Source organism: Aphelocoma coerulescens, chromosome 8 (assembly GCF_041296385.1).
Source record: "Aphelocoma coerulescens isolate FSJ_1873_10779 chromosome 8, UR_Acoe_1.0, whole genome shotgun sequence".
NCBI lineage: Eukaryota > Metazoa > Chordata > Aves > Passeriformes > Corvidae > Aphelocoma > Aphelocoma coerulescens.
The window spans coordinates 29,957,301-30,100,632 of record NC_091022.1 but is presented as its reverse complement, the minus strand read 5'-3'; the positions used below and the strand labels follow the sequence as shown (position 1 = coordinate 30,100,632).

Sequence of the window (143,332 nt, the reverse complement as noted above, 5' to 3'; positions counted from 1 at the left end):
GTATGGGGTCACATAACAGATGCATGTCACCCCAGCACCTCTGATAATGTCAGCAGGGGCTGCCAGCCCTCCAGAAACCCTTCCTGGGCCACAGCATACGTATGGTGCATGGTTTTATAGCCCACACACCACTGATCCAAGGCTTCCTGGAGTGAGCCAGCACTGCACAGTTGCTCTCCACATGTGTCGCAGGTTTGGCACGTCTCCGAAGAGTTGGACCCTGCTCGTACGTGCTGCTCCGAACGCACCCGCTGCAGACAGCTGGGAAGCCCCCGCCAGCCAGATGGTCGAAAAGCTCCCTGCACCTGAATCCTTAAAAGCATTTGTTCTCCAAAAAATTGTTTGTTCTGCAAAAAGGGCTTAGCTGAGACGTGGGCAGCTCTGTCTCTGTGCGGGGGGCTGGTGCGTGAAACCACACCGCGTCCCTTTGCCCATCCGCTGCAAGCGTTACCGTGTCACCTGGGGTGTGAAGCTGCTGCTTGTGGTGTCTAGACTTGTGATTACTGAAAATTAATTAAACTGAAGGAAATTAGGCTGGAAGGGGAGTAGGCTCCTGGGAGGGGAAAATGGAAGAGAAAATAGGATACTGGTGTTAACCCTTTCCAGCTACTGATATTAAATAGGAAAGGCTCGTAAATACTCTCCAGGCCACTCAAATACATGCAGACAGAGGGTTGGTGTGATTTCAGGAGCTCTGCTCCTTACACAGTCAGATCCTGTGCAGGCAGTGTCCATAACCCAGGTGGGATGAGCACAACAGAAATGGACAGCCCATTCTCCCTGTGCCCATATCTTTTAAATAAGTCACTTCATTGTTAGCCCGACCTGAAATAACTTGCAGATCAGCAGTAGGTTTGAAATGAGCTGGTGCGACAGTGGATAAGGTCAAGGGAACAGGGATGCTCGGATAGAATCCAATAATAAATCAGAGCTTTATGGGGACAGGACAGGAGGCTGGATGCACAGCAGAGGGAGGTGTTTGCTGGTGGACTGGTCTCCTCTTGCTTTTGCATAGCCTCTTACCTGCTCTTCTGTCTCTTAAAGTCTCTCTTATATAGCTTTTCAGCACGGTATCCGAGTGCTTTGTGCCTTCCCCTTGGCACACAGCCACCGTCTGGCTAGCGAGCAAGTACAAACTGTAACACCTGGGTGTCAGCTATGAACATTAGGGTGTGCTACAATGGACCCATCTGTAGTACTTGGCACATGCCGGAGATTTTTATGTGTGGTTGGCTGAAAAGCAGGATCAGAGAGAGAGAGGAGGGAGAGCAGGGGAAGAGGGCTCCGCTGGGCACGCGGAGAACATCATTTTGGCAAAGGTGCCAGTAGGTTTCCATGGGCTTGTCTGCTTCTTTGCTCAGCTCATGCATTCAATAAAAATATCCAGGTTGTTTCAAAGAAAAGGAGGAGTAGATTTCCCGAAAGAGCAAGCATAGAAGCCTCATTCTTTGTCTCTGGAGAACAAGTCTTATGCTATAACTAGATTTAATAAGAATACATTTAGTAGTAATAGATATAATAAAACCCTGATTTAATAATAGTTAGTTTTATTGTTCTTCCATGTGCATCAGGTGCTGTTGACTGACCCCCTGAGCACCACAGGGTTTCTAGCTGGGTTTGGAGGGAGAAGCGCTCTGGTTTTCAGGCTGTGGCAGCTTTGACAATGTTGTGTCCTGGAGTAAATTTCATTTGGGAGAGTATGGACAAGGGCTGCCTTTTGTATTTCCACACTGATATCTTGAGCCCAAAGAGTCATGATAGTTTCCAGTTTTATTCATTGAATGGAAAAAATATGTCCCCATCTGAAAATGTCTATGTATCCCTGAGAAATCCCAGGAAAGGTAGGAAATGAATTTACAGCAGTAAAAGGAGCCGTAGCTTATTGCATCAGGTTCAACTAAGTGAAAACTGCAGTGCACTGAAAGGAGAGGAAACATTCCTTTTTCCCCTTTATGTGGCACTGATGTGTTTTAAAATGCATGGGCAAAGTTTGTAGTTTATTTCCTCCAAAGGGGCCAAGTCCTCCTGGCATTCTTATGAACAAGCTCATTAGAATAAAATCCATTATGCGCATAACTAATGACACAAATTTACAAATCTGTTGACAATTATGACCACATCCCTCATTGCATTTGCTTGTAGCTCACTGAAGTGACCAGGTGAAGGAGTTCAATCCAGAAGTTTTACAGCTCATGAGCTCCGAGTGCAGCCATGTGAGATTATTTCCCAACTGGATTACAAAGCTGTCATTAGGCAGGGCAACTCGGGAGGACCAGGGCACGAGACCGTAAACTGTCCTCGGGAGACTCGAAGTCATTTTGAAGGCAGGGTGAGCTATTCCTGGCTGCAGAGACCATTATATTTTATGTTTTCTTTTTAGCTGGGGAGGGGGAAACACATGCGCATGCACACAAACCAGGGCTATTCCAACTAGTGCCTGGCGTCCTCTGGAAATGAATAGAAATCAAATTGAGACACTGGTATCCTCCAAGTGTTAAATATTTCCAAGTTCTTGCCAGGCAAGTATAATTTATTGAATGTAGGTTTTGTGAAATAGTGCTCCTGTCAGGGGGAGATTGGCACCAGAGAAATGAAGGCGGCTAATTCTCAGGGGGTCCTCCCTGGCAAAAACCCTCTATTGAGTCCTCATGCTACTCGTGCTCATAACTGCCGAAAAACCAGGAGTGCCATCTGCAAACTGTGATTCATAAACACTCTGTCAGTCTGCCATCTACCCTGACATCATAAAATAACAAGAAGCAGCATTGTAATAAAGAGAGGAGGTTTGCAGTCGACCAATTAAATGCATCTAATTTATTTCTGTTACAGCTGAGGCTTTATTTATTAGTAAACAGCTGCATTTGTTACACTTCCCCCCCCCCCTTTTTTTTTCCTCTTTAGCAGGAGTGTGCCAACTGGCACTTTTGATAATCCATTAATCCTAAATAATCATCTGGGTACTTCATGGTTGGTAGGGGAAAAAAAATAGAAAAAAAAAAGGTTATTAAAAGTTAAAATGTAACCTTGCAAGGAGGCTGGAGAGCGCTTCTCTGCTGTGGGTTTGCATGAGTTATGGTGAGCTTAAGTTTGCAGGCCAAGTCCTACACTCAATTTACACCTGCGAGTAACTGGCGTGACAGCCAGTTGAAAGGGCTATAAATCCAGGAGCAGGATCTGGCCCTGGGCATATTTTTTTCTTTAGGACAGCCTGTTTGTGGTACAAGAGGAGCATTTTGCATGTTTGGTTTACTTGCCTTCTCATTTCTCAGTGCTAACTTGATTCTCAGCAAAGCTAAAAATCTGCTAATTGGTTGTCAAAGTCTAATTAGCTGATATTACCAAAAAAAAAAAAAAAAAAAGATAAGTTTGCGTTTTATAATTGGAGCTGACCCCCACCCCCCCTTCCCCTCCCCTTGAACCCCCTGGTGTGTGTTAATTGAGCTGCAGGACTTTTCAGTGTATTTTAATGCTCTCTCCTTTTCAGTGCCCTGGAAAGGTTTGCAGTTAATGAGACAATAATATGTATAATCAAGTAAAAATGCAGTAAAAAAATAGGTGAAACTGTATGAAATTGGGATGGTGTGTGCATGTGGGGAGAGAGAAGAGGTTCACCAGCCTCCCTAAAGCCTCATACGGTCAATAATGTCCCATAATTTTTAATTTTCCTTCCTGGGCATTTCCTTCCTCTTACAAGGGGGAATGCTTTTTTGCTTGAGGATGTGTTCAGTTAAGGGAAGAAGGCTGTACTCTATGTAGTGGTCAAATGAACATGATGAGGATACTCAAGAGGCCAAGCTAGGTGAAACATTGAGAGGAGACCTCATAGCTGTCTACAACTTCCTCATGAGGGGAAGCACAGGGGCAGGCACTGATCTTTTCTCTCTGGTGCCCAGTGACAGGACCCGAGGGCATGAAGCTGTGTCAGAGGAGGTTTAGGCTGGATATTAGGAAAAGGTTTTTCACTCACAGGGTGGTTGGGACTGGAACAGGCTCCCCAGGACAGTGGTCACAGCATCAAGCCTGCCGTCACTCAAGAAACATTTAGACAATGCTCTCAGGCACATGGTGTGATCTTAGGGCTGTCCTGCATGAGGCCAGGAGTTGGATAATGATGATCCTGGTGAGTCCCTTCCAGCTCAGAATATTCTGTGATTCTATGATTGGTCTCCACTATATTTTATTCTTTTTGCATGTGTGTCTACAGGTATAAATACAAGATCTGCCCTGTAACCAGAAACCAAGCCCACCTTTAAGTCTATATGGACTCTCACACCTCCATCCTCTCCTGTACCATTCTTCCTGTAAGATCACAGAACATTCCAGTGGGGAGTTAAACCCCATGGAGAACACCTGCCCTGCACTCCTGCCACGGCCATCTCTGCGGGAGCAGCGCATGCCATGCTGTGCTTTGTTTTGGTTGCTCGCTTTTAAAGCCTATCTCTTGTTTTATGTTAAAAAAACAATGTTCAAAAGAAGTGAGCACAGGTGGGTGCTCTATATATGGGTGCTCTTTTTCAATATGTATAACATTGAATTTACTTACTCAGTCATGTTTTCCTCTTTCTCCTCCTCCCATCTTCCTCCTCCACACCTGCTTTCAATCAGTCCCCTCTGCCCCGCCTGTCATCCTATCCTCTCTGCTGCTTTTACCACAAACCCACTAATGTTATATTTCAAGTCAAACTTTCAAGCCTACGACATTTAAGCAACTGAATCAAAAAAATTCGAGCGGCTTCACCAGCCTTGCAAGGCAGGGAGCCGGCGTGGCCCTGAGGAGCGTGCGGAGGATGCTGCTGACCGCTGGAGCTGCTGAGGTCGCGGGGTTTCACCCTTCCTAGCAGTTGGAGTCTGGTTTTTTTCCTTTATATCTGAAAGTGCTTCTTGTTTTTTTTTTCCTAGAGTCTATAAAAAAATGAACATATTAAGGCCAAACGTTGCTGCTAGATGAACAACTTCAGATGTACGTGTCTTCTTGTCATGCGTCACATAGGCTTAGAGGTGTTTGATCTGACCACGATGGGTATCGGGGCTGAAAAAAGAAAGAAAGAAGAAAATCAGGCTACCCAGAAGATCAAATGAGCATTTGTTTATTCTTTGGATTATTGGTATAACCGGGAGTCTTTTTTGTTAAGTCATTTATAGCAGCCTTCCGGTACCTATAGGGGCTACAGGAGAGCTTGAGACTAATTTTGACAAAGGCATGGAGTGACAGCATAAGGGGAAAGGAAGGGCTTCACACTGACAGAGGGCAGGGTTAGATATTAGGAAGAAATTCTTCCCTGTGAGAGTGGTGAGGCCCTGGCACAGGTTGCCCAGAGAAGCTGTGGCTTGTCCCATCCCTGGAAGTGTCCAAGGCCAGGTGGGACAGGGCTTGGAGCAACATGGTCTTCTGGAAGGTGTCCCTACCCATGGCAGGGGGTTGGAAAAAGATTGTCTTTGAAGTCACTTCCAACCCAAAGCATTCTAGGACTATGATTATTTTAAATAATGCCTACTTCATGTTAACCAAATTGTACTGATTGATGGCTTCAAGTTCAGGTTTGTACTTGGATCACTGTGACTTAAGAAAGGGCTGGAATGCTTCATCCTTGGGCTCATAATTTGGGACATGAGGAGCCTCATTCTTCCCCCAATGTTAAGCAAGGGGAGTGTGTAACCTGCTGGTCAAAGGACTTACCAGGAGGGTCTTCTCCATGTCACGGGGCTTGGGGCAAAAAGACTTTCAAGCTGCTATGGGAAACCTGGCCCTTTTTTCCACATGGACAAAGATAAGTTGAATCACCTGCACTTGCCTGTTTCACTGTTGCCTCTTTATTTTATTTGTTTGGATTTCTTATAAAGAAAATGAGTCAGCATGAGCACTGCATCTGCTTAATCAGCCTGGGCTTGACTGTGAACTTCTGCAGCCCTTGAGCAGATTGTACAGCAGGTCAATGTCCTGCTCCCTGACCTTTGCCTTTCCAGGTCCTCTCTCTGCACTCCTTCTTGATCTCAGATTACTGTTGGAAACAGTCTGAAAAGGAGTCCCCATTCAGTGAGATTTCATACAAATTTAGGGTAGTTCAAAGGTACAACCAAAAAGTAAAAAACACCCAACTTCTCCAACACAGCACAATTTGTCTAAATGCTCAAAGACTGATGAATTATGATAATGTTGCTTTTGCTGGGGAAGGGGTTGGTTATTTTCCTTTTTGTTGCTTTCTCTCAAACACAATTACAATTTTTGCTATATGAAGGTAAGCTAGCTAATTATATTTATATTTTGAATGACTATTGTGTCTTAGACTAATTTCCTCAGGTAACAGTCACTTCTTGAATGTGTAGAGTCTCAGCCACACTTTTAATTTGCCCTCTGCTAGTTGCATGGGAGAAGTGGTGTTAAATGAGCTAATAGCAAAGATGAGCCATCAAATGGGGGAAAAGCATGGAAATTGGTGTACATTTTGTTGTGGAAATAGAATTTTAAACCCCCTAAGCCCTGACAACCACTATACTCAAATGTTGCTGGCGGCCTTCTCCACTTAATAAGGAACCTGTTGTTTTTAAAACTCAGTTGGCAACATAATAGACAAGAAACAGAAAAAAAACTCCCGAGGAGTCCAAGCTAGAAATGCCACTATTGTATATTGTCATCAGCAGGTTGACTGACAGCAATGGAAACTGATTGACGTTATTCTCTTGCTCTTGCAACATCCTCTGATAAAAACTTGTCTCTGCTTCTGCCTTTGGCAGATCAACCCTTGTGCTGCCACACTGATTTAGATATGTTTTTAAAAACAAGTAGGGCTATGATAGAAAAGGATGAAGTGGATATGATGGGGTAAATCATTGCTACTCCTCTTCTGAGAAGACCAGTTCATCTTTCCAGCAGCCTCAATTTTCTGGGGCTACTCCTTTGTGCAAGTGAAAATTGCCCTGGCCCTTGGCCGATGCAGTGGAGCTCCTCACAAATAAATCTAATGGAGCCAGAACCTCTGTTGCTGAGGTTACAGCACCACTATCGGCTTAAAACACAGCGTTTGCGCTTAACGCTTAGTTCATTAACGTGTCCTGTCCATTGGCTCGTTTGGATCTATTAACATAATTGTTCTTTCTAAACAACTGGGTCATTCTCTCTGCCCAAACAGAAAATCAAAGCTGGCTTTGATATTTTGGTCAAATCACACAGACAGATAAAAACACGGACTCCTCTATAAATTCACCCAGGCTGTGGTTAGATTAAAATCTTATGATTCCATTTAGCATCAGCCTTAAAGTGAGACTCACTGTGGGGCATATTTGAAAACAAACAAGATGGGTCTGCAGCTTTTTCTGTTGTAAATGTCCTGTCTGCCTCTAAAACCTAAAGCAAAAATATTTTTCCAGCCTATTTTGATAACGTTCTTCTCCTCACCCTAAATGGAAGGGCTCACTTTTACCCTATTCTCTCCTGGTCTGGGATGTAAAAAGGAATATTCCCCTTTGTAATTTCTCTCCCGTTGGTTTCCCCTTTTACTCATTTCATTTTTTTAGGTGACATTGTTCTACTCGCCAAACCTGTAACTTTAACAGAGGGTGACAGGGTGACCTTGACGACAGATGTTCCTGTGGCAACAGATGGCACTAGCAAACCCGAGAAGCTGCTGTATGCCGTCTCCCTGCCACCTGTGCATGGTCAGATTGAGCACATCAATTATCCCGGCGTGCCCATTTCCAGTTACAGTCAGTTGGATGTGGTGGCCCAGAAGGTCTCCGACGTCCACGACAATAGCCATGGGGCCGGTAAGGAGGCACTCAGGTGAGAACACCTCCCCTTTGCACACCAGTGTGCTGAAATCCCTCATCCAGGGAAGGGTTAAGTCTGCCTCTCCTTCTCCCCATATCAGTTGGTGCAATATTTAATGACTAATGTGGTTGTGGGGAAGAGGCTGCTGCAAACAGTAACACGATGTAATTTTATCATTACAGCAATTACATACTTTATTAACTGTAATACTGAAGTTGTATGGCCAAAGGCAATAGGAGTCTCACAGGCTTAGGATTGGGGTGTAACCAGGTAGGCTTTCGTACCAATTAGCAAGTGAAATCAAATGATTTAAGTACATATAAAGAATTTACCACATTTCTCAAAGATGCCAGCTGTAGAAAAGGAAAAGCAAAAATTCCCCATCTGCGACTGTTGTTGCTTTCTGGGCAGTTCATTCTCCTGAAGGGGAAAAAAAAAATAATCGTAACATTGTCTGAAATGATCAGGAGAACTTAATCCAGATGGTGGTGTCATTTCTAAGAAAAAGCATATGTTGGCCATTATGATACTTAAATATAATGGTTTTACATTCCTCTAGTGGGCACAAAAGGCACACAACAGAGTTGGCGGGGTTTTTTAATCTTCTGAATGGTGGCAGTGGTGGTGGAGTGGTGGGAGATTTTATCTTCCAAATGGTGTGTTTCCCAGAAGACATGGAGAATTCAATTGAGGAGAGCCTGCTGTAAAAACCGTGCTCCTGTGGAATGTAAATTTGTGCCTTCCTTCAACCAGTAACAGTGGAGAGGTTTAATTTACTGCCCCCTTCGGATGATCATCATTTTATATATATTCTTTTGGCTTCTTTTTCTTCTTCTTCTTTTTCTTTAGCATGTTTTTCTTTCTGATTTGCTTTAAAAGTTATTTACGCTCCCTTTGCAGCAAAGTGGTCACTATAACTAATTTTATTCTTACCATGATTAACTATGAATAATTTCCTAAGAAATGAGTCAAATTAACAAGGGGAAGAAGGAATCAATAAATCATGAAAGCAGCCTATTTCTAAGTGGGGTTAAAACCACCATTATATAAATCACAGACTCTAAATGATGACCCGCTTGGATATGAGGGGGGAAAAAATGTCCATTTAAATTGCAGTGAAGGGAAAAAGGAAAGTGAGGGCCAACATCTGTGGCCCCCACCCACTGCACAAGGAGGGGGGCACAGGAGACGGAAGGAGCTCCAGGGAAGGGCCCTGGGACAAGGCAGGGATGTGGTTTCCCTGTGATGGTTGCCACAGAGCAGCTGTGGGGAGACTGCCAAGCAGGGTTGAGAAAAGCTCTGGTTTTTGGATGTTTAGGCAGAAATGTTTAATGGCACCTTCTGCCTCCATCCCTGCTCTGTGCAGGAGCTCAGGAATGCAGGGGCTGACCCAGCCTCACGCAAAATATCTCAAATATTTTCACTTCACTTTGATATTTTTTTTTTTTTCATTTGTCTTCATAGGGTTAGTGACAATTTAAACTACTTGGAGACCATTCCAGAACCAAGCCCATCGTGCTTCTTAGCTGGTTTATGTTACATCCTTTTAATCTTGCATTAAGGATCATACTTTGTCTGGTGTCATGTTGAGTGCAGTAATGTTAGGGCTAGATTTCCATCTTTCTTGTTCATTGAGACTTAAAAATTTGAATTTTATACAAGGACTGCCATCACTTTTGCAGAAGAGTGGCTTATCCATCTTCACACCAACATGTTAGGACATCTTTAAACTGTAGAATTTGGGCAGACTTTCCTCCTTGAGTTTTCTATGGGAAAGAAGGGGTCAAAATGCTTATTCCTTAGTAAAATGGCAAAAATAAAAAAGGAAAGGAAAAGCAAATCTGGTTGTAACCTCCCATTTGCAATTCTTTTTATGATGATCTCTCCTCCCTGAACACATTATGAAATGGCCCCAGCTCACTGGGAAGGGGTACCTATTGCCTTGTGTTATGGGCTGGTTTGTCAGCTGGTTTAAATCAGGATATCTCCATTTGCTGAAATGATGTCGTAGCCATTTAAACTGTGCCTTATAAAGTTAGTTCATAAAGTTGCTGAGAGAGTCTCTTTCCTAATGTACTTTGTGGTCATGGGAGCTCATCTTTTTTTTGTGGCACTGGGGATTATTCCATTGATTCAAGCTGATGTGGTGTCTCAGAACCTGTTTGCCCTCTCTCTCTTTTGCCCACCTGGCTGCTGTGGGCAGGAGTTGGTTCAGGCCTTTTGGCAAAGCTGTGCATGGGATCAGAGGGCCCCAAGGCACAGTGGTCGCTCCTGGCTCACAACATCCCCAATCACAGGGCTTCCACCAAAATTCAGCATGAACCAGTGAAGCCTCGTGCCCTCATCCCTCCCTCTGAGCTGGCGCTGAACCAGGGGAAGCACGCAAGCGTCTTCATCCCAGTGTCCTCTGTGGTGGTCTCAGTGGGTGAATCGTGCTTATCCAGTGCTTCTGGACTGGTTTTAATCTTGGTCTTGTTCTTTAATAATAAATGCTGCTGAACAGAGTAGTGCTTACAGAGCAAGCAAGAATGAAGTCTGTTTTTTCTCTATAAACACAGCCCAATGTGTGTCCCCAGGGCAGAGGGATGCGTGTGGGGAGGACTGGACCCATGTGATGGTGACAGAGTGTGTCTCCATTTCCTGCTGCATGTGGGGGCAGAGAGCTGGGGGACATGGAGACTGGGCAGAGAGCAGAGGAGCAGAAGTGGGGGCAAGGAAAAGATTGTGAAGGGTAGAACTTGAGTGGATGGGCCAGTTGTCTCTGCAGGGTGCCATCTCTGCCTCTCTCCTTTTCACAATTCCTTCCAAAAAATGGAATTTATGGGCAGGCTGGGGACTGCCTAGCACAAAGGTGTCAGTGGCCAAGTTGTGTCCGAGGAATGTACAACCTTGGCCTCTCTCAGATATGAGGGAGATGCCTGTGAAAGGGAGGATGTAGGGTGAAGCCAAAAGAGAGCACACCCGCTGGCTGCCTCCACCACAGGAGTGTACGGTGGGTCCAACAGCTCTGCAGGAAGACTGGGATTCAGGAAAAGAGATAGGGGACTTGTCTTTCAGACAAGAAGGAGTTAAAACACAAGGATTAAAAAAAAATCCTTTAAAAAAAAACCCCACACTCACACACACTCACACGCACTCACACACTCTCACAAAACCCTGCACCCTAAATTAATTTCTGCTGGTAATCTATATCGGGTTAAATAACGCCTCATTATTCTGCAACACAGCTGAGGCTTCTCAAAATGTTTATCTTGTTTTGTAACTGGTACCTTCTGGCATATTCCAGTGCCAACTCTCCTAGCTCTTGCTATATTTCATTCTCACTATTTTTGGAATGGAGCTGCTGGTTCCAGGTGATTTAATAAATTGCTTTTTTTTGTGTTCCTTTTAACTTACCCATCTGCTCAACACATGCGTAACTTGCAATCTGTCGGCAGTTTGCAGAAAGACAAACTGTCAGAGCTGCATGCATTTGACAACTTTGTTCCCAATTAGATTAGTGGTAATTTTAACAGATTTCAGGGCAATCGAAAAAAGGGATGACATGTTATTAAAGCATCAATTTTGACAGACCCAAGCACATACAATTTCAGTGTAAATTATTTTAAATGCTTTAATTAAAGCTATGAAAGATTTACCCTTTTAAGTGGTAAGTGATTGCAAGACAAATATAAAGGGAAAGTGGATAACAGAGTTTCCTAAATGGTTTATGCTGCGCATGGCAGTCCACAAGTCACCACCACCATAATCTATGACTGTAATGTTGGAGGCATAGTTAATTATTCATAGCCTCATCTCTAGAGCAGACGTGATTAAGAACATGAGGAGCATTCAGAGATCCAAGCAGTACCTATGAAACCAGAGTTCAAGCCCCTCTTAGATCAGATGCTGTTAGGAGAGGGTTTAGAGGTATCTAAATGGTGGATATTGGTGAAGATGGTTGATATTTTAGTAAATACACTTTCATTATTGCCCCAGTTCTGCTCTGGTTTAGCTGGCCAAAGCCCAGTGGTCAGGGTGATTTGAGACTTAGAGCAGTTGGGAATTTTCTATACTTGAAGACACTTTACAGGCTGTACAAGTCCTTGTAAAAAAAAGAAAAGAAAAAAGAAAAAAATACATCATTTATTATTTAAACAGCATACAGCACTCTAAATTTGTCACTCCAGGAGCACTCTGCCACATGTGTAGCCCATTTAACCATTTAAATGATTTTGTGAATTATGGCCCCCTTCCAGCATCCTTTGTTCAGTCAAGGCTGACCTCAGCTTCGTGGCAAGAGAGATGGACTTGGCCCATGTTTCCCAGCCCTTGGGTCCCAGCTGGAGGATCTTTGGCCTCCCTGCAGTCACACCTTCATTGTACACTGAAATGTTGGTCTGACTTGGAGCCGAAACCTTCCAGGATGTTCGTTCCAAGGGTTTTGTTTATTTTCTGTGTGGTGTAAACCTGCCTCATTTTCAGATTGTTAAACATGAATATTGCCTTCCTGTGTAAACTGTTGGTCCCACAACCTGCGCTGGAAGTTTATTTCCTTTTAAATTCAGGGTTTGTAGGGCTTCCTGTTGCTATTTAGAGTAAAAAGCAACAAGCACACTGTCCCCACTCTCCCCTATTTCTTAAGATCAAGCTTGCATGCATCTGTTTTGGGTTTTCTTGTTTTCTTTGGAGTTGGGTATGGCTTGGTATGACTTTCATAAAAGTTTAAAATTTTTTCTTTGGAAGTTGCTGGCCCTAAGTGTAGTACCAAAATGTAATGGAAATGAGAGAAGTTTCTCTAGTGAGCACTGCAAGAATCTGGTCAGAGCATGAGATTTCTTGCTCTTTTCAGCAGTTTGGATGCTGGAATATGGAGTGGTTTGTAACTGGCACAAGAAGTCCAGCAAATAGGACAAAATCCTGGTGGAAGTGTCTCACTACCTTTGGGGCTGTTTTTAATCTTGATGCACATAGTGCCAGTCTGTTCTCTGCTTTGCAGGTCTGTGAACCAAACTTTGAAGCATTTCACAGTTGGGACAACTCCTAAATCCTCTCAAATCCCTTCCTCTAGTCCTCTTCTCAGCTGGTGTGAATCAGCGAGGCTCTGTTTAATCCAATTAACCTACTCAAATGTGCACTGGTTTAAGATCCACCTCATGTGTCAGTCGATGAGTGCTGGCCTCTTGAGATGTCTGAGTGTCATGGAAAATCACCTTCCTTCTTAAAAAGGGAAGGAGACAACACATCAGAGGTCAGAGTGAAAGAACAAGATTCTCCTTGTCATCTCCCAAATCCGTGATGTTTGAAGGCCACCGAGAAGATGGGGCCAAGTGATGGGTAATGGGCAACTGGAGCAGATTGTGTCAGTGCTAATAGCAGATCACTCATGCTCGCACTGAACAATGGCATGGGAATCCTGCCCAGAGGTGCTTCACCTGGCACAGCCTCTCAAAAACCCTTTTGTTTATATTTTCTCCTTGCCCTGGTATAGCCATTTGTATATGAAAGAGACTGTTGTACACTGGGGCCAATTTAATAGGATGAAACACTCCACTGGCACGAGGGATGTGGTAGGAAAATTGGAAACTTTTATTCCATTGCTACAAAGTCAGTTGAGGTTTTCTTTTCAGCAGACCAAAAAAAAGGAGCCAGCAGGACCTGTAATGCAGTGGGACCTGTGTACAGTGGTCTTCTGATGTAACACTAAATAGTATTGAATGACAAGAATATGATGTTAAGACTAAGACTTAGCATGCAGAAGATTGGATCCTGTGGTCTTCTCCTTGGTCATTAGCACTTTCCCTTCTGAAGGAGCTCTAATAATTTTGGTTCAAAGCAACATATGATGGAGATTGGAGAGATCTCATCTTCCACGTGGATTAGAGTTGGGATAGGGGCAAAAAGAGGTAGAAGTCTGAAAAATCTTCTAATTTTTAGTAAACTTACCTGAAGGTTGTGGGCCAGTTAGAGTTTCTGAGATCAAGTCACTGGTGAAGGTGTTTCCTGTAAACTAAGCAGAGTCATAAAATTGCTTATTCAATCAAGTCACATAGAAAGCAGAACAAAATCCCCTGCTTGCATACATATTGAGCTTTTCTGCCTAATCTATTTTATAATGTTTTGCAATTAACAGGCCAGTGCTCATCAGCTGATAAATAATTAACAGCTGTTGTTTCTTCTAGGTCATGACGTAAAAGGCTTACACAGGGCAAAAAGTAGCTGGAGTTGTTCGCCAAAACTCTGACCAAACAAACATTTACCACTGAACAAAAGCAACTTTCTCTGAAAAATGGCACTTCCTCTTTAAGAGTGTGCCAAACTTACTAAGAAAAAAGTATTCACCTCCTCTTTGTGTCAGCCAGGTTTTGGAAGTCTGAAGTGAAGGCTTCTCTTTTTTACTGGCATTATTCAGACAAATCAAGAGCTCAAATGTAAACACAAGTGTGTTTTTTATGAGTCACCTACATCTTGCTAATATCTATAGTTTTCCTGACATTACACACAGGATTGTTTGATCTTTGCTCAAGCTCTTTAGATCTGGGAGGAGAGAGATCTGAATGTGATGAGATGTAACCACCCCTAATGGGTTTAAACAACTGTAGCAGTCTAGTTGTTATTCATCTCAAATAACTAAACTTACTGACTAACTGACTTACTGTAGATTCTGGTTACAAATGAGAGATGCAGAAAACAGATCATTTGGGAACTCCCTTGAAAGGCATCTTGCTGACTGTCTCCAGCCTGCAACTCATTTATTTCTTTACTTGTATCTGTTTTGAGTGAGGGGAAGGTCTGCGTGAGCCAGGAACACCAACAAGAGGAATACCTGCAACTGAATCTGTGCTGGAGGAGAGCTCAGTGCCTTCCTCCAGAGCTTTTCTGATTTGTTTAGTTTTATACTACATATTTATCAAGTGATTATAAGTGTTCTTGGCTGAGAGAGGGGGATGACTCCTGTTTACAGCACACGCAATCATCTATGATTAAGCAAGTTCATACCATGCTCATGCAAAAGTTCAGTCTCCCACTTAGACAAGCTTTACACCTGCTGTAAAGGCTTCCACTGCAACAAAGAAGCATGTTTCTTGTCCATGGTTTTTTATCCAATAGTTTCACATAGTTTTTCATATATCCTAACTTCAGGCCAAGGAACATCGGAAAGAAAAGGTTTAAAAACTTGAACATGTCTCCAAATTAAAATTGTGAAGCTATTGTAGACAGTTGAGGATAGCTGTGATGTATTTGTGGCAGAGTGTCACGGAAGAGGTTTTCTGTAACATTTTGTACTGTTTGGAGTTTCCTAAGTGTTGCAGGCTTCATGCCCAGGTATATCGGTTTGCTGTAACACAGCCAAGTGACCAAGGTGTGAAAAACTAAGGCCAGGTCAGTATCTGCCAGGATGGGATGCAGTCTCCCAGCCACCTGGGGATGGTTGGAAGTGATAATTGCTGCTATGAGAGAGCTGAATGTACTTGTGGATTCTTCTCCTTTTTTATTTTTATATAGGAGCTCAAACGTGGATGCGTGCTTTGGCCACCTACTCCAAATTCTCTCCTCTGCATACTGACATCTCCTGTCTACTTCAACTTCGCCTACCTGTGGTGAACCTCTCAGGATATCTTGACTCAGCATTGGAACCTCATCCTGGTATTGGCATGCTTGTGTATGGTGAAAAATAGAGATGCTTGCTTTCTGTGCCTTGCCAGCACTGAGACCACTTACCCCCAGCTGGATATAAATACTGAAAGAGCTGGAGATATATATTGGCCAATTTTATGCCCCAGGGTAAAGATACAGGCTCAGACCTTTGCTCTGGACCCATGGTGCTTCTGGCAGGTGAGATGGCAATGCCAATCTAAGTGACTGTGTATAAATAGAGAGAGGATGGATGGATGGATGGATGGATGGATGGATGGATGGATGGATGGATGGATGGGTGGGTGGGTGGATGGGAGTGGATCATCTTCTTCTCCATGGATGGGATGAGACCTCAGGTTGGTGGCAGCAGAACCATTTCAGCTGTGTATCTGCTGAGAGTCCAGTTTGTGCTACACTGGACCACAGATCACAGCAAAACAAATGTTCCTCTTCCCAGCTAGAGTGGTCCAGCTATCCTGATCTGATATCAGAGGTTCATGTAGACATTTGTTTACTAATGTATGTAGAGGGAACTTCTTTAAAAGTGGTTGTTCAAAGGAGCAAAGAAAAACTCCTTTGCTGTATTCCACTGGGACTGTTTGGTTCAAGAGGAGCACAAGTTGTCTGTGATTCTTCCTCCAAGCCATGGTGCTAAAATCAGGATCATTGGCGGTTTCTGTTGACTGCTTGTGTCTTACAAATTCTGGACTAACCACTGCAGTAATATGATCACAACCTGTGTTACCAATGGTTGCAGTGCCCTCAAAATTATCAGGAAGGCTGAACATGTCGTCAGGAATGGCTTAGACCAGAGATTACTTGAGATCCTTAGCTAGGAGTGGCCTGTGTGTGAACAAAAAATCTGTAAGGTTTTACCTCTCATTTCTTTTTGGTAGCATCTTGGTTTTTATTCTTTCCCACCCTTTACCTTTTGGGCTTCCCTGAAATCAGATTGTGCATCATCCTGCAAGAGCAGAGCTCTGTCTTTTCTAAAAGATGGATTTTAAAATTGATGTACTTCTCTCCACCCCACTGGGATGGAGAAAGCCTGATGTCAGTGTGATTCCACCACTCTCCCCAGATGTTCATAAGCCTCCAGGTACATAAGCAAGGCCTCCACCTCACCCAGCAAAGGAAGCCCTGTGCCTTTAAATGCCCTCCCCATGGCGGGTGCACACTTTTCTGCTTATTCTGAACTGACAGGTTTAACATGTCGTTTGCCTGGTCACCGGAGAGAGGCACCTCTGGCAAAAGTTCAGAAGTCAGTGTTTTGGAAAGATTGGTTTGACCAGCTCTCAAGCGAGAGCAAATCCCAGACCAAAGGCAGTCAAATCTTCAACGACATTTAACCACTGTGGTGCTGTCGCTTGCTGACATCCTTTTAACCTGGAGAGGAGCGTTCAGCGCACTTAAACCTTCAATTTTATTTATTGTTTCTTTTCTGCTTTGTTGGCAGGGGGAACTTGGGGTGAAGACAGGATGTTTTGACTTAATTCTAGTTAATTAATTAGCTTGCATCTTGTTCTGGCCCAAGACAGCAATTTTTGATCTTGCCTTGGTATCTAGTCTTCTATAATATATAGCGTTGCAGTAAGGATATGTATTCTCTTATTGCCTCTTCAGGGCTTGTTATTGAAATGATCTTAAGATTTGCTGCATCTTGTTTTGTAAAATTGCCAGTTAACAAACTTCTTCTCCTCCCTTGCTATTTAAATTGAAAGGTAACAATTTCTTAAAAACACCCAAACAAACAAAAGCATGCAAACAGTTAATAGCAAGTGGTGCCCAAATTACATATTTCTTAAACTCGTGGCCTACTTTACTAATCAGTTGTCATAAGATGTCAGATGGGGACCCATCACTGAAGAATTGTAGAATGCAGCCAGTGAAGCAACTAATTAGTTGGGCAGTGGCATGGAGGTGTGTGTCCCCAAGGAGCTAAAATGATCAGAGCAGGTGAAGAAAGTTTGGACAGATCAGTATCTCTGTGGTATAAAACCCAACACTTGGCTGCATTCACAGGGATGCTGAGGGTGAGGGCACCACGGGTCCTCCTCGGGGACTGTGCTTGGTGGGGGACTGCAGCACCACTGCTTCCAGAAAGAAAGGCGAGTCAGCTGAACGCTTGGAGGAGCATGACCTGAGATGTGCAGGGATTAGAATAGTTGAGCAGTTTCTGGCTTCATCTGGGAGAGCTGTAGCTCTCTGGCTTATTTGCCAATGGCTTATAACTCATTCCTGAAGCTTTTGCTTCCTGGTCACTGCGAGAGTCAGCATTGGTTATTCCCTGTGGGCACCAGACAGGCCTCCCTTCACAGGCAGGGGAGGGTCACTGAGTCAGCAGAGCAGAGGAACCATTGCCTCCTGCTGCAGCTGGGGGCAAAAGGCCTCAGGAACAAACATAAGAACCTCTCTTGTGAGCTAAAAGATGTAAAAGACTTAATACTTATAAGTGTCCCACATACTCCTTTAACACTAATTGTTTTAAAAGTGCTGTGTGACTTTCTTCCCTTTTCCCTTCATCCCACCCCAACATAGGTGCACCCTTGCTGCTCTCATGCAATTCTGTCTCCCTATTCAAACTCCACAGGTGCAAGAGTGAAGCAAATCTCCAAAACCCTTCCGAAGGATGAGCCTCCAACACCCTGCAGGACCTGAGTGTGGGTCAGTGTAGGACACCAAGAACCCCTCACATCAGCAAGTCACTCACTTTCTCAGCAAAAATGAGGATCTCAGCTCCAGCCTCTTCTCTTAGGGTAAGATCAAACCCAGGTATTTGACTTGGGATCTTCAGTGCAACAAGTCCTCAGGAGAAAATCTTCTTTTTGGTGCTTTGCTTTTCAAAATGTTATTGCACGCTGCAAGAACAGTCACACAAGACTGATGTATTAAGTATTAGTAATGTTTAGCTGTCTTGCTGTACAGATTAAGGATGGCCATGTCACAGGAATTACCAGGCAATTCCCAGACCTGGAGGTCACTTTTGAGCCTTACTCTTACAAGGGATTGGTTCAGCACAGTAGACTACTACCAAATGTGACAATCCAATGTTCAGCCTGGATCCAGAGTTTCAGGACTGACCAAACCCGGGGAAAAGGATGCTGTTGGAGGACAATATGATCATGTCACCAAGGCTGGCAGACAGGCCTGGAGGACACCTTGCACAGGTAGTGTGGACCACATGCCCTGGCAGAACCACACCCAGCAAGCCCACACAAATGCTGTCTGGAGCTGTAAAAGTGAATAGACACCAGTTCTTGCCATCCTGTTGAATTCAGGCAAGGTACTTACTTGAGGGACAGATTCTTGGTTCCAAAAAAGCTGCTTTGACCTTTGAGCTGCCAAATTCCTTCCCCCATTACTTCCCATCTTTCTTTCTAGTGTTGCACAGCTACTCTGAGTCATTGTTTATCTAATTTAATTAACATTTGCTAGTGCCTGCAACCTAAAACACTGTCTTAAAACATTTGCTTGAAAAGCTTCCTTGTCCCAGAGCTGTCATTTTTAACATGATGGATAATGGATAGAAATAATTATCCTGAACAAGGTTAGACAGCTTAAATTATTTGAGTTTCAAGGAATTAGTAAGCTTAGCTAAACATCTTATTTTTCAAGACACAGTAATAATAAAAACACAGCGATGTCCATAATGGATTGTAAAAAATATACTCTGCTAAAATTTTTTGTGTTCTCTCACAGGTTCAACACCTTCATCCAGGAAGGTTTAAATCAGCACATCATCTCATACATGGAATTACAGAATATCCTGATTTGGAAGGGACCCCCAAGGATCATCGAGTCCAAGTCCTGGTCCTACACAGGATATCCCCAAGAATCACACCATCTGTCACCATGTGCATCATCAGCCCTGCATTGAAAGGACTTTTGAATCCCAGATAGGGTGCTTCCAGGGCTGTGAGTGCTGGTGTCCAGCTCAGCTGGTCCAAGTGGGAGGGCAATGCATGCGTGGGTTATGGGAGGACCTGGGTCCATATAAAGTCAGTGCTGCATTTGCAGCCCCCAGAACAGCTCTGGAACAGGCCAGAAGAAATCAAAAGGCAGAGACTAGGTGCAAACAGAGTGAGATTATTTTAGCTTTACAAAGGTATAAAGGAGAGCGGAATTGGGCTCACTGCCTCTGTATTATTTCCCTAGTCCATAATTTTGGGGAAAATACAAGTTTTGAATTAATCATTGACCTTTAGCTTTGAAGAAAAACAGAACTTTGGCATTGAAATTGCCAAAAAATGAGACTAACAATTTGCAATTGCTTAATTTCCCTCCTAGAAAGCCAGGTGCAGCCAGGCCTCTGCGGCGCTTTGCGCTGCGCAGAAGTGAGATCTCCTCCAGAGACGCTCAATCCAAGGCAGACAAAGAAAACATGAAGAAAAACAAGCACCTGGCAGAGTAGTGCCAAGCCACAGACAACAGGACTTGGGAATGTCCCCTTCCTGCCCTGCTCATTGCACTGTGACACCTTTCAAATAATGAACCTCCTGCACCTATAGGGATGCAGAGATCTGACGTTGTTCCCCTCGGTTTGGAGCAGGGGGTCACATCCTGCTGCACAGCAGCAACATTAATGCTCTCAAGAACTGCCCACACATCCCACATGGACTCAACCCCCAGGAGCAGAGGCTGGGTTATAGGCTCCTGCAGTCTAAATTGCTAAATGCATCAATATGATGGAGATTTTCACATAAGGTAGACTTTTTTTTTTCCTTTAATTCTCATTTTACAAGTTTTGTATTGCTGGGGCCTTTTAAAATAAAAATCCTAATCAAAAAAAAAAAAAATAGTCCCTTTTCACTTCTGAAAGCAAAGGAAAATTTTCTTGGAAAATTTACCCACTTGGTAAAATCCAGAAGTTTTGCTTCGACCCTCACTTTTTACATTTTTAGATTCCTTTTTTAAAGATCTCTGTGCTGGTGTAGAACGATTTAAAATTCCTCCAGCAAAGTGCAGTTTTATTGCTCCAGAGGCAGCATAAAGCTGAATGGGTGGCTGTATTTCAAGCGAGGAGCTGTGGGAGAGTGCAGCTTGCAAGTGGCAATAGAGCCCAGAAACTGAACTCTAGCCTTTCTATTCAGTGCTCTTTTTATTATTAAGTCATGGAATAAGTAAAATGTTACGGGGACACTTTAAATCTACACTTGTTTGTACAGCATCCAATGAATATGTGATGGGGAAAGAAAATGAAAAATGTGGGGATGTTAAAAATAAGGAAAAGATTGGATGCTGAAGAATCAAGTGTGGTAAATTACGATGGACCATTAAATCTGTAATTGTAACCTGAAATGGAGCAGCGTGGCTTTGGTGCATTCTCATGCTTGTGGGGTGGCTTTGGGGTAGGTGATCTCTGCTTGCTGGCTCAGAGGATGGGACATCTCTATGAGTTGGCAGGAGGCAGCAATGTCCAGAAGCTGCCTCAGCTGTACCAAAAAAAATGGTATTTCAATATTGAGGATCCCTTTTGTTTTGATTTTTTTTTTTCAGACTTGAAACGAAACAGTCCAGACCTGATTTGCACAGAACTTCTGATCGTGTTTGTGAAAGTGTTGACACAGGTCGCAAAGACAGGTGAGAGTGTGGAGCCATCATTCACACCCTCATCAAGGCAGGATATGAAAGAGGTTTGGGTGGAGGATGCCTGCAGGCTGCCATTAGCACCTCTTAATGATCTGAAGCCTAAATGTCTGGTTGATGGCTCTAATTTAGACTAATGAGCCTTGCTTTGTTTTTAAAGGCTAAAAAGGTTCAGCCGGAGCTGGCTAGGGTTCACCTGCAGGGCTATAGGTTGTTGTGCCTTCCAGGGTAAGACAATGCAGATAACCCACCACCGGCATTTACCTGTTGTTCCCCATTAGGATCCAGCCTTGCTGAGTTTTTTGGTTAAATATCCCTATCCCGACAAGAGTTAGCACCTCCCAGCATAAGGAAAGCAGGAAGAGGCAGGGGAGTGAGGCCACTTTTCCAGGCAAGGACAATGAACAACCGTTCCTAACGCTGGCACCATGCAGGCTGTGATTTTAAGAAGCAGCCGGCAATTTTGAAGTCCTTAGTTGTGCTTTTGTAACCCAGGACAGGCAATAAAATGCAAATATTGCTCCTATTCCTATGTCCCTGAGCAAGATGGAAGAAAAACTTGAAAAAAACATTTCCTTGTGTTCTGGGCTGGCAGGAACCACAGATTTATTTCTGTTTCTCACCAGTCTAAACCAGTTCCCTGCTGATCACCACTGGCACTGGAACTCCTATACTCACCTGCCTCTTTATGGTGGCCTCGTGACTGGAAAGTCATGGTGATTTCCCCAGTGGGAGGAGGTGGGAATCCCTCGGCCAGGCGTGCTGGGAAAGAATGGAAATGGCAGATTCTCTTGCTGTAATTTCTTACCTTGTTTTAGATGTGGTTTCAATGTTCCAAATTCCCCGTAATTGGTTTTCTCTTTCTCCTACTCTGAGAAAACAACACAGTGTTAATTATGGTTTCCTGGCAGTGTTTTTAACATGCAGTAGTGGGACAGATGTGAACGCTAAGGAGCTTTTGCTGTGTTTTCTGTGCCTCAGATGAGGAGCAAGTGGCCTGTGAGCTGCCCCTTCATTCCTAGTGCTGTAAATAATCATAGTTTGTGTTTTCTGTGTATCAGAGATGGGTGGGTCAAATGGCAGAGAGCACTGAGGCACACAGTCCCGTGGCAAAGAGATCCCCCTGTGTACCATGGATTAAATTCTGCTGCCTAAAAAGTGATTCCAAAGTTGTCAGTGGACTCTTGGTCCAGACTTTATGATACCCAAGACTGTTGCAGTGCTGCAGTCAGGCGTTGAGCAGCCATAAGAAAACCAAATCCAAGGGATGGGGAAAGCAAGGTGTACATAAGACCTATGGATGGCAAAGGTACTCATCCACAAACCTTTTCCATGTAGCAAGAGGAGAGCCAGTTCTGCCTTTTTATCAAAACCAGAAATCAGATGAAAGGAACCACAACCCACGCTGGCTATCTGCTCCTTGGGTTTTCCTTCCTGTAGCACAGTTGGGTTTCTGATGCCATTTGTTTCCTGTACTTGTGGATATGTAATATGAGGCAGAGCATGCATTATTGGGGAGCCACAACTGAGAGATGAATAATATGGTTGGGTGCCAATGTTAGCCTTGGCCCTGTGTAACCCTCTTGTTGGTAACCTGAGCTAAATTGCTCGCTGCAAAACCAGGAGATTGGTTTTCCTTAGCAACTACTTTGTAACTGCAGAGCGAATCCAACAAAAGCAGTAGTAAAGTATCATTATGTAGGTACTTTTTTACAGTTAGCAGGTCATTCTTGGAGATCTAGATACATATATATAATTAATGTGTTGCCTCTGTGTTCTGGGTGACTGCGGGAAGCTGGGCTTTGGAGCATGAAGTAGCTGCAGCCTCCTCCATAGCTGGAGTTCAGGGGGTGTGACAGCCTCTGCTCACACTTCTTGGTTGGGAGGAAGAGCTGCTTTGCACCCTGCCTTTTGGTCATGTTGCCTGGCCAGTTCTTGGCAGACCTCTGTCATCTCCTCCCATCTGATGGCACCTTTGCTTCTCACCTGCCCCGTGACTGTGTGAGTGGAGCAGTTGTGGTTGTCCTGCTGGGATTTTGGCCAAACACTGTGGCAGAAAGTGCTCTTAAACACATTAGGCAGCACTAGGGAAAAAAGGTATGAGCACAGGAAACTGCTGCTAGTACAGATGTATTTTTTATAGACAAAATGCAGAATGGTAGTGGTGGGTGTTCTTTGGTCATGCACTGACTCATCTGCCTAGTGCATTATGTGTAGAGCAGATTTTGGGGTGTTTGGGGTTTTTTAATTGAAGAAAAAGGAAGTTTGCACATTAAAATCTCGAGTTTACTATGGAAAAAATCTCATGGGGGTAATCAAAATGCAGCACTGTGTTCTGGGATCACACCAATGTGCCAAAGTCCAGCAGCTTCAGCTGGATGTCCTGATCTGAGAACATCACGGTGTCTCATTGCATGTCCCATCCAACATAAACAGTTGTGACTTGATTTTTCTTCTGTAAGAAAACCTTAGTGCTTCAACATTTGGCTGAAAACAAACACCAGTTAATGTTCTTTATGTTTATTAAATAGGAAATCAGTGAATAAGAAAGAGAGTGTGAAAAACGTTCTATAATAATTTCGGATTTTGTTGATAATGACATAGATCCTTGCCCCAAAATTTGAAATTCAAGCAACTAGCCAACTTATGCAGTATTTAGAAAATGTGTGATCTTCTGCTTATTCCAGTGGAAAATGTTTAGGAATTTGCAGAGCAGTCTCTGTGGTGATTTAGATGTAGGGATTCATTCAAGCATCTGCTTAGGTCCTGTTGATGCTGTAAGACCTAAATCCCATTCCTAAACAGCAGTGCTTTCCCAGGTGAGGATTCAGGTGGGAAAAGTGCTTCCCTGTTGGGTCTCTTTCAAGCTTTTCTCGCCACTACTCCTGCACTGGGGTGGATGTCCAGGGGGAGGGAGTAATTTCCCCAAACATCTCCTGTTCCCTGCAGCTGGATCCAGTCTTGGCTGTGAGTTGGACACAGTCCTCATGGTTTAGGAAGTGGTTCCTGTAAACCCAGAACAAGGCTGACTTCAGGTTATTAGAGTTTTGGCTCTGAAAGCTTTAGTTCCTCCCTCTGCTCTCTGCTCAAACCCTGGCAGGTGGGTTTGTGAGGTTATTCCTTGTGCAAACATGGAATCATTGAATCCTGGAAAACTGCCCTACTGTTTGACCAAGGGAAGTTGGGTAGGACACTTGCCACTGTCTCTCTGCGGAGTTTTCAGTGATTTTCAAAGGACAGTTGACTTTTTCTAAATTTAAAATGTATTTCTATGGAAACTACAAGGCTAGAAGAATGATTTGAGAAAGTTTCATGTCTAATGGCAGCCCAGATAATGGCAATAGACAGCCACACAACGGTGTGTGAGATATACAATCATAGAATCCTCATATGATTTGGGTTGGAAGGGACCTTAAAGATATTCTAGAGGGGGAAACCTTCCATGAGACCAGGCTACTCCAAGCCCCATCCACCTGGCCTTGGACACTTCCAGGAATGTGTCATCCACAGCTCCTCTGGGCAACCTGTGCCAGGGCCTGAACACCCTCACAGGGGACAATTTCCTCCTAGCATCTCAGCTAAACCTTCCCTCTTTCAGTTTGAAGCCATTCCTCCCTGGTAATGTCACTATAGCTCCTGATGAAAGGAACGTCACCAAGAGCATGATATCCCCATCACCCTAAACACTTGAGTTGCAGGTGTGGGCAGGTGGAACGGAGGACAAATCCAGCATTCCCCACTCAGCCTGCATGTCCTGTGCATGGGGTCATGGGCAGCCACAGCCCCTGGTGCTGGGAAATAACTTGAGCAAACTGCAGCCAGGGAATGGAAATGGGATGTGATCAAAGCACCCGGAGGAGCAAAGCCTGCGCAGCACTTGGTGCAAACTGCAGCGTGCCCTTGTCTGGGCACGGAGGTCGGCGGTGGTGCAGTGCTTCCACAGCAGCGCCTGCATGGAGGCTATTTCCGACTCCCATAAAAATCTTTATGTCTCTGTGATCAGGATTTGGTGATGCAAATTTGCTGTGTCAAAGGAAGATGCCGCTGTAAATGAATTAGTACAAGAAGAACTTCTTATTTAAGAAGTGCTGACTCTGCGCTCTCCCCTATGCCCTCGCTTTTAAAATTGAAGCCTGGGTTTGCTGCTTGCTATGATCTATATTTAGATACTTATAAATGAAGTTTTGCAGTCACATGGCTGCATTCTTGTATGGCTTCATGAAGCCATTTTTTCACATTACAGAGATTTATATGTTTGCGTTTACATATTGCAGGTGTTTCCATAAAAGCTCGGGGTAGCCACATTCCGGATGGCCTGAAAAAAAATGGAGAAGTGCTTAAAATGTTACTGAGCACACTTAAAAATATTGTCCTGGGGCAGAAGAGTGAAGTCACTGCACAAACGAGGGAGTCACAGACAGGCAGGATTAATGGACGTGGGCTTTTCAGGAGCGCTCCTCTCTACAGAGGGTCGAGCTATGCAAGAGGACAGCATCCCTTTTGGGATGTACCTTGTGCAAGGCTCCCAGTAAACTGCTGGGCCCCCAGCAGAATATTTCAAAATGTCAGAGAGTGCTGCAGTGCTGAGCTCATGCTATGTAAGTGATAGTCTGATGATTTATGTGCTGTACACACTACACACAAATCCTGTCCCAACCAGCCCTGGAAGAGGAGATAGTACTCTTGCTGGTGTGTCCTCTGCTCCAGGAACCTTGCCAGGAGGACACACCATAATTCATGCTCTGCTGATGCTTTATAAAAGTTGCAGCCTGTACTTTGGCTGCTGTGCTGCTGACCCCAGCATCTGTGTCAGCCTCCGGCCCCTCCACGCCTGGTGGATGACCGCAGTTCCCTGTGCCTGTCCTGGGAAGGCTGATGCATCAACTGGCCCTCTGGCTGGCACAGGCAGTGCCAGCAGGCACTCCTGCCTTGCCTGGCCTCAGCACCACATCCACCAAAGGTCAGGGCTCTCCCTGCTTTCAGGCAACCCCCAGCTTTGCCCTCATGGCTGCAGAAGCCTACAGCTTGACACAGAAAAGAAGGTGGGAAATCATAGGGCTTCTCCTTAAGCTAAAAACCCCTTCAATCTCTGCTGACTTACAGCTACCAAAAGCAAAGGATTATCAGCACTTCATTTATCCTGGTTTGGGGCTCACCATAAAGCTGTAGTGCAGCATCTTCCATGAGGAAGTGCCTGAGAAACAGGAGGTTTCCTGCAGGGAAGGAGCAGACTAACAGTATGGGATGATAGGGGAATTTCATGCACAGCTAAAACACTCCTCAAACATTGAAGGGGAATGGCTGGAGTTTGTGCCAGAACGGTGAGAAAGAGTTTGGCTGAGGGGTAAGAGTGGTTTCTTGCACTCTTCATCCCCTTTTCCATGGTGGGCTGTGGGCATGGCCCAAGGAAAACACAGTTCAAACTCTGTTCTGGGGACAGGGCAAGGCCAGGTGCAGCACGGGCAAGGAGGGGAGCCAGGTGGGGAAGCAGGGTCAGGAGCAGCGGGGCCGGTGGCTGCCCAGGCCAGCACACCCAGAGGTGCCGCCTGCCCTTTTTGGAGACTTTTGCCTTTTTGGAGACTTGTTGGAGAGCTAAAAATCCCCAGTTTCCTGGGGCCACAGACCACGCCGGGCGCTGGCCCAAATGTGGGTCAAGAGTGACACCCTGTGGACAAGTTATTCTTTTTCGTAACCTCACAGGATTTCTCTCCTGATGCTTTTCGTCCGCCTCTTTATTCCCCCTCCCCAGAGTTTTCCTTTCCCAACCCTCCCCCTTTCCCAGCACAGGGGTTGCCTCTGCGAGCCCCGCGATGCGCAGAGAACGGCGCATCTCATCCCCTTAAAAGTGCGGGCTAAGGAGATGAGACCGAAATCCCCCTTCCCTTTTGTTCCTCTCTGCTTTCCCCCCTTTTTATAGTCGGTTTTCCCTTATTTATACTGGGTTTCGGCCCTGCAGCTCAGCGAGGGGCTGCGGCTCCTGCCCTGCCGAGGTCCCCCGGCTCCGCGGCCGCGCAGCTCCGCAGCCGGAGCCGGGTGCGCTCCCAGGGCTCGTAAATCTACCGGCTGCTCGCAAAATTTGGCAACTATGAACCCGGGTTGTCTGTTAAACCGGGAGAAAAACTGCGTGGGCTTCCCCTCAGCAACTCTCCGTGTCCTTCACAGCTCCACAAGCCACCACCCAAAAAAAAAGTATCTCAAGAACTGCTTCTCTTCTGGTCACTCTAAGGATCCCTTCCCAATCCTGGACTCGCTGGGGTTGTGCAGTGCTGTCCTGATGCTCGTGGTGTTATCCCAAGAAGTGTCCCAGAACAGGCTGATTGACACCAGCTGACAGCCTGGGGAGGGTACAGCTCTATTTTAAGCAACAAATAATTTAGTTTTATATTGGTGAGAAACTCCTCATCGCTCATTTAATTATATGGATCTAAAAGAAACCATAAGGTCTTGGCACACCTGAGTGCTGGGAGAGGGAAAAGGGGGTGGGGGGTATCAAATCCTTCCAAGAGCTTATGTCCTTTCTTACCCCCAGCAGTTTAACCCTGCCAAGTCTGCACAGACCAGAATATCCATCTATCCAAAGCAGAGCCTGCATAGAGATTCCTGAATGTCCGCAAAAGCAGCAAATAAAACAGCAGTAATTCTTTCCAATGACATTTATATGCTGCCATTAACTCTGCTTTAGCTGGTGTAGTTTAGGGCTTTTAGAAAACATGACTTCAGCTGAAACAAGTGTTGTAGGTTTTTGCTGAGGGGACATGCAAGTTTTGCCTGGACTCCTACACAGATTCTCTGCCTTTTCCATTGTATTCAAAATCTTGGAGAAGAGGTGTCCTAGAACAAAAAGTGATATTTTTATGCCCTTATGCCATTCCCAGCACTTTCTAGGCCTGACCATTTGCATCTTTGTCAGGTGAAAAGAGAGAGATCAGATCTCTTAGTCCAGCTTGGGGATGCTATAAGAAATAAAAGTAGAAAAGCTTTTAAAAAAATCTGCATTGTTCTGTGAACTTCCTAGAGAACATCAGAAGTGGGAAGATCTACCAGGTAAAGAATTTGGACCAAGAAGCTGAAGAGTAGGTTGGTTGGTTGGGTTGACTTCACCAAGCAAACAATGAAGGCTGGGAAAAACAGAGATTAGAGACCCCAAAGTGAGCACAGGAAGCCATAGGCCATCTCCAAGATGTGGTAAAGCTGAAAAATTCCCTTTTCTTTTTTTATGAACCAGGGCCACATCTTGGTGGGAAACAATTCATCCCAAATTCTGCCTCCTTGGTTCAGGTTAGGCCACTCTGCCTACAGGAAGATGTCTTCTTGTGTCCCTTTCAGTGTCATGGGGGGACAGTAAAGCCATTGACATGGAGGAGGTGATACAGTTCACCCCAGAGGTGACTGCAATTCACAGGAAATTCATGGCTTGGAATCTTCATCATTGTATTGGATGGTCTTGCTAAAGATGTGCAGCCCCAAGTCTGCCTTGCACCTGGAACTTGGGGGGAACAGCCCAGCTGCAACAGCTCTTGGCAGAGTTAGAAATAGGGTCAGGCCATAAGGGCCCAGCTTGGAATTTAAATTCGGTCTACTTGAAGTAAATAAAATAACTGCACTGCCTAGTTTGCAAAGGATCATTTACTTTTCTGGAAAGGAGAGTATGTTTTTGGAAAGTGTACAGGCATCTTTCAGGATGAAGGGCTCTGTGTGCCACAATCAAGTTTTTACCTTTTGATTAGCAAAGCTTTATAAAGAATTTCAATTCTGAATTACTAAACAAAGAAACTATACAAGCCCCAGATGAGATTTAAAACTTTTCCAAAAGATTTTTTAAAAAAGAGAAAAATAATGGGCCACATGTTTTTTCTTATGTCTCTTGAGTCCGTTTATTCTAGACATCTGACATGCAATTCAAATTTCCAATAGTTTTAGGTAACCATGTCCAATTTAGAAACCACAGCCCTCAGCTAAGCCTACCTACCTCCCAAATCAATCTGGAAAAGCAGAGCACTTGCTGATAGTCTGCACTTTCAGCCTTGCAGAGCTGCGTTATATGTGTGCCATACATACTTGGGTTGAGTTTTCTGGCTCCGTGCAATCCATTTAGATGCATTTCATAGACCTGCAGTCAGTGGTCACAGACAGATAAATTATAGCTCCTAATGGAGAGCCTGTTCATGCTTTCAAAGAGTAAAACCACTATAAAATTGATCTCCTCTTCTGAGATGGCTTTGACAGTGGTGCTTGTACGGCAGTTTGGATGAGACGGAAGCAAAGGGCTCCCTGTGGATGAAGAAGTGATGAGTTTTATTTCTGGCTCTGAGACTTGGGCTCATTTCTTAACCTTTCTGTGCCTGAGAGTTTGTATCTCAAAAGTGGGGATAAGGCAAAGTCTTCTTGATAGGCAAAGCCGAACTACAACGGAAATTCCGAGGTTGGATATGGGTAGATAATGTCCTGCTATGTGTCCTCTCCTAACTGCCTGCAGAAACCTCCCTCCTGAGGATTTAATCATGTTTGGGAGGAGGTAAGTTAGGCAAGGGATGCATTAGGTGATGGTTTCCACACCACCCTTCTCACTGCAGTCCCTAAAACCTGGGTCATCCAACCCCACAGACCCTAGCACACTGGTTGAACTCATCAATCAGGACATGCCCCTCCTGCAGAGGTTGGCATCAAAAATTCTCCCTTCTAGGGCCCCAAGGAAATAGTAGATGGTCAGATGGTACTTCCAAGAGAGCTTGGTTGAGCAAAAATTATGGAGCAGATTCTCTACTGCTCTCAACATCAGAAGAGACTTATCAGCCTCCAGCAGCAAGTCCTGTTTGGCTGTAAGTGCCTATCTCTTTATCCTGTAATCCCTCATCCATCTCATCTATTTTTAGCTTTCCAGTTCTCTTTCCAGTGGGAACACTTGCATGCAGTCACAAACTCTGCTATTCGGGAAAAAATAGGATTTGAATCAAATTTATTGCTGTTAATTCCTTCCATAGGCATCATGAATCAGAAGGGGCAGCTGGAGGTGGTGGAATGCCTGTTCATCCACAGCCTTTGACACCACTGATCAGAGAAGGGGCCAGCAGTGGAGCTGGTCCCTGGTAGGATTTAGGGACTGGGAACATGGGAAAGCAAAGGGGAGAGTTGGAAAAATCTCTGGACAATTTTGTTGTTCCTTACAGTTTTCCTGAGCATGTCCTCCATTCTCCTTCCTGCAAAGGTGATCTGAGCAGAATATCCCTCCTTAAAAATGAAAGGGATAAATGAAAGAATAGAATGAATTAAGACATTCTCAGCTGACACCTGCTTTGGGGCGATATTTATGTCCTTCCAAACCTGTGGTGCCAATTGCCACAGCCCCACTGACTTGGGAGAATAACCCTGATTTTAAGGACATTCTCTGCAGGATGCAATGTATTTTAAGCAGAAAACAAGTGGCCAGATTATGGTCCCTCAGTGCAAACACAACAACAGACTTTCTTCAGCCTCTTTTTCTATATATACCAGGGCTGTGAAGTAAAGAGGAAAACGCTGAGTCTGCTAAAAACTGTTCAGATTCTTGTGGGTGCTTTGGAGGAGCTGGTATACAATTTTTAAGGCTGCTGGCAAATTAACAGCTTAGAAAAATTACAGCGGGGGGAGGGAAAAAGAAAAAAAAAAAAAGAAATTCTATTAATGAAACAGAACAATGAAAATCAAAGCTAAAGATGGAAGGAACTGAGTGGGCCCCATCCAGTTCATTGCCTGCTAGGCTGGATTTCTGCCTATAGTAATTTATGCCATAGCCTTGGAAGTGAAAACAGATTTCATTTACTACTGAACAGTACTACTCTGTGTAGAGAGAGTTCGTGGCCTCGCAGTGTTTCTGAGAAGGTATTGTGGGATTATTGCTCCCACTTTGCAGATGGGCCTGGTAATGCTGCTTGAATTCTTAAATTTAGGCTCTGGCAAGGGGGAATCTGAATTAGGACTTGAGTATCTGAGGACTGTCCCTTGTGTCCTGCTCTCACATGGCCTGGCCACTGTAGGAAGTGTTGAGATCATAGAGGTCCCAGTTAGCACCACAGTTCATGTGTGCAAGGCTCTGCATCAGGATCATCCCTTGCTCCAGGGATTTATCCCTCAAGGGTTTGACGGAAGAGTTGGACGTAAGATGTTCCTCCAACTTTAAATACACCTTAAGGGAGAAAAGTACTCTGAAACTCTTGGCTTGCTTTCCTTTTTCACTAGTCTGGTACCAGGCAGAGCCCAGAAACACCTCCTGCCCTTCCAACAAACATCAAGACAGAGGATGGTGAGTCCCTGCCTGCCCACATCGCCGACACTGCCACAGGCACAACCTCCCTCAGAGGAGTTTGGCAGTGAAAAATGCACATGTTCCGTTAAGAAAGAAAAAAAAGAAGAGGCAGAAAAACAGGTAAAATTAGCATTTGGAGAAAAGTTCCTACGGAAAAAAGCTATATGTTTCCCTAGAGCCAAATGAAAAAAAAAAAAAAAAATCCCAACCTTCAAACCCAAGCTTGCAGAGTCTGCTGTAATTTATGATTTACCATATGAATCTAACTATAGAACCTTATTTAAAAATTTTATAAAGATTGTAAATCTACAGTGAAATGTTCTAGGGACAATCTGCTGGCAGAAACCCACTCTCCAGACTGACCTATGGGAGAACCAGCTTGTCAGGGGCTTGATCTGGAGCCCGCTGAAGACAATGGAAATGCTCTCATTGACGTCAGTGGCCTTTAGATCAAAAAGCCCCCAAAGCTCAGCATGGAAAAATGAGTCCTAAGGAGAAGCAAACTGCTCTAATCAATAGATGTTGCTGGATGAAGGTCTTTAACAATAGTTTAATGGGCCATGATGAGCTCCTCTGGACACTTTTATTTGGTATTGTATGTATTTTATAATCTTTTTCCTGAAACTTTTAATGGAATTTATCTCACTGGAGAATTTGGGAGAACATCTGCTGCAAATGATGGGTAAAGACATAAGCTGTTGTGGGTGGGGTGAGCCTCAGGAGGTTCACAGTTTGGGTTTGGCTTCTGCTTCAGATTCTTATCTGAACTATACAGATCTCCTGTGGCTGCAAAAATTGGACTGGAAATCACAAGAGTACAAGCCTTCTTGTGAGATTTCCAGCACTTTTCTTATGGTTTTGACTGAACACCAGATGTGGAAAAAATATTTAACAAAACTGGATGCAGTTTTTTTCATGTCTGGTTCTAAAAAGAGATGAAGGTTCAGGAATCTAATTTTATCCTTTCCAGTTTCACTCCTTGGTAAGATTCTGTTCTAGTTTTAAAAAAAATAAATGCAATTTAAACCCAGAATGTAGCTGTTGCAACCAGTCCCCAAAGGATCGTTCAAGTAGATGGAACTCCAAACATTACACTGACTATGAATTAAAACCTTATGCCTTTGGCAAGTGGAGTGCAAAGAACGACCAGGGTGAATGGTGACCATTAGGAAACATCCACTAATGTTCTTTCCCTTCAAAGATTATTTTTATTTGCTTTGCATGCAAGCCTATTTGCATTTTTGACCCGTTCCTGCCTGCTTCCACCATAAAACCAAGCTTTTAGGCTCTGCCTAGCACAGACATTTTTAAGAGTACTTGAGCAATTGTGCTTGCCATGTGGAAATTTTAAATTTTAAAGCAGAATTCAAAATTTCCTGCAAATCTAATAGACTTTGCAGGCTGCTTACACAAGCCTGCATTACCTTTTGGGTGTCACACCAGTACTGGGATACTGAGTCACTAATCAATGGCATGTTCTAATCCAGATGTTCTATATGTTCTTTGTGGACAATTCACAGCTGGAAAGGAGAGTCACTTTATTAGCTGGTTTGCTCCAGCTGTAATGCCTACTCACACTTGCTTTTAAACTGATAGCCTTTCATCAGAGAGGGGAAGAGAAGGTTTGTTTGAAAGCAAATAGTGATGGTAGGTTAGGGGAGCTGTTAAGTCACAGGAAGATTTCACAGCATGTGTAGGCAACTTTGGGAGGTGGAAAATGGCCTGAAGTGAAGTGAACGGCCTGTCTTGAAGGGTTTTAATCACTAACAAAGCTGAGCAACAGAAAGTCAAAGAAATCAAGCAAGGAAAACAAGTTTAAAAGTGACTGGGCTGGCACTGACCTTACTCAGATATTTTATCACTTATGATTGACTCTGAAATTTTTGGTCTCAGTTCAGAACAGGGAATTTGTCCCTGTGGGATATACAAAGGCCAGGCCAAATGGAACTGAGCTGGCACTTCTTTCAAACTCCTCATTTGGTGTGTAATCTCACATCCAAATCAAACAGAGACAGATGAAAAAGTGGAGTATTATGTCATCCAGAATCTGTGGAACAGTGAGCTGTAGCTCCAGCGCCTGAGGAGACTGCCTAGAACTCACCAGGTCTTGTCATTTCACTGCATTTTTGGCAATATTGGGACATTTCCTGTGAAACTCCACTGTCATCTAACAAGCAGCAAATAACCAATTAATAATGGGAAGAAGCAGCTCCAAAGTGTGGACATCAAGGCTGGAAAAAGATGGGGAAGAAAAACCCCAGGGTTTCTTCTTAATCCTATTAATTTTGGGGGAAGAAGGAGCTCTGGTGATGTCTCAGAGATTTTCTAGATGTCTCTTTGGGCCTGGGGAAGGTGTTTTGGGGAGCGAGATGTGCCAAGACCTGTCAGTGCCTCTGCTCCTGCTGGAGATGGGGCTCCCAATGCTGATGAGCACAGGGAAGGTTTTGTGCTCAAAGGGAAGAGAAGCAGCTTTCTCAGGAGCTGCTTTCTGTGTGTGCATGGGCAGGTGAAATCATTCAGCTTCTTCTTAGTGGTCTAGGAAATGTCCACTGGGATGGGCCCTTCAAAAAAATTCCAGAGTTTTGAAATGCAACTTGGGAGAGTGCTAAAAACGGCTGCAGGAAAGGGTAAAGAGCTCCTCTACTGCTCTCTCCAGGCTTTGCTCCCAGGGCTGTACCTCCAGCCCATGTGGAAATAGTTACCTCCAAATAACACATCCTGTGGGACTATTTCTGGTCATTTCACAGAAGCCTTATTAAAAAATAGAGAGTTTATTAACCTGAGATTCAGGGACTCGGATTCGTGATGGAGGCTATAAACTCTCAGCCTATGGTTCAGTTTTACAGGGATGATTTGAGGGTTGGAGAAGGAATTCTTGTGGAGAGAGGCTTAAGGAGCTCCATTTGGTGAACTTAGCAAAAAAGCAGATCAGGCAGTGTCCTGACTCTGTGCAGTAAATGCTTTTGGAGGAAAGAATACCGTGTACAAAAGGGCTTTATAGTCTAATGGGGGAAAAACATAATGAGATCCAATGGCTGGAAATTTAAGACAGGCAAAATTGAGAGATTGGGAAAGGAGAGGGGGCAGACTGTTGAAGGGGGCAGGGGATTTGTCATCCTTTTGCATCTTGAAATCAGAACTGGAGGCCAGCCCAGATGACTGGTGAAACATATAGTAGTAGGCTCAATTAGCGAGTGAATGTGTGAAATTATTTTCTTGGGGATTTATATTGAGCATTAAACTAGATGATCTGAATTGTCCCTTTCAGCCTTAAAAATGGAGGAAAGATGCCAGAAAAGGAGCTAAATATCCAAATTCTACCAAATTGCAATAGCTGGAGCCTCTGGGCCCCTTTGGGAATGGTGCAAGTGAAAGGAGAAGGGTTATTCTAGGCTCTGGGTGTGTGGAGGGACAGACAGAATGAGGGATACCATCACATGCCTCCAGCACAAACCCAGTTGTCGCTGCTTTTCCTTCTTGGCCCCCCCCAGCACACTTTTCTTTTTTATGTATTTTATTTTTGAAACTAAAAATACATCCTCAGAGGCATTAGTCACTCTGCCCACATATTAATAAATTGCATAATGATGCCACCAAGCATCCAAAAACCTTTCAAACTGTTATATATTATTTCTTTCAATAGTATTCTAAAAGGCCAGTGAGGCTTAATGGAGCCACATGGTATTGTATTTAATCCAGAAATCTGGAACTGTCTAAAATCTCATGTATAAATTAAGATAATATACAATATGTTTTTTCATTTAATTTGATTCTCCCCATTTGGGTAAGCTATAACTCCATAGGGCTGTGTCTTTTGCAAGGGATTTTTGCCTACCAAATTGTAGATTTGTAATGTTGCTCTTGCTTTTAATTGCCATGGGCTGTTCCCCATAATAACTGAGCCGGTCCTTCGCCAGCCAAAGGAAAGTTTAATGGAACCACAGTTTAATTGGGCAAAGTTTAGAAGTTAGGCAAGTTACAAAGTTTCCTGGGACTTTTCCTTACGGCCTCTCCCATACAGCTCCGTTGGCATTGCTGCAGGGAATGTCACTGCCATGCCATGGAGATGGTGACCTCGGCAGAGCATTGGGCACTGCTGTGCAGGTGACTCCTTCTTGACCCTCCTTGGACTCAGCTGGGTGTCTGGCATTTACACACAGGAATTTTTAGGACATCAGGAGCCACTGAGTAAAGAAACCCAAATCCAAATATTTCCTATGCTGGAAAAACATAGGGGCTTTCTTTAGATCCGGGGTTTGGGTATGAGGCTTGCTTTCCTTAGAGTCACCTCTGGACAGGTCCACCTTTCCTGTACAGTGTCTGCAGGGGGTTTTCACAAATTCTGTCAAGCCACGGCAGATACCACAGACTATGAGATAAGGGGTCAATTAACGTTGCCTTTTCCTCCTCCTTTCTTTTGATGCCAAGCTCCCTTCATGCTTCTGGAAGCTCTGGCTATCACTGCACCAGGGTGGAACAAGACTGTGGAACAGGAACTATGTAAGTCAGGACCACAGTTCAGGTATTTTTTTTTTCTTATTATAACCTGTGAACCCAGTAACCTCAAAAATTGCTGGGTTTTGAGCTAAAGTGCTTCAAGAGATGGAGGGAGAAAAGTGTTCTTGGGTGTGTTCTGCTCTGCAGTCTGACATCCTGGAGGAGAAGAAAGCCAGGTGTGGAAACAAAGTGAGTGAGATGATTTCTTGTGGGGTCAGTGGAGTAGATGAAACAGAGGTGCTGAAATGTGGGGCATACCTTTCGTTTGAGGGAATGCGTAGGAGAATTAAACACGTTCTGGAAAGCGAGAGGCCTGTGCATTATGAGGGAACAGCTCTGAATCATATGGACCCAGGTTTTGGTTGATCATGTGAATAAAACTTCTTTCAGGATTTAATACCTCTGCTCATCATTTCCGGTGGCTTGGGTTTTTTCAGTTGGCTTTTAATTTTCCTTGGCTTTGTCAGGACTAGACCTGACTTTGAGCAGGGATATTCTCAAGGCTATAATCTGGTTTCAACAAATTTTTGGTATGAGCAGTGTGTATGGAGGCCCCCTGCTCTCCCCATGTCTACAGGATTTGTCCAGTTTTGGGAAGCTGTGTGATAGATGCCTTTAAACTCTCAACCCTCCCTGTTTTCTTTCCCTCCCTTCCCAATGCCCTGCTCACTAGAAGTGCAATCCACAGCTTTCTTGTCACTTAACTGATTATGGACAAAACCTCTTGGCTCCTGTGTCCCAATTCCTTCCAAAGTGGGCTCTGCATTGCTGCTGCTGCACAAATCAAACTGCAATTGTAATAAGCATCTCGAGGTGCTTTATTGAACACCAGATTTGTTAAACTAAGAGTTTCCCTGTTAGAAACATCTGGTTGATATAACCAGACGTGTGTTGGTCTTACAAACTCCATCATGGGGGGCAGGTTGGGTCACAGCAGGAAGCATTGCATGGGAGGGGGAAGATTATCCATGAAACTTTGTAAGCAGAAGCTATGAAGAGAAAAACAGGAGCGAGCCTGAGCTCTTGAGGCCACCACAGCCCCATCACCTCTGCCCAGGAGGCACTGAGCTATATTACACCTTCCCCACCACCTCTGTCCCCTCCTGGGTCCTTCGGGACCCACAGGGAAAAGCCAGGTTTGCTCCCGGGGCACTGGTCCAGCCCTTGTAAAATATTAATGTAGGGGTCAAGTGAAAACTGACTCATTTTTGAGCAGGAGAACAAGGTCATTTTCTTGTAGCCCAGTAATTCCCTCATTTTTTATTGGTGGTGTTATAAACCAACTTCTCCGAGGTGCTGGGACTTCGCCTCTATTGCATCCCTGTTCCTATCCGGTTCCAACAATAAAACCCTTGCCTTTTTTGATCTCTGGCTTTCATGCTTGCTGACACACTCTGGAAAATTTAAGAAGGGCGCAAGGAATGGGTTAGTCACACTTGTTAATATTTATCCCATTGCAGAAAGAGCAGGGCTGACCTCAGAGCTTGGGCTTTGGAGAATAGTTATGAGAGTGATTCCACCCAGCTGAAATGAAATCTGCATGCAAAGCTTGTTTGGTGCCTGGAAAGAGCTAGAAGGAAGTAAAGGTCTTAAATGATATATTTCCGCAGTTAACGTTTTGTCCTGTTTACAGAATCTCACCAGAATACTGGGGGTTTTGTTTTGTTCATATGTTTTTCATAAGGATAAATATCCATGCAGTTTAAACATTTTCATTAGATTCAGACAAGATGGAGGATGTGGGATTGTTTTTTTCTGTAATTGATAATCTCTCCGGTTTTTTTAATGGTTATTTCTTAAAACACTCTTCAGAAAAAAAATCTCAGGTAAATCAAAGAGACGAGGAAAGTGATTCTCTTTAATTATTCTTACAGCAATTTTGAGTAATGTAGGTTAAATTAAAAAAATATACAAGCAAGATATTTTGGCTGGGAAGTATGTGTAATGTATGAACAGCAGGAAAAAAAAAAGCCTTCCTTTCTAAATAGAAAATCTTTGAAAGTAACAGGGGGAAACTGATGGGAAGGGCTGAAGTCCATATATTCCCACCTCCTCCGCCTTGTGCTCTCTTAAAGGTGAGCTGCAAAATGCAAAAGAGAAATGTGTTAAATTCAGATGACTCGCTCGGGTGTCAGGAAGTGGCTCGAACAACCACACGAAGTTAACTAACACATTCCCTTTTTTTTGTTCATCCCCTCCCTCCCCTGCTCTTCTCATGAAATCTGTTTTTTTGCTGCTGTGGTTTCTGCCTCCAGGCAGGAGCGCAGCCACTTGTCCACCCGAGCAGCACCCCGAGACCCCCCCATGGCTTGCAGGGAGCCAAGAATTTCTGGGAGGATTTTCCAGAAAGAAAGGAGGAGAATTTTAGAAAATGTATTCCTGATCTAAACAGCCTGGCTGCAGGAGAAATGAGACAAGCTCTGAGGGGTGGTGTGCTGAGCTTGTGTTGTTTTGCTGCTCATCTTGTGTCTGGTCAATCCATCTTATTATCATCCAACTGCTCTGTTCTAGGTCTTCTTCAGCAGCATGGTTCATGCCATCCATGGGGTTGAGTATCCTGGTCTCAGGAACCCGAAATGGGAGTAGTGCTGTGTCTGTCACTGACTGCCCTCAGCTGAGGCATGGAGAGAAACAATTGGATGTGGGCAAAGGCTTTTGGAACTGCAAGTGGCAGGATTTGGTTTGCAGCTGGATGTGTGTGATGGGAATAAGTCTCATGTTAGAAGACTTTTAAAGTAGTTTAAGTGTCCAAAAGGAAGTTGGAAAGGCAAGACCCCCCTGATCCATCAAAAACAGTGCCACTGCCCTTTGCAATGACTCCTATCCCATGGACCAAGAGCCCTGCAGAGCCTCATGAAAAGGCACAGACACGTGGCTGTTTCTCATTAGCTTCCACATTTCCCTCTGGAAATGCTCCCCGTGCCTTTCCCCCACAGCTTGGCAGTAGGTGTGCTAAAGAGAAGGTTTAAATCTAAATGGAAGGGGGCTATCTGATTTACAGTAAGTAGATTTTTCATTTCAAATGGCAACACGCAGAGCCCTGCACATTACCTTGCATCAATATAATACACACGCACACATGCCATGCATTTATGCCTAGGATATAAAAATAATAAATTATTCCAATGCTGTGTATCTGCATAGAGCTAATTCATGTACTACAGCGTGTTTATCAAAGGACACTCCTTAACTGCATACTAGTATTTTTTAATTAGTCATTAAGCTGCAAGACTCTGTCTCTCTACTGATTTATGTTCTTGTTATTTACAGTGTGAGTGACTTCTGCAGCAATTCCTGATTTTAGTTTTCTATTCTTTAACAATACACAAGATTTCCAAATTGGGTTGTTTTTTGGGGATTTTGTTTTAAGAATAAACCCAATTACACATCTGAGACTCTTTAACCAAGGAAAGCCAAAATAGTGTATGAAAACAATGGTTGTTCTCCCTCTCTTAGGGACACTTTCGTTCTGTTTTTCCCTCTAACAAATTTATCAGAACTGTTAATTCTCTGTAACAGCCAGAGAAAAAAACTGTGGATTTGGAAATACCTCTATAGTTTAGTCTCTGGAAGAGAAAGTAGTTAAATTGAAATAAAAAGAGAAAACTAATATTAATTTGCATTTCTCCTTTGGGAGAAAGATTAAATGAATTTGAGAAGGAGGTTCTGCTCCTACTTAGTGTGGAACTTGATGAAGTCACCCAACTGATCACGGCTCAGTGGAGGAGGCACAGCATTTGATAAAACCACAGCAAGAGGAATTCAAGCATCAATCCCCTTGCAAGGGGAGGGGTTATTAATGCTGAGGATCACTGCTCCTTCTGGGGTTTAGCTTTTTTTTTCTTTCTGGTGCAAGCAGTTGTCAGCAATGGAGAGAAGTTAATACAAGTGTGGGAGCTCCAGGCCAAATGCACGGAACATCTATCTTAAGGCACTTGTGGAAGTGTTTAGGATGTGCCTCCTGTGTCCTCCTCCATCAGGAGCAGCAGTGGTCCATGGCTGACCAGTGGCTGCTCCCAGCTTCACCCTCAGAGCCACTGCTTGGTGACACCAGAATGCCCTGGCCACAGGACATGGTGACAAGCCCTAGGCTGACGTGCCCAAGTTCTACCCACTACGATGTCCATGGTACCTTCAGCTTCATAAACCTGCTACCATTCATCATAAAGTCATAAAACCCCCAAGAACCTGCATTTCCCCCTGCTCTTTTCTTTTTCAAGGTGAAATAAAAATTTCCCCTTCAGCCCAGTGGAAAGACGATGATCTTGTCCTGCACCATCTTACCCAAACCTGTGAGGTGATAGCTGGTTGTTGCAGGAGATGAGAAAGGAAACTGATTTAGCCAAGGGTTTTTACATCAAGTGTCGATGCCAAAATATGTCTCTGCACACAGCAGCAGTAGCAGGTCTGGTGCAGTAAGGGTCAAGGCAGCTGTTTGAATTGCTGCATTATCCTGCATCCCTCCCAAAATCCTGCCTTCCTCTTAAAATTCTCCTTGTCTGACATGGCCATGCCAATAGCAAGGTGTTATGACCACTATGCTGCCAGCAGCCCTATTTTTCATTCCCACTTCCCTTTTCTATCCTGCAGGGCTGATTTCTCCAGGTTTATTTATTCCTCTATTAATGCAGCACAGCCATGCCGTGGCTTCCCTTTGGCAGGAGGCACTGCATGGTAGGACTCACGTTTGCAACTCATCACGGTGCAAACAGGCACCTCCAAAACGTCCATCCCTGTGAGAGCCAGTCACCTGCTCTTTGCAGCCTTCCCCTCCCATCACAATTAACCTCCCCAAGATTACCAGTTATGGGAAGTTTTAAAACTTTTCAAGAGGCAGTGGCTTCATTTAGGCAGCAAAGCTGTGTATTGAAATATGAATTAGGAGAGTGTGTATCGGCAGGATAGACCATCTGCTGTGCTCAGCACCCGGGTTTGAAGCTGGTTGGCTGGCAGGACAGCATGTGTTTACAGAAAACCCTAACAGTTGTAAAGGAGCCATTTAGGTTTATCGTGTCAATTCCTGTACAACTCCACGCAGAGAGATTCCTTTCACAAACTCACATAAAAAAGACAGATAGACTAGTTTTGACCTCTCTCGAAACATTTGACGGTTGAGCTTGTTGCAAGTATAAAATATCTAGAAGAGGAAAAAAAAAAATCTTGTAATTTCCCCCTCTTAAGCATTAGACTTCTTGAATGCAACATCCATTCATAGCTTAGTTCTTGCATTGTAATTTAACTGCCTTTTATTTTCCTTCTGAGATACAAACGCAGGAGCTGTACATGATTTTCATACCACATTATGCAAGACATTGTGGAAAAGCTGCCCAGAGTAATGGCTCCATTTCAACATGATGCATATGCCAAGATACAGGGATCATTTATTTTTCTTAAAAAATTAAATGAGGATGGGATTAAAAATGTTATGTTTTGCCTATATGAGCAATATTCCTCTATCAGCCATTCCAAACATATTGCCTCTTTGTAGCTCCTCTGTAATACAAATTGTCCAAGGGAAGGCACGTGGTAGCACACCAAAGGGGTTTATGCTGCTGCACGAGCATCCCTCTTTCCAGGGACTTGTGAAGCACAAATATTCCAAGGACAGGGCAGAACAAAACCATGTTGGCCCTGGGGATCCTTCTGGACTGAGCCCTCGGTTGTTTTCCCATACTTGGAAGAATTATTAAGAAAACAATGTCTTTAGTGAATGTGCTGAATCCATTGCTTAGCAGGCACCCACGTTGTACATATGATTTTTGTGTATATGGATGCAGAGAGAAAAGGGAATATTCTCCTATGTCCTTAACCAAGCCCTTGGTCACAGTGTCCCATGTGTGACTCTGCCTGGCTGTTGGACTGAGAAGATAAAATAAGAAACAGCCACATTTGACGCATCTCTGAGATAGCTCCTTCCAATGTGCAAAAGAAAAAAAAAAAATCTTAATACATAGGTCTTAAGACTTCAATCATTTTTTTTTTAAAATGCTCGATTCTTTTAATGGAAAAATCCAAGAAGCAAGATGAAAGATGGCAAGATGAGAGATGGCAAGACTAGGGAGAAAGCTTGCTCTTGCAAACATACCCACCTGTTTTTAAGGCCCCTCATATGGATGCTTTAGGATTGGGGATCAAAAGCTGCATAAAAAGTGAGTGTAGCCAATATCCTAAATAGGAACACAGTATGCTGGTAGTTTGTGAAGGGCCCTATGGCTTATATGAAGTAGGAAGGCTTGGGTAAGGACAGGAGAATGGTGGGATGAGAGGAAATTACCTGTTTATAGGCCAGGTGCTGTGCTCATAAGAATCCTTTCTCTAAATTATGCCTTGGCTCCCTAGATATGAAATATCAATGTATTGCTATTAGTGTGTATTACTATGATTAGAATCACAGAGGTTTAGGTAACTTTTGCTTACGCTCTTGTGGATCTGTATTACATGTGTGTACATATATATATTTGTTATTATTTATATAATATATTATATATATATGTAAATTCAAAGTTCCTTTAGCCTGTCCAACACCTCATGAGAGTCAGGATTTGGTGCTCAGTAGTGGAGGAACAGAACAGGGTGGGTCAGGACTGTCAGATTCCTTCTCCAAGAAAGCAGTGGATTAATACAAAAACATGAGCACAGGGGGTCTCCTGGGGATTGCATTCCGTGTTTTGGGACATGAGGGAGGGGAGGGTGTCTCCAGGTGAGTTACACAAGGTCACTGCACAGGAGTTAAGTGCCCAGGGCCAGATCTGGGGATTGGTGCAGCGTCTGCCGCACCCCTCAGTGACCAGGAGGATGCTGTGGGAAAGTCCTGTCCACTCTAAAAGCAGAACCTAATGCAAGAGAGAGAGCAGAGCCCTGGAAAGTCATCAGGAAAGAGGTTGGTGACCCAGCTGTTGAAGCCACCTCTCGGCTCCCAGGTGCCCACCTTGGCCATTTGCATCAAGACACTTTCAGGCCAGACCACAACCACTTGCCTAGCCCTGGAAATCTGCTAGAAAAGAGCTGTTTCGGGGAGGTAAGGCTCTGATTCACTTTGCCAAGTTGTCATGGTCGAGTCATCTGTAATGGAGCCTAAGGCTGAATCCTATTTTTACATTTGCAAATGTTACAATCCAAAATTTCATTTTCGTATTTAAACTGTGTGCCTCCAGTTTCTTGTTCTGATTTTGTGACTCAGTTTGCAGTCCATGGACCTCTGGACTAGAAATGCAGTGACTTTGGGTGTTGTGTTTCTATGTGTCATTATTTTATTATCATCATTGTCATCATCACTATTCATATAATTATCCCTTATTTTGGGGGGATTCTTCTTATCTGCTCATTTCTCTTGGCTGGTGGAATGCAGTTCAAAGAAAAGCATGAGAATGCCTATGCTAGCAGCATTTTTCAGACTTTTCCTGAGCATCCCTCCTGTTTTCCTGCGGAAGGGATGGGGCGCTCCCCGCACGGAGCAGAGCGGCGCAGCCACACCACATCATCCCACTGCCTATTTTCAGGCTGTGTGCTGTGCCCTCCTGGGTCAAAGCGAAAATGGGAGAGGATGGCAAGCCAAAGCGTGGGGAAGATGACTCACTGGATTATTTTCTGCATTTCAAATATAACCTTTGAATTCTTGCCAATGTATCGATACAGTCAGGCAGCAAGCCTCATGTATTTATATTTATTTATGCTACGTAATGCCTCAGTCAATACACTTATCTTTTTTTGTGTTTGTTTGTTTATTTGTTTTTTTCATGTATTTTCTTCAAAACAGGCACTGAAGGAGCAAAACTGCAACCCACCCAATGCAATTCCTGTAAACACAATGTGCCAAGGTTTCCAACTAGCACCATCTCTGGTAACCACAATCATTCCCATTCCAGGCCTTACTGAAACTGGTCAGAATGGCTTTGGAAAACTGGACAGCCCATGGTCTTTCTGAGGAAGGAAAAAACAGCTCAGCTGAGGTATGTTCTTACACAGAGTGGGGGTATCTTTGCTCCTCTGTCTTGTATACAGATGCTGGTCTGCAAAACACAGCCCTGCTCTGGTCTCCATGTCCCACTCTCTATTTTGGGAGGGGAGAAGGGAATGAGCTCAGGTGTGAGAGAGCTGAGTTGAGGCCATGATTATTGGGGCAAATGTCAACATGGAGTTTGTAGAGAGAAACAAGCTTGATACCCCAACAGGAAACTTCACCATCAAGCACTTGGTCTCAGAGATCATTTTATTCTCAGAAAGTGGGACATAAATAGAGTTGATTATAACCAGAACCCACAGCAATAACCTGTTTATGGGAAAACTCTAGTCCTAGTCTAGAAGAGCTGTAATCTTACCCTGCCATCTGAAATTTGGTGCTTTATTAAGATTACATTCTCGACTGGAAAAAAAAAGTGAGTTAGTTTGATAAGTTTATTGCCCTTTGTCAGGCTGGTAGTATTTTTTTCTGCTTTGAAAATAGATGTTCCTGTTTCTATGGCTGTATACTTATCCTTTCTTTTAGCTTTTTCATTACAGTTCCCTTTAATCATTTAATGAGGAGTGTTCAGGTTCCTGATGATTTAAAATTATGACTCACAGAGACACTGGCAATATCTTTGCTGGAGAAACGTTGATCCTCTAACTTTAGGACTTTAAATTCAAACCACATGTTTTTGCCACTAATTCCAAAAACAACCCCTGGAGTTGTGTGACTGTCACTAGAATATAAACCAAAGCCATTCTGCAAACAAAAGCTGCAGTATTTAAATTGTGCTTACGGTCAGAAAAGTGACTATTTTAATCATTGCTCTGGTTTACCCGGGAGATCTGCTCCCTCTGCACATTCCAAATATCTCTGCAGATTTTTATAGACTGAAAGGAGATTTTACTGCCTTCCACCCCTCTTGGCCCTACGGAGGCCGGCCAAGGCAGGCGAGTGAGCCAGATTTGTTCCAGACTCGCACTTCGGCGGGAGTGTGAGCTGAATTCCCGCAGCAGGACCTGTCGAGCCGATGATGTGCCCGCCAGGACGCGCAGCCACGCTTTTGTGCTCCCCGGGAGCTCACAAGGGTGCAGGGCAGTTAGAGGGGGAAGAACAAAACAGAAAACCAAAACCACAGGGATTCTCCTATAAACTGGTTGGGTTTGAAAAGGGAAAAAAAGCCCTGAAGGGTCTCTTCGGCTGAAATGGCTTTTTTGAGCGCAGCTACCTGGATGGACTCCACTCCAAGGGTAGGGGCTCTAAGCAAAGGAAAAAATAAATTTTAGTAAGTATTTGATGTAGAACTGGGAAATTGAAAATAAGAGGATGCAAATGTCTCAAGGGGATTTTCTTTTCTTGCTGGCTTTGAGGAGCTAATTCAGTCCCTTTAATATTTTCCTTATGTGGACACATTCTTAGAGCGTTCTGGGTGCTGAGCTTCATCCTCTTTGGGCTCCTATAAACCAATCACTGCCTCCCCCAACCCTCAAGCCCCATTTTGCATGTTTGCTACATCAAGAATCAAATCCCATTTAGAGGGTGGCTGCTTTAACTTCCTATCTTCATTTATGAAATGCAATATATGTATTTTATATCTGTGAAAATCCCCTATTACAGTATAGGGAATGTTCCTCTGATACATGTGAATTCAAAATAAATGTTGTTAGGAGAACATCTATTTCATTTCAGATGGTTTTATTAGGCGTCTCTTAACAAATCCCAGAGTATGTAAATGAAATATAACTATACGTACATATTCATCAGTCTGTTCTTGGAATTAAATATGAGCACTGTGACATTTGGTTTTAAGGAATGACTAATTAACATGTGTGCAGGATGTTCTCATCTTCCTGCTTTGGAGTCCCGGAGTCAGGGAAAAGCAGACAAAACGTATTTCCACTCTTTCTATCATAGTTTGCAAAGCAGAAAGCTGCTCACGACAGCCAAGAACTTCTCAGGCATTTCTGTACCTGTTGGGTGCTGACACGGGGCCCCTTCCTGAGCGTTTGGTGTTGCTAAATGTCATCTCGTCTGCTCTGGGGCAGGAGTGCATAAAAAAAATCAGCTTTGCAGCTGACCTGGCTTTTAATAATCACACCAACAAGTCACCGAGCACAATAAAGAGCAGGACAACTCCTGGAGTACAGCCAATGTGCTGTTGATTTACCTCCACAACGGGATGCTGAAAAACTGGGCTGAGCCCTAGGATGCTGCCCATCCCCACCGTCCCAGAGATGATCTCTAGGAAACCTGGGCTGGATCTTGTGGGGATATTTGGGGGTGGATGCCTCAATGCCGTGCTTGGGAACACCAGGCTTTACTGCACTTCTGGTAAAAACCCAGAGAAACACCCACATTAGTTTTCGACGGGGTTTGTTCGAGTCGCTTTTGTGCAAGAGCAAAGTGTGTGCAGGGCATACACTTTTTGCAGCAGAAAAAAAAAAGGAAAAAAAAAGGAAACCCACTGTAATTTCTTTCTGAGGTTGCTGGGGGAGGGCAGGCACACCACACCACCCCGTCTGAGTGCCTTGGAGAAGTTGACCAGAACAAATCTCAGCAGGAACACACAAACCTCTATTATACCTTTTAAAAAGCTCCCCATTGAATGCAGCCGGGCAGATGGGAAGGGCCCTTTTATTTCCTTTTTTCTTTCTCCGCCTGAGTTCATTCTCTCCCTTTGGGGGAGCCAGGTTCAAAGACATGCCAAATGCATCAAAACCTTCCCAATAAAGTCCCTTTCACCTCCCGGCAGAGCGGGGATGGGACTGGAGCGTGCTGGGAGCGCTGGGTCCGACGGTGACTTTCAGTACTGTGTGTGGTAAATCGTGTGCACAGTTCCCAAAACAATGCCCTGAATTGGACATCTAATTCCCTGGAAATTAAATCCCTCAGCTGGTCAGGGAAAACAGGAGCCAAAGAGATTAAACAGTGCAGTAGGGAGAACCTTTGAGGGTTGTAGGAGGTGTTCTTGCGGGTTAGTTGGGGTATTTTTTTTATAGCAGAGGGGTAGCAAAGTAGTGGTTTAGTATTGCTTCCACTATTTTAATTTGAACCATGAACTCCCCTCCTCCTCTCCCAATAATCCCCATGAAAAACTACCTCTTTACGCTCATTACCCAACAGGTGAGCTCTGTCCCAGCAAGCACAACCCTGTGTCCAGGATGCAGAATTAATTTCTGAGTCCTTGGGGTGAGTGGAGGGGGATGCTGCAGATGCAGACCCCATTCCCATGGCCCCAGGCATCCCACATCCTGCTCAGGTCCCTGCTAGTGCCTGCAGCTCCCAGCATCTCCCTGGTGCTGCACTGCCTTTGCTCAGTCCTGGTTTATTTATCCCAGTACAAACTTGGCTGGGACTAGGATGATTTGGGTGTCAGAGAGGCCAGAAATGGGGCTGAGATGTTCCCGTTGATTTTTTGTTGCTGTTGTGTTAAATATGAGCAGGTCCAGGCATGGATGCTCCAGTGCAGCGCAGAGAGTGGCTGGATGCTGGATAAAAGCACAGTCCCTGCTCCTCAGGAAACGATCTTTCCCCTCAGGGCTGCTTTTTAACTGCTACAAGTCAAAACTTAGTGGGCCTCACAGTGGCAATTTTTTTTTCCTTAAAAAAAAAAAGCAGTTTCCTATGTATTTTTACTGACAAAAGCCTGACGCTTCCTTTATATGCTTTATTTTCTTTCTCCTCTGAAACGATCGTTAGACAAAAGCAGTTTTGCTGCTGGTTAATCAAGAGAGTGATGTGGCCCTGCATTTTAATCCTAAACCAATTAGCAGGATTTGACATCATGCCATTAGACTGCTTGAAACAAAAATCAAGGACAGCGTAATGCAGCTAGAAAAGAACAATAACCATCAGCGCTGCCCTGTCAAAGGGGAAGGAAGAAATTTGGCTGCGTCTGTAATTTCCAAGCAATCCCCCTTCCCTCAAACCTGAGCATTCAAATGAGGGAGCTAAATAATAATGAGAGGGGGAAATGTTGAATCTCTAATCACATTACCCTAAACTGTACTGGTTTTAAAAGCAGAAATTGCTGCTCTTGCTCCTGAGCCGGCACAGACTGGTTGCATTTTCAAACCCTGAGTTGTGGTTTATGATTTCTGTCGCGGGCGCTCTGTGCTTTGCAGGTTGCGCAGCGCCTCGGATGCAGATGCACAGCGAGGGACCCCGCGGGGTGCAAACGCACCAGCATCCCTAAGAAACAACTTCCTGGACGTGGAAATGTTTGCTTTGTCCAAACCACCCTAAGATAATTAATGAACAAAGCACCCTTTAGCAACTGTATTTTAGCTGGCAGGAATGCACCTTGCGGCTGGTCCCGCAGTGGCGGCGGCACAGCCCGAGCCGGTGGCCAGCACCGGAGCCGGCCTGGCAGGTGTTGGCCAGGCCACGGCTGCTGCCCACAGGCACAAACAAGCCTGGCAAAGATACAGGGTGAGAACAAAACTGCAGGCAGGCCCCGGGGTGCAGTATTGGAGGGATGAATGCTTAAAGCACATCGGGGACTCCGTGCCTTGCTGCGCGCTCGGGGCTGGCAGCGGAGAGCAGAGCAGGAGCAAAACCCAGCGTCTCGTAAAGCAGCATATGGATAGAGCACAAATGGATGGGGTTTTATGTCCTGTGCAATATTTTCATTGATATTTATTTTGATTTAATTTGGCTAATGTGCAGGGAGAAATGAAAGCCTGCCATACTCCTCAACATCTGATGAGGAGCTGAATACTTTTTAAAATTAGTATTCCCTCACAGGCATCGATCTTTAAGGTCTGCCCGGCAACTGTGCTGGAAAATCATGAATTACTCCATGTAAATCACAGGATGACCCTTGGAGCAGCAGATTGTTGTTTTAATGTTGAATTTTTTCTGTTAGTATTACAGTTTCTAGTCTTTCTGCTTCAGCCTTTTTGTCCATAACTTTAATTTTCCTTTTAATGAAAGTGGAGTTTTCCACACTTTCACACCACTTCAAAGAGAGGCTTTTAAAAAAAATATTAATAAATTATCATGAGATTTTTTATAAAAAGGTGAAAGATGGAAATTGTCCTTATCCCTGCTTTGACAGAAGAGAGGCTGAAGGGGAGCCAGGAGCGATGGTCACAAACTGTAGTGTGAGATTGGAGACCAGGGTACAAATCTCTGCCAAAGACTTCCCGGGTGAAGTTGGGCGAGTGACATGGATCTTCCTCTCTCGTAGCTGCCATCTGCAATACGGGACAAAAAGAGCCCATTTCCTCCACAGGGATCTGTGTATAAATGCCTTAAAACTGGTGAGGGGTGGCAGCGATGGCAGGGCCATGTGCAGGCTGGAGAGGGACAAAAAATAACTCCCCAAAGAGGTTAGCGGCGAATAAATCCTCTGCCTTCCTGCCGAACCAGCTCTCCCAGAGCTTTGTGGCTCTGAATTTTGAGGGAATAAATTTGTGAGAGGAGATTAGGGTGGGTAAACTGAGCAGGGGCCAGAGGGTACCCAAAGCACCACCCCAAACCCCCCTTTGCCCCGCCAAGGCGTCCCCAGGGCTGCCTCCTGCTGCACCACCGGGATTTTAATGTCCCGCTTCCCTCGCCTGTTAATAAAGGAACAAAAAGCGCTTTTGCCTCCTCAAGGGTGTTGTGAGACAAAGTTGGTAAGTGCTGAAAAGAAACCCAAACCCAAGGAGAAAGCTGGCTTTGTTGCCTTCGGACACAGACCACTGCAGACCTTGCTTGAATTTGCTGTAACATCTCTTGAATGAAAACCTGTTCTTCCAAAAAACCCATCAAACACGTCCTGGCTGGAAACGGCTGCCAGGGGACTGAAAGGAACTGCAGATTATAGATCCTCAGGGCTCTTGTGGCAATAAAATGCTTGTCCCGTGGATTTGAGCTGGATCCAATGAATCCAAAAAGTGCTCAGAGCGACTGTTTAACCCATCCTGTAGGGAAAAAAGGGGAAAAAAAAAAAGGCTAAATAAACCAAAAAAAAAGCAAAACAAGAAACAATAGCAAGAAAACCCCTTTATATTAAAATAGTAATAATAATAATAATAATAATAATAATAATAATAATAATAATAATAGTATTGGGACATTGGACAGGAAAAAGAAAATTCAGAAGGTCAAAGGCTAAATCTTCACCCAAATCATAAACTGAATTTGAAAGAAAAGAAAAGAAAATTAAATTCAATTGGTCAGACCTTGTAAACTGGGCTTTAAAAAAAGCCTCCAAGGAAAACAGCAGCACCAAACTCTGAATTTTCAGAATCTGAGGGGGCATCTTGAGGTACCATGCAAAGGGGAAGAGGATTGTAAAAAAGATTACTGATTCTGTGTTTCTTATACCCTGTATCTCACTGAGTTCCACAAGAGTAAAAACCATATTTGCATATTTCAAACTTGTCTCAATATCATGATGCATGTTTTGTGTTCACAGTCTCCACAGGAAGATAACAATTTTTTTAATGGGAATATATTTTTTTAAGTTGTTCTAAATTAGATAAAATCTAACACTAAAAAAATACCTCTAGAGCAAGACTAGGACAAAATTACCACAAAAGGGAGCAGAATAAGGAGTGTACCCACAGTCTGGCATAACTGAAGCATTAATTACTGAAAATAGTTAAAGAAATGGCTACTGGAAATAGTTAAAGAAATGGCATCTTTAACAAAATTGTGGTTTTCTGCTGTATTCCAGGCAAGCAAATATATGAGTCAACATCTGAGATGTGATGCAGAGAAAATATTGCAACTGCTTGGTTGGTTTCAGGTGCGTATTATACTTATCAAAACAGAAGTTTTATCCTTAGTTTAAAAAAACCACAAAACTTTTCTCTGAGATCTTTGGCTTCCCTTGCCTAATTTCTAGATTCAGAAAGCAATTTCTAAAAAATTACTTTGCTATATTTTATTTTCAGCTACAAAGTCAGCCTCCTTGGGCTTGCATTAATTTGATGTGCATCCATCTTAATTGAAGCTGATCCATTTCCATCTTGGCAGCACATTGATAATAAACAGGAACCAAACAACATTTGGCAAATTCCAATCTACCAGCAAAACCAGGGAGAAGGCAGAAAACCCGAGGCCATCTCCTGGCATCAATTCCTGGGCTGCAGCTCAGTCTTCATACGTATATGATTTTATTTTATGTTTTATAGCCAAGCAGTTATCATTGGAATTGTATTTGTAATTTCAAAGGTACATTTTCATACTAATGAATGATGAGCACTCAACAGTCACAAGAAATATTAATTAAAGAAGTTCTCCTGTCCTAGCAGGGAGAGTGTTCCCTAATCCCCATTAAGGAAATTTGTTAAACCAAGAGAATATTTCCTTTATCATTTCAGCTCTTCAGAAAGCCTTTGATATCCTAAGCCAAAGCAACTACCCATCAGGAACAGAGAGATGGACTTTGGTCCTCCATGCCAGCTTCTTACTTATGTCTGCCATTTCATTTCCCCTGTAATATGGGGGTAAGTCTTAGCCAACATCTTCATTTTCATTCATTAATGAAATCATGGTAATATCCCACTTTGCACTTAGCTGTCTCCCAGGCACTTTGGAGGTGTCTGTCACCATGGTATGTATATATATAGAGAGAGAGAGAGAGAGCCCTCTGCCCAAAAATGACCAGTCAGTGAAGTTTCTCAATACACAAAAGGCCAAAGTACTACAGGACTCTATTATTATCACTTAAAACTCCACAAAGCATTAAAATCATGAGTGTGGGAAAGCTGGAAACCATAACTTGCTATCACTGTGGCTGTCAGTGGGTTCTGCTCTCCCTCTCTGCCCCACGCTTAGCAGTTGTGCTTCTCACCCAAACTTCCTTTTTTTCCTCAAATAAATTGTCGCTTTGTGCCATGCCAGAAGATGCTCTGCTCATCCACTGTTCTGCTGTCCTTCTCAGCTTGAATCAGCATAGGTAAACTGCATCCCTAACTAATTTGAAAGGCAATAAAAACAAGAATACACAAAAATTACCGCAGCTTCTACGTTCTTGAAGACGGGGGGAAAACATGTCCTGAAAAGCTCTCTTTATTAATATGAGATGGCAAATATTTTTTGCTGTTTATTAAATCATATGAAAGGTTAATTATGGTTAGCGACTGTGGGTAGAAAACAATTCTTGGAAGATGCTTTTGTAACAACAGGTTGGCAGTATGCAGAAGCCATCTGCTTCCTGCAAATGTTAAGGTACAATCTCAAACTTGTGAGGTTAAAAATTACAGATTGCAGAGTAGTTTGGTAGAAGGAAAATCCATGTTGTGTTGATGTAAAGTTGCTCAGTCTCCTTGACACACAGCCTGGAAGGAATGCCAAGTTCCCTAAAGGACAATGTTTGGCTGGAGAGGACCCTCACTCGGGGTATTCTGTGCTCACACTGGCTGTCTACACAGCTAATTAAGTCATTTTTGTGCTCTGATTCATCTTTTTTAATACAAGAATTGGTTTCAAATCCTGATCCATGAATAGGAGTAGATTGTGGCTATAATAGTTTCCTTTCAAGTGGGGAATTCTGCTCCTTCCATGAAGGAGAATAAAGAAAATCATTATCAAGGAGACACGCTCCTGAAACTTGTTGCTTCAATCCATAATGTGTGGACTTCACCATGGCTGCAAACTCTTCATGGCCAGGACTATCTGTTAAGAAAAGAAGAGTTGTCACCCTCATTTTACATCTAGTGAGCTGGGCAAAAAGATAGGAAGTGATTTGTCTGTGAGCACACAGTAAGGTTGTGGCTAATGGAATTAAACCCAGATTTTTCAGATCACAGTGAAGTGCCTTAACCACAAAACGATTCTTCTTCTCTGTGGGTCAGCTACTGTGGCTTCAGCATTTGGGCTGGGCATTTAGACTTGTTTATCTTTTTTCGAGGATCAAATTTAATTCTGCTGAATTTTCCACTTCCATGGAAAACATCACCCACTTTATCTTTCCCCTGTACAGATAACATTGCCTGACTTTACCTGCTCCCCACCAAGGAAAGACAAATTGAACCACCTCTAAGAGAAGGGATGGGGAACTACCCCCTTCATTTTTCGGCCAAATAGGCAGAAACTATTTTGGGTTTTTTTCAGACACTCTGACCTGAAGTGATGTCATGCAACCTTCAGCCTCTTTCCTGCTCCCTAACTTACTTACAACCTCTCCCCACACTCGTCTCTAGGAGCAGACTGCCAGCTGGCTGCTGTGCAAAAGGGCTCATTTAGGAAAAATTTCTTCTCTGAAAGGGTGGTCAGGCTTTGGAACAGCCTGTCCAGGGAAGTGATGGAATCACTATTCCTGGAAGTGTTCTATAGGCGTGTGGATGTGGTACTTGGGGACATGGTTTGGTGGCAAACACAGTTGGACTTGATGATCTCAGAGGCCATTACCAGCCCAAAGGACTCTGATTTCCAACCACTGCCAGCAATGAGACACGCAGTTGTTTACTGAGGAATAAAATAATCTGGGGCCTTGTTTCCTGTTACTCTACCCTAAACAATTTTGTCAAGGCTAAGAATGTCTGCAGGGGTTTCTTCTACCTTGTTTTTAATAGAGACTTTCCAGACAGCTATTTTTTTTAAAGAATCCTGTACAGTGGTTTTATCTCCTCCCTTTGCTCCAGAGCTGGTGATCCACTCCATTATCAACACCTCCTGCAGGAAGAGCATCCTGCCATTAAAATCCCTCTGAATGGAGGAGAGGGGGACAGACCTGACCCCTGGGCTCTGCTGCAGAACTCCCAGTCATTCATCACAGCCTTGCTCTTCAGTGCTGGCAGCATCCCTTACCAGGATTATTGGCAGCAGAACCTGCCCTGCATCGTCCCCTTCTGCTGCCAGCCCTGCTGCTGCCTCACTGCCTGTGAAACCCTGAGCACGGGGCTGCTGGTGGGCTGCAGGTGATGGGATCTTCTATTTCTGGGCTGAAACCACTGATGGGGAAAAAGGAACCAGCTCTATTCATCTCCCTGACATTTTGTCAACAGACCTGGACCTTTCCCTCTCTTCTTCTTACTCTGATCTCTTCAATGAAGCTGAAGATCATTATGGGTAATACCAGTAACACTTTCATCAGGCTTCCTGGAGTGGCCTGCAGGAGCTGGCTGCATGTGAGGGACTGAAACACATAGAAATTAGGGATGAGATGTTTCAATTCCACCGAAGGGATTTGGATGCCCAGCATCCATTAAAATGAATAACAATTCCTGTCCTGCCCTAAATGGCCAGAGCCCAAATTGCTCCACGAGATGGAAACTGTCTTGGTTAATGCATGGACACTTAAGCCCTCAGCATCTGACTTCACTTATATTTTATTTCCAGCAAACTTGGTTGATGATGTCCAATGAAACGCTTGCACACCCGTTACCCTCTCCTGGGCAGCTCATCAGCCCTCACTTGCCAGCTCCACTGTCAGGGGAAGGTGGTGAAGGTACCTAATTTGTTTGCAAGTTGGAGAATGATGTAAAAGGTTCCTCGTCCATCATGATAAAGGCTTTCAAAAAAACCCCAGACAAATGTTCCCTCCTCTCGTTTCACCCACGCTCCACGAGGACATTTGAAACAGAGGGAAAGTTCAGCCTAGCTATATGTACAGAGGGATGCACACAAATCACAGCTGCTGCTAATTGGATCCAGAGATCTAATTGGTCCCTCATGGTGGCACCCTGGGCTGCTCCTGCCTCCCCTGACCTGCCAAGGGGCTCAGCCACTCAGACCATCGGGTCACTCACTAAGCAGAGCAGGCATTCAGGGCCTTGCCCAACTTGAGGGGGAGATGAAGACATAAAATAACATATAATAATATAAAATAGCATAAAATAACATGAAATAATATAAAATAACTCCAGGTGCTTGCTCCAAAGCAAATGCCTCATCCAGAAAGCATCCTTACACCAAAGCATTGAGAAACGCCGCTAAAACGGCCAGAAATAGGATGTTTCCCACATCCCCTTCCTGCCCTAAGTGCAAAGCAACATGCCTGTCTGTGTTAGGGACTATTGATCTTTTTTAACCCTTTTTAGGACCACTATCACACTATCCAACTCCACAAATGAGCCCAACTATGAACTCTGGGCTTGGATGCTCCCAAGTTACATGGAGCAAAGTCCTGGGAAAGTGGGGAGGAAATACCCAAAGTTCGGTCTCAGGTCCATTTTAGTCCTGGAAAAGGCTCTGAGTCTCTTTTATTATGCAAACCTCCTCAGCCAATCCTGATTTTAATAAAGCTGATTAATGATTGCACTGTGGACAAGGACAGTTATTCCCTGACTTATGCTACGCCATTTATGGAAGCTGTATCCTTAAATGAATTACTGCAGGGATCATTAAATTTTGACTTAAATTGGACATAGGAAGCTCATTTAAAAAAATAAAAAGCTTAGCAAGTTATATATAAACTAGAGGAAAAATGAATCTCTTCAAGCTGTCTCCCATCTCCTTCTGAAGCAGGAACCTAAAGGGCAGATTTGCAAAGGGAAGTTTTAATTTGCAGGGCAAATCTTCATGAGGGCACTTAGAAGCTGCATTTGTGCAAATCCTAATTGAATTACGGGCTCCAAATTTGGACCTTTATCCTCATGCAATTTAACAGGTCCCCAGATTTAGAGCTGGCAGTAGAAACATTTCTGCCATGGAGAAAGAAGGTGAAAACTGCCACCCTCTGCTGGTGTGGTGCCAAAGGGCCTGGTGGGACGTGGGTGCTGCTCCCATGCCCTGCACTGTGGCAGCTGGGGGTGCAGAGACCCAGAGAAGAGGCACACAATTTTTTAATGGGATTACCTTAAAAATTCACATTAACAAAAAAGAAAGTTCAATGGCTTTAGGATTTAAGTACTCATTCACTGAGTGTTTTTAGAGAGAGGATGGAGATGCTGGATATGGACCTTTTCTGCTTTGCAAGCATTTGAAAACAGTTCAAATTTTGTTGATTTGGTTTGTCTTGTATAAAACTGCCAACATTACTCCTTGGTGCTGCGAATAATCACAGGAATGACCAAGGGGCCTTGTGAGGGTGGTCACGGACTGGCACAGGTTTTCCAGAGAAGCTGTGGCTGCCCCTGAATCCCTGGAAGTGTTCAGTGCCAGGTTGGACAGGGCTTGGAGCAACATGGGATAGTGGAAGGTGCCCCTGCCCATGGCAGGGGGTTGGAACATGATGAGCTTCAAGGTCCCTCCCAGCCCAAACCATTCTATGAACATTCATTTATTACATAAAAAGGACTGCACCTTTGCCTATGGATACATTTCCAGTATGGGGGTAAGACTATAAGCAAAAATAAGGTGATAAAGTAGAGGCATTTTAAGTAGCAATATTCAGACACTTCTTAATATCCAGACTGTAAACTCCAGGCACACTTATTCATCCCACCTTCCAAATCCCAGTGACACCATCCTGTGGGAAGGGGTGAGCTCAGAGGGTAAAGGGATTGCAACTACATGCTCCCCATATTCAATGCCTCTCTGTGTTTTAATTAAAAATCTTAATTAATTAATTTTTCACTTTGTGTCAGAATTCCCTTCAGCAGGGTGATCAATGATGAACATATTTCTTGGGAAATGGAACTAGAGAAAGGAAAGATACTTTTGTTTAATGACTCTTACACAGCAAACTCTAAAAGGCTGCAGTTTACTGCCCCTTCCTGCTGACTTGCTTGGTCATAGCAGGATTAAGTTTCTGCTCTAATCTAGGAGATTTTAAAGCATATACCAACATTAATTAAAAAAATAAAATAAAAGAAGGAAAGGAAAACCGGGCTATGCTTCAGATATTTGATAATCTATAAATACAGAACCAGTGTACGCATTGCCCAAAGAAAAGACGGAAAAATAATGTAAAATTTCAACACCTCCCTGCTTTTTACTTTCTGGCAGAGGGTTCAGCATGCAGGGGGTTCAGTCCTTTCTCTGTAACCCAGAACTGCTTTTCCTCAGGGTGGAAATTTCTATTCCATCGCCATCTCGTGGTTCCCTGCAAAAACTGCTGGCTCCGCAGAACGTCTCCTCGCGTTGCTGGTGCTGAATTGCACGAAGGCACCTTTTAAAGGCGACATCCACCGGACATGAGACACACGGGGGACTACAATTAATATTGTGTAGCTGGGCCTGCAACGGGGGATTGGGAGGGGGGAAATGGGGGACTTCAATTCCAGCACTCAGGAACTCACGTGGCTTTTCGCAGGCACTCACTGTCCTGTGTTACATGGAGATCATTGCCCAGTGGATTGGGGGGTTTTTTAGTGGGTATGGGACAGATCCTAATCCATGAGAAGGACCTGGAGGAAACTCTCCTCCAAATGATGAAAAACACCAAAGCTGTTATTTAGAGTGGAATATATGGCATGCTTCTCATAGAAAGTTTGGCTTGGAAGGGACTTGTCAAAGGTCATCTGGTCCAGGCCTCCTGCAGTGAACAGGAACAACTAGACCAGGTTGCTCAAACCCTCATCCAACGTGACCTTAAATGTTTCCAGCGGTGGGGTATGTCTATGAAATCCTTTTTTATTTTTTTTAATTGCACTGATTTTTACAACATGTTACTTCTTTGACAAGTTTGAGCTGCACTGAGACAATGAAGGGCAAACCCCAGATTTATGATGGTTTTTATATTGTTACTGTGGCACTGGTTTGGGAATGTCACTGACTTCAACCTCTCCATCTGTTTCTCTTTACACAATGTAGGCTGTTTGAAGACTACAACACTGTTCAATCCTAGGGACCTGCCTTGCACCTACAGTTCATAAAAGTCCAGCAAGAACTGAGCTCTCCAATTAATTTCAAAATGTCCCAGCAGTGTTCATCCCCAGAACCTCCAGGCCCTAAATCTGCTCAGTGAGGCAGGGTTGTGCAAGAGCTCCCTGTGCAGATTGCAGATGGGGATTGCTATGATCATGAGGTTGTGATTGCAGGCAGGGAGGAGGATGGAGGAAGAGCTGCAGAAATTACCATCAGTCTGAAAAACCTCAACTCCAAGCATGCCAGCAGCAGCTCTCCAGTCCAGCCCACTCTGTTGCTCTTGTCAAAATTCCCTCACCTTGATTTCATCCTGCTGGAAAAGGAGTCTTTGCAGAAGGCTGCATGTGTGCCCCTGGTTTTCCTCAGCAAGGCAAGGAGAGAGGGAATGTTGAACCTCAGCCGGTGGTTGGGAAATTGTCCCCCTCTAATACAAACCAGACCCATGGAAACCCTCCAGGTCTCAAAATCCCTCCTCGGCCCAAGCAGGACTTTGATGAATAAAAGCAGAATAAAAGTGAACAGGAAGAAAGCGAGTTTAAATAAGCCCAAACAAGTAACAGCACATTTTGAGAAAGCAAAGTGAGCAGCTGTGGGCAGCCGCAGCTGTTTCACTGCTCCAGAAAAAGCCAAGAATCCATGGAAAATGCCCTGTTGTGGTGAATGGCACGGACATCCCCAGGTCTCTCCAAAGCCATGTGCATGTGGGCATGAGCACCGTGGGCAAGGGGGGACACTGAGTAAATCTGGGGGCAGTTTTGCCAGTGAAGAGTTCTAGTGAAGTCAGTGTCTTGCTCAGCTTTGGGGCTTTTCGATGGCAGATTTCCCATTTTCCTGGGAAAAATCCCCCTGAAGACACTGGCTGGTGGATTCCCACTTCACATCTCCAGGGCACATCAGCTCTGCTGCCCCATCTTCATCCCTGCTGGGTCTCCTTCGCATCCCCTGTTTGCAGCCAATTGGAGCAAAACACACGGTGCTGTCCCCCCTTGTCTCCCCTGACCAGGTTAAGACACAAATAGGGTTTTCCTTCTTTTCCAGCATGGTGCCACGGCCTTTGTGCTGCTTCCCTCCAGCCCAAGGAACGTCAGGAACAAAGCACTGCAGAGCTCATTTGGGCAGTGTACTGAAAGGAACGTTGCTGCCACATTTGGGACCTACTCCTAGGGCAGAGCAAAGGCTGTTTCAGGACCTGAAGAGGAAGGAGGAGTGGCTGCCACGTAGAACCTCTGCAGGTGCTTATCTATAATATTATCAGGCATTTTAAAGTATTTGTGAGAGGCAGTTCCCAGCTCACTTTTCACTCCACCATGGAGTAAGCCTAGAAACAAATGAGGAGCTTGTTCATTTGGACCTTGCTGAAATGAATGGCTTCCTTTATACCAGCTGCCTCTCAGAAATGTTGATATTTAATTAATCCCTGGCTGGAGATAATCTACAGTATTGCCCTAATCTCTAATGAGGGATATCAATGCTAATGCTCAGCATAAAGAGTGAGGTTTGTTGAACATACAGCTGGAAACTTGACCACAACCCCACTGGTCTGGTGCCATCCACTGATCAAGCTCAGTGCCACTGCTGAGGGAGAAGAATCATTTGCTGATGGTTGAATTTGGGAATGTATTATTGTGCTGAAGCTTTGCTACAAGCCAAAAGAATGGTACAGCAGTGTGAGTACCAGCTTCTCCACCCTCCATTTCACTCATGGCCCTGTAGCCAGTCCAGCTCTTGGTGCCATGTTACCAAAGCCATCCAAGGAGGACAAGTCTCTCCAGGCACTGATAAGCAGCAGATCCATATCATCTTCCTTTAATATAGCCTTGCTAGAAAACCTGCAGAGAAAACTTCAGGCACTGGCTCCCCCCTCCCAGCCCTGGGAGTTAGGTGCCCATGTCAAGGTGCTGGAGCTCCTCAGAGAGGAATGAGGCAGCTCCTGCTTGGGAATGCTGGAGCAGGATGGCCGGCACGTGTGTGCTCAGCCAGCTTTGCTCTGTAAGAGGATCACCTCCTTTCCCAGAGAAATCAATGGGCTTGTGTGTTCTTGGGTCACTTTGGTAGCACTGAGTATTCCTGAGCATCCTCAGCACCCCTGAGCTCCTGCTGCCAGCTCTCCCTTGGCTCTCACACACACAGAGGGATGCCAAGCCCTGCCCTGGCCCCATCTGCTCTGCTCTTTGTCCCTAACTCCTGGAAATCACTCTTCTTCCTCACCCTTTGCCCTAGGCTATATATAAAGGGCTAATCCCAAATCTGTGCCTGCAAAGACCTTAGCTGCTGGCTTCAGGGTGGATTTTTAAACAAATGTTTAAATAACCAGAGGAGAACAGCACAGAGTCATCACTGGGCCACTCCAAATTCTGTAAGTGAGCCTGCATGTGATTTCTTACCCCCAGGAGGATGCAAACTGTGAGCAGGTGGGACAGGTTGATGCTTGCCAGTGTCCTTTGACAGGTTTTATCTTCATTTGCATTTTCATAGGTGAGATGAGAAACACTGGTTGGGTTTTGAATGAAAACTGTGACAGCTTCAGTACAGAATATCCAGATTCATGCTCTGGGTTGTCATGTGCAGAATCCAACTGGAGAGGATCAAAGTAAAAGGGTCTATTTTTGGTTTTGCATCTAGTAATTACTCTGAACAAATGAGCAATGCATCTGAGAAGTAATCAGCAATCTTTTTCCAGGTTTCCATCTGGTAAAATTCTTGTAGGTGCTGTAACTTCAGAATAATTTCAAGCCTGTACTTCTCACTGAAGACTCTGAAGTTGGAGTCAACCAGTGAGTGAAAGAACACAGATTTGCTGTTTTGTCACTCATGTCCATTCAGAAAACTACTAAAGCAACACTCCTCGGGGCTGTGAACACCTACACCCAGTAGTGCTGGATGCAGTGAGTTTTAGAGTTTTAGAATATCCTGATTGGAAGGGACTCACAGGATTCCAGGAGTCCAACTTCTGGGAAAGTAAAAAGGAAAGAAAGAATGAAGGACAACTGAAAGAACAGAAGAAAGCATGAATGAAGAAATTAAGAAACAAGAAAAAAAAAAACAAAAGAAGGAAAGAAAAAAGTATTAAAGGAATCCAACTCAAAGAGATATTTCCTTTTTATAACTTGTGAAGTTACACCAGAGTTCCCTTTGCCTCTAAACCCTGTTCTGCAGTGACAATAAAACAGCACAGTGGGGAATGGGGAGGGTTGTGGGGATGAAGGGAAGGATGCAGGAGTCAAGAATTAAACTCTGGACTTGCTACAGCTTGAGTCCTATGTGAAGGCTGGAGCCTTGCCATATTACAGAGTGTAGCAGTACTTAAAGAGTGAAAATCCCACCACTTCTCCACGCAGGATGAATTAGCACAGATTTGCAGGCTGGTTCCTTGGGAGGCCAGTGGTGATTCTGGGGTGAATTTCCCAGCTTTCTGTGAAACTGAGGTTTCACATCATTCATGGGCAAGTTCCGCCCACTGAGTCAGGGTGTCACAGACCCGTGGAAAGGAGTGGGAGCAGAACAAGAGACTTTGGAGCTGATGCTTTTTAGACACCGGTTATTGCAGAGTATTCTGTGCATCATTCTGAATTTAGGCTTGTTTTTGTATGCAAGCAACTGGCTGGCAAGATTGCTGTAAGTATTCCCAGTAGAGTTGTGTTGGGGAAAAAAGATTCCTTTTCTTAATGGAAAATTTTGACTTTATAACTCAAAACTTGAAAATTTTAGCTGAAAACTGTGAGAGCTTTCCCCAGTGTGACTTCTTGTTTTCCAACAAAAACAAAATAGCAGAGATGGAAGTGGAAAGTTTCTGTTTTCAATCAGAAGGAAATTTTCCTTTCCTACCAGTTCAAATAGCTGGTAGTCTCTAGTCTAGCCTCTCTGCCAGCCTCCAGCTTCCCTGTTGTTCATGGATCAGTGATTCCCAGGAGGCAGAGGAAGTTTTGCAGAGCTGAGAAAGGTCTGTGCTTGGCCACAGCTCTTTCTGAGCATGGACAACGTTACTGGAGCATTTGCAGCCACGTTGCCAGGGATGTCCTGGACACTGATGGAGATGAGACACCTGCGGCTGTTGAAAAATAAAAATCTGTTTCCAGGCTGTGATCAGCAACAATCTGATTTTCAATGAGAAAGTGGTTTTTAGGTCAAGAAATATGGAAATATAAACTGTTTAACCCTGTGTTGTTGAAAGATTTGAGCAGCAGAATGGGTGAGGTGGTGGCTGGATTCAGCTGGGGCTGTTCAGCTCAACACCTCTCAGAGCTGGGTCCCTTTGCCTTAATCAGCCATTTACATTTGGGGTTTGAGGTTGGAAATAAGGACAGTGCAGGGACTGAATGAGAAAAGCCCACCCTGACTTCAGAGCAGAACTGATGGATTTGGTGGGGATGCTAAAGGAGCCCTCAGCAGTGGCCTCCCCCCTCCTGGCAGTGCCATGACCACCCGTGTGTGGTGTCACCGTGGGCAAGGCACCTCCAGCGACCTTCAGAGAAAGACCTGCATTAGCTGGGATAAACTGTTCCCCACATATTCCATCTCTGGTGAAAGCCTAGCCTGTTAAATTAAACCCATTTTGTTAAGGGTTTTAAATGCTGCTTGCCCATATGCAGAATTATGTCTTTAAAGATTAAAAAATCCAATATAAACAAAATAAATCCAGGGAGCTGAATGCATGAATCATTATTTTAGTACATATTGTCCATTCTAATCTGCAGTCCAATTGTGAAGTCATTCAAAATGCTGCTTCTCAGTAATTAGCAGGAATCTAACTCCGAGCCAATTTCTGATTAAATGTGCTTAAAATCAATAAAACATCATGAGTGATTAGAGTCACGTGTGATTAGCCCTGTCGAACAAAGCAGAATAAGTTATGGCCTCACTTTAACTTGTCAAAAAACAGAACTGGGGGTGGGAATGAGGAGGAACAGCTGATATTTCTATAAAGGGTTTTTCCAGTTCTCTGCCTCTCTCTTCGCTCCTTTAGAAAAGTGAAAGGATCGGTTTGTTGTCTGAAAATTACAGGCTGAAGGGGAAAGTTTGGGGTGGCTTTGGCTTCTCTCATGGGTTTGTTTAAGGATATGCTGGGAATGTTGTTTTAATCCTGAATCACAGCTATGAAGGGTTACCTGCTCCTCCTGGCCTCACCTGTTCCCCAGCTCAGTCCTATTTGCAGAAGGAAATGGCTGTATGATTTTATTTATTTTTGCTTTCCAGAAGAGGCACAAAGATCTCTTCTCTCTCCCTCTAAAAGGAGCAATGCTATGAGATATCCCCTGTCAGTAATGAAAATAAAGAGCAGCAGCTCAAGACCAGGTGTTGATTGAGAAGCATTAGAGGGTAAAGCTGCTGGTGAGATGGTTTCTCTCCATCCCACTGCCATGAATCTGGGTACTCACAACACTCCCACTCCAGGGTCTTCTGAATGCAAACCACCATCTCCTCCATCAATTTGGGGTCCAGCACGAGGTGATGCTGATGGAAAGTGGCCTTTTGGGCAAGCAGCTTTTGGCAGCATGTCCCCCCATCCCAGCAGCTCGGGGCTGGGGGTGGAGGCGGTGCCAGCACCCGGCTGGGAGGGAGACGGCTGAGATCTCACGTGGGGGCTGCGTGGGGTGGGAGAGCTTCTCTGGAGCTTGGAGCTTGGCAGGGCTCACCAGCAAAGCTTCCCTTGACGTCAGGAGATGGAGAACAACACTCATTTATAGCTACAGCTCCTTCCCTTACAGCTGTGTGGCTGCATCCCCACCGGCTGGACCCTCAGAGGAAAATCCATCTCTGTGCTGCCTCTGGATCCAGCCCGAACAGTGATGCTGCCGGGGCTGCTCTCTTCCTATCTCAGTCAATCCAGCAAAACCCACATCCCCAACGTGCTCATGGTGGTGGGTGCAGAGGGGAGGCTTGGGAAGCATTGTCCCAAGTGTATTTCTGCTGGCAGACTGTATTTAATTATCTTTTTTTGTGGCCTATTTGAGAGGACATTGTTTTTTTCAAGAGTACATCCACATGCTCATTTCCTGCTCTTGGCAAGGTTCTGGTCTTCTACTAGTGAAGCTGGATTTTTGTTATTATTATTATTATTATTATTATTATTATTATTATTATTATTATTATTATTTCTTCCCAGGAAACTCCCTGTTTGCCTGTCCTGTGGGACAAGGGCTTGTGACTCCATGTCACACCTGGGAGATGCAATGAGCCATCAGGGAAGGCTTGGGGAAAGACCTACAGGTACAGGGAACCTTCTTCTAAGAGGAGTCTGCTGCGGGCAACCCCACCATCCCCAAACACCACTCTGAGCTTTGGGTTGGTGTGTCTTCCAAAGGAAATGGTTGTGGAAGCCTCCAGTTGAAATGAAAATGCAAAGAAAGTTCATTAGATGGTGACTTGAGTCAAAACTAGTAATACAGTCAGCAAGGGTAGGTTGTGCATCATGATGTGGTGGTGGTGGGTCAGCACTGCCAACATGGGCAAACGTACCTGGTTTGCCCTATATAAATTTCCTCTCTTTTACATGTTTTCTTACTGCTTTTCTTGCAAGCTGCTGGTCTTTAATGGCAAAACCAGTGCTGAAACAGAGGAGCAGATCCTCAGCAGATGTCCATGGCAGTAGCTGGGTTGCCCCCAAATTACAGCAGCTGAGTCCCAGGGTCTTCTGTGCTCCGAGACATAAATCACCCTGCACTGACCTCCTGGATGCAGCCTCAATGTGGGACCATCTGTGCTCATCCCTGGTGCCGTGTGTGGGGAGATCTGCTGCTGGAGGTGATGGGAGTCAGGTTCATCCAACATAGGGTGCTGAATAAAACCCAGGCCTGGATGTGGGAATTACATAAATCAGCTAATTATTCCTCTCCCTGACTCCCCTGTGCACAGTTTGGTGTTTGAGCTGGGGTTTTTTGCTTTTCTCCAAAGCAGCTGGAGATGGGATGTTGAACACGGTGTGTTATTGCTCCTAACGGTATTAAAGAAAAACAACTCAAGTGCTGGTTGGCATGTTTTGATTGTGTGTGAGGGTAAAATGAGTGCCAGATTTGGAGCGGGGAAGACTTTTTCCTCGAGATCAGATTAGCAGGAGTTGTTGGGGGAGTGAAGCAGGGAAGCAGAGAGTTGAGGGGAGCACTGGACAGAATCTCTCTCAGAGTTAATTTGGTATTTTCACTGAACAACTCCCCACTGCAGAAGGCCAGAGCCCTTGGTGGTTCCTTTTCTCTCTTCCTTTGGTGTTACTATTAGTGGCTTTATTTATTTGTACTAAAAGCCTTAAGCTCGTTACGGCGTTTTTGCAAGTGTTTCCGTGGCTTGTGTTGAGTGAGTGTGTGCAGAGCAGTTGTTCCCTGGACTTTTGGATTAATGTTTGTCATATGATTGCCTGTGATTTCATGACCTCTGTGGCTGAAGTGAGCCCTGTGGGGTTTTTTATGTATGTGCAATTTAGCTTTTAATTAAGGCCTTGTTATCCAGGGAGTTGCAGCTTGGTTGGCTCACATGCCCCAAGGTTCTCCTGGCTTGATACTGAAGTAAGGTAGCCCATATTTGGAAATATTCAGCTCATTTCTCTTGTTTCAGTTTTCCAAGCTGTTTGAATTAATCTTCAGTCTTCTCTTCCAATGTTTACTGAAGAACAGCAGTTTTTTTTAACACTCCCTTGTATCACACAGTGTGATCAGCCCAGCTCAGACAATGTGCATTCATGCTGGTGTCTGTTGCTCATTTAGCAGTCTACAAACTCCTAATGAAGTGCAGATGCATTGGGGAAGATCCTCCCTCCACGGATGAACCCTGGATCGGGATGCGCCGAGGAGCTGTGCTGTGCAATTCGCAGAAGTCACTTGCAGGCATTATAGAGAGAGTAGTTTTACTTTTATTTATCTTCCCATTTACTTCTTTTTTTCTTTGCTAAGTGGCTCATCAGGTCCCTGTGTTTAACTCTTAAACAATATACTATACTTGGGCATAAAATCTGTCTTTTTGCAGGAACATGAGTTGTTTCTGTTGGTGCAGGTTTTGGGTGCTCAGGCTGCCTCATGTGCAGAGAATCAATTTCCAGACTGGACTTTCTTTGCATGTACCATCTCCCTCAGCTGTCTCTAGGATACCCAAAGAATTGGGAGCTTGGACAGACGCCTGGCTGCAGATTAATTCCAGATGACCAGAGCAGATAGGTACCAAACCCTTTCCCTCTTCCTCCTGCTGCTCCCCAAAGAAGGAATTTACTTGACAGCAAGTATTCAAGATGCCACCACACTCAGCTGTTTTACTAAAGTAACCTGAAGATTACTATTAGCAGGTTTTCACACATCTGTTTTGGAGTCATTTAGCAGAAGGGCAACTCAAGCTGGATTTTCTGGCTGTGGTTCAGTACATAATTCTGGATAATCATGTGCCATCTCTATGAAGGAGCAGTAGAGGTGCCTCACATCTGAATTTCTGTCCTAGGCCAAATTTTGACAACCAAAGGCGTTGAGATATTCAACGTAGCCAATGTTTTTATTGATAAAATGCATGTTTGTAAAGTCAGGATCCAGTTCTGAGCTCAGATTTGGTGCATATTTCAATTTCCTTGTATGTTAGGTGAGCTCCATCATCCCCATGCTGGCCGTTTTAATGGTTTAGTGTCTCGTTCCTGGGAGAGGGCTTTTTACTGGCACCTGTGATTTAAAACTGTTGATTTTAACCTCTCATTTTAGCATGAGCTCAGTGGTGAGATGTTGACCTGGGTGCTGCACTAATCTAATAATCTTTAGAAATCATTCTGTGGTGTTTAATATTCGCACGGTGACCAAACTCTGAGTTCAGTCAGTCGTAATCATCACACTGGAGTACGGTCAAGATGCAAAGTTTGGCCTGGACCCTGTGGCCATCTGGTTGCAGGGAAACCAGCTGCCTCTCGAGCTAAAAATGCCCTTCATCCATCATGATAAATCCCTTTTTCTACCTACAAACCTTCATTCTGTAGCCTGCCTCCCTGTGTGTAAATGGCCCTACTCTTCAAATAGGGTTGTTGATGGTATTTTAGGTTTCACATGGCCTCTTGGAGAAAACTCACAACAGACACCCTGGCAATAAGTGGGGGTGGATCTGCCAGACCTTGCAGAAATCCATGACCAGGTACATGAACCTTGGTGGCATCACCTGGGAAGGCAGCTGCCTGTGAATAATTTGAGCCAAGGCATATAGAAAGGCACCTGTGAGGGGACAGGATTCTCCCAAAGGAAAGGAGAGCCTTCATTCAGAGCCTTTTAAATTTTATTTTTGTGATCCAGGATAGGAGTCGTGCCTCCTGACAATGACTTCTCCATTGGTTGCTAATTGAGAGAAAGAGATGCTCGTGATGCAGGAATTACCCCCCACTAAGTTCAGATGCCTCAAGTAGCTCAGATAAATCATGGCTTAGTCACTCATTTCTCTCCACTGATGCTAAGGGGAATCTAGAGCACCACCTCCAATGTAGACATCAACCCTGGAGACATCTAACATCCGTGGAGATGCGAATCTCAGCTGGGCTGCCTCTGCCTCTAAGCTTGAATATGAGAAAAGTGAAGCCAGGCTTAAATCAAAGGCAGTTAGGGACATAAAACAGATGTAAAATGTCAAGAAAGATAAAGCCATGAGATGGCCCATGGTCCTGGGAAGCCAAGGGCACCCATCTGAAAATGAAGTAGCAAAACAAGAAAGCAGCAGAGAAAAAGGCAGGCTTGCACCAGTGCAGGAAGAGAAAAATTTCCTTTCAACACTGAAAGTAACAGTTTCTAAAATCCAGCTTCTCTGTCCCTCCCAAAATGTAAATGCTAGTAGTTACCCCTGTGAAAATCTGGAGCAGTTTTGTGGTAGTAAGTAGCAGATTCTTGGCTACTGAAGCCTCAGTGTGGCAGATGGGTTTTTTGGAAAATGACACTTGCACAGCCCAGCTGGTAACCACAGCTGAGATCTCCCTATTGGAGATCTTAGAAGTCAACGGCTGCATCGGCTTTGATTTCACTGGAACCTGTGGCTGGGCTGCTGGAAATTGCACCCAGGTGTGAGGTGGAGAGGTCAGACTTGGCCAGCAGTTCCCAGGGCAATAACTGACCCGTTTCAGGCAATCCAGACAATTCCCCCCATTTACCAGGAGAAATGTCTGTGTTAACTGTGATACTGCCGGAACCTCTGGCAAATAATTTTTGCCTTTTTAGGTGAGCTATTAAAAATGTTTCCTCCCCTGGGTTTGGGCGATATTTTTGGCTGAGGGTTGGGCACGTCTTTCCGTCGCTGCCCAAGGCCCCCTGCTTTGGAAAGGCCAATCTGCTGCCATCCTGCTGCTAAACCAAGCCAGGAGCAGGCGTTTTCCACCCCCCAGCAGGAGAGGCTGGCATTTGGAAACAGTTCTCTTCTGAATCACGGAAGAAACTTGGAATATTAAACATTTTTATTGAATAAAAGGATAGTGGATTGTTTTGTCTCACATGTGGCAGAATGAAAAGCAGTCAGCAATTTCCCTGAAAAGTAAACAACACAGCATAGGGGAGCTCTGCTGAGGCTGTTGTTGAAATCTTCATGCTCCCAGAAAATTTGGAAGCAGTGTTATTTTCAGATGGAGGGGGGCAAGTGTGTGGCACATCTGACCAGTTGCACTTGCTTCTGACTCAGAAACATCAGCTGGGTTTTCACTTTATCTCTGCTGAGGGCTGGGTATTGTTTCCCCAGTACTTTGTATTTCAAGTGTTTCTTGCACCAGGCCTCCCTGTACCCAACAATAAATGGAGGGACCTCCAAAGTGTTTTCAGTGTCACCTGCAAGCAGGTTTTTGTATTTTAACTTTCCTTGAGATGAAGAAAGCACAGCTTGCTTTGTACCATCTGAACTGACTGCTATTTAACCCTCCTTTTCCAATAGTTTCTGTGTTCTCAAACTTTGTCTGTAAAACTTACTTTTTGTGCCCATGCCATATGCACACCCACCTGGATGTGTTATGTGCTATGTTATGTTTTATGCTGTGCTAAGTGCTATGCACACACACCTAACCATGATGTGTTATAAGTAGAGATAGCTGTGGATTTTCCATCCTGTCATTTTCCAACTGAAAAAGTACATTCGAAAACATCATGTTTTGCTGTTGAAAAATAGAAATGCTTTCCCCCTGGATGTACAGCCCCCAAATAAAGCCATCGTTGGGAAAATTGAAATTAAATATTTCGTTTGGGGATGGATTGGGTGTAATTAGAGTACATAGAGCGTTTCAGCTAAATGTTTTCTTTCCCATCATTTCAGCCAGGTGTTGAACTTCTCTTGCCAGTGGTGAAACCAAGGAAAGTGAGAACCCTGGTTTCAGTCCTGAGCTTTCTGAAGGGAGATGAACTCTCCCTTCACACGGGGTGCAGTGGTCATCGCACCATTAGGAGGGATCAAAGTGGCATTTGGCTGAGGCCACAGACCTACGGGAGAGGAAAAAGTCCTGATTTTGAGACTGGGATTTGGTGTTTTACATCATTGCTGTCAGAGAAAGAGGCAGTGCTGGGCTGCTCCTGAAGGTTTGGGTCCATGAGATATGTCCCATTGCCTGTGGGAACACTGGAGAAGGTCTTTGGTTTACCAAAATAGCCTTTGTGAATGTTTTTGTGGAGGGGATGGGTTGCAGGGGGAATTGTCATTTTCTGCTTTAGGAGGGACTAAAACAGTGACTTTGGATGACTTCCACTCTCAGTGGAAGGCATGGAGTCAAGCTGTTGATGAAGAAGTTGATGGCTGGTCTCAGTTTATATTGATCTCTACAAAAGGCAAGGGAAGTTCTTTTAAAATGTAATTATAGCAATCATTGCTGTCCAGTCAGCAACTGGAGGACAGCATTGGTGATTCTGCTTTGCTTTCAGAGCCCTAAAGCACTTTGAAAGACAGACTGGTCTTGCTTCTACCTGTAGGTGTTCACAGTTATCCTCTAAGGCAGGAGTTATTTAGATTATTTAATTTTCACAAAGGAGATTAGTTGATTGGTTTGGAGGAGAGGGTGTTTGATTTGTTGACTTTTTTCCCCTATAAATAATTTTCTTTTTAATCTAGGCATGCTGGAAAAGGGAAATTATCTATTCCATAGCTACAGGCTTGTCTATGATCTAGTTATGTCCTCTGAAAATTGCCTCAGCTTTCAGAAATGTCTATTATAGAGAAAACATAACATTACAGCTGTTTTGCAGTATTTAAAGGGCAGAAGTACCTAAGCTATTGCTCCCCTGACTTCTGTTTCCAATGAGTGAAAATTATCTTACAGACAGAATACTGCTGATCACCAAACAGAGTAGAATTGTTGTTTGATTCCTATTCTCTAACAGGGATGCACCAAAAATAGAAACAGCTGCATCTTTCAATGGAGTGAAATTTGAATAATGTTGCTGTGCTGGAAATAAAATGGAAAAGCCACATGGAGTGAGGGGTTTGATCTGGTAGATGCAAATGAGACCAAATTTCAGTTTTCTGTAGCATATCTAATTCTAGATTTTCTGTGACCCAAAACTCAGGAACATTTTGATCTGGGTTCTGGTTTCATATAAAGACTGCAACTCTGGTACAAAGGTTTATCTTACACTGCTCAAGGAATGTTCTCACCAGCTGATGCTGGCAGTGGACAGGTGTAGCAGACCAGTGACTGTCAGATGATCTCAGTGAGATGTTAGATCCAGAAATTAGGACAGGTGCTTTTCTTCTTTAATCCTGTTCATTTTACAAGTTTTAATAAATTTACTGAAATTAGTAGAATTTTTCCTAAATTTGCAGTTTTAAAATGCCAGCCACTCAAGAGCACCTGCAAGCTGTGATTCTGGGGGCTTATACATCTCACTTACTTAGGAATATAAGGAAAGTAGTCCCAAAACCCAGGCCCCTCCATGATGCTGTGCTGTGCTGTCCTTGCCTGTATGGCTCAGCCTGCAGGTGTTACTTTGCATGGATGTTGGACCAGCTACAGGTCCCTGGCATGCAGCAAAGCTGTTATTTGGTAAACAAATTCTTCTGAAGCAGTCGAGCTGAAAGCAATTTCTGCACATGAAGTGGATAAACTAAGTGGTTTGGGTCTTGCTGTACCTAAATATCTTCAAAGACCCATGTCCTGGTGCAGGACAGCTTGTGGTGATCGCCCAACAGGCGGCTGTGACACCGGTGCTCCTGCTGTGCTCCACAGGAGACAACAGGCAGGGAAGCAGCTTTCCATCCTACTGCAGTGCCCTGCCAGAGCGAGTTTGTTCCTCCAAGTCTGCTTAGGACTGTTTGGAAGGCTTTGGAGGACCCTTCTTACTTGGTTTGTTGTCACCTCATGGGATCACACCTGTGTTGCTCCCACCCTCCTGTTCTTCTCGCTTTCTGCGGGTCCCTGGGGCCTCCCAAAGGTTGTCCCTCTGCAACATTTACATCTTTCACATACTTGGGCTCATTTGTCATGTCCCTTGCTTTACTCATTGCACGGTGATGCATATTTACTAATTCTAACATTTCCTCGTTAGTCATTCCCTCCAGGCCCATTAATCACTATAAATTCCCAAACGAGAGGCTGCAGTACATCGTTCCTTCCAACAGACAGCTGACACGTAGTAATTAGGCAGCTGAACATAAAAATAATGAGGCTGAGGCTCCCGCAGATCTCCTTCCCCCTCCCGGCACCTCGGGGGCAGCCTCTCTGCAGCCACCACTGCACAAGCTGCTCCCCAGCACGGATGTGCCTGTTTCCCTCTCTTTACCCCCCAAACCTGCTCTCTGATCCATTGGAGAGGTACCCAGGCATTTAGCTTCGTGACTTCTGGTGGTATTTTTCCATGCATCACATCAACACACACTGAATTATTTAATCTCTCTGCCTCCCCTGTTTCCCTGTCATGCAGGGACTGGTCCAGCTCCCGTTGTTCATCTCTACCTGCTGCTCCAGAAAATCCTCGTGCCAAGCTGCCCTGCCAGTTTGCTGCAGCCTCTCTAACTCAGAGCACACTCTTGGAAATAAATGCATCTTCTCACAATGGCTTCGCTCCCTGAAATAAAGAGCGTGATTCAGGCAGGGGTTTGACTGCCATGAGCAACGCAGAAATGGTCTGAGAGACCAAAAGGCTCTTTGTGTCCAGACTAATTTCCCTGTTTTCTTGTATTCTCCCTCCTCTGCACAGTTAGGGAGCAGTTTTAAGAAGCAGTTCTGCAGTCTTTTTTTTCCTTTTTTTTTTTTTTTTCTGTGGTGATCACTTTTGTTTGCCACAGAAATACCTTGGAAACGGAGTGCCCATGGAGAGGGACACAGCACCATCCACTCCAAATTACACTGCAGTGTCCAGCATCACTGGCCAAACTGGAGTTAATGAGAATTAGGAAGAAACTTCCCCTGCAGCTCTTTTTTTCCTCTCCTGCTCCTTTCTGAAGCAATGTGTCTTGGCTGCATTTGGCTTAAAAAGACCCTTGATCTGCTTTGTTTATGGTAATTTCTTTATTCCTGAGAGAGAGAGAGAGGGGAGGCAGCACCGAACTGATATTGTTCTGGGACTGCAGATGGGCAGATGGTTTGAAAAAATGATTGCAAGATTTCACTTGCACTCTGGGCCTGTCTTTCACATTTGGGTGCAAAGACCAAGTTTTGTCTTCTGTCATGGGGAGCCTAATTTAGATTGCCTAAAACTCAAAATCAGTTTGAAGACAAATCCCCAAGGTCAACTACTCCACAGATTTGGAGGTTAAGGAATTGAGGTTAAGAACTGACAAACGAGGAAGCCGAGGCAAGATTATGGAAATGAGGATCTGTAGTAAATTCTCTCTTGTTTCCCCCTTGTAACCTCCTAATGACATTAGTGGCTGTCTTTGACAGTCCCTTCTCAAAGGGGAACTTACTTGAGCGCTAAAGACGCTTTTATTTATGAGTCCCAGAGACACACACAGGAAAACATGTGGGCAAATCTGCTAAGACCCAGATATGGGACACAGTCCTTAAAAGCCCTGTGCCGACTTAAAAGAAATGACCTGAAATAAGGGAGACAACGAAACACACTTGGCAGGTGGGTCCCCACCACTGCATCCCCATCCCAGACCCTGTGCTGAAAGCAAACATCCTTTTTTACCTCCACGCTGCTGAATGCACTCAGTTAAAAATTCAATCTTCCCATCTCCCCTGTGAGCGGGAGCACTTCCACTGTCCCTTCTCGCAGCTGTGAAGCTGTGATTCAGAGGGATTGGAGCCAACATCATAAACCAGCACCTATTAACACTGTCCAGCCCAAACCACCATCTCCCCAGTCCTTGGAGCAACTTAGCATTTTTTGTGATGCATTTTTTTTGTTGCTTATCCCAGCACTGCTCAGAAGTTGCTGAGCTCATTTACTCCGGTGAGAGTTTCTGGACACCTGGTCCATGGCTGGAATTTTTTTCTGTAAGTATCTCACCCTTCCTCACCAAGGAACACTGTGTGAAGCATGGGCTGGATTTGTCTCTGCAGGTGGGGTGGTTCTTTGACAAAAACACAAGACCCACGTTTTCCTGTAAAGCTGTCTCACCCCAAGCATTGCAGCTTGGTTGCTGCAAGAGACGTTTCCCCCTGGAGTCAGTGTAACATCACATCTTTCCTCCCTCTTTTTCTCTTGATCATCCCCTCTAAAACTACTCAGAAAGCTGCCCAAGAACAGCTGGATGGGTAGGAGGCATTTAATGGAGATGCCTTTGCTTCCCCATCAAGCTGGAGAACTGAGCCATGGTGCTCACTCCTTCTCCCCTTCCTGTCTGTAGGACTTTTCTACCGGTGCTGGTGAGCTCAGGCCCATTTTTTCCCTGTGATTAGATGGCAGAAAGCAAGGTGAACTTGCTCCTTTTCTTTTAATATATTAGCCAGCTATGGTTAATGAAAAGATGAAAGGTAATTTTTTAACTGTAGAGTGAATAAGATATAGCTTTAAAGGGGAGCAAAGTATCCCTGAGGATGGTGGCATTAAGTATGGATAAATAATGTACATGGCTGTTTGGGAAGCACCTTATTCACCTGTCTAAAAGACCTGCCATCCTACTGATCTCAGATGAATTTATGGCCTTGTTATAAATTTTCTGATGCCTCAGCTTCCTAACATTGAAACATTCATTCAGAGTAGTTATAGCTTTACAAATAGATTATTTTCTTTTTCAGAAATAGAGTTTTTCCATCTGTTTGTTCCATCTTCCCATCTGTTCCTCCAGCCTCATAGTCTTGTTCAACCTGTTTACGAAGATTGCCTTTAAGTGAATATGTATATATAGATATATATTTATTTATTTATATTGCTCTTTTTTCTATTCCAGGACAATTGTTTCTTTCACAGTGGTTTGGTTGGTTCACAAACTACCTCTCTGAACTTTTCTGGGCACTTTTTTTGCTAATCCATTTACCTTTCCAATAGGCATTGTAATCCTTCAATGCGCTCGTTACGCTTTAAGGCCACCAGGAATTCTTGGCAGTTGCAGGGTGATCACTCTGGCAGGGCTAGACCATGAGCTGCAGCCACATCCCAGTGAGAAAGGCAGCAGATCCCATGGATCTGGCACTCTGGTGTCCAGCTGGGTACCACGAAGGTGGGTGACACCAGGGCAGTTCTAGCAGACAGCCCAGCTCTGGTGCCCTCCACCACAATGTCAGTCAGCACCTGCTCAGGAGCATTTTCTGCTCTCATGACCCAGGTGAAGATGGTCTTGGCACCTCCCAAGGTTCTGCTTTCACTGAAGAATCTCTAGTATCTCCTGAGTACTGACTAGGTAGACATTAAGGTACCCAATGCAATCCCCAGCCTGACCAATCTGGAAAAAATTCCCTGGAATCAGCAGCCAATATTGTACTACAGTTCGATCAGAAGCTGGACTGGATTTGCCTCTGTGTTTGTCTGAGATGCACAAGTAAGCACCCTCTGAGAAAGGATCATTTCTGCTATGGAGAGAGAGCAAATTTGGGTCTCTCCAGGCCACCCAAAAAGTGAGTTTTGATTTGTCAAAATAATCCTTTAAGCAGAGGAATTGAGAGCTTGGAAGATATCCAAAAATGTGTTAATCTACACTTTTTTAATTTCTCTTTTTATGTAAGGGATGGGGGGAACTAATAATAAGCTTGCAAATCATGTGGTTAAGTTTAAAGGAAAATGCTTTGGGAAAGTTTTCTAGCCTCCTGCAAGATATTTTGTTTTTATTCCTTCTGTCTCCGCAAGATTTTGCCTTCTACTCTTTGCCAGCAGGATTGGAAAAAGTCTATTGGTCCTGTCATCGCAAGGGACGCTTGTGGAATTGTTTTATTGTTGCCCTTCTCCTCCTGGTAGGATGAGATCAGTCCCTTCATTTAGCTGAAGACAAGGCATCTTCTCTCTCGTTCCAGATGTGCCAAGCTGCTTGTAAACAACGAGGGCTTTTGTCGTGTTGTCGGGTGTTCGTGAGCCTTTGAAGACTGCTGTGCTCCACCTTTCAGGTAAAAGGGCTCACAGGAAGCCTTTGAGGCAGAGGAGACCCCAGTTCCCAGTTTCCATGCAGAAGGATTTTCCCAGGAGGTCTCACAGCACTGGCTTTCCAGACTAAAGACAACGGTGACATCTTTTAAAGGTTTACCAAGACCATCTTGCTAAGACGTGTTGGGGAGGGGGGAGCAGCCTTTTGCAGCAGCCCCTCCTCTTGGTCTTGGTGGTGTCTTTATTTTAGGGTGGTCTTGTGGCCACTAAGCAGAAAGGAGATATAAATTTACCTCCAAAGGCAGCTGTTTGGGCCACGGGATTTTAGGCACAAGAAGAGAATCCTTCGCGTTTTGTACCAAGCCCAAGGCTTTACCTACGAGCTCAGCACAGAAAGTTTATCCATTACCAACCTGTGTCGGTTTGGTTCCCTTTGTTCCCAGAAAACAAAGGCTCTGTGTTCACAGCTAAATCCCCCCATCCAAGCGTTTCCTGTAACAAAACAAAAGCCTGCTAAATAGGAACGTTTCTCCCTCTGGGAAACGGCGCATTCCCTCACGTTCACGGTATGCAATATTCTCTTAGTTCACTGATTTTGTTACTTTTTACAGCTCAGTTTCCATACGCTGCTGCTCATGTGTGGTGCCAATGCTGCTGGTGATGAATTTCTTGCGGAGCTGACTTGAGCAATGTCTCTCTGTAGTAATCATTTTCTGTCTCCCCAGCGTTTAGCTGAGTACATCGTCTCCAAGACCTTTCACCAAGCATCCATCAGCAAGGAGTTCAAGCTAAGCAAGATATTACCCCGTTCCAGAGGCTGAGCAAATCACATGCCTACGCTGTAACTAATTATTTCTATTGGCTGATTGGTTTTTAATGCATCTGTTTTACAGGTAAACAGATTTATCTTAGGAAGGCATAGGTAATAATGATGCTGGGTTTTTTTATTCATTGCCTCCCATCAGAGACTGAAAGGCTGGATGCTGAAATAGGTGTCATTTAGCTGGACAGTCCCTTGATTTCTGTACCTAGGCAGAATGGGCATCTGGGATTGCTGGGCAAGATTGGGAAAGCCTGAAAAATTTGTGGAGCCTTCTAACAAGATTCCATAAATGGATGATATTAACCCTGTGGTCTCCAACCCCAGCCCCTCATGAACCTCCCCCTTATAAAATAGAACTTACTGTAATTGTGAGACTCCTTGGAGAAGCCAGTTACTGGTGCAAGGAAACATGGATCCCACATGCAGACAGCACAAGAGCATCAGCCATTTGTGATGTTCCTCTCACCCTCCTGATCCCGGGTGTAAATCTGATCGTGGATATCTTGCAGACATCTCAGCAACTGCTCTGGCAACTGTGAAGCTGTTTGTGCAGTGGTTGCATTGCAGAAACACTCAGAAATGTCTCAGAGCACACAACCCATGGATCAAGGAGATCCAAAATCAGTGCTTGACCCAAAGTGCTTAAGACTGAAACACCAGAAGGGTGGATGGAAGCACAGGAGGCAGAAAAGCTCTGCTCACTGGTACAATTTAGATGCAATCAGGGGATTGCAATAAGGGAATGGACCCTGAATAGCCCTTTCAGGCTTACAAATTAAGGAAAGGGAAGAAATTCACCAAGTTAAAAGTCTTGGAGGGAGATGTCATATATGTACGTGGTAAGGTAAAGCCATGGGCAGAGAGCACTGTCTGAGAGATGTCCTCATCCACACCACTCCTGCATGTGTTTTAACTTGTCTTCAAAGAAATGTGGTTTTAAAACCAAAAATCTATAGCTAGAGGTACTCAAGAGTGGCAGTGGCAGCCTTCAACCTGTCATGGCCAACCTTGGAGACCTGAGCCAGTGTGAACCCACCTGAACCACCAAGCACTCACCAGTGTCCCTATGTAACAGACTTGCCCAGGTGAAAGTGTGGCTCCTCCATTCCTGGACTTTTCTGCTTTGGAAAGACCCTTCTTTTTCTTTCCACCACTGCCAATAAATAAATAAAGAAATAAAGCGTCTTTCAGTGTAAATTTTACCAGGGCCAGGTTTTCCTGCCTGCCCTCCCAGGGCTGGGGGAAGGAGGAAGACCTTTACCTGCTGCTCGCTGCCGGGCAGGGGGCACCTCGAAGGAAACAGGACCCAGCCGTCTGGCGGCAGCTTTTTTCGGCTGGGTTTCGGCTCGCCTGCCGGGCTGGGGTTGCAGCTGGCTGGCCTGATCTACTTCCCTCCCACTGGCTCTCACTGGGAGCAGAACATGCCTTCTCCTGCTGATTTCTGCTTGCCATATTGATTGCAGCAGGGTATAATGGAGACAAGTCAGGCAGAAAGCCAGCCACCCTTGGGAATGATTAAAGAGCAAGCAGGAAAGGATAGAAGTGAAGAAAAACAGGCTGACACTTAGGACGTGGTGGATTTGGAGCAAATTATGCCCTTTTCCCCACCTCACCCCCACGAGGTGCCTGGGACGGTTCAGCGGCGCCTCTATTTCAGCTCTGCCCAAAAGAAGCATCATATCGACCCCCATGAACGCGGGGAACAAAATCCCCAGAACGTGTACAATATCCCTATTGTGCACGGATTTGCAGCCTGATTATTCAGAGCATAGCCAAGGAAAGGTAAGGCTATGACCCATTGTTTTCCTGCGATCAATTGAATACTGTCATTTGCATTTAAAACGCTCCGAATTCGCACTGTCAATATGCCAAACAGCTGCTCGAGCTTTTCAGCATTCCATGGTGACAATCACACTATCATACATCATTGGCACCAGGATTTGCAATACTCTCAGTGTCAAAATTTTGTGGGTTTTTTTTTTTTTTTTAAGAGGGGAAAAAAAAAATCCTCCCCTCCCCCCAAAATACCCAAACCTGTGAAAAACCCACTTTTAAAATGATGGCGTTGGATGTTGCTAAGCAGGCCTTCACAGATGCCAACATATCAAAATTCATCTCTTTTCTTCCTCTCCTACAATTAAAAGGTAGTTAAGAAAGAGGCTGTTCCTGATAGACCCACCTTCTGTTTTCTCCTTTGTATGCGTATTATTCATTAGCAGTCTAATAAGAGTTTCAAAATGCTCTGTGCCTCTGCCAGCAGGGCATATGTATGTAGACATGTGCTTGTGACAGATAAGTACATAAACAGCATATTGGCACCAGAAAGACATCTGTGCCTAGAAAAACGCTTGTGATATGTACATAAATGACATTTTAGCTCTAGTCAAGTCCTTGTGGCTTTGAGAGGAATATGTGACTGTACTCTTCTCTGTGAATTCTGAAAAGGTGCGCCTTAGACAGGAGACTGTTCCGGAGGTTTACCGAGAGCTGGAGGATGCGGAACAGCCGGGGTTGCAGCCCCGGCGCTGCCAGGTTGCGGCAGACGGAGGGAGAGCCGTGCCAGGGGGAGGGTGGGCGCTGCCTCTGGCGCTGCCGCGGGCGCGGCCCCTCGGGGGGAAGCACCCGGCACCCCCAAATCCCACTCGGTGCATCCATACGCGATGTGCCTGCGGGGCGGCGCTGGCAACGGGGACGCAGCTCCCGCGTGCGAAGGGAATAAAATCTTGGACCAAAAACCCAGGGGTGATCCAGGGTCGGGGGACACAGGGAAGGCTCCCTGCAGCGCTTTCTGCTACTTTCATTTGATTATCTGGCTGACAAATCTGAGTGTAATCCCTTCACAACTGGCTTCTACAGCAGAAAAGGGACGTTTTGGACTGTTACAGAAGGGGACTGAGCATCCCATCTTCTGGGATCCTTCCCAGATGGCATAGCTGGACACTGTAGGTCTGCTCACACTACTTGGTTTAGGTTCATAATGCCTCAGTTTGCCCATTGCTGGTGACAGCTCCTTGCCTTATAGCTCTAATGAGCACTGAAATGTTTTTGTGGTCAGGAGACTATAGGTGAAAGGTGTATGGTGCCAGGAAAACCTAGAGATTACTTGCACCTAGTCTGGGTGAGGGAGGAGAGAGAGAAGATGCAAAATTGGAGGCACTTTAGTATTCACCACACATACAGAGCAGTAAATATGGACTTGGCTTCCTGATTCTGGGCAATGAAGTCAAAGTCTTGGATGTATGGGAGCCCTTACGTCCCAGTGAAATCACCCCAAGTGGGGACTTCAGCCTAAGAAGTGAGTTCAACCATGTCTTCCCTGAGTTTACTCCAGGAGGTTTGGGTGCCCCAGCACTCTCCATTCCTGGCTTTCTGAAATTACAAGTCTCCTGCAGATTTCATTTGATCCAGGAAAGTAAACCCTGAAAGGAAATGAGTGTCCAAAGTTGTCATTGACTCCAGGTTCACGAAGACTCACCTGAGCTGGGCCATGAAACAGCAGCTGCACCTGCGTGAAAACCTTCTGGGACGTGGCCTTAAGACAGACATCGGGGTGGTCGCTGCTATTCAAGAGCTTGCTGTGGTGAAAATGGCCTCACTTCCTTGGGTCTGACATAAAGAGGAGAGAAACAGCAAAATATTCCTTGTTGGAAATCAGGATGGGTCCTCGGACTTTGCTGGAGCCTGTTTGTTGACGTGACCTGAGCACGCGGCTCCCCAGGTGGGTGGGAGTCTCACACCTCCAAAGTGATGGATGGAACAACAGTGGTGGATGAGCTGTTACTTGCCTGAAAAAAAGTGTTTGGGGGGAAAATTGTCTCCAGTCATTCTCATTTTGCATGTGATTTTTCCTACATATGTTTCTAATCATTAAGAAATTCTGTAGCTTAAATAATTCTCTGAAAGTACGGTAACTGTTGGACTACATTCTGTTGTAACCTTATTGAATTTCACTTCTCTGGAAAAAATAATGGGATACTATATCTTGAAAAACAAATGGTAATTGCATTTTTAACAGAATGTTTCTCTTTGTGTTTCAAAACCTTCTGCACACAGTTAGACATCTAGCCAGGGAAGAAGGTACAAAGCATATGGGCCAATTTCTGTCTGTTGGCTGTTCAAGATGCCTTAATATTCAGGCAGTGATGCGTGTGTGTCCATGCAATATGGCACAATTTATCTACGTGGTATCCTTGAGCTCAGGTGAGGTGGTCAAAAGCTGTGAACTGAGGTCAGGGGAGGTATTCAGGGAGAAACTGGGGGAGGTGGGTCTACATCCTACTAGATGTGTGGGTGCGCATCCTCTTACAAATTCAAATTTGGGTTATTTGATCTGCAGAAGATCAATGTTCCAGCATTCATGGTGCAGACCAGAGGAACAGGTTCATCCTGCAGGTGACCAGGATCTTACAGATAAGGATCTTGTCAACACTGCAGAGATTGGAGTTGTCCAACAACACTGCCCATGTGCCACAGCGACGTGACTTCCTCGGTGCTTTGGGGATTTGCACATCACCACGTGCTGAGAACTGGGTTTATTAAAGCCTGGGACCTGAAATAGCATCGTCACAGTTTGATAACATGCTGGTGTTACTGTCTGCCAAGGTTAGGAGAGCCCTGGTAATACTGGAAGACTCTTCCCTAATTCTTAGTAAATCTGGCATGTTAAGAACTTTGTGAGGGGATGCACTTGGACATGTGAAGCTTCAAGGCAAAGGAATAGACTTGAGGTTTCTGACTGACAAGACACATGTGAGTACATGCAAAATGTGCTCCTCCTGCTAAAAATAACATTTCTCCTGTCAACCACGATGCACCCACCCCCACAACACCACCCAGAAGAACACATTAACACCTTGGCTTTGCACGTAGCCCGATTCACAGCAGCCACAAGTGGTAGAGGGATCTGCACTCTGTGCATGCTGACAAATCATATGGCACAGCGAGGAACAGAGGAGTGAAACTGGGCTAGCAGAAGTTGACGCCTTATCATCACAGTCCCTCTGAGCGTGCTGTAGGCTGACACCTCCACCAACCGAGTCATCTGCCCGGTGCCAGGATGAGGAGCACGAGCCTGCTATCCTGATTTAGCCTCTGGTAAGCCAGGCTTGGCTTGCCACGCCAGGAAGGCTGGAAGAGGTGCGTGGATGCAAATGGTGCAGGAGCACCGTGGGTGCGCCGGCATGAGGAGAAGCAAAGCACATCCAACCACTGCTGCTCACAGCTGTGCAATGGGGACATGTAAAATACGCTTTATACACAAGTGATGTGAGATGTTTCTCCCATTACTGCTCTCCGTTTGCTGCCTGACCCCATCCAGGAACTTGTAAATAATATTTCAAAGCAAGAAGGGTTGGGTTGCGGATAACTATTGCCCCTAAAAAAGACTCCTGCCATGGCCGAGGTGCAGGTCTGTCAGACAGCCTGTCTGTGTTTCTAAGGTAATGAAAGACACGGGCAGCAAAGCTTTTTAAAATGGTGATAGACTAGAGAATACCAGATTTTTTTCCCCAATTATTGTTTCCTATGAACATCTGCACTTCTTTCCTGAAAAATTAAAGCTTTCTTTAAAGCTGAAGACACAGCATCCCTGCCCATGGCAGGAGGTTGGAACCAGACCATCTTTAAGGTCCCTTTCAACCCAAACCATCATAGGATTCTGTGACAGTACAAATTGACCATCCTTCAGAATTTCTCACAGTAAATTCTAGGCAAATAATCTGAAAACTCATTATTTACAGTTTTGCTTTGATATAAATTTAGATTGTTTGCAAAGTAAATTTCTTAAAAGGAAAAAAAAAAAAGAAAGAAAAAGAGAGCTGGAACCAAGTTGTAGCTAAGTATCAGCAGGTGACCCAAGATTGATTCCGAGTCACAGAGGTCACTGTCAGTCCACTGCAGCCTTCCCCCAGGACAGCATGAAGCTTTATTCAAAGGAGATTTTGGGAAAACCCAGGAGATTTAAAAGCATGAGTTCCAATCTCATGGCAAGCACATGAGCCTATGTTCTCACTCTCGAAATTAAGCTCCTTTAACTCTCATTTGTGTGGCTGAGAGAGCCCTGGGCCCCCGCAGTGTTTCCCTTGTCTCAACCTCCCCTGACAGCTCTGGCAAAGCCAGGAAGGCTTTGGTGGATGCTGAAGGCACCCAGCCCTTTGCAGATGGTGCTGAGCACTTAACAGGATCAGCCCCTCAGCCACTTGTGTGATGTCCATCACCTCAGATGCCTCACCATCCCTGAAACTGCACGATGCCCACCACATGTAATCAGCCCATAAGCTGCTTTCACCTCACCTCGAATGTTTGCCATGCTGATAATCCCAGTGGGGTGTCCATATAAAGGAGCCCCTTGTTCAGGGAAAAAGGGAGGAATGCTCTTCCATAAGAAAATTAGGGAGTTGACCGAGATGTAAAGCTAAAGGTTTGCAAGATTGCTTTTGTTTGTCCAAATGTTGTGAGGTTTTGGGGTTGTTTTTGGAGATCCTGGTGTTTAAAGTTAGTTATTCAGCAGGTGGTGTGGCAGCAGCTGTACATGGAAAAGCAGCTTCTGTCCCCAGTCAGCTATCAGCATTTTAGCTTTTTTTGCTTCTTCTCCAGTCCTTTCTTACTCCTGTTTTAGCAAATGTAACACCAGAATCAAGTCCCTTCCTGGGATGAAAACCTGTGAGTTTATCAGCCAAGATGGAACTTCAGTTTTGGCCTGATTTGGTTTCTCTCTTGGAAAAGCTGAATGGTCGGATGCTCTTGGTGGTTCTGGTCATTTTTCTTTTGATTATTGACCTTGTGAAAAAGAGACGACCCAGGAATTTCCCTCCAGGGCCGCAGCTCTTTCCTCTCGTGGGAACCTTTGTGGACTTTAAGCAGCCCCTCCATCTCGCACTGCAGAAGGTAAGAGCTCCATGGACATTTTCCCTACTAACATCTTACCCTTCCATGACTCTTGTCACCACACTGTGAAGCAGCAAGGGCACTCTCTGCAGAACTAGGTATATAATAACCACATAAGATAGATGACCCTTCTTGGTTTTATCTCCCACTATCACCTCCTCTTCCAGGGGAGTAGGAAGGTCCAATGGGAAAGAAATCCATAGCAGAGGTAGACCTACATGTTCCTCCTTTTCTTCCCATCTGACTGTGACCATTTCCTTCTGGAGTCCAGAAAGGGCTCTGAAAGGCTGGACCGGGCTGGGGGAGAGGTGAAAAGGGCTGTGTGAGAAATGAACTGTTTGGACTGTGAAGATCACCTCTGGAAATTGTCCTGTCATTGTCTTTGCTCAGAGGCCAATGATTCACCCCATCACATCTGAAAGAAACATTTAAAATCTTGAGTTATGTCCTGTGGCTTCTTCTGTGTTGCAGAAAGAGGCAGTGATCTCTCTAGAAAGGTTTCCACAGCTTTGACTCCCACCAGAGCCAAAAAGAGAGAGATTTTATACATGCTGAGATTCCCCTCTGAAAGGGTGGAAGAAGTTCTGGCATGCTGGCTGCAAAAATCCTTTCTGGTGACCATTTGTCTCCTGCTTTTGCTCAGCAGGCTGACACCAGCCTGTCTACCTGGGTGTTCTCAGGCCATCAGCACGGGTGGTCCCTAAGGGAATCCTTGGGGAAGGCTGAGGCAGCGAGTTCAGGATATTTTGTCAATACACACAGTTATTAAGAAAATTAATCCCATTCATTTACAAGCACACAATGCCTGAGACACCCATTTGATCCCAGGCTGGTTTCATGAGTCACCACAGCAGTTTGGGGTGACTCTGTGTGTCCTTTCATGTAGATTCATTCTAAGAAGAGGATGAGCTCCTTGACAGAGAGGAGATATGATCCCACTTTACTCTTATACCTCTCAGAGGAGACACTAATGACAGGAAAGTCCATGCAAGGAAAATGGCTGTAATTTGGCCATAAATGCAGTCAGGCTTAAAATTAGAAGTACGTTTCTAGCCATAAACAGTTAGACTTCCTGTCTAAATGGGAGAGCTGGAGAAGAAACCACACTGCTCTAGACACAAAGTTGATGAAAGGAGTAATTTGTTCTGTTTTGCCCTCAGCAGGAAGAGCCTGAGTGTGGTGACCCAGGTGGTGGGACAAAGCAGATGCCCACCAGTTCCAAAGCAAGTCACCTCCTTGTTACAAGCCAAACTGATGTAAACACTTGGTAAAACCCAGGTCACACAAGATAACAAATACAAGCAAACCATCTCTCCCACCCTAAAGCTCTCCAGCCCCTTTTACGCCTTCTCCAGTCTTCACAGAACAGTTTAGATTGGATGGGACCTGCACGCTTGGGTTTGGGTTTCTCTAGTCCCTTTGCTTCAAGCAGGGTTAAATTCAAAGCTAGATTTCCCTGTTCAAGGTCTTGGCAGGGTGAGTTTTGAAAATCCCCATCTTCTTGTTCTCAGAGGACAATGGGCTCTCTTTCAGCTTACGGGTCGGTACGGGAACATTTTCAGCGTGCAGTTTGGAAGTCTGACATTCGTGGTGGTCAACGGGTACCAGATGGTGAGAGAAGCTCTTGTGCACCAGGCTGAAATATTTGCTGATCGGCCAAATATTCCACTCCTCCAAGAAATATTCAGAGGCTTTGGTAAGCACAGCTACCAGGATTTTGGGACAAAACTTACGTCTCTTTGGAATGGTAACAGTTAAGAGTGAAAGAAACAGGTTGAATTCAACCCTTGTGAACTGCACCTGTAAAACCTTGCACAGGGGAAGGAAAGAATTGAATTCAGACTAATAACCTCACGGGGATATGCTTTAATCTCTCTGAGATTTAGGGGTGAGGATGGGCTCAAAACCAGATTTTAATGGAAGAGAAGAAATAAATGCAAGCTGCCCAGCGATCTATATACTTGCAGAGTTTCCCCTTGGTTTTCGTTTCTCCTTTACTTTTCCTCCCTGGGTTGCACACAGCTCCAGAGACGGGGTGCTCCTGCCTGCAGCTCTGCCAACAGTGTGATAGTACTCAGAGTATTTTGGCTTACACCTTTTTTTCCCACGCAAAGTGACAAAGTAGCAGATTAAAGCAAATCCATAAAGCTAGATCTTTAGCATAAGCCAATTACTCTTGAATTTTAATTCCCAGGAAAAGCCATAGCCTTTTCCATATCCACAAGCTTTGTTTGCCTTGGTTTGGGGTTTTTGTCCACAAAGAATGGCTGTTTCTGAATCCTAACACTGACAAATGATCCAGAGAGAGGATTGTTCACCTGTTTTTTCCACCTACAGGGCTCATATCATCAAACGGGCACATATGGAGGCAGCAGAGAAAGTTTGTTTTAGCAACACTGAAAAGCCTTGCAGTAAATTTTGAGGAAAAAGTGCAAGAGGAGAGCCGATACCTCGTGGAGACAATTGAGGAGGAGAAAGGTGGGGGGTTAATGCACAGCACCATGCTCAGAGCTTCCAGCTAAATGAATGATGAGAAGTAAAACTCTTACCCCAACGCAGCTCCAAACGTGCAAAACATTTCTTCAATAGCTCAAATCTCTATCATACACTTCCAGACTCTGCCTTTTAGCATTTATTTTAGAACTCAGGCCTCCTATTTTAGTTCTTCCTTATTAATATTAAGTATATATATACTAGCTGCTTATTAAAACGTGTTTATATGGCTAAGGAAGTGTCTCATGCATTCTGTGAAGGAATAAATGCAGCTCTCCTGCTATCAGGCACTTCCACTCAAAGGCTTAGTTAACCTCTGCTTGTCCTTGGTTTGGCAAAGTATTTTAAAACTTGTTTAGTCAGGCTTTCCTTTTGTATCACACACAGATGAAGCATGTGCCTTGCTCTTTTATGGTCCAGCTTTTAAAAACTGCCAGAGGGATATTAGTAAGAATAATTTGTATGTTGGTACATGGGTGATGTTGCACTTCAGCTTTAAATAGAAGCAGATGGGGTTGAGCTAATTCTATGGAGCTATATATAGTACACAAGAAAGATCTAAAAAGGAATTGTGAAATTATATACTAAACTTGCTCCATTTTAATTGCTGTTGCACTGAACAGGCCAAATACTCCATGTTGCCAATTGATTATAGTCTTCTATAGTCCTGATCAATAAACTAATTAAGCTGCTGGTTTGGGCCTTTCTTCCCATTAGTAATGACAAACAGTGATCATGTCCATCACTCTAATATCTGAGCACCAGCCCAGTTTAATTACTTTCTTGAAGAGTGAAGAGATCAGCAGTCCTGCGAGGAGTGCCTTGCATTTCAAAGTGATGCTCAACAGCAGCTTGGGGTTGGACTGGGCTTGTCACTGAGATCAGTCTCTTGTCACAGCAAGTGGCTCTCCAGGCTGCTGAAATGTGCTTGAGGAGATGAAAGTCTCTGCTCAGTAGCTCTCCCAGGGAAGACAGACATGACGAGCATCACATCACACTTCACTTTATAATTGTGCTCTATGGGCCACATGAGCTATTGCTAGGGCTTACAGGTGGGCACAGAGATCTGCAACCCTCTCCCCGCTCTCCTTCCTTGATTTCTTCGTGGTGGACAATTAAAGCCCCAGGGCAATGGTATTTTTGCAGTGTGGTTAGTCCTGGGCTCCCTGCCCTGGGCTAAGCTTTGAGGGACCATCTCCTGGCATTTAAAATTGGCACCAAACACATGTTGGAGCGGGCAAAGTTGACAGCCATAGCATGGCATGTTGCTGGTTGTTTTCCCTGGAAAATGCTTCAGACCCTGCTTGGGTAGCTCAGTGATAATGTCACTGTCTGCCAGCAGCCTGGGCTGGACACAGGATGGGATGCCCTGGCCCATAGTGCCCAGGCTTCAGTGGGATACTGGAGGTGATGGGGGTGGTGGGTACCCCAGGACATGGGCTGAAACCTGAGCACCACCATGGGTGAGACGTAGGCGAGGTCTCACCCTGGTTCACAACTGTGGATCTGGTAAAGAAAGTGATTTTGACTGAGACTGTACAGGAAAAAAGAATGAAAGCTGTCTTTAGAATCACAGAATCATGGAGAGATTTATGTTGGAAAATATCCTTAAGTTCATTGAGTCCAATCATTAACCCAGCACTGCCACGTTCACCACTAAACCATGTCCCCAAGTGCCACAGCCACATGTCTTTCAAACACTTCCAGGAATGGTGACTCCACCACTGCCCTGGGCAGCCCCTTCCAAAGCCTTGCCATCCTTTCAAATGAAGACATTTCCCCTCATATCCAATCAAAATCTCCTCTGGAACAACTTGAGGCTGTTTCCCCTTGTCCTGTCCCTTGTTCCTTGGGAGAAAGGACCAACCCCCACCCGGCCACGACATCCCTTCAGGCAGTTTCCCTTCCTCTTGTTTCCTCCAGGACAACCATTTGACCCCCACTACAAAATTAATAGTGCTGTTTCAAATATCATCTGTTCCATAACTTTTGGGAACCGCTTCGACTACCATGACAACCGTTTCCAGGAACTGCTGCACTCCCTGGCTGAAACACTGCTGCTCATCGGAAGTTTCTGGGGCCAGGTAAAGCCACTTGGATGCTTTTCCAGCTTCAGCTGCATGTAACAGCTCAGAAACTGGGGTTTCTAAGGCACTGATATAATCTGCCTTTTCCTGTAGAAAAAAAAGTCATGTTTAAAGGAAAATGACCATGAGAATTGTTTTACATTAGATGGGATTTATGCACAAAGTCCATCAGGAAAGTAAGGAAGTAAGTTAAAATTATTGGGGCACATGGAGAAAAAAAACCACTACATGATTGTAAAACCAATCTTATGCCTGATATAACCAAAGAACAATGGGAAAATCTTAAAAGTATCTGTTTCTACCAAAAGAAGAATTAGTAACACAGTGAAAATTCCTATCTTTTCCTTCACCCATATCTCAACAAGTTTCTTAAATAACTTCTTTATGAAAAAATTGAGATTCCAGGTTTAGAACCAAAATAGGTGGATTTGGTGATATATTTTCTGCATGGCCACACACCATGGGTCAGGTCTGATCTCTGTCCCCTCCATGGGGACACACTAAGGGGCTCATCTGCATCCACCTCACCTGTGGCCACCTTACATTAGGGGGCAGCTTTGGCCACTCAGTATTTAAGAACTTTATCAGCAGAAAACATCTGTCCAATTCTTATCTTGTTTGCACTCGTTTACACCTGTGTAAGTAAGTTTGTACAAACTGGACCACTGTAGCAAAACTGACTTTTTTTTCCTGGTAGCAAGCAGAATTAATCAATTGTCCCATCCTCTCAACTACAATACTTGCTCTTTTCTAACTCAAGAAATGCTCTTTTGCTCTGTTTGATTTCTCACCAGCTTTATAATGCTTTTCCTTGGATCATGAGATGGTTGCCAGGACCCTTCAGGAAAATCTTCAGGCACTGGGAGAAACTTCAATATTTTGTGAAAGGCATGATCACAAAGCACAAGGAGGATTTGGACCAGTCGGAGGCAGGAGATTATATTGACTGTTACCTGAAGGAAATAGAAAAGGTAGGATGGAAACACCTAAAACCACCTAAAGATTAACCCACAGAGCGAGCAAAGAAGACTCAAGGCTGTTTTGTCAGGGGAGCTCTTGCCTCACACGTTGCCTTCCCCTCCCTACCTCTGCCACATCAAACTTTAGCAGCAGCAGAAGCCTGATCACTTTGAAAACACACAGATTTTTCTTTTTTTTTCCTGTTTGAAAGGATTTACACTCTGTCTTCTTCCCTTTTTCGTTCTGTCACACGGCGTAGGAGGACTCTCAGGGAACATGTTCATGTTTCTATGAGCTCTCGCAGGCCTGTGTTTGCTATTGTGAAACTTGACATTTAAAAATGCTACCTGCTTTCAAGAGCTGCTCTACAGCAACCAGGGTGTCTTTCAAAACAGTCCTTAGGGCTTGAAATCCAGTGAAAGTAAAGCCTGGAAATTTCCAAGCCCAAGAGTAGATAAAAAAGGAGCAGCAGGACTAGGATTGGGTTTTTGAAACCATCCCCTCCACAGTAAGAGTTTTCATTGCCATGTTTTTCCTCCAAGTTTAAGGGTGACACCAGCTCCTATTTCCACGAGGAAAACCTGCTGTGCTCCACCTTGGACCTGTTCTTAACTGGGACTGAGACAACGGCGACCGCCATCCGCTGGGCTCTGCTCTACATGGCCGCGTACCCCCACATTCAGGGTAGGGCCACTGAGGGGTCCTTTGCTTAGCCCAAAACTAGGCAAGGGAAACTCAGGAAACAGAGTTATCCCAGCTCTGCCACATCTTGGATCTGCCTGTGCCCCAGGTATCTTATTGGGAACCTTCTGAAGTCTTACGAGGAGCGGTTGAGGGAACTGGGAGTGTTTAGCACAGAAAAAAAGGAGACTTGGGGGGACCTTCTCACACTCTACAACTCCCTGAAAGGAGGGTGCAACCAGGTGGGGGTAGGTCTCTTCTACCAAGGAACAAGTGATAGGACAAGGGGAAATGGCCTCAAGTCGTGCCAGGGGCAGTTTAGGTTGGATATTAGGGAAAATTTCTTCACTGAAAAGGTTGTCCAGCCCTGGAACAAGCTGCCCAGGGGAGTCATGCAATCACCCTGGAAATGTTCAAAAGGACTGTGGATGTGGCACCTGGGGACATGGCTTGGCAGTGTTGGGTTAACGGTTGGACTTGATCATTTTAGAGAGTTTGCCCAGCCTTACAGATTCTATGAAGAGAGATATTTTGAATTATTTTTTGCTCCCCACAGAGAAAGTGCAGCAGGAGATCGACGCCGTGGTTGGGCAGTGCCGGCAGCCGTCGTTGGCCGACAAGGAGAAGATGCCCTACACCAGCGCCGTGCTGAGCGAGGTCCTGCGCATGGGCAACGTGGTGCCACTGGGGGTGCCCCGCATGGCCACCAGCGACACCACCCTGGCCGGCTTCCACCTGCCCAAAGTGCGTGGGGACCACCAGCCTTCTTCCTACCAGCCTTCATTCCACCAGCCTTCATCCCACCCAAGCAGGGTCTTCATGGCCCGAGTCCTGAATCTCACCTGGAGGGGAACCATCCAGCAGGATCTTATAGAAATACCACAATTATATAGAAAATACAAGCCTTCTTGATGGATTCTGTGGGACTGTTATGGGTCTCACCTCCTTACAGAGGATAATTGTGAGATCCTTATGGTGTTGGCTCTAATTTCCAATTTTAAAAGGTTTATGCCTTAAATTTTACAAAAGACACCCTCCACACATTATGGGAATAGAGGGCTAGGAAACATAGGAAAGCAAACAGTTTGGGTTTATTAATTCCAGAAAATATTAAAAATCATCTGTTAAAAGTAGCACTTGATGAAAGGCAGGTAGTGGGTATTGTTGCACACACACTGTTCTCCAATTACAAAAACAAATATGGGATTTATATATAACTGGTCTCTCCCCTCTATACGACTGGCTGCAATGAGACAAATTAAAAATAAAAAAATCCAGGCATTTTCCTCCACATTGATCAGAATATTTCTCTTGCTGAAGGAGAATGTGGAGATAAACCAGATCAGTTTAAAAAAAAAAAAAAAAAATTTAAACAAATTGATTGAAAATTACTTGATTAAATTGCTTCAAGGTCCTATGGGAATGCAGTGCTACCAATTTAAAGTTGGTTTGCATTAACGTCACCTGTTACTGCAGCTCAGGGTGCAGATCAAAACTCGGTGATATGTAAAGGCACACACAAGTGAACAATCCTGCAGGCTTTCACCCTCATTTAATTGTGTAGCTTAGGGGAAAAAAGAAAAAAATCAAAACCGTTTTGCCCTTAAAACAGTGTAGTTTACAGAGCTAATAATAACCCAGTCTGACAACACGTCAGCTCCTCTCCGCCGCGTAATCGCCCCTTTTTCTCCACCTCTCACAGGGCACCACCCTGATGACCAGCCTGACTTCGATAATGTTCGACAAAAACGTGTGGGAGACTCCAGACACCTTTAATCCCGAACATTTCCTGGAAAACGGCCAGTACAGGAGGCGGGAGGCTTTTCTGCCCTTCTCTGCAGGTAGGATGATGGATGGGCAGGTAGCTTTTCTTTTTGCAGAGGTTTTATTTTTTCCCCAAGACACTGCTTATAGAGTAGGAGGTACTGCTCCTGTCCAGCTTCCAGCCCATCCCCACAGTGAAAATCCCAGTCAGAGTTAATAGTGGCTGCTCGGAGTGGGAAGGAAATCAATTTGTTATTGAGGGATTAAAAAAATAAGGTTTTTCTTCTTGCACAAGTTGAGTAACTGGGTTGTTCAGACTGTTTCCGCTCTTTGCCTCTCGGAACAGGCGCAGTTTGCTCGGCAGTAAACTTCTGGGGAAGGTTTGAGCAGATTGTGTGGGTGAACATTGCCACCTAACCTTTCCAGGAAGAAAAGCTGCCTCAGCCTGTGCAAGGCAGCGCAGGCCAGAGGAGGCTCGGAGGTGGCTGGAGCTCGCTCGGGACTCCTCCAGGTTATTTGTGCTCCTTTTGCAGGCAAGAGGGCTTGTCCCGGGGAGCAGCTCGCCAGGACCGAGCTGTTCATCTTTTTCGTAGCCCTGCTGCAGAAGTTCACCTTCCAGGCCCCGGCAGCGGCCGCGCTGTCCTTCGCCTTCACGCTCAGCCTCACGCGCTGCCCCAAGCCCTTCCAGCTCTGCGCCGTGCCCCGTGCCTGAGCCAGGCCTGGGGCTGCCCTGGACCCCCAGTGCAGCCCCCACAGACTGGGAACTGCCCCTTCTCCTGACCACCCCAGAGATTTTGGGCTGAAATGATGGGCCCTGGAGGTCCAGCACCGGCCAGCATCTGGGTGGCAGGGGAAGGGCACAAGGGCCATATCCTGCACACTGCAACAAACACAAGCCTTGTGGCTCTTCCCTTCACCTCATTCCTGCTCCCCGCTACCAGTCTGAAAAAATGAATGGATTTAAAAGCCTTCTTACCTAATTTCCACTGCCAGAAACTCCCAGGAAGGTGTCTGCCAGCTGCAAATCATGGGTTGATGTTGACTTTTCCATAGGGGATATGTCCATCACCCAGAGACCACTTAGCAACCCCTAATATTGTAGCACCCAGATAACCAAGGGCTGTGTTTCCTGAGGTAACACAGGTTTGTCCCTGCTTAGAAGGAGCAGCTGGCCTTGGACATACAAACTCTACGCTCATGACTCAGCACCAATCTGGACTTTAAGGTAGCCACAGTCAGTCCTGAGCCTCAGGTGGGCTTGGACTTGGTGTGATGAACACTCCCTACAGCACCACATTGCTGCTGTGTGATGGAAAACACAGAAACAAGGAATGGTTTGGCTTGAAAGGGACCTTAAAGATCACCTCGCTCAACCCCTCTGCCATGGCCAGGGACAATTTCCCCGAGACCAGGTTGCTCCAAGCCCCATCCATCCTGGCCTTGGACACTTCCAGGGATAAAAAATATCTAAGCAGAGATCTCTGCAGCAGCAGCAGCAAGCATTTTTTGGGTCTCATAGAGTATGTGGAAATTTTAGTTAGGAGGCTACAGGGGAGTAGAAGCATCTTCTACCAAAGCCCAACCCAAGTGGGATGGCACAAGGAGCTGTGCTTCCAGCTGGTCTGGAAGGGCTATAAAAATACAATATTGCAGTTTTAGTGTAGAAAAGCAGAAGGTTTGTGCTAGTAGAATACAAATCAGAAAAGTTGCAATAAAATAATCCCCTGGAGTTGCTGGGGAGCAGTTCACCTGAAGCCCAGCAGAAAAGGAAGCAGCAGAGAGTGCTGGGAGGGTCATACCCGTGGCAGCTCAGTGCTGGCCCTCAGAAAGGAAGTGTTGGAACAGTGGCTTTGGGGTGGGAAATCACAAGTTCAACACTTCCTCTCTGTTTCTGGCAAAGATTTGTATCTGTGTGTGACCGGCATGGAGATAGCGTGGGGCCAAGGAAGTGGCTTGGGACAGGGCACCCTCCACAATGAACACAGAGCTTCTTCTGTCCTAGGTGTCTTTGGATAAGAGTTAATTACATATGCAACTTGTAGAGAATTTTTCCTTTTATGTGACCAAGCATTCATGCTTAGAAATGCTGCCTCCTGTGTGCTTCAGTTCGGAGTATAGTCACAGCAAAGATTATTCTTTTTCCTCTTGTTTTTTTCTTGCTTCTCCCCTTTCATAAATGACTTTTCTGGGGGTACCCACGTAGGATATGGAATAGTTAACAGGAAAAGAGGATTACATCGAGTTCCATTTCCACCGGGTTTCTCCTCTGTGCCCGGCAATACCGGCTTTGCTGCGGTACAAAGCAATCCCTGTGCAGTGGCAGATTTATGCCACAGGGGAGAGTCCTCTGCACATCCCATCCGTGCCACGCCGGGCGCACGAGGATTCTGTCACTGAGTTGTCCTTCCGACTGATCACTTTAATCCTATTGCGTTTTTAATTATTGTTTCACAGTCACAGGCTCTCATGTTGTGTTTTTGTCTTTGTAAAAGGGAAAACATAAAAGATCCAGGGACTTTTTTTTTCACCTATGAAGTCTTCAAAGCCACTCGGCACTAGGCACTGGTTCCTCTCCATTTTTTAATTTGTTTTGCTGTAGGTCTGACCTCTGGCATGTGGCTACTAGCTTGTATTATTTGCACTGGCTTAGCAAATAAATGTTGTTCTCTCTTTCATTTCCAGCTTGTGTTTTCTTGTTACTTTGGGGTTCCCTCTCCTACTCATGGAGAGAATAAATGATTAAACTCATCTTCTTTTTCTTCTTCTTCTTTTTTTAATCATTTGGGGAAAAATACCAAAATTAAATGCAATGATGCCATACCTTAAAGGCAGGAGGCACAAATTTGTTTACTTTTTGAGTGGATCCTTTCATGTCACTGCTGGGGAACACATGCATCTCCACAGGTTCATGCCCAAGTGTGCTTAAAAACCAGAGGTAAAAAGAGAGATTCTCCTCAAAAACCAGGGTTTTCCCCTTTAAATTCCACAATAAAACAAGAGATTTGACTTCTCCAGCTTCCCAAGTGTAAGGAGAGCATGTGTATGGCATCACTCCAGTGGCTCTGCTGCACCTCTGTGCCCTGTCATCAGCACTGGACAATCCCAACAGCCACAACTGATGCCTCCAAAAGAGAGAAAAGGAACCCAAAACATCCTCAGAGCAGGAGGTGGCAGCTGATGACCGCAAAGGGCTGTAGCAGAGCCACGTGGTGCAAGGGCAAAGTGCTGCTGCTCCCTGCTCCTTTCACAGTAAAACACAACATACACATCAAAATTCCATGTGATCTGTGTGTGTGAACACCACCCTAACCCAAAGCTGCTCCTGGGTGGGAAAATGTGGCACATTCTGCTGCCAGCAACCACTAAAGGGCTCCAGCCTGCTGAGCTGGGTATCTGCATCAGCTTCTCAGCACCTGCCTGAGCTCTGAGGGGCTTTGGGTCGTAACCCGTGGTGAAGTTCCTCCCAAAGGACAAGGTAAATGGGAAGGGATGGCTGGAGGGCTCAAGGCATGGCCAGAGCAAGCTGCTCTGCCTGCACCCGTCTGGTGGAGATCAGAAAATGACGGTGCTTCGGAAGCGCTGAGTTCCAGGCCAGCTGTTTACTCCCAGCCCACGTCACCAGGCACACGGAAACACAAAACTGAGTCAGAGGGTTTGTGAAAGATTTGTGCAACCTTATCTCAGATGTCCCCTGAGACCTGGGGCTTGGCCCAGGACTCCTCATACCAGCGAGCAAGCTGCTGCAAACAAGGAAAGCACAAGGCTCTCGGAGCAGCTGGAGCCTCCCTGGCGCTGAGAAGCCGACACTGAAACGCACGGTGAGGGCACCGGGGGGAGAGGGCAGGGTTCATCCCAGGAGATGGACCTGTGGGAGCAGCACAGTGAAGCTGCCAGAAGGTTTTGATCTCAATTCCACAAAGCTCATTTCTGTCCTTTAGAAAAGGGCATGGAGCACTAGGGTTTAGTAAAGTACTGAGGGGAGGCTGGAGGGGAAAGGGGAAGCTGGGGGTGTTCTGATTTATGGTGGGTTTTTTTGTTTTTTTTTTTTAAATCAGATCAGAGGAAATCTTTCAGTTTAATCAAGAAGGGTTTTAATTGTTGCTGAAAGCTGGGAAAGCAGGAGTCTGAACACAGCCTCTAGACCAGGCCAGCAAAAGCCACTCCATGCTGTCCTGTGTTTGCACCCACAGCTGTGCCAGCATATCATCCATCTTCCCCTGGCCCTGGGGGCCTCAGTGGTGCCCTGTGAGCTCTGCCTGCTCTGACCTGCTGTGGGACACATCCCTGCAGAACCCCACCATCCAGCCATGCTGCACTTCCCCTGGGACAGCATCTCCCTCCAGACATTCCTCATCTTTCTCCTTGTCTTCCTGCTCATCGCTGACTACATGAAGAACAGAAATCCAAAGAACTTCCCTCCCACCCCCTTCCGCCTTCCCTTTTTGGGGCACATCTACCTTGTAATCTTCAAAGATCCCGTGGTCTCAGTGAATAGGGTATGTAGGTGGGTGGGCAGTGTGGGGAAGGGATGGAGGGATTGCAGCTACACATCTCTGGCCATGCAGGGAAGGGGATAACCCAAACACCTGAAGGCAGGCAGGAGGTTTGCCCTCATTGATAACACTTACCTGAGTACAAGGAGGGTGATGTGTGGAGTGATCCTGTGGGCAAAGGTCACAACATGATACCACAGGTGCAGTCACAGATGTATGAACCCCATAGGTCTGAGATGGGGCTGGGATGGGTGAAACAAAAACTGGAAAAATATAGGACTGAAAAATCAAACCTGGTGAGACTTACTGGATTTATGGCCAATTAACACCAACTTCAGATCACTGATTCAGGAAAAGAGGAAAGAAAAAAGTCTGTGCCCTCAGGCAGAGTGCACACATTCTGTCTCCCCTCCCACTCTTCCCATACTTTCACCCAAGTCCCATGACAGGGCTGTGCCAGTCTCACCAGGCACATTCATTACAAATTATTCATGTCCCCTCCCAGATGAGTAAAAGATATGGTGACATCTTCGGCATGCACATGGGCAGCATGAAGTTAGTGATGGTAAGTGGGATGCGGCTGGTGAAGGAAGTGCTTGTGAACCAAGGGGAAAAGTTCCTGGACCGCCCTGATCTTCCTCTCGATGAGGAGATCTTCAGCAAGATGGGTGAGTTATCCCTGAAGTAAGAGCCAAGCCTTGACCCTGCAGAGGTCTGAGACAACTGGAGAGAGGGCAGAGCCCTGGAGCTTTTCTCCCTCGATAGGGGATCAGCCCTGGCTCACAGGGGGTGTTCCTGCCAGGACTGATCTCCTCCACCGGGCATCTGTGGAAGGCACAGAGGAGGTTCACCCTGACCACACTCCGAAACTTCGGCTTGGGGAAGAGGAGCCTGGAGGAGCGCATCCAGGAGGAGTGCCAATACCTCGTGGATGCATTTAGGGATGAGCAGGGTGAGTGCCACAGCCCTCATCAGCTGTGACGGCAGGAACTGGTAGGGCCTGTTATAATTTCACTGTCTGCTGACAAATACCCCACCTTGCAAGGGATGCTACAACCCTGCCAGCATCCCTGCTCCTTTCTACAGGTGCTTTGCCTTCCAGCTGGTTGGGGAACGCAGCCAGGCAACACCCACTGCATTATTCATAGCCCACCTTCAGCCTACTCCTCTCTGGGAAATACCATGTGTGCATAAACACTGATATTTCCAATGAATTCGAATGACATCCTGCAGACCTTGATTTCCAAAGTAAACAAACTTATCTCCATAATCTGATTGAACTGGGACCACTGGGGCTGCCCTGCCAAGCTTGGCCAGCTCATGGGGTCAGCCAGGCATCCCAGGAAAGCACTGACATAGGATAGTGCCCATTAGGGGCCACTCATTTCATTCGTATTTCTTGACTATTTTACCTCTGACGTGTGTTTTCTTCTTTTCTGAGAAGAATGGAAGAGAACTGATCTTTTTTCTTCTCCAGGGAATCCTTTCAACCCTCAGTTGAAAGTCACTAATGCTGTTTCAAACGTCATCTGCTCCCTCATCTTTGGCAATCGGTTTGAATATCACGATGAGGACTTCCAAAGGCTGCTGAAGCTGATGTACGACACGGTTGTCCTCCACGGAGCCATCACGAGCCAGGTACAGCCCTCCTCCCACCAACGCAGGGCCATGGTTCCGTCTCTGGAGTCAGCCTCAAAAGCCACAGTGCTGTCATCACCAAACCTGTCATTCCACGTTCCTTTGCACAGGATAGATTTGCCTGTTAATTTCTTTCTGCTTTCAGTTCAAGTTGTGCCATGCTCACGCTGCTCTCTCTCACCCAAAATCACTTTTCCTGCCCACTGATTGCCAGCTTGCCTGCTGAAACACTGGGTAACACATGACTTACTCCATAATGAGAATTCTGCTCTTCTGGACCTGAGCTATTTCCACCAGGTCCAGAAATTCAGCAAGTGCAATTGCAGACTCCTCAAGTTTTGATGTCAGAAGAGTTTTTAAAGTCATTTATTCAATTTGTTGTTCTCCTTTTGTGTTCAAAGCTGTATAACAGCTTCCCATCTATAATGAAGTACTTACCTGGAGCCCACCAAACCGTTTTTAAAAACTGGAGGGTGTTGAAAAATTTTATTCGAGAGAAGATCAACAAACACAAGGAGGACTGGAACCCCTCGGAGTGCCGGGACTACATCGACAGCTACCTGCTGGAGATTTCCAAGGTCAGCAATGGGGAGAAAACCCTACTGGGGCAGGACTTAGCCATCAGAAGGGATGGGGAATGAGCCCAGATTCTCCATCTGAGTTGCCTGTGTGGCCTCTTATGAGCTCAGGACAGACATCAGGTTCAGGCCACCACCAGCAGGATGGGGATGCAGGGGGGTCAGCAGTTTCTACCAAAATCCTTGTGGGGGTCTGGACCAAGCCTGGTGCCAGGACACCCTCACTGTTCCTGTGGCACTAACACACCCTCTCATGAAGGACAACGGCAGTGACACCTTCCAGGAGGAACATCTCACTGCCTGCACACTCGACCTGCTGGTAGCCGGGACCGAGACCACGTCCTCAACCCTCCGCTGGGCTTTGCTGTTTATGGCCATGTATCCAGAAATTCAAGGTACAGTTAAGAAAAATCAGTGTTTCCCTTGCTTTTATCTGTCACAGCTTTGTGAGAGAGCAGTTGGGAATGTCCCCACACTTGCCTAAGAGGTGTAAACAGTGGCCCAGGTCCCTTCGTGGACCCTCACAGCAATAGCCTTGTAATATTCCGCAGGTTGTTCCCTGGGCTGATTCCTGCTCTTTCCCCCTAGCCCGGGTGCAAGCCGAGATCGATGCAGTCATTGGCCAGGCACAGCCACCAGCCCTGGAGGACAGGAACAACCTGCACTACACCAACGCTGTCATCCATGAAGTGCAGAGGAAAGGCAACATTATCCCTTTCAACGCGCCAAGAATGGCAGCAGAGGATGCCTACTTGGATGGCTACTACATCCCAAAGGTAAATTCCAGGGAGACTCCCAGCTCCCCAGGGCACAGTGTGCCAGGCCAGGTCCCTCCTGTGCAGACAGTGTCCCTGCCCAGAGTTCACTCCTGCTGAACATGGATTTTTGCTATCCAAACAATGTTCTCCAGTTCCCTGAATGGTGCCACACCTCCCCACATGCCTTTGAGGCACAAATCCCAGCTCTTACAGAACTTTGACCCAAGTTTACAGCAGATAAAAACAATGCTGATGAGGGAAAAATGCAGTTATGTAACTACACCTCCAAACAGACAAGAAGTAGAAAGATCTGGGCATGCAATGGGGTATGGCACAAATAATTTTGGTAGAATTTGACTATGGATGTTCTTCCTGGAGAGGAGACTGGAAAATAAAACTGCCCCTCTTGCTGTCAGTGCTAGAGAAAGTGTGATTTATTTTTCTTTTTTTCCTCTTAGGGCACTGTTGTAATGACAAATTTAACCTCTCTGCTGTTTGACAAGAGTGAGTGGAAAACCCCTGATGCTTTTAACCCCGAGCATTTTCTGAAGGATGGCAAGTTCTGGAAAAAAGAATATTTTATACCATTTTCTGTGGGTAAGATTTGCTGACTTGTGGTGCACGTGTGGGCTTGAGTTTCCAACTGCAGGGTGGAGACAGAGAGGAAAATAGCAATGGAAAGGGCAGATACACCCTGGGACGTTTTGCCCAAACTGCTCCCATGGCCTGCCCCAAGTACCACAACCACACTTGGGGCTCTTTCTTGTCTCTCTTCACACTCACAGAAGAGAAATGAGGATGAATAAAAACCCATATAAATTCCAGAGACCTTAGGAACACCTTCACCGAGGCAAGAGCAGTGCTCCGTGCTCCTGCTCCCACATGGCTGAGCTCACCAGGGGCCTCACTGCTGCCACAACAGGGTTCCCCAGCCAGCAGCGTTCCCTGGGGAAGTTGCTTTCAGCACCTGTTTCCACCAGCACCACACAACTCCTCTGGTAGCTCTCTTTGGTGAGCTCTCCCAGCATGGGCATGTCCAGGCCACGTGTGTGTGTGTGTGAATTGTCCTCACAAAGTCATGCAATTTGGGGGGCAGACCATACTGTAATGCCAAAGTCGTTACTGGGAAGCTTGGTTTGGGTTGCAAAACTCATCCAGGAATGGGATAACACAGCTAGACCATGGTCCTAAGGGCGGGCAGAGCATTTTCAGCAGCAAAAGCAGAGTCTGAGGATGTTGTGGGTTGCTGTCTCCACAGGAAAACGTGCCTGCCTGGGAGAGGTGCTGGCCCGTGCTGAGCTCTTCCTCTTCTTCACATCTCTGCTCCAGAAATTCACCTTCCAGGTACCCCCAGACACCAAGCTCAGCCTCCAGCCCATGATAGGCATTGCAATGGCCCCACAGCCCTACAAGATCTGTGCTGTGCCTCGGTAGGGAAGCCTTGCCCACCATCCTCACATGGAAATCCTCTGTGAAGGGTGCTGAAAACAAGCTCTTGACAGCTCCAGGGGGAGGCTAGGGGGTTTCTTTCTTTCAAAGCAATTGCAAAATCATTTCTATTACAAGTAGACCTTGCACCCTGTATCCTGTGATAATGTGATCATGTGATCAGTCTGGGAGCTACCAGGGCATTTTTAGGCTTGCCCTATGGCACTGTAAATGAATGAGAGGCTTAGGGCTTTCCTAATTTTATGATGGATGGCCATGGTTCACCTTGGCAAAATGAGGGATACTTTAGAGACTGCACTGTTGAGGCTGTGGCCGGGTACAGTGGAAGGGCAATACCAGCCTTTGTTTTATAACATTAACACCAGTATTAATTTGACATTTCCTTAATATGTACTCCTCTAAAAAATGTCACTCTATAAAACCTGTCCCATGCATCAATAAATCTTTACAAATACACTTTTGTCATGAAGTGTTCTGCAAAGTGAAGACCAACACAGGCCATGTCTGGCACTGGCTGTGGGCTTCGGCCGTGCCCTGTGTTTCTGCCCCTGCAGTGCTGCAGCACTGCAGGAGGCTGGCACTGTAAAAGCAAAGGCAATTCCTACAGAAGTGATGGAAAAAATGATCCTGACAGCACAACTAGAATTACAATATGCAAAATCCTCCCTGTTTACCTGCCCAGCATCACGGAGTGACTGGTGTGTCCAGGGGCAGCAGGGTGAGCTCCAGCAACACATGACGCAGTTAAGCTGCACTCAACAGTCTAATGAGGGAAAGGGTGCCTTGGAAAATAACAGCAACAAATTACTATTTTAAACCATCACCTACACAGTGAAAGCAGCCCAAGATAGGCAACCAGTGGTTAACACCAGGAAATGCACTGAACTGGGAAACAGCTGCACCACAGGACCCCGCTGAAGCTGCAGCTCCCAGGAGCAGGATGGGGGCTGCCTCAGGAAATCAGCACAACACCAGGAACACACACCTCCAGCTCCTGCTCTCCTGCTGAGGAAATGATCAGAGAGCAAGCTTTTCCTCTTCAATTTTCCCTGGATGTTCCTAGAGGAAGCAAACTTCTCCAGGTGAACACAGCTTCTGGCAAAGCTCCTTCAGCTCCAGACTGGGTGGGGGGTTCTGCCACCTCCTCTGGTGTTCTGTGCCAGTGGAAACGAGTTTGGACTGAGATAGTGTTTCTGGTACTTGAGGCTGTTTCACACACCCATAAGGTGGAGAAAAGAGGACACATGGTGGGATACAAACCAGCCCATTTATAAAATGCAGACTTGTCTCATCCCATTCCTAGTGAGAACCTGGTCAGCCCCTGCCCCCCACCCCTCCTTCTCCTCATGCCGGCTGCCATCCAACCTGCTGCTGGCACGGGCTCCCACACCTCCCCTTTCCAGCAGAAACAAGAAAGTCATTTGACTTTCTAGACCTGATACCCTTTCTTTTCCTTTCCTGAGAGAGGCTGAAGGGGAAGGCTGCATGCCTGGAATTGACTGGGAACAGGGGAAGGGAGCAGTGACGAGTTTCTCCTGTGTGCAGCATTATTCCCAAAACACGTCCAGTTCACAGGTGTCATCTGACTGTTTTGTGGTACTTTGTCCCCCAGTGCTCTGCTCAGATTCCCATTCCCTTTCCCAAGCTGCTGCTCTATCCAAAAGCTTCCTCTGTAGGCCTCTGCTAAGTTAGTTAAATTCCAAAAAAAGAATGCATTTCACAAGCTTCTTGAGTATTTTGCCCCCCCCCACCAAAACCATCTCCCACATGTGACCGGCCTCAGCTCCTCCTTTCCTTTGCACGCAGGGCTTTCATCCTGCACTCCTCTTCCAGGGACACCCCTCTACAAACCTCCTGCTGCAGTGCCTGGCTCTTCAGGAGCTGCCAGAAAGCTGCACACAAACAGGGTCAGGGCTGAACACATCCTGCAGCTTGGCTAAGGCTTCCTGCACAGCTGAGCACCTCTTCACTTCCCTTCTCCCTCACACACCTGCAACGTTTTGGTGTTCAGTGTCTGAAACTGCTTTTATGTCCAGCCTCAGAAAGCAGGAAAAACAGTTCTTCCATAGTGCCTTCACACTCTCTGGGACAGGCCCTTCCATGCTGAGGAATCAACGCAGCTCCTCATCCTCAGATCTTCGCTCTGGAGGGCTGAAGGCTGCCTGCTCTTTCCCAACATCACTTCTGGGTTGGCAGTAGTGCTCAGGGAACAAGAGCTGACAATGAGGCTAAGAATGGAGCACATCACTCACCTGCAGAGCAGCCTGGACAGGGCAGTCAGTTTTCTTTTCCAAATAAAAGCGATTTAGAGCTGTACCTGTCCCCTGTGTCCTCAGAGGTGGGGCTGAAGACAGGCAGAGACCCTCACCTACCTCAGCAGCAATAATTACTGAGGTCACTTCACAGCTCATCTGTAGAGGGGTTTAATCTTTTCACTTCACAAGGCCCCCTGCCCAGCTCTGAGACAACTGTCTGTGGGCCAAGCAGAGGGAAGCAGCTTTGGGAAACAGCAGAGGAGAGCAGCACAACTCATTACATCCATATCCCCATTATAATACATCTTTATCCTGAAACAGGACATTTTAGATGGTGCAAATGTACCAACATGTAGAACCAGGTAATGCATTGCCCAGAAACAGCATCTCAGGACCATTAAATACATTGCTTGGAATAAAGACACCAAAAAATTAATTTTAAAAATCTTTATGTGAATATAAAAGAATTTTTCCCAAAGAAAAAAATAAAACCAAAAGTTTAAAAATTAGTGCAATTTTTCGAGTTCTATGCAACACAGTGTTTACATTTGTTTTAAAGAGAAGATGTAGACACCAATACACTGAAAACCTTAACTCCAGTTTTAGGGGAAGGGGAAAAAGAAACAAGTAAGAAAATTACTGTACTAGACATTACCAACTCCTAAACAATTGTTTTTATATTCTAATTTCTAAACTATTTATGGCTACCTAAATAGAACATCAGTATTGCTTATATTACTTATTTCCAAGTAAGTGTGTATCATAGAAAATAGAATACCCATATATATATTTCAATGAACAAAAAAAATCAGGTGAAAATTTATTTTCAGTGAATGTTTCTTAATCCACTATATAATAAGGTTGTTGCAAAAGAATCTTCTCAAAACTGCTGCCTGACCCATCTTGAGTAAAAGAACCTACTAGTCCATATTTTGTATTATTGCTATAAAACACTCCTCTTCCATAGTAATTAATCTTATATAAAAAATACTTAACAAATGATATGTCAATCAGACCATATTTATTGTTTCTTTGGATCTACATTACCCGTTTTACTGGAAACTGGCTGAATTACTAATAATGCTGTGTAACTTCAGCAGTATTCAGTGATTTCACCTCATATCTGAGTCTGCTCTGAATGGCACTGATGGGATGGTGCAAATTCATCCTGCAGGAGAGCCAAGGGGCCTCTTTGTTCCTCCTGCCTCAGCAGTGGTGCATCAAAGGACATGGATTCACAGAGCTCTGCTGCTACGTGTTGGACACAGCTCAGCTGTAACACAGCAGTGTTTTTAGCAGCTTTTTGGTTTGACACAAGTGAAGCAAACATTAAAATGATCCTGATCTGATGGTCCTTCCTGCACAGCCAGACAAGCTGAAGTGAATACAACACCATGGCTTATAATCCAGTATTTATTTCTACACACCAGGTCCTTGTTCACAGGATGGAACCCAGGTTTAACCAGCCGTAGACCAGCTGCTTTTAAACAGGTGCTCAGTCCCAAAGAAACCCTTGAGTGATATTCACAGGCTTCACTCTTAACAGTTTGGAACAAAGTCTCAAATAAGCAACATTTCGCCCAATACCTGAAAACCAGATTCATTTTGGCAACCCCAACGTGATTACTGGGGACAACTGTGCCCTGAAAAAGGCTGGTCCCTGCCTGTAGTTCAGAATTTAAATTCTTCCATCACTAGTCAGAAGACAAAACTTCCAATTAAATGATAGGGAGGTTCTTGGTTATTTTTGGTCCCAGGGTCTGCAGTTTTGAGAAGTGTAAGTCAAAGACATTTGCCCCAAGTTTGTCACTATTCAGCACCTGACAGACTACTGACACAGCTCCACTACTGTGAGAAGTACAACAAATCAAGCCTACCAACTACATGAGCATTTGAAGGACATCCATGAAAGTTTCCATGCTGCAAAGAATGAGGGTTAAGAGACCCACTCAACACTATCAGAGACAGCTCCACGTTTCACTAGAACACACCAAGTACCAGATTTTAGGAATGGAAGCATCTTGCTCAGACTTTATCTCCTACTCCACTGCTCACCCCCACCTCCCACCCACAGCACCGGCGGATTAAATATGCAACCGTACCATAAAAACACCAACTCCACTAGCACCACTGCAGCAGTAACAGACCTCAAACCCCACGAGGTAGCCCAAAGAAGCAGAGAGTCCTGAAGAATGCCACCACAGACAGCTCTCCTACAGCCACGTGTCTGGCTCATGCCACACTTGCACGAGACCGGCTTTTAAACAATGCCTTTTGAAGGAGGAGATCTGTTGAATGCCTATTCATACACACAGCACTGTAAAACAACCACCACAACTAAGAAGCAACCCTAAGTATCAAAAATGAATGCTTGCCTTTTCTCTGGCATTACATGCAATGGCCAATTTAAAATTTAAGATGTTGGGGAAGTAAGAAATCAAAGGACAAGCTATAGTGAGGGGCAGACAAAACAACAGACTATCCAAATGTCACAATTCAAAAGCTAAAAATTCTGTAAAGCTGAACCCTGGTCTCAAATCAAAGATAGCCTTAATGGTGAGACAGATGTGTTTTCATTCTCACATGTAGCTGAATTTTATATTAGATGGTGGTTTGGTACAGCACCCTCAAATACTTAATTTGAGTGTATTCATTTCATTTTAAGGGCTGCTGCAATTTTATTTTATTTAACTATGGGTATAATAATCTTTCCCTAGACGACTTGCAAAGAACAGACATTAACAGGTTTCTTAAAAATACAATTAAAAACAAAAGTAAGACATTTGGGAAATAAAGTCACAAATTTTGTGAAAGACAGCAACTTCCTGCACACAGATTTCAGGTATCAACCCCCATTTCATCTTCTATTCAAACTATTATAGTTTATGCACTTTTCTCCCTGCCAACAATCAATCTCTGCTGCCAGTAATTGCCAAAGCCATCTCTCATTCCTCTGCCTAGCACAGTTAGCTCAGAATAACCCAAGTGAAACTACACTTAAAAAAGAGGAAATGCAATTTCCATGCACAGGGTTGTATAAATAGGTTGAAATAAATGGGGCTCCTTCCCACCTAATCCCCTTTCTGCAAATAAATGCAGGGTACCAATATGCCAGACTTTTAAAATATAGCCCAGACTTTTGAGTTAATATAATAGCTTTTTTCTTACCCAGGAAAAGACAAGCTTTTTGGCTTAAGTGAATTCAAATCTTAAAGACAGGTTTTCCTCAGTGTATATATGCACAAACTTAAGCTTTGCTTTTTTTTTTTAATAAACTGAGCAATTCTGCTTCTCACAAAACAAATCCTGTCTTCTGTTACATAACAACTGGTACTATACCTTTATTTTCTTCTCCTATAAATGCAAGTATTTTCTTGCTTTTAAAATTGTAGTTTCTATTCTATAAAAGTCTTTTTTTTAAAAGATGCTATCAATCTTTTAGATCTATTTTCAGAAGAGCCCAGCAAAAATGCCCAATATTGCCAGTTTCCTGAAGTACACCTTTGCATAACATCTTTCCATTAAAAAAGTCAACTTTCTAGCCCAAACCCATTTAAATAAACTTTTAAATATATAGTGCCAAATTTCATATTTACAATATAATCTGAAGGCAAATATAAATCTTTTTAAGTTGTGCTTGTACATGCTGCAGTTATTAAATCTACTTGGAAAACTACGTGCTACCTTCTGGCTGATCACCTTAATCCCTTCCTGACAGGTTCTGATGTTGGAATGTGCAGCTGCCCACCATTCTAACCTCCTCTTTCATCAAGTAGGTAAAGTGGAAGGTATAAAACATTTAAGGACACTTTAGCATGTGAGTTTTCCTCATGCCCTGGTGTTTAATCAGCTGTTGCACCTGGTACTTTAACAGTGAGGTTCCTCCTGGTGTTGGTGACGTGCCGCTGCTGCGCCAGGAAGGAGCGGCCGGGCCCGGCCCCGCAGCTGCCACTGCTGCCAACCAGCCTGGCTTCCATGCCCAGCTTCTGCAGGGTCAGGCTCTGCAAAGAGTTAAACTATAACTTGAACAACAGCAAAAACAGAAGAAAAAAATTACCCTTCTCGCTCATGCTTACTTAGTATGCACACAGAATTTTTTTCTGCTGTATTTCTTCGACTAACTAAGATTTAACTGGCACATGGAGCAAAATATGTTTTTCTGATTTCTGAAATACCAATAAGTGACTTTTTGACCCACCTTGTTATACCATGCAGTTACAATCAGCTTTTCCTCATAGTCACGTAGCTTAGCCATTTTGAATTCATTCTGCAAGGAGACGAATCTCAGTGAAAACACAAATTTTAGGTGCATAAACTTACTGCAGTCCACTGAGTGAAATAAACACAGGCAGCAGAAATGCTTCAATACACAAAGTAACTACAAAGCCTAGATGTATAAACAAAAATACTTTCATAAAAGACTGAGAGATAAATATCAGCCTGCTTTAAGAAGAGGCTGAACTACACAAGTTGCAGTTAGAAACACAAATGGAACTTGGAAATGTACTCTGAGGGTTTGTGTGGGGAAATGCACAAGGGGTCTGCTGTGTATCAGAAAACCTATGAATAATTTAGTAATTTTTCACCTGAAAAGAATGTACCTCCAGTGACTGGCTAATTGCTATTATATAATATACCTCCCTAGTACACATTACATAAAAGAAATGTGAGGCCACAGCATTTATACAGTCAGACCTATCAGCCTACTGAATCATGTTGAGGAGTCTCTGTATTTGCTGAGGCAACTATTCTAACTAGCCCCTGCAATATTGCTGTGAAACTGAATGCATTTCCCCAACTCCTTTGATATTTGGACTACTGTCAACAATCCATTCAGAATTTCAGCCAAGCAGATTTTACTGAATCACTAGGAAACAATACCTTGAATGCCTAATATCAGAAACAGAGCATATTAGAAGTCATTATTAAATATATGTAAGACTTTTACCTCTAGTGCTTCAATTCTTTTGTCTTTTTCCATTATCTGTTTTCTGAGCAACATAATTTCTGCTGATGCTGGATTTAGCTTGGGGTCTAACGTTTTTATCACCTGGACAAGGCAAAACAAGAGCATTACAAGTCAGTTTGATTCTCAACAGCTCTCCATCTCATCTGCTGACAGGAGGAATGTGAGAACAGGCTGGGCACTGGTCAGGCTGTTCCACTGTACAACAGGGAGAAAAGGATACAAAGGAATGCTTACTGCACCTCATGCTCAGCCTAAACCCTATTTATTCTCTCAGACTTAACTGACTGCAGCTGAACAATCTGACTAAAAATGCAACATGTAGCTACTAATTTTAATTGGGAGGTGGGGACACACACTCAATTTGTTTAACAATTTATGAGGGAGGAATGCATATGTTCAGAAACATGCCACTCACATTCCTTGCTTTTTCAAGGTACATTTTATATCTTTCTTCCATTGCTTTCATATCCTCATCTTTTTTTCGTAAAGCTGCTTCCAGCTCTCCAATCTTCTGGGCTGTTTACAGAAATTATCAACAAAGACATACAAAACAAAAACTGTTTTTTCAAGGCTTCTGTGTTCTCTTGATTTCACCACCCCCCAAACAGAGAACTACATTGAAGCTAGAAGGTTTAAGTTCTTATTTTTGTTTCAGTTGTCCCACCTGACCCTGAAATCCCATTTTGCAGAGCACTGTTCAACAAACCTCATCCCCCCCAGGATCCTCTCCCTTCACACCCCCCAGTTCAGATTTAAAGCTAAGCTGCAGCAGAAAGCCTCATCCAGACAAGCATCCTATAGTCCAGTGGATATGGGAATAATTTCAGAAGAAACTTAAGACAGTCTTATGAAAAAAATACCAAAAAACAACTCACGGTTCTGACTGTCATCCGGCTGGAGCTCTGCAAGATCAGCCTCCTTCTTCTGTAACTCATCATGAACCTCATTCAACTTTTCCCTATGAATGAAAATTTGGGCTACGTATTAAGCTCACAAATAATTCCAGGTTTGACAGCTGAAAGCTTAAACCTCCTGACAGAATCATTTAAATAACTATTTTAAGCTCTAGCAATTCTTCAGGGTTTGAATAGAAATACTAGTATTGTTAAAATTGTGACTTCTGAATTGATCCTTCTGTAGTTAAAACCAGGAAAATGAACAATTAAGCCCCTCCAGCATCATCTTAGCAAGAACTACATCTGCTGAAAGGATTGGAAATGTTTCAGAAGAGTGGAACACACTCCGAGTGATGGTTTTAGCAGCCTGTTGTAGAATCAAAACAGTTAAAATGCTGATGGTGGTGAAGAGACAGTGAAGTGGTACTGGTATTACAAGATCATCATGGTCAGAGTAAACAAAACTACAACACCAATATTTAACTCACTTTATGCATAATTCTCAAATCAATGGCTTAGAAAAATAAGACATCTCTACCATGATTTAAGCAGTTCCTGTGCTCTATGTAGTGTAAACCAGCTATTGTGGATGCATGTGCCTTACTTACATGTGTGCTGCCAGTTTCTGCTTCAGGTTGCTGGACTGTGAAAGGAGAGAGTTAAAATTCAGTTACATTTCAGTATTTCATAACCATGCAACATTCAAGGGCTCTTACAAAGCAGCCAAGAATACAGAACACAACCAAATAAGCCAAAGCAAATAAATCCATTGAATGATAAAACTACAGATTTTTTAAAGTAAAGTAGAAGGGTTACAGATCCATAAAGAATCACATAAAACATGAGTTTTTCAATTGAACTGCAATTGTGGGGGTTATTTTTCAGATACACTGAAAATTAAGATGCCTGTCTAAACAAAGGACTTGCTGCTACACTGGAGGACTTTAAACAAAACTGGCAATATGTTTCACTTACTCCCTCAGTCTTGGATCCCTGCTCCTGTAGAGTCTTTTGCAGATCTTCAATTTGCTGCTGTAATCCCCCAATACGCTCTTCATTGAGCCTTTTAGGAGGAAAAGACAGTTATTGCCCATCTGAATAGTTCACAGGCAGACTTTTCTGTTTCATTAATTTTTCAGAGGGTCTACTGAGCAGGATTTAAGCCACAAATAAACTGATTTCAAATGCTTTTAGTTTGACTTGAACTTCTGCTGAAACAAACATGGAGCTTTCTTGAATACTTTATAATGAAATTCCTGTAATCATTTCAAGTTTTGAGAATACCTAACTACCAAAATTTTCATATTCTAGTAAACTGCTTTAGCATTCATTGATAGAAAATCCATGGTCTAAGAGTCTGAAGTTCTAGAAACAGAGTTCACATCCATTCTTGGTCTACCAAGAATCACTCACAGCTAAGAAGAGTGTGCTGTAAGCAACACTTCCCTCAGGGTATGGTACACACAGATCTACCACATCTCACACCACCACATTTAAATCACCTCCCTTCTTCCTTACTTCATAATCCTTCATTTATGATTACACAGGTGAAAGAAAAGGTTCCTCACAGTGCTACACTACAGATGCATGGCACAGGTCACCCTGAAACTGCAGAGATCACTTTTTGTTGCATTTTAACAATGTTGTAGTTTCACCCATCACCTTTTCTCAGTTTCCAGCTCGTTCACTGTCCGGTGCTTCTGCTCCAGCTGTTCCTGGAGCTCTGCAATCCGTTCGTTTTCTGATCCTTCCTGTTTCAGTAGGAGCATCTTATTTTCATGCTGCAGCCGGATAAACATCTCTCTGAATCAAAAACAACAAAAAGAAGTCACTGTTAATTAAGAAGGTGACTAAGAAGAGAAAGTAATAGCCCTGTTCACTCTCCCAGCCTCAAAGGGAGCCAAGCAAGTTCTGCTTAATGATATAACTGGGGTAACAATGCCATTTGTTATTAAAAGGCAACTTAAAATGTTTGAAAACTTGAAGAGATATGAGCAGAATTTTAAATTGTCACTCCAAACCCAGATTTATATACAGCAATCTGATATGACTTTAGGAAAGAAAACAAAGTAATTACAGTATGGGGAAATAATTATTAACACCCAGATGGGGGCAAAGCAAGGAGTGGGATAAAGAATCATATCGATGAAAATACTGAACTTTCACACAGGCAGTATCATGCCCCACCTATGAATATCTCAAAACAACCTGAAACCTTTCGTCTCACCTATATTCCACTGGCAGAATTTCAGCAGCAAGATTCTCATGGCTTTTAAAACGAGATTCACCTGAAATCACATGAGGGGTTTAATTTAACACACTCAAAGAAACCTCTAATACAAATAAAAAAGCCTCTAAAGAGAAAGCAGTACCTGTTTGACTCAGGTGATCCTGCTGCATCTGTGCATACCGGAGCTCCTCATTTGTCTCCCTTAATGCATCACACTGCACTATCAATCTCTAACAAGACACATTTGAGGTGGAATTAGGTCAGGCTGCACCACTTTTAAAACCAAATAACCAAATAATCAGAAGTAATAATGACACATGCACGTTTTAAGTTGGTCTTGATGATCTTGGAGATCTTTTCCAACCTTCATGATTCGATGATTCCATACTATGTTTTATATGTATATCCATATGCACAGGGCACTAAACTTCACTTTTAGGATGGCACTATTGCCAGGAAGGTTCTCCTCAAGCAGAGGATTTGAGAGAGATTTATTAGGTGCTCAAACAAACTCTTGAAGGGACTTACCTCTTTTTCTTTCATTAAAGCTTCATATTTTTCTTCAAGTCGCTTCATTTCAAATGCCAGCTTATCAGCTCTTTTGGATTCTTCAGACAGTTTGTTATGAAGCTCCTGGACCTTTTCATAAAAACATTATTTAGCACAGGAATGCTGCAAGATGCTTCTCCCAAAAGCTGTATTAAAACAGTCACCCCTGCCCAATTCAGGCAAAATAAAACAGTTCATCACTCAAGCTTAGGGAAGAGGAGATAGGATGGGGGCCTATGTGTTTTGGGGGGTTTTTGTTGGTTTTTTGGTTTTTCATTTAACTCTCTAAATTACTACAAAAATTGAAATTAAACTTCTAATTTCCATGAAGAAAGATAAGAATATAAGAACGTAAGCACATAGTGACAGGACAGGGGGAATGGGTTCAAATGGAAAAATAACAGGTTTAGATTAGGTATTAGGAAAAAATTGTTTACTGTGAGGGTGGTGAGGTCCTGGCACAGATTGCCAAGGGAAGTTGTAGGTGTCCCACCCCTGGAAGTGTTCAAGGTCAGGTTGGATGGGGCTTGGAGCAACCTGGGATAGTGGAAGGTAGAAGGTGACCCTGCCTATGGCTGTAGAATGAGACTATCTTCAAGGTCCCCTTCCAACCCAAGGCATTCTATGATTCCATATAAATTATCTCAATTACAGCTGATCAACCTCTCCCAGGCACACAAATTACTTGAGGTCAGAGTAAAGAAGAAAAACGTGCAGGCTATGGACTCTCACATCAGTCGAGAGGACAACTACAGTCAAGCTTGCAAGTTTAACAGACAGGGGAAAACCCACAAGGGAATGGCAGGGTATGAAGGAGTTTTCACAAGTAAGAAATTCCAAAGGGACAATGCAGGGTTGTTAAGGTGCTCCCAGCTACCTGGGGAAAAATGAACCTTTCAAACACAAGTGCTGCACTACCTGTCTTTTGTAGGTTTCCAGCTGGGCTCGTGCTGCGTTGGCTTTCCTGAGCTCATCCTCCAGGCTGACTGTGTTGTGCATGTACATCACGTTGGTCTCCTGCAGGGACTTGACCTGCCTGCGGAAATCGTTCAGATCCTGCAGCTTCTTCCGATACACTTCCACCGTTGACTCCAGCTTGCTTGCCTTGTCTGCAGTGGCCCTTAAGGTATAAACAGCAATGAGAAGGAAGGATTACACAACTCCAACTCTGCTGACACATGTTTTCAAAGAGAGATGTGACAGGCTTAGCAGCAGTTACATCTCACTGCTTTATTTTGAAATGTATCATCAACACAAACTTGCTTAATAAAACTGAAATCAGCCAACCTTCAAGTGAGACTGACAGTCACATTCCAGCAAGGGTTAGTGGGTCAAATATCCCTAAGGAATTCCATGGCACCACAACATCCTGTGCTAGACAGCCATCTCAAAGTACTGGTACCTGGTATGCTCTCACTGGGGCATCATACAGAATTAGAACACAACTGCTCTATGAAAACAATCACTGGCAGATACAACCAAGAACTGTCAGGTGATCATTAACAAAAATCTACATGGTAAGAAAATATTGGGACCATAAATTTAAAATTAATATCTGTGTTTATTATCTGCATTTGTATCTTACCAGAAGCTGGTACAAGAAAATAATGGAAAAAATCTATAGCTAGGATTTGTTTCAGATGTTATTTAAGAACCACTAAGTTAAACACCTGAAACCACTTTTCTTTCCTGTTTTATTCATATTATTTTATGAATATTCACATATATTGTGAACATAGTTTCACAATACAACTTGTGTTGTATTTTGGATATTTCTTGGGTGGTCTGGTATTTAATACAGTTTACACAAGCTGGAATGTTACATTAAATTTTCCTGAAGGTTACTGTGTGTTTCATCTTCATTTTGTTAAGGATCTCACTAACCTAAATCTGACCTAGAACACTGACACAAAGTTAGATTAAAATTCTAGCTGTATATATTCTTTTCTACATGAGAACTTCCACTTTCTGTCCCACATGAAGAAGCCTAAGTTCTGTAGTCATTGCTTCACAGACAAATTCCATGTGTTATTCTTGACAAACAATGGAGCGTTTCCCTGAAAGTCTGCACTTCACCTCTGCTTTGCCAAAGATCTCATGCAGGTAAGATCTGCAAAAGTAACACCTCAAAAAAATCTTGTTAAAGACAAATCCTTGGATTTAGCCATTCAATCCTAATGTGTGTGGGGAGCTCTCCCTGCTACATACCTAAGAATGTCATTTTCATCCTTCAAGGCTCTTGATTCTTCTGCCAGAGAGGTCAGTTCATTGTTTCTATGCTGCAGCTCAATCAATTGTTTTTCTAGATCTTCACAGTGGACACGATAATCGTCTTTTGCAGCTTCAAGCCTACCAGATCAAAACCAGGACCTTTGTTAGGAATTCATCATTATTGCAGAGTTTCATTTAGTACTAAAATTACTAAAAATAAGTAAGGTAACAGAGAAACTACTGATTTAAGTAGCTGGAAAAATGTTCCTGCAAACATGGAACATTTTGTTGTCTACCTGTTAAATCACAGTGGATTGTACACTGCAAATTTACCACACCAGTATCAACAAATCACATGAAAAGTGATTTTGTTTCCCAATGTGGATCACAGAGAGACCAATATGTGAAAGGAATCAGTTCAGTAGAGAGACATGGTGGTGTTGGGGTGGGGGGGTTAGGGTTTGTTTTGTTTATGCACAAATCATTTCAGTCCTCATTTTTCTGCCTTCCATCACCTTTTTGGTACTATTAAAAGGCTGTGCCAATTACAAACTAATACTTTTTACAACAAGTAATAGATTCTTTTTCTATTTAAATAGAAGGACTGTCTTTAAAATATGTGTACACAGCACTAGAAAGCTTTTCATGCAGAAGTAATTTAGATGGAAAATCCCCAAAGAGTACCAGAAGTTTTCAGAGTACATTAGACAAGTGAGAGGTTTTTGGGGGAAATAATTTCATACCTGAAGTTTTCTTCTTGCAATTGTTCCAGCTGCAACTGTGCACTAAAATACTTTTTTGCAACCACAGTATTTGGATCATCAAGAGAGTCATCTAATTGCTCTAGTCTGTCATTCATAATCTCATTTTCTGACATCAAGCTGTTTTTTTCATCCTGGAGGGCAGCCACCTAGCACAAATGAAACAGCATGAACACTGTAAGACCTGTCCAAAGAACTGAGGCAAGACAGCAATACATCACCAAATTAGTTTATGAATAAGGCTGAGCGTTTAGAAGTTTTAGAACGTAGTTTACAGAGCACACTTGAGCATACAGATGCTTTAGTGTATGACAGTTATGAAGCACTAAAGGAAAAGTCCCTCTAAATAAAAAGACAAATTTCTGTAACTGAAACCACGGTAAAAAGGCAGACAAAGTGATATGGAGAGAAACTGGTACTTCCATCAAAAACACCACGGACGCCGTACAAAAAACTCTGAGTATTGGTGCAAGAAGTGTCCATCTTGCCTGTACCTGACAGCCAGAAGCAGCATGGCATGGCCAGCACGCCCAGGCTGCCGTGCTCAGCAGGGAACGGCTGCGAGAAGCGGGGTTGGCCGAAGCGCACACGCACGGACAGCCTGGCCAGCTTCGGGGGAGCATGCAACCCTGGCAGCGCCACACACGGCTACCCGGTGTCACAGCTAAGCACGGGGGCTACAACACTTCACTGACACGAGCCAGCTTCACAGCCAGGAGGATTAAGAGGATAGAACCTTTCTAGTGAAAGCTGTGGTGTTAATTTTAACGTCCTGTCAAACATAAGAGCACGTAGCGTGTGTTAGTCGCTGGCATTTAAACAGGGACAATATGCTTTTTGGGTTATGTTTTCCTGAATCATAAAGTAAACCTACCTTTCTTATACTCTTGGAAAATATCAAGGAAGACTGAGACCTTACAAGTGAATTTATTAAGAATTAGTTTAAATGAGAAGCGTCAAGTCAATATTATGGCTTCAAATAAATAAAATTACAAAAACCATCATGATGACATTATTAAACAGATATAATCTATGTATGCGAGATTAAGAAACAATTTGTGATCATAATTTAAAAATCTATCAGTCAAACAGATGTAAATGTAAAAGTCAAACAGTAATTAATCTGCCACTTCATTAGGTGCTGGCTTTCTGGGTTCACTCCTTTTTATGTACCAAATGTCATTTACTATTTATTTCCATGCACACAAACACCTGTGAGTAGAGAGTGTATCTGAGCCCTGCTCAGCAGAATGCCTCCTGTTCAAGGTCAGCCACTCCATAAGCATGCCCAACATTCAGACTTCTAGAAAAATGCTAAAACATCATCCATCTTAGACTTAAAAAAACCTAAAAATCAAACTATGACACAACTCAGAGTAAGTCTTATATCTTTTCTCAGTTCATTTCTGGTAGCCTTCTCCTCTTTTTTATTATTTCAACATAGCAGAAGTGGCATCAAAGTCAATACAAATTAGGAAGAGAGTTTTTAAAGACACATCACAGTACTACAGAGCTGTGGTGTCATTAACTCGTGTTTACATTCAGCAGTACCTGTCCCTTGAACACCTTTCACCTGTCCCATGCCACGTTACCAGCAACGGGCTTTGCATCATCTATGATTAATTAACAAAATTCTGGAAGAAAAGCTGTGGAAAACAGGAGAACACCTGGGATCTCTCCTGCAGATTCTTCTCACAAGCATTTTTAGATCTCTGTTTTCACTCGGAAGCCTTACTACTGCCTCAAGAAAGAAAGGAAATTAAATATCAATCCAATTATAGCAATAGCTTCCTGGGCATAGCAAGTAGCTCTGAGCTGCTTTAGACACAAGTATTCTACTCTTTCAGTTGTCATTGTCAGTAAGAAATGTAAAACTGGCCTCTGCTTTTGTGGGTGTTCATTTCCAGAGGCCCACACAGCCAGTACAGCCCTCTGGCTCCTACAAGAAGATGCCACCCAAATGTTTTTTTTGTGCAGAGCCAAACCTGACAGGAATTGCCTTCCCAGATAAAACTCTTTCTATTCTCAGATTATAGTGCCATAAGAGAGGGGCTGAAAAGTGATTCTTTTTCTTTAAAAAGTTGATTGAAATGCAAATTTCTCGTTATTGTCATGAAGTCTTCCTTTCTCACAAGAGTGACTTGATTAACTGCTACATCCATTAAAAACAAAAATAGGCCTATTAGTACTGTTGTTTGAAAATGCCAGCAAGGATATATTAGTTTTCATTATTTTTATCCTGAAATATTCTCCATGTTGCAATTGTGTATGAGAAAAAGTTAGCAAGTTTTAGATAAATTACAAATTTTTGTCATTCATCAACTCCTATTGAAACAGCATCATTTTCCTATGATTAAATCTAATTACTGTTTATTACACGAAGTGGATTTTTTGGACACAGTACAAAAGACTAGAGGACTGAAAATGAGAAGGGCGATTTTTAAAACCATGATAACATTGTTTTAACACTACCTGCTGCTAAGGGTAAACACTAAGCTAAGACAAAGAACCTTTGAGATAAGCTGGCACAGGACCTTAGCTTACACTTCCATCAGAAAACTCTTTCCAGTAATTGCATTTTGGAGCACAGAATGATTGCTTTTCCCCCATGAGCAGCTAAGAATTCTCCCAAAAATTTAAACAATGCAAAATTCAATTTGCCCTTCATAATTTCTGCATCTTAATAGCAGCACCATTACATATTAAAGAAATAAGCAACTGGCTGTTTCTTACCTGCAAATCCAGCTCTTGACATCTTTGTGCCAACTCCTCTTTTTCTGCCAGTGCTTCCTGAAGGTCTTCCAAGGCTTTTTTAAGCTTTCAAAAAATAAGGCAGTCAATTACTGTGGCCCCCAACCAAAATACTCAGTTACAGCTTCTAAAGTGCCACAACTGCATACACCAATTATTTAAATAGGCTGTTAGGTGCACACATTGACACACAAACCTATATATACTCTGCTAGATCAGGATCCCTGCTCATTTCACGTGCCTTCTAAATGACTATCACATGTAGAAAGTAAATTATTGAAACCCAACAACCTAGGCTAAAGGCACAACAAAACAAAATACAGGAACATTCGTGCTGTCACCATTTCCAAATCCCTGTTAAATCAAATGCCTGCCCTTCATCTCAGAATAGAAATACTGATGCTTCTTTATGGGCAGCTACTTTGAAAGACAAGTTCATTTTATGTGCAACACTTTGTAGGGTTCAAACTACATGGAATTTTCACAACCACTTAAAAATAACCTGAAGCACTCTTCAGGTTGAGCCTTGATGCACCCCTACCCCTTCCTGCAATGTAGGCTTGCACTGACCAGTTTTACCCCATGCAGGAAAATGACACAGCAGTCACTGTAGGGTTTTAGAGAAGCTATAGGATAGCACTTAAGTTTTCAGTTAATTAGCACTGAAAACCAGCATTACTTCATTTAATAGGATGGCAAGATACCAACTTATTGTTCAGGCTTCATCTACAACAGCAACACAGATCAGGCAGTTACCTGCTGCTCCACTTCACTTGATGCATCACACGGGGAAGGACCCGTTACTTCCTTGCTCATGAGCTACAGAAAGAGGCCACAGCAAAAAAGGTTAAATTAGAGGTTATAGATCTGTAAATTCACTGTCTACTCTATTTTCCATTGTGTTATTGCATCCCTTCAATATACCCAAACAGATTAAAAACACTCCTCCTCACCTCATGACTGGTAAAAGATTTAAACAGATCTACAATAAGATGATTTTTTTACCTCCCTCCTCTCTTAATTAATCAAGAGGTCAGTAACGTTGTAGTGGATAAATGTGTGATGTGTTGAAGGTATTGCCACCCCCTAGTCAGTCAAACTGGAATGAACCAGAAGACAGTATTTCAATTAACTTATCACACTTCTTTGCGTCCCATTAATTGCCACTAGACAAACAGTGACAACATTACTTCTCCAATACAAAGATGTACAGTGTGTATTTACCAACAATTAAAGGGCTTTACTCCTCACTCAGGAATTACTGAATTATTTCTAGACCTTATTCTAGAAAGTTTACTTAGTCAGAAGGCAACACAAGGTTTATGGATTTATTTCTACCAATAGGACACTTAAAGGGTAACTTTAACTCACTTTAAAGACTATACAGTCAATTTAAATCTAAGTTATAAAGCCTATTACCAACTCCACTGTTACCTTGATGAGGGTGCAATTGCACGCCTTTTCTTCAAGTCAGTATTTAGTTTTTGCCTCTCTCCACACTCTGCTTCACAGTCCTGAAGCTCTCAAAAGCCAGTGACTGCAGAGCTAAGCTGTGAGCTGGATCACTAAGATGATCCAACCAAGAACAAATTAAGACAGGAGGAGGAGCCCACCATGACAAAAATAGAAAAGATGCAGCTGCAAGCTTGTTAGTCAGAGGCTGGAATGGTCTGTCAGAACAATGCAGCCTCACAAACACCATCAGCTTAACTCTGCAACCAAGACTGGGACAGAAATTTCAGAATCTGACTCCAGTATAATCAGTGGTTGGCAACTGTACACATTTCTGGTGTGGAACAAAAAAATCTTAAGCATCTGCTGGATGTTTGGGCACCACAAATGTAAAATCAAAACCCTTCGGCTGGGGTTTAGGGTTTTCTGTCCTGAACCTCCCAAGTAATTTAGGAAAGTACTTATACTCTTCCCTGACCTTTGCTTGCATGAAAGAATTCACAAAGGTCAACAAAAAGGTATTTGGACTTCTCAGCTGAGCATCAGGCTCTGAACTGTTACTTACCTCCTGAATGGCTGTCATGACAACGTGCTGAACAGACTCTTCAAGGGTCATGATATTCTGTATGTGTTCTGTGAAAAAGGATTTGTAGTGACTCATGACAATGTTCATCTCAATGGTTTGAATAACATGCTGGAAAGATCCAGAAGAAACTATTATCCATAAAGCTCCCTCAAAACAGGCAGTGGTCTTTTTACACAGAGGACTACCATTAACATCCAGTAATATGATAGATAAGCACAAAAGATTATAAACTCTTAACCAGACAAATTTATAGTCTGCCTAAGGAGAGATGCCATCAGAGCACAGAGGACTAGCTCTGGTAAGTGGAGCAAAAACAACCAATTCAATCTTGAGCCTCTGCAGGCACAGAAGAGGCAGTTTCTAATCTAAGGGTTTAATTTAATTTTGCTAGATTTGCATTTGAATAGGAAGTTCTAGGTCTTGGTACGTATTTTAACAATATGAATAAACCATACACACTTCAGACTACATTTTTAAACTTACTCTGAACAAAGTTTTGAGTTTTATTCACAGACACTTCCCATATAATTTCTGCTTTTAAGTGAACTCCAGTTTCAGAACAGGCATTCAGCATATTAACAATGTTGATGGATAAGAAAGAGAAGTTTCTACATCTTTTCCACCTTAACTACCACCTGAGGCAGTCTGCTGTTTGTTGAGCAGGTTAAAGTAGTGCCTACCTTGTTTCCTCTCACAGTTGACAGCACAACCTAAAATAAGCTGCAGGAGCCTGCCCAGTTCCGTGGAATCCGAGTTCTCAGATATCTGGGTCAAGTCTGGAATAAGCTCTTCTGCAATCTGCTGACCCAGGAACTGAAAAAATTTTTTAAAAAATTAAGAGAAAAAGTAGACTCCCACTTTTGTTCAACATGAAAATCTGCTATCACGTAGGAAATCTGGACTCAGTGAGCCAGCCAGAGAAAATGCCCTAGGAGTAAGTTTGTTACCAGGTTTAGTTAACCAGGCACTTCTACATGGAAAAGTGACAACAGTAAAAGTTATTGGAACAATTCTCAAATATTAAAGAACACATTTATTTTACCAACATAATAAAAGGAGGAATTAATAATATTTCCAGATGGAGTTGCTTCCAAATCCTTCAAAAAGCTCCTCACGAGCTTAAACAAGTTCTGCTTCTGGGCTTGCCAGAGGTCCTCAGACCTGGCAGCACATCAGGGCCTGGCACTTGGTGTCACAGCTCAGCCCAGGTGAGACCAGGAAGCCAGAACAAGATCTGGCTAGTTTTTCTAGACCATACCCATTATTACAGAACTGTTATCAAGTCAACACATACACAATTCAGCAATTTTTTTTTTTTTTAACTCAAAATACAGCAGCCAATTTTATGGCTGCTGTACTCATCCCTGAGCGAGACAGAACAAACTGATCCTTACTGTGTCCAGGAGGATTCCTACCTTGGCTCCCAGCTCCCAAGTGAAGATCATAAAACCTAGACTGGGGCTGCTGAGTTTGTTCTGTTGTGTACAAAAGGATTAAACCTTCTATAGACAAGAGCAAACATGAATGCACACACAAAAGTCAACAGGATTCTGCAGCTCAGTCCTTCAACATTCACCTGGGCAGAGATGTGGTTCCCAGATCATACTCAAAGAGCCTTATCTAAAGCACACCTGCTCAAATTAATTTTATATTCACTCAGACCTCCCACTTAACAGACAATTATCATACACTTTCTGCCTAAAAGGTCCTCAAAACAAATTACAGCTTTTTTTCTCCTTGGCAAAGTCAAGGGGAGCAATAATCACCATGTTTAATGATGAGAACAACAACAATAAATTTGTTTTTCCATACCTCATGATAGTAGTCCATAATTCCTTGCAGTATCTTCTTCAAATTACTGGACTAGTTGTTGTACATGAAAGACAAGGTTACAATTTTATTAAAAATTTTACTTTTTATTATATCAGATAGTAATTTCTAACAAAATGGTTACAAGGCAGCTCTATAAGAGGACATAGGAAGAGAATAATCACAACAGAAAATCCCCATGCAATAATGCTGGAAGGCATCCATCAACAGACAGTTCAAGCTCATTTAAAACAGCCTTGAAAAGCTTGAGCTTAATTCTGTAGATTTTGGACTGCCAGACCTCAGGACAACCACAACACCCAACCCCACAAAGTTCACTATCTTCAGTTTTAAATACCTTTATTCTCCAGTTGTCACCAACATCTTCTTTAATGCGATTGAGCCAAGATGCATCAAACCAGGCAACATCTCTGAAATAAAATTACATGATTCATCAATAAGCACAGATTTAAATAAATTAAGACAGAAAATTCCTGGCATTAAATCATCTGATGCTGAACTACAGTGTCTAATGAGGCATGAACTCCTGGAGATTGCAAGGTAAACTTATGTGACAGGAAATTTCTATCCTGCTGGCTGCATTAAGGCACATTCCAGGGCTGGGAGAATTTCTGTGTGTGCCTGAGCCAGCTATGGCTGCAACACAAGGATGTGAAAACCTTTGTCATGCTGAATTTTTATACCTGCTAAAGTAACCATAATGAGGTAAAGAAACATCTTTTTTGACTAGTGCTGACATTATGTTTGGTACCTATTTCTGTAGGCTGGACTAACTAACATTTACTACAATTTGTCAAAGGCACTTATTAAGAAAACACTTTAAACTACTGGCATTTTGCATATTTTGTATGTCTCTAGCTCCCCTGGGCAGAAGGGGATTCACTTTGCCAGCATAAAGAAGGATGAATTGCTGAGGGAGGTGTTTATACACACTGAGCTGCCAAGCAGTACAATCACAGCATAGTTAACAACATTTAACTTTGACAGTGCCCTGTTTATTCACTGCTCTCAAAGCCCCTAATAAAGGACAGTCATTATCCCCACTTGCACATGAACCAACTTGGTCTTAAAAAGTTTGCCCAAAGCATGTGGCAGCCTAATACCCAAATACATGGGAAGCAATCCTCAGCAAGCCCTAAATCAATTTTTGCCATGTCCAGGAAAAGGGTCAGCTCTGTCTTTAAAAGGTACATTTAAAGTCTTTACAAACAGACAGGAGGGCTTCTGAGCTCATTTTTTTGGGGACGTGGGTTGTGATGGTGTTTAAGTCATTTCTTAATAATTACAAAATGACACTTTGAACCTGAGGTGGTAATGCAGACTCCAATTATCTGGGCCAACAATAGCAATAAAATTGCAATGATAACTTGTAGCATGATACTCTTTCAAAAAAAGACTTGCATTACAACCCTCTATGCAAATTTCAAAACTAGTGTACCACTCAGAGTACCAATCTTCAACACACCAATAGAAAAGCTAACCAAAAGTAAAATAATTCCTAACTATTAATTGCCATTGAAGTTTTACAAGTCTTTTTTTCCATATGAATAATAGGTTGTCATTTAAAACCCAGAACTTAAATCTAAATTAATTGAACAACTCCAGGAAGAAAAGAACACAAAACCATCTTTGGAACCTTTAGTTCCTCATTCCAAAGAGGAACATATCGCCTGAAGCATGGAAATAGTGCTGATGGGAAAAGTGAAAAAGATAATGTCATCTTTGCCCAATTATCCCCAAATATGAATTTAATACTGCACTATTTGTATATCTTCTCATCATCTTTTCCATCACGTTATTACTCAACTATTTTATCATCCCCAAAACAGCAATACAAGGGCATACCCTATCTTCTCTTATAAACTGTTCACTCTGAATTTCTGCCTACTTTAAAAGCAACCACATCTGTCAAACACAAAAACCTGAGGAAATTAAATCCCTCTTCTTCCAGCTGAAGAATCAACTTACATTTGGTGAAGCACCTGAGCCATGGCAACCCCACTAGTCAAGTCCTGGACATCTCTGCAGGGTGCAGCTGTATTGAACGTCTGCAGCTAAACCAGGGAAAAACACTGGGGTTTAGTTCAGTAGACAATAAATTAGCTGCCATCTTCCATCTCCCCTTTAAGCCACAAGCAGTTAGCAAGATGTCTTTCTACTTGAAATCCTTTTTGAACCATGCAGACTTTAAAGCAACCCAATTATCTCAACATTTGTGACTGTTATGACTTGTAGCTTAAAAAGTTGGTACGAACACCCATGTTCTGTTTTTCCATGCTAGGCCTTCTGTTGTAAATCAGATTATGGAAAGATAACTTGGGAGACTAAAGTCATATTTACCCAGCCCTCGAATTATGTTGTAGTGCTTAGTTCTGGATGTAACTACCTAAACAAAAAATAGCATCAGAGTAAGGTGTGAATGTTGACAGGGAAAAAAAAAAAATCCAGTCTTTTACTACAAGAATTAAGTGATAGAAATAGGATGGGATTACCCCAATGTCTCTGTTTGAGATACTGTGGAATTTTTTTCAAACTATCCCCAAGCTTACAGCTAACATTTTAACAGAACTACCTGTATATTTAGAATTGCAATATTTTTTTCCTCCAAAGACAATCAGCTCAGAACTAATTCTTCTAGATGAGAGAGCCATTTCCATACACATGACAGTTCATCACAGTTACTCAGGAAAATAAGAGCCTTCTTTACCACAATAAACAAAGCAGAAAGTTCATTATTAGTACTGTTAGAAGACAGAACAGAATGGGAGCAGGTATAGATACTTATAAACCCTGTACATTGCAGAAATTGACTTCTTACACTTACTGCATTTACAATGTCCTAAATAACCTGTGCATCCTCAAGAGGGCTTTCCCACACATCCTGTGCAACACAAGCTTCTTCAGAACTCCTTCCTGGTGAATGACCTTGTGTTTGGGAAATGGAGCTACTTGGACCAGAGTGATGGAAAAGCAGTTTCCAGCTGTGAGAATCTAAGGCATTTTTTGCCCACTCTGTTTTTATAAAGAGTGGCCATACTTCTGAATGCTTGTTTGCTTCCTTCAAAAAGAGTCAAATCCAGCCAAGAGAAGAACTGCAGAACTGCAGAGCAAGCGGTTTTATTCATTTGTTTTTTTTAATTTAAAAAGTGGCTTTAAATCCTGTCTTACAGGAGGAGAGAAGTCAGTAATCCCCCGTAGGTTACATAAAAGATTAAGTGGAACACCACAGCCCAAAGCTGCTGTGCTTGAGAGCACTGGCTTCTACTACTCCAGCAGCCTCAGCACAAACACGGGCATGCAAGTTTACATTCCAGGCTGAGCTTCCCAAAATCCAGAGTTTTATGGCACAATATTCTGATGCTGCCATTTGGATATACCCCTCCTAAAGCAAGGAAATTGCTAAGCAGAGGTGCTACCCTTTCACCTGAGCCTGTTACAGCAGATAAACAAAGACTTAAAAAACCCTGACGTGCAATAATGCTTTATGCACCATCTCCCAAAATAGAAACAGCTAATTAAAATTAAGTAAAAAGCAGGACTGACAGTCCTGGTTTCTCTATATATCTAAAAGTCACATAATGACCTAGAAATAATGAGGGAGTAGAAGTATTAATTATGGGTTCTCCAAACCTTATGCCAGCCCAATCATTTCAACAAAATGGATTTTTACTGTTCTTGCAAAACCAATGAAAGTGGCAGGCGTGGGGAGGAGGTTGGAAAAAGAAGCCACAGACTTCAGGACTGTAGCAGTGCTCTTTTCTCTCTTCTCCCTCATTTTCTTAGTTTTACTAACTATAGCTCCAAGGATATGCTGCTGCTCACACTGAAAACCATTTAGTGAATTCAACCCCAAATGCACTCTGCCACTTGCTGCTACAGCAGAAGTTCTTCTCTCAGACACAGAGCTACTATGCTCACATACACAGCTGAAAAGCTCATTCTGTAGCTCTACCACCAAACATTTGCAGATGAAACACGAGTGTTGAGTGCCCAGCAGAAATCAGCCCATCCACCTGGGGAAGGTGTGCCTTCAATTTCACCTGAGGGTGAGGGGTTGAGTTTCTCCATTTCACACCTGGATTATACACACGAGGGACAGAGGTTTTACAGAGTAATCAAAGAGTTTTTAAAATAAAAATACACACTCCCATGCTGAAACCAAGAATATTAGTAGAATAAGTCAGCCACTGGACAGAATGAACATTACCAGTGGTGCCAGTGCCAAGCAGTGGTGCATTTATAGTGGAAAAAGTTTCCAATTTAAGATGTCGCCATACATCCAGTCCCTGCTTTGGAGGCTAAGGCAGTACAGCACTGAAAAACATCCAGTTAACTTTTCCTCTACACAGAGTGGAAAAATAACTAACTTAGAAAATTGTTTCTGCTACAGACTTATGAGTTCCATCTTAGCAGGTACTACCCAAGTCAATTTTTCATGGCTACTCATAAACATTATTCCTATCATTCAATTTAACTGCTTTATGTTTTTCCTGCAAAATCCTCAGGACTTTAAATTCAATGACACCTGGGCTGCAGAATCAATAGGTAACATTTTTATTTAAATTTTCTCTTTCTCCTCTGGACACGGCATGTTCTCTAATATAGCACTTGGTAAAACAAAACTAGAGAAGTGCCAGATCTGGCAGCAGAACACAGAGAATCATAAGCATCTGTTTGCTCTATTAATGAGCAAACAAACTGAGAAACCATTAGAAGCAGAGAGTTACAGAACCCTTTTCTCTCCAAACGCAGAGCACTTCATCCCCCTCTCCCCACATCACTTTTTTCCCTGTTATTCACACTGAAATTCAAATTGGGAAAGGATGTTTCAAACACATCCTAGTGTTAACAGTCAGCTTCTAAGTTGTAAACTAGGCCTGAGAAATAGGGTGCTAAATCTAAAAACATGCATCTGCTGAGTGTTGTATGGAAACCCGGAATGTTCCTTTACACTGACACAACTGCTCAGTTTAAGGCCACTTAAGGTTCCATTAAGATTCATGATGTAATTACAGCTAGGCACCGTGAGGATACCATAAATGAGAATTAGGCTAAGAAAATTTTAAGCAGGAATTGTAAAAAATAATAGAGCTCAGCAATGATGACAAGATTTGTAAAGGAATTCAGGAATACAGTGATTTGTTTTGCCATTGAATCACAACGGAGTTGTTCTTACTTGACTACTGAGGGGAAAATACAAAATTAAAGAGCCCCAAGAAATAGAAAGATTAAATAACAAAATATATCTAAGTAGACAGAGGTAAGTATAAGACAACCAAAATTCTAGAGACAAACAAAACATTGGGAGAATACAATGTCACTAAAAGGAAAATGGAGGGAGGAAAAGAAAGGAAGGAATTGTTTATCAGTGATTTTTTTACAGACTTTAACTCATCAACACTGTTGTACTGCCATGCAGAAATTAAGAACACCTACTCTGGCTGCTGTTCCTGTTACTTTTACCAGTTTCATTCCTGGATTTCCACAGTGCTTCTAAAACACTCCATTCTCTCCATGATTTACACTTCACAGAGGCAAAACACCTGCTATTTCTAGAGAAACCTTTCACACAGGTAATTGTGACCTTCCCTGCCAAGATTTCAGGCAGAAGTTTTATTTAGTACAGCTCCCTATGACCAAAATTACTGCACCTGCAAGACCAGAATTACAGACAAGATCACAGAAGAAGCTTGGAGAGAAAGATAAAGAAAAAGCAAGAGTGATTGATGAATTTAACAAACATGTTCACACTCGATGACCTTAGAAGTCTTTTTCAACCTAAATAACTCCACAGTTCCAAACAGGTGCTTCTGGCCCAGGTAACATCACACGCCCAGGTGTGGCATGCCTGACTAATAAACGCTTTAACCAGCCGGTATGAAATACTCTGAGGTTTCTGCGCCTGTCAATTCAAATTAATTGCATTTATTTATTCATATTGTTAACTGCCGAACAGTTTCCACACTGAAGCCACCACTGGAGAGCCGCACTTGGGCCCAGGGGATATTCCAACCACCACATCCACACCTCGGGGGTGCCGCGGGCACCTTTTGCTGGCTGTGAGCAGCGTGTTCCAGGCAGCCCCCACTGCCGCGGCCGTGCCCGACCCACCCGCAGCTCCTGCTCCTGCTCCCGCGGGCGGGGACGGAGGGAGGGGTGGACGGAGAGATGGAGGGAAGGATGGAGAGAAGAGCCCCCCGCCGTTGGCGCCTCGTCGCTGTCCTCGAGGAGCCCCAGAGGTGGCAGAACCCCCGCGCCACTCACCCAGAGGATGAGGCTGTCGCAGAGCAGCGGGTCCGCCGACTTCGCCTCCATGGCGGCGGCGACAGCATCCGCGTCCCCCGCCCTCAGGCCACCCCCGCTCCGGCGGCTCCGGCCGCGGCTCCGCTCCGCCCGCGCGTCCCCGCGGGGGCGGGGCCGCCGCCAGCGCCGACCACTCAGCGCCCGCCCCTGCGCTCAGGGACCAGGAGTGACAGCGCAGCTGACCAATCACAGCCGAGGAGGGGTGCGCTCGCGCCAATCGCAGTGAGACCCGTTGGAGGCGGCCGTTGCCCTCGCGGCCGCCCCGCTTCCGTGAGGGGGCGAGGCAGGACGGTGTCAGCCGGCGCGGGATGTGTCACCCGGCCCGGGGTGACGCGTGGGCGAAGCGCGATCGTGTCACCCACCCGGAGTGAGCTCCTGGGCCGAGAGCGGCCCCCGCATCTCCCCCGCACCGGCCGGGAGGCTCCGCTCCGTCCCAACATGGCGGGTGCTGCCTCCTCATAGCCCGTCGCGGCTGTCAATGCTGCCGCGGGCCGGGGACGGACGGGCCGGGGAGGTCACGGGTGAAGAGCTGCTGGATTGGTGCAGAATTGCCTGTGCTTAAGGTGTAGGTAGGTTAGTGTACCTATACCCGCCACAAACATTACTCTCAGAGCAGGATACAGAATTGCTTAAAAAGTAGTTAAATTTTTAAAAAATTGTTAAATGAGGCGAAAATGCCAATTCAGTTATCTGGGGAGTTGAGGGATTGAAAGCGCTTAAGCACGGGGGTGAGGAGGAACTGCTTTAACCCTTCTAGAGGTGGGAAAACGTGCCCCCTTCCAAAAGGATGGAGTGAGAAGGGCTACGGCAATTTTACCTATTCTTAATCCATATTGTCATTTTTTCTCCTCAGGCTCAGAGGCTGCTGTTAGTACTTCCCAAAGCCCAGCAGACTCCCGTGCCTTCACCTGCCAGCGAGGTGTGAGCTGTTCCTGCAGAGCCGCTCCCTCCTGCCCCTGGCAGAGCCCAGGGCTCGCAGCCGAGGCTCTGCATCCAGCCCTGCACTGCCTGCTCAGCACATCAAACCCCACCACTCGCCGTCTTTTCATCTTGCTCAGTTCACTACACGATAGCTAAAACGTATGAGTGCTTACTTTGTTTGATCTTTTTTTGTTTCAGAAAATACTGTATTTGTTTCATAGGAAGAAGTTAATCAGATCTTGTGGATGCCTGAGCCAGTCATGCTGTCTTCTATAGCACCCTGCTTCAGACACTCCAGGGAAAAGTCTCAGTACCTTAAACTAAGGAGATGTGATTATTCTGTCCCTTTCCTGTTTCAGAACAAGAACTTATTTAAATTTTCCCTCCACCAGCCTCTTTTACTAATCGATTTGAACCATTTTTTTGGTTAGGGTTCAATTTTATGATAATTTCTACATTGCCTGCAGTTACTGAAGTCTACAGGATGGCATTAAACACATCAGTGTTTAGGTCAGCCTGAGCATGGACTAAAGAACTTGAATAATAACAGCTACAGGCAACATCTGCTCTTTTCTGGCTGTTCTTCAAGATACATACTTTAATTTTCTGTTACTGATTCTACTTTGCCTCACAGAGGTTAAAATTGTGGTGATGACATGGATGATATTTACATAACTATTTCCCCTCCTAGTGTTTGCCAGAACAGATAAAGACTTGAGAGTGGACTTGGATTTCCGGAAACCCTAGTACTGTTTCCTTCAGCAAAGGTTCTTAAAGAGATTTGGTTGCCATGGAAGATTAACATAAATCCTTATTAAAAATAGAATAAGGAATAAAAGGTTTTTACAGTAAAATCCCCCAGAGTTCTGTGCTAGGATTTGTACTCTTTAGCATGCTCATTTTAGTTTTTTTAGTATTTTTGCTCTTTTTAAATTTCTAGCAGCTTTTGTTTATTTTATCCCTCTTTATTTTCTTGTATTTTTCCATAATTCTATGTCCTTCTCCTCTCAGACAGTGTCACAGTGCACTTCTGTCACTTCCTACCAACCTTTTCCCGCGGCCTATTTCACAAAAACACATTCTGTTATTGTCAGCTACTTGATTTCAAGTGCTCTTTCTCTGCAGATTCCACCTCTCACACACTTTCCTCATCCACTTTCTGCAGGTAGCTCCTTTTTTCCCTGGCTTTGTGCTACGTAAAGCAGGGAGCAGCAGAAGTACAAGGTAGAGCCTTGTGAGGGTGACCAGAGTCAGGCCCAGTCCCGTGACCACCGGGCAGGGGCACAGTGATGAGGCAGCTCTGGGGTCACACCGAGCATTCAGTGCCCAGGTCACAGCCCACGAGGTGTCCCTGGCCAGGCACAGGCACAGCTGTGACACTGCTGAATCCAGGGCTGAGCTGGAAAACGGAGTCCTGGGCAGAGCAGGGATGGAGGCACCAGGTAAAGCCATTCAGGGTTGATCCTCCTTCAAAAGCACTCAGAAATTATTCCTAAGGGATGGCAGTGCTGGCTAGGGCAAGGAGTGTGGCTGAGATCCGTGTAAAAACATGGCAGGCTGCGCAGGTTGGGTCATCTGGGATTATGTCAGGAGAGATTGGCTCACCCGGGTGCTCCTGGCTCTTGCATCCAGGTCAGACGGGCTCCGGGTGGCTGAGTGCTCACCCAGACAGACTGGTGTGAGCACTGCAGGGGTTTGTCTGTGTCTACAGAGAAATAAAATCAGCTCCACACGGAAATCTGCCCAGCTTTTTACATCTTTCAAGTCACAGCTAAGCAGGGGCACATCGGAAGCTCCCCAGCACTGGGCAGCTGTGCCTGGAGCTCAGCCGTGGGGCAGCAGTGGAACAAAGGGATCTCTGTGCCTTACGCAGAGTAAGGTGGTTTGGGTTTATTTTTTAAGGCTGGTTGGAGATTTCTTTGTGAGCTGCAGCTTATATGAATGTCTGTCAGTACATTCTGGGTTTGTGCCAGTCAAGGATTATGACCTATATTAACATCCTAGAAACGGGAGGCCAGCCAGCCTGCACCTGATGCCAGGACTGCAGCTCAATCTCCTGATGGCTGATACCACCGTCACTACATTTTAAAGTCAGGTTAAATTACTTCTCTCAACAGGAACTTATTTAAAATGTGTTTACTCCTCTTGACAGTGCAACCCTTGCCATCTTGACAAAGCACCTGACAATCTCTCAGTGAGGGTTGTCTTAACTTTCTTAACAGAAGAATGGCAGTTGCTACAATAATTTATTTGCTATTCATGAAAATAAAATCCAGTTCCTAGTGTGGTTTTTTTTTATTATGGTCAATGGTACTTATATCATTATATCCAGGAATATGAACAATACTCAGTTCAGATACTACTTGGTGGCTGGCTGGCAAAAGCCCCATATCCAGACACTTGAATTTTTCTGTAGTTTGTATGGCACATACACATCTCAGTGGTAGTTTAAAAATACTGTAGGAAAATCCTAATTACAGGACTGCATCTAAAAGAGATTTTCTAAGCACCTAGGAACAAAGATGTCAGAATGTAAAAACACCAAACACTGACCCTTGGTGGTTAGTTACGTACTTGCACATTTCTTGCCATTAGAAAACAAGATAAAATTGTTCCTCTGCTTTTCAATCAAATTTAGTTGCTCAATTGATTTGATTTCTGGAAGTCTGCACTTCCTGAGCATCTTTCAAAAGCTTTTGGAGCATCCAATAAGCCCCATGGTGTTCTGTAGTACTGAGGTAGATTGGAATTTTTAGATTCAAAAACCAGAATCAAACCAATTCCCAATATGTGTGCAGTGAATTATTACACAATACAAACTGCTCTGATACCTGCTGGGCCACACATCCCTTCACACCTTGTCAATCTCTGGCACCTTCCTGCCACATACATTCCCACTTCCTTTTGAATCAAGCTGTGTACTGGGAGTTACTGTGTTTACATGAAAAAAGCATTGACTATCGGTTTATTCTCCAAATGTGGCCAATTTAGAAGTTTTTAAATGGAGTTTTTTCAGCATAACTGAACATCAAAGAATCGTAAAATAGGAATTAAAAAGCCACTACTGTGAACTGGAGTTGTTTGACTGGCCAAAGGCTCTCAGTGCCTTGCTGGTCTCTACAGGTTTTGTTTCCCCACTGCTTTTCCCTGCAGATGCTCAGTGGTACTTTCCAGGGCAGTTATGCCCTGAGGGAAAAGGGAGCAATGTCAGGATGATGAATGTAAAATTTTTCACTCTGTTACTGAAGTATCTATTTTGTAAAATACCCTGAAATATTTTCCCTGGCTGCTTTAGGAGATGAAAGTCATTAGAATCTATTCATTATCAAAATAGTATGAATTCTGGATATCTTGTATCTGAAAATTAATACCTTGTCTGAGAGTATCTTCATTAAAGGAGTCTTGTATTCAGGCTTTTCTGAAAGGTGGCAATATTTTCACATGGAATAAATATCTTTCAAGTATTTTCACATTAGATGGAAATACTTTCATCACTTGAGGCCCTTCTTGGAAGTCATTCAACTATGAGAACATTTGCTTTAAATAAAAGACTGTTTAAGCCAGTGGGATTCCTGAAATTCCTGAGCTGTTTATGCTCTTCTTTACACTTTTCTTAGCACATCTTAACTCAGTGAACATTTCCTTATCCCCACAGATTTAATGCTGGTAAGAAACAGTCATCTCATTAAAAATTCTGAAGGCTTGGGCTGGCATTTCTAGTCTTTTATAATTAATTTTGTTTTGACTGGAGTCATTTCTGGGCTCCTTGATTGCAGACTTCCAGATAGAGTTATCTTAGCCCATGTGATGCACTGAGTATGTATACAGAGAGTGCAAATGCATCCACACCTTTCACACAGAATAATAATATTGTTTACTACAATAGTTTCAGAAAAAAATAACAACTGCTTTTCCAAATAATAGTTCAGGTTTATCATATGCCAGTGAGGTAGGCATTGATAAACTGAAACAGAAAAGATGGAAACAGAGCCACAGAGCCAGAGTCTGTGATATCTCATTAAATTCCGTAAAAAGCTATATTGGAGACAAAGCAGGTCTGAGGTGGAAAGCTACCAACCTACATTTACAAAAGAGACTCTGACCAGATCTTGTAATTGCACCTTTTGGCTTCATCCAGCAAGAGGGAAATGGCTAACATCCTTAAGGAATGATCTACCTCAACTACTTCAGGGAAACATCTCAGAACTGGCAACTTTTAAGAACAGTGACTTGAACAGAATAAAATGTTTGCACCTCTACAGCATCATTTCTGCTCAGCAAAACCCCACTTTGGCACTGCACCCTTTTTTCCCTTCCTCTTGCTGCCTTGGTTATTTCCCTAACATTTATTCACCTCCTGTCAATGCTTTTTTATTTCTGCCTTTTCATTTACTTTCTCATTGATAGCTGCACTTCTATTTTAGTACCCTTATCTTAGTGAACAAGGTCACAAGTGAGAGCGGGCTTTGGCAATTCCAGCATTATCCAGCTGATGTTTACTGACATCATGGAACTGCTGGCAGTGTCATGGCAGCAGCCCCTCTGCAGATTCACATGTATTAAATGTCTCAGATACAATTTCAGCTTGTGCCCAGGACAAGGAATGCAGCACAGGGTTATGAGCTGTGGCAGAGACATGCTGGTCACACAGTGACACTCTGAGATCCTGTTCCCACAGGTGTGCTGATGGTGGGGCCATGGGGTGACTCGTCAGGCACCAGTCTGGCAGGTGGGTTTGTGTCCCAGTTCTGTGCCATACAGATTCTGATCCTCAGAGTATCCTCACACGTATTTAATATTGTGCACCAAATACCTCCAGTACTCACCACACTCAGGGATTACTCCACAGGTAAGATCAGGATCGTGGTTTTTTTTCAGGATCGAGGAAATTACAAACTCAATTTCCAAAAAGAAGTAACCCTTTTGATTCTGTGCCAGGGTACTGGTATGTACTACTATGGAAACTAATTCTGGTAGTATCTGTAATCTCTCTAAACAAAGTAATTTTCAGAATTCTGTGTTCCATTATACCAATTATATGCCATTATCTTATTATTCAGAAACATCACCAGCATAGAAGATTCACCAAATATTAGTAACTTGTTCATTTTTTTAAAATGGGAAATTAACAGCTAAGTTATTAAAGAGTATTCCTTTCTCAACATCTGAAAATTAGTGTGAAAAGCAGTAAAAGCCGTGCTTTTAAATGGAGTATTTAAAAAGTATTCTTTAGTGGAAGAAGAGTCTATGTTCAAAAATAGAAACACTGGGTGAAAATGCCACAGCCACCACTTGCTATTGAATAACACAACAGTGTCTCCAACCCAACCACAGCTGACAGAGTAGGAGGAGCTACAGGTGTGCGGAGTGTGAGTTGTCCTGATACTGCAACATTTATATATTAAATAAACAAGTTATTGTCTACCTATCTGTCAAAACTGAGTTCAGATTTCCCGTCATTTCTAGATCAATGTCATTTTTCTTGGTTTTATTTAAAAATAGGCTTCACTTTGCCTAAGAATTTGGAACACATTTTCTTTCATGTTTGAAGGTTCTCTTGCTATGGCATATTCCAAAGAGGGAAAGCCAACTCCTACAGCAGGGATGGAGCCTCTCTTGGAGAGACCACCAGGGAGGTTGCAATTATATTTATTGTTACTGCATTCTGCACTTGGATCATTTTTTAAGGTAAAGGTTACTCGTCTGTTTGCATTTAGAGATTTCTCCTTTGCTTTCATGCTGCTCTTCCCCAGCAGCTGCCCTGTTTTGCTCATGCACAGGAACCAGGGGCACAGCAGTTCTGAGCTGAGCTCCTCAGCTGAGCAGAACTCTGTGAAGCCTCCTACATATCCAGCAGCCCCCACTCTCTCATTCCAGGATGGAATTCAGTCACAGCTGGGACTCACTGGGGGTATGTATGTCATGCAAAAGCCCATCTCAGTCAAAACCCCCTCAGTTTGTGTCAAAGGCCATCACGTAGGCCCTGCTCCAGAACACTGCCAGAGGTGTTTCACACCTTCACACCTCTCAGCCCCATCTTTGTCCCTCACAGGCTCCATTTTTGGTTAGGTAGGCTTTTGTGGTGTAGATCAAGAAACTGCATGTGTAACATTGGGAATTAATAATGCAGCAATGCCAGTGGTTGGCACTTACAGACCTGTTGGCTTTGATGGGACTATACAACTAAAATAAAGGAAACTAAAATAGGCACAGGAGTGTTTGCCAGCTCAAACTCCAGAGCCAAAACAAGAAGCTCGTTAAGAGCAAACACTGAACTGGCACTGCAGTTGTGCTTTACAGACCCAACCAAAGATCAAGCACCATAAAAGCCCAACCTACAATTAGACAAAATGGATCCAGGATTCCAACTTTCAGGCATGTACTGGGACCAAAATATCAGCAAGGCAACAGGAATGGCTGGCCTGGGGCAATCATGGATTAACTGATTTAATGTACAGAGTCACAGAAGTTTGGATTTTCGTGTGTGCATTATCTTCCTCAAAATATTCTGGAGCTATGTGAAGGGAACCTTGCTGTTATTTAACAGCCTTTCTCTGGTCAAATTCAGTGAGTTAGGCCAAATAAAATCTCAGTTTCCCCACTGAAGCCTGGATACTGATGGAAGTAAGAGAAGATTCCCTGCTGTCCTGCATCCAGCTGTGCCTGGGGGTGGTGGAAGTGCTTTGAACTGCACAACTGAGCAATAATAGGCTTAGAGTGACATAAAAAATGGACCCAAAATCCTGTTTCTTGAAACAGTACAGAATTCAACCTGCAGTTTCCAAGACAAGTGTGTCTGTGGTAAGGCCTGACTGACTGCAGAAGAGCCACAGTATTGTGCACACAGCCCCTGGCAAGCAGAAGGAAATCTGGGCTCACTCCACCTTTACAAATAGTATCTTTGCTATTATTTAGAGGGGCTTCCACCTCTGTTACTACTAACCCAGTGCTTGAGTGGCCTAGCTAAAACGGACTGACCTAATGTATTCAAACCGTTTTCCAGAGTATCAACATTCCTGCCTGGAAACCCCAGGACTAACTGACATCTCTGTTGGCAGCTGTTCCGAATTCAACACATTGAGCAGAGAACCTGGGAAAAGGTCGGAGAGAAAGAGTTGTGCTTGGGGATTTGGGGAGTCCATTGGGGTGAAGCATTGAACATCCTGGAGAGGATGTTACTGCCTATACCACCTTCTCTGGATAACCAAACTGCTCCAGCTTCTGCATCTGCCAGTCTGGCACCTTTAATAAGTAATTAAATCACACTGTGGACGTGAATAAATTCTTGGATAAATAATAAATGACAGCTCTCACACTGGCACGCGAGCACACAGGCATACCCAGGGCAGGAAATCACATACAGCATTTCATTTGTTGCTAATTTATCTGAAACAAAGTGAGGAAGATGCCCTGGGGACTGGTGACTAACAAGGAGCATTGTTTATGCTACAAATCCCATCCGGTTATTAGGCTTTGAAAAGTGCTTTGTTTAGCTTATCAGTGCTTCAGCAGGAATGCCAGGGGCAGTATTTCTGTTCTAAGTGTATTTCTATTCCAATATTACTGACACATAAGAGGTTATGTGTTACCTGAGGGCTGAATATTCGGCTTGTGCATCAGTGCCTTGTTGAATCAGGATCAGGATGGTGAACACTGCACAAAACCAAGCCCTGAACAGGTCTCCTTATCAATTTTACAGCATTAAATTGAAGAACACCTTCACATAAATCAAGCCTTTCTCAAGGACCATAGAGCACGACAAAGAATAAATACCCTATGGCGTATAAATGCCCATCATTAAAAATTACTTTAACATGTTAGACCTTCTGCTTAAATTCTGCACTTCACTTAGGATTTGGACAAAATTGTATTACACAACCTAAGTTTGCAGTTATGCAATTCCAAAGTATCACAAGTGTCTGGCAAGTTTTAGAGCTGTTTTGCAACAGCACTGATAAGCTGCTACTCAGTCAGGTGATCAAAATACCTACAGTGTGTCCTTGATTCAAGTTAATATTTAAAAATAGGAATGCAATTTTTTTTGAGTTCAGGTGCCTTTTCAATGATGTTGAATGTCTTTTGGGGGAGAAGATTTGGAAAGGAAGGGCTTTATTTTCAGATGGAAGATAACTACATTTATTTCATTCCATAATTTAGAAAACCTGAGAGGCCCTTGCCAACTAAATTAATAACTGGCAAATAAGGGCAACTAAATTGGACAATTAAATTATTAATTGGCAAATAAGGCATAATTGCTCTTGCTGAATGATTCCACACCAACACTGTCACTGACTCAGCTCCTCTCAAACACTTCTGCAAAGAGGAATGGCACACTCAACCTCATGGAGATCTCCTGGACCACTATAAGAAGTGTTCATTAGACTTACTATGAATAAATAATTGAAGTATTTATTTAGACTTTTTATCATTAGATTACTTTTGAAAATCCACATGAATCAATTCTTCCTTTTAAAATGTCCTGGTTTTAATTTGCTTATGATTAGGTTAGATCTGGATTGCCAAACCATGAGCTGTCCAGCGTATCCTCCCTGGTCATCTGAACTGCCCTTGTAACTGAGACTGGGGGCAGCTGCTCCCCTGCCAGAGCAAAGTGACACTGTCACCCCTTCCTGACACCTCCAAACCTCAAAGCAGGGGCTGCTTTACTAAACAATGCCACATGCTCATGGAAAAACCAATAAATGTTAGTGAGCGCTCAATCTGATGAGAGCTTTTTAAACTTTAATACCCCTCCTCAAAGATGCTGATGAGAACAGACTCACCAGTGATGCTTTAGAGCTAAATTTCCTTGTGGTAAAACTGGAAGATGTTGTAGGCTGAGCTGTGTCACAGAGATAAAGGTTTATACCCAGGAGCTTCTGGCTCCATAGCCAACAAACAGATCAGTGTTTCACGCCTTCCTTTTGTGGGCAAGAATTAAAAATGTATCAAATCTGGTGGTTGGGGTTTAGTACAATGGGCTTGGTTTTGCAGAGTTCTACAAGAATTATTTTCTGAAATGCTCAGCTTTCATTTTAAGCCAAAAGATGTGTCCAGATCTGAAAAGCTCCTTTTTTCTCAAAAATCTGTCACAGTTTCAAAGCCTGGCCCCTGGTGAGGTTCCTACATGAAGAATTCCTTTGCAAATCTGACCTGTGTAGATGCAGCCTCAGTGAACACCTGTGCTGTGCATTGAGAAAGGAGCAGAAACATAAGAACCTGATTCCTGAAAAACTTTAGGGCTTTCTCCAGATTTTTGAATTCTATGTCTGTTTTTCTGAATAATTTGCTTCTGAACTTGGGCTTTGGTTTTGGTTGGGTTTTTTCCTTTTGTTTCCTCCAAATGAATTAAATTGACTTTTACTGTACTAAACATTTTATCACCCGGTTCTGGCTGAGGATTCACAGTAACATATGGGTTAGAACCACCAAAGGCACCCAGATGCAAATACAAGACTGAAATAGTCATTTCTAAGGGTACTTGCAAAGTTTCCAGGCTAAAATGTTAATAGGAGTGACAATTTTAATAGTGCTGTTTGAAATAACACACAGAATTACTGCATGAGGAAGCTTCCTAAAAATCTGTCATTTTAGGCAAAGTCATGCTAAATATTTTATTTTGTTAAGACTGTTTAGTGCCATCAAAACCTCAAAGCCTCATGACACAAACACTGACTGCCATAATCAATCTCTAATTCAATCGCAGTTCAAATGTTCAAAGGCCAGCTCAGGATTTTGGAAGGGGTAAATCAGTTCTGGCAGCCTTACAGCGATGTCAGATGTCATCTGTCTTCTCCTTCTATCAGATCCAGCTGGGTGGGCCCCTCATAACCAGGACAGAGCCAACTCCAGCATCACTGGGAGTGCTTGGACTCAATAAATCAGAAATTTGATTATGTGCAGATAATCTATTAGAAATAAATGACAGACCTGGCATGTTTTTCCCAGCTCATCAACTCAGGACAAGACTAAGCCACTGATGTCTTTGCTGAAGGTGATCCCAAGTCCCTTTTTCCTCCCAAATGCTCCATTAATGCAACTGGATGAAAGAACGTCCATACCAGGTGAAACCAGGGTCACCTTGCCTTGGTACCTGCTGGACTCAGAAATTCCTAGCATCCATAAGAATGTCCATGGCTTAACTGTGTATGCAAAGAACTGCCTGGTTTTGCTCCCTCTAGATCTGCCATCTCTCAGTCATCCTGCAAGAGCTGGTCAAGTTTCCCACCATGCTTCACTCAAATCAGTGAGAGATCACAAGAAAATTTAAAATGTGGTGCCACAACCTTGGATTTGAATGATGTCTGAATGATTTTTATTCTTCCTATCCACACACATATTATTCCCGCAGTGCAGGATCACTGCCTGGTTCTTTGCTGTAATTCCTAGTCCAAATCAAATGCTCTGGGAGCAGAGCTTGAGCACTTGCAGGGTCTCAACAGGCCCTTGCACTCAAGCTGATGAGTTTCCAGCCCCCTTGCCTGGTGCCTGAGCTCAGCAGCCAGAACTGGTATCATCAGCAACACTAAATATTCCATTTTCTTGTCTTCTGAGCAGCTCAAACTCTCTGCAGACTTGCCCATGAGTCATCTGGAAATAAACCATAATCACTTGTCCCCTAGGAGTCATATGTAAGTTAATGATTGTACAAGACAAGCTAATACAAAATACACAAGAGGTTTCAACTTGTTGAGGCTGCAAAGGGCAAGGGAGCCTTTCAGAATTTCCATTCAGTCTGGGAATGCTGGGCTTCCCTTGACTCCATATCTATTGCATAATCAGAAACACATTTCATTCCCTTTGTTGTACGGGACAAAGCTAAAGAAATGTGGGTGTTATTCCTGTGCACAAATAAAGAGGAGATACCTAATGGGCTTGTGTGTGTGCAGTGTTTGTAAACACAACTGCTCTGGGCTGCAGCTGACAGAAACCATCACTGCTTGTACAAGCTGAGAGGATGTTCTGGATCTGCAAATGCCCCCCAGCCCTGCACGGGAAGTCAAAATGGATTGGGATGTGCCAGATGAATTTTAGGTGTTACTGTGTTAAATAAAGTCTGCTTGCCTGCAGTTCAGTGTCCTGGACTTGGATCTGACCATCACGGTGGTGTCTTACTCCTACCCAGCCATCCTTTGCTGGGCTATTGTGGTTGTTATCTCTGCAGGAGAGAATCTTATCAGTGCAGGGAAAGGAAAATCTGAAAACAATGGAAAGGCCTTTGGCATCTGACATTTTTCTGTTGAGGATGGAAACAAATACATTTATAACTTCACAGTAAAGGAGAAAGATTTTTTTTTTCCCAGTACTTATAGAAACACAGTTGTTAAGGTCGGAAAGGCCCCCTAAGATCATTGAATCAAAGTTATGGCACATTATTTTAAAACCTCCAGTTCCTCTTATTACAGATCCTCATTATAGGAGAACAGAATGGTATGAATGGTGTTGATTTAAAATTACTCATTTGGAGAACTCTTAGACCTGGCTCTGGCAAGGCACCTGGTTTCCTCAACACTCACCTGGATTCTTTTTGCCACCCAGCCTATGGTTCCATTCTGCCACCCCAGGAAGGCAGAGAACACACCAGACTTTATTCCAGTACATTTAAGTGACAGACACAACTGCAACAGAGGAGGGAAACAGTGATAATTAGTTATGTGTGACATCTACACTGAGCTTCTGTGGCTCTCTGCTAATCACAGTAAATTATTATTAATGGACTGAATACGTCAATCAAACTACTAATTTAGTGAAGACTCTGCACTACATCCCTCCCAGGAATCACAGCAACTCCAGCTGCTCCCCTGCCTCCAGTGAGCCCCTCTCCCAGCAGAAACAACTGTGGGCATTTATTCTGTGGGAAGTGTTTTGGACTGACAGTGCAGTCAGTGCTTACACAGGCTACTAAACATTAAATCTTAGGTTGACAAGAAGTAACATCATCTCAGAGGATGCTGTTAAATTACAATACAGACTTGTGGAATGGGTTAAATGCACCAGAAAATCACACAATTTGTATCGACTATACAAGAAAAAACCCCAACCTATTACAAAAATCAACAGTCCAATAATCACACCTTTGTAACCGTGAAAGCTCGAGATGTAACACACAGAAAGTCACATCTTCAGGCATGAACTCACTTCTGAGAAGACAGCTTGTCTTTTTAATCAGCAGCATAAAAATCCAGCTATCCCATAAAATTAATTTCTATGGGTGAAAATGAGGAGTAGGACACAGCAGGCTTAGGTCTCATGCTGTCCCACTCTTGCTTCCCAAGTGAAACATTTGCCTAAAATAAAACAGAAGTGATCTAGGCATAATTGCATTGGTTTGCAGTCCTGTAAAAGCTTTCTACGCAAACAAAGGTAGTGGAAGTTCCATTTTAAACAATTCAATAAGTTGGTTTCGAGTCATGCATAAAGCTTTTTTTAATCTGTTTACTGTTTTTTAAGTAAATCTGTGTGGTCTTACAGAGGAAAATTGTTCAAAGACATCTCATCCCAATGCAAGGTCAGTAACTGTTTATTCCAGCCCTGGATCTGTTTAACAGGAAAGGGACAGAGCAGATTTAGAGGGTCCTTCTGTCGAGGCTGCCCCTGGCGTGGGCTCCTGTCCTCCCCCAGACCATCTCCAGTCACTGGATAATCTGTGTAAAACCCTAATTCTCTAGACAAACGTGTCTGCTAAATGCCTTCTTTGAGGCTCTGAGCCATATGGTTGGGATTACAGCATTTAAATAGTTTTTCCAAGTGAATACAAGGATGAAGCACAGAATAGTGGAGTGAGTTATGTTCATAACTGTATTTATAAAGGGATTGCAGGATTTTTAAGGCCCACGTTCTGCATCACTGGAGCCAGTGTGAGCTTGGCACCTTCAAGCAAGTGCAAGTTATATTTACAAGCCATTCACACTTTTTCCACCACACTATAAAAAGATCTAAGTACAAAGGAGAACAAGGGGCTGTGTTGTTAATGCTGGTGCAATAAAAGCACATTTTTATCTTTAGGATAAAGATAACAGAGCACAGCCCCTCGTCACCACTGCCACTGTTGCCATCCTCTGGGAGCACAACAAATCAGTGGATCCCCAACAGCCAGGGACACCTCAGGAGAGACACCATGTAATACTCCAGGTTGTTTCATGTTTTTCTAACAGTGTTTTATAACATACAGGAAAAGAAAGCTTTGAACAGAACTCATCCAGGACAAACAGTAACCACATGGCCTCAAAACCTGTTTCAAATAATGCCCCAGTAGTTGCAGTTTCAAGTACAAAGATAGACATAACAACAAAGAGCATCAACTTTCCTCTTTCCCTGGCCTGGTTAATTTTCCCTTTCCCATCTGTGAGTATGACCTAATGATACAGACTTTATTTGTATTTAATTTTGAGATCTGCAGAGGAGAAGTACCATATACAAGCTGGGTCTATGTTGTTTTTCTTAGCTGTACATACTTGGCCAGGCTTTCCTTCCCTCCACACCATTATTTACACTCTGGAGCACTGACTCCAGTGTGATGCATTATCCATGTTATGGCTGTTTATAGAGTAGAAGTGGTCTCTGTAACATGTCTGTTTCTCATGTCTTAAACCAATAAAACTTTTACATCGGGCTTATCAAAACCATTCTGTGTAGATCTAAGTCTGTTGTGACTGAAATCAGTAATAAAACTTCTCTTGATGCCCCGTGGAACAGAGCTAAGGCAACACTGAGCTCTCTTAATAAATTCCGCTCTGGTAAAAGTTTTATTTAAAAAATGTGGTTAACCCAAAGCTTTTAAAGAAGATTAATGTGGACTTATAAAAAATGTCTGATTTTATTATTAGTAGTAATTCATACAGTTTGTCCTGAAGTTTTCCTTTTCAGCTTCAGTTTGAACCATATGTTCAGGAAGTTCAACTGAAAAGCGATCCTTCAGCAATATTATTTTTTTCTAATTAACAATAACCACAGAGGTATTTTAGAGAAACCTACAGAGTCCCTCAGAAGGTTGTGGAGTGGGATAGATTAAAACAGGATTTTGTCTATTTTATGAAAAATGCACTGAAGCACAAATGGGTCAACTTCAGAGGAGTCCTTCCTTTCCTGTTCTACCAAACAAAGGATTCTGCGTGCAGCAAATCTTAATTTCCATGGGATTCTTTTGTGAAGGGCCTTGACGGACTCTGGGATCCATCAGTGCCCGGCTGGCCTTGCTGGGACTGAGCACAGGCACAGCAGTGCAGCTGTGGGGATCCCCAGACGTGGATCCACCACCCCAGTGAGTCAAGGCCGGTAAGATGTGATGGGTGTCAAATGCAAAAGCTCAAGGAGAAGCTGGAAGCTGAGTGCCAGACTGGGTTTATACAGCCTGGATGGGGGTTTAGAAATAAACACAGCTGTGGGCTCAGCCAACTGCTCTGTGTGTGCGAACAAAACACAAGAGGCACCAAGATAAACCCTGCACGCGAATGAAAATGAGTGAAGTCACGAGTCGGAGTGAGGTTCATAAAAATACCTTTGGGCCGAATTTAACATCCCCAGCCCTTGTACACACAATGTAACTGATGGCACCAGGAACATTTTTATTGTGGATTTCAAACATGGTTTCTCTCAAATTCCCTTTCTCAGTGAGAGCAGATGTGATGCTGGGTGCAGCAGCCCCTCACTGAGGGCTCCCGGAGACTCCTCATTACAGCACAGCTCACACAAAGTACTCGCTGGCTGTTTTTAAGAACCAAGATCCTTGTTCAGCTCAACAGAACAATCCCATCAAAATGGTAGCACAAAGTTGTGCTGCTGTTATCACTGGGGTCCCTGTCAAGTTGCATCAGTTGAAATGCTGAGAGGTTTTATTTCCCTGACCTGCTCACTATGCCCTGGAGCTGCCAGTCAAGCTGTGCTGCTTCTGCTGAGATGCTGTTTGTGCTTTGCTGGGTTTGCTGGTGCTGCCAGCCCTGGTATTCAATGTATTAGCAATGGAGCTAACCCTGGCTGGACACCCCTTCCTTATTCTAATATTAAGGATTTGTGCAAGGCAATTAAGGAGTTTGGGATGCATAGTAATTATTTTAAGAGCCTTTTAAGTGCTACTTTTGCAACTCACTTACTTGTACCTCATGATTTAATTACAATAATGCAAACTCTTCTCACACCTGGTGATTTTGTGTTGTTTCCACAACACACAAGCACTCCTACTCGAACTGCTCCAAGTGAATACGAATGATGCTTGCAAACAAGCCATCCTCACTCTTCCTTTGCATCCCCCTCTGACTGTTGAATCCATCCTTGAAGTCTGTACAAAGAAGGTGCAGATGAACACAGCTGTTCCCTTTTTGAAAGAAGTGGGGATGGTTGGGGAAATTGTGGAGAATGCTATGGGTACAGGGGAAACTCAGAGCAGGCAGCAACAATTCAATTTTCCAGTTATCTGAACAGTCCAAACTCACTGCTGTCACTGCATGTGCAGCCTAATCTTACTGTCCTCACACTCTATCCCCTTTCACTCCTGAGACCTCTCTATTTTGTACTTGGAAATCAGCAGCTGTCTGGGTAAAAAAGGATGTGGCAATTGGCTTTTCCAGAGGTACAAGCTGCTCCTTGGCAGTGTGTGCTGGTTTATCTGGGATAACTGGCCCTGGAAGTCACTCTGGACAAGTCCACCTCGATGCAGCTGCAATGCTTCTGTCCACGGGCACCCATATTCCTGAGGGCTTCAACCATGACCCAGGGAGCTTCCAGAGTAAGATCCACAGGGAAAGAAACCGTGGGAAGGAAACTCTCCCTCAGCTGATCTGTGAATCTCTGCACATACCAGTATAGAAGAGCAAAAGCTCCATTTTTGCACAGTCACCTTGCAGAGCAAAACCATGTATTAAAAATAAAAAATCACATTCATTTTCACAGTCCATTGTAGAAAGAGAGTTTATTAATCCTGCTAACTTCCTTGTAAACATTAAATAACCTCCAATATGTTTAGCATATCTTCATTTTTTAATTTGGTAGGTTGCTGCCTGACCCCCTACTGGAGGCACAGTCCCTGGTTAGCAGCACTAACCTGCTCTCCCTGCAGACAAAGGTAATATTTACCTCTGTCTGCATTTTGACACATGCCAAACAATGAGCTTGAGCTCTTGGGATCAGCTTTATTTATCCTCTAATTTTCCCACAGCATTTCAAAACCCACTTGGGCTTGAATGATCCTGCAGCCATTTGCATATCATCTGACACATGTCAGATCACACAACTGTGAAATATCAAACAGGCCTCCAACATTTTGCTTTTGTGTA

The 143,332-nt window shown here is 44.0% G+C and overlaps 3 protein-coding genes and 1 long non-coding RNA gene across 8 annotated transcripts; 3 read left to right on the top strand and 1 right to left on the bottom strand.

Moving 5' to 3' along the window:
* Positions 1-82,242: 82,242 nt before the first annotated feature.
* Positions 82,243-91,146, top strand: LOC138114289 (cytochrome P450 2J2-like). The gene is made up of 9 exons (XM_069023546.1): positions 82,243-82,449; positions 83,983-84,145; positions 84,787-84,927; positions 86,866-87,026; positions 87,824-88,000; positions 88,532-88,673; positions 89,227-89,414; positions 90,373-90,511; positions 90,968-91,146. The coding sequence occupies exons 1-9, from the start codon at positions 82,243-82,245 to the stop codon at positions 91,144-91,146; spliced, it is 1,497 nt and encodes a 498-aa protein (XP_068879647.1).
* Positions 91,147-94,099: 2,953 nt separating this feature from the next.
* Positions 94,100-99,806, top strand: LOC138114288 (cytochrome P450 2J2-like). The gene is made up of 10 exons (XM_069023544.1): positions 94,100-94,252; positions 94,625-94,930; positions 95,433-95,595; positions 95,730-95,879; positions 96,405-96,565; positions 96,967-97,143; positions 97,403-97,538; positions 97,732-97,919; positions 98,360-98,498; positions 99,160-99,806. The coding sequence occupies exons 2-10, from the start codon at positions 94,742-94,744 to the stop codon at positions 99,333-99,335; spliced, it is 1,479 nt and encodes a 492-aa protein (XP_068879645.1). The 5' UTR covers positions 94,100-94,252; positions 94,625-94,741; the 3' UTR covers positions 99,336-99,806.
* Positions 99,807-102,037: 2,231 nt separating this feature from the next.
* HOOK1 (hook microtubule tethering protein 1) lies at positions 102,038-126,214 on the bottom strand. Its single transcript, XM_069023543.1, has 22 exons — positions 126,105-126,214; positions 121,809-121,894; positions 120,178-120,250; positions 119,823-119,873; positions 118,691-118,823; positions 117,990-118,057; positions 116,729-116,791; positions 115,955-116,038; positions 113,204-113,370; positions 112,458-112,598; positions 111,168-111,369; positions 110,229-110,339; positions 109,843-109,930; positions 109,698-109,758; positions 109,133-109,273; positions 108,446-108,533; positions 108,079-108,113; positions 107,450-107,532; positions 106,990-107,090; positions 106,554-106,655; positions 105,804-105,872; positions 102,038-105,606 (listed from the first exon to the last, which is right to left on the bottom strand). The coding sequence occupies exons 1-22, from the start codon at positions 126,153-126,155 to the stop codon at positions 105,448-105,450; spliced, it is 2,157 nt and encodes a 718-aa protein (XP_068879644.1). The 5' UTR covers positions 126,156-126,214; the 3' UTR covers positions 102,038-105,447.
* A 178-nt stretch (positions 126,215-126,392) lies between these two features.
* Positions 126,393-135,183, top strand: LOC138114285 (uncharacterized). Of its 5 annotated transcripts, XR_011152568.1 has the most exons (5): positions 126,393-126,712; positions 126,997-131,793; positions 132,616-132,752; positions 132,942-132,975; positions 134,068-135,177. It is a non-coding gene; the product is annotated as an uncharacterized lncRNA (long non-coding RNA). The 5 variants fall into 5 exon arrangements; XR_011152566.1 differs by having other exon boundaries at positions 132,942-135,182; XR_011152567.1 differs by having other exon boundaries at positions 132,616-132,975; positions 134,068-135,178.
* The last annotated feature ends 8,149 nt before the right edge of the window (positions 135,184-143,332 follow it).

Bases quoted from the DNA above. Each gene is read 5' to 3' on its own strand.
- LOC138114289 (XM_069023546.1), top strand. From the start codon at position 82,243: ATGGAACTTCAGTTTTGGCCTGATTTGGTTTCTCTCTTGGAAAAGCTG. The intron at 89,415-90,372 runs GTGCGTGGGGAC...CACCTCTCACAG, and splicing joins CCGGCTTCCACCTGCCCAAA to GGCACCACCCTGATGACCAG. The intron at 90,512-90,967 runs GTAGGATGATGG...CTCCTTTTGCAG, and splicing joins TTTTCTGCCCTTCTCTGCAG to GCAAGAGGGCTTGTCCCGGG.
- LOC138114288 (XM_069023544.1), top strand. From the start codon at position 94,742: ATGCTGCACTTCCCCTGGGACAGCATCTCCCTCCAGACATTCCTCATC. The intron at 95,880-96,404 runs GTGAGTGCCACA...TTTCTTCTCCAG, and splicing joins TGCATTTAGGGATGAGCAGG to GGAATCCTTTCAACCCTCAG. The intron at 97,144-97,402 runs GTCAGCAATGGG...CCTCTCATGAAG, and splicing joins ACCTGCTGGAGATTTCCAAG to GACAACGGCAGTGACACCTT.
- HOOK1 (XM_069023543.1), bottom strand. From the start codon at position 126,155: ATGGAGGCGAAGTCGGCGGACCCGCTGCTCTGCGACAGCCTCATCCTC. The intron at 108,534-109,132 runs GTGATGGGTGAA...TCCTCCTAAAAG, and splicing joins GAGCTGGAAACTGAGAAAAG to GCTCAATGAAGAGCGTATTG. The intron at 108,114-108,445 runs GTAAGTGAAACA...CTCCTTTCACAG, and splicing joins AGGGATCCAAGACTGAGGGA to TCCAGCAACCTGAAGCAGAA.